The sequence below is a fragment of the Salmo salar genome, chromosome ssa08, assembly GCF_905237065.1.
Source record: "Salmo salar chromosome ssa08, Ssal_v3.1, whole genome shotgun sequence".
Classification (NCBI taxonomy): domain Eukaryota; kingdom Metazoa; phylum Chordata; class Actinopteri; order Salmoniformes; family Salmonidae; genus Salmo; species Salmo salar.
The window spans coordinates 17,409,313-17,530,306 of NC_059449.1; the positions used below are offsets into that span (position 1 = coordinate 17,409,313).

The 120,994-nt window shown below is 42.6% G+C and overlaps 3 protein-coding genes across 3 annotated transcripts in view; 1 reads left to right on the forward strand and 2 right to left on the reverse strand.

Annotated features, from left to right (window-relative positions):
* The window catches only part of LOC106610330 (Rho guanine nucleotide exchange factor (GEF) 38), an 18,330-nt gene extending 12,952 nt beyond the window's left edge, over positions 1 to 5,378 (reverse strand). Inside the window, exon 1 of the mRNA XM_045722888.1 lies at positions 5,017 to 5,378. Within this exon, the coding sequence (XP_045578844.1) occupies positions 5,017 to 5,254 (238 nt within the window). The 5' untranslated portion in view covers positions 5,255 to 5,378. The remainder of the gene's footprint in view (positions 1 to 5,016) is intronic.
* An 8,220-nt stretch (positions 5,379 to 13,598) lies between these two features.
* LOC106610355 (inorganic pyrophosphatase) lies at positions 13,599 to 21,315 on the forward strand. The gene is made up of 12 exons (XM_014209672.2): positions 13,599 to 13,878; positions 16,680 to 16,744; positions 17,429 to 17,473; positions 17,575 to 17,628; positions 18,213 to 18,332; positions 18,935 to 19,021; positions 19,515 to 19,641; positions 19,823 to 19,950; positions 20,169 to 20,254; positions 20,476 to 20,545; positions 20,686 to 20,725; positions 20,885 to 21,315. The coding sequence occupies exons 1-12, from the start codon at positions 13,704 to 13,706 to the stop codon at positions 20,911 to 20,913; spliced, it is 1,026 nt and encodes a 341-aa protein (XP_014065147.1). The 5' UTR covers positions 13,599 to 13,703; the 3' UTR covers positions 20,914 to 21,315.
* Positions 21,316 to 24,281: 2,966 nt separating this feature from the next.
* LOC106610354 (methylcytosine dioxygenase TET2) lies at positions 24,282 to 76,635 on the reverse strand. The gene is made up of 10 exons (XM_045722890.1): positions 76,012 to 76,635; positions 37,588 to 40,737; positions 37,400 to 37,490; positions 36,009 to 36,102; positions 35,198 to 35,406; positions 29,602 to 29,752; positions 29,393 to 29,482; positions 28,714 to 28,851; positions 28,142 to 28,499; positions 24,282 to 27,634 (listed from the first exon to the last, which is right to left on the reverse strand). The coding sequence occupies exons 2-10, from the start codon at positions 40,691 to 40,693 to the stop codon at positions 26,199 to 26,201; spliced, it is 5,673 nt and encodes a 1,890-aa protein (XP_045578846.1). The 5' UTR covers positions 40,694 to 40,737; positions 76,012 to 76,635; the 3' UTR covers positions 24,282 to 26,198.
* Between the last annotated feature and the right edge of the window lie 44,359 nt (positions 76,636 to 120,994).

Here is a 120,994-nt window from a genome sequence, read left to right on the forward strand (position 1 = left end):
GCACACACACACACACACACGCCATCCCACTACACAACCCAACCCCACCCCCAGCACACATCAAGACAGTCAACAAAAATCTGACGCACAAACACTCACACACCACACCACCCTCATACATGCATATGCGTACACATTACACACCCTCACAACACATCCCTCTCACCTCTTCCCCACTTCTCAGTCTCACACTCCTACCAGTGCATTCATGTCAACACACCCCTGGCATTCACTTGTATACATGCAGTACTAAAACGGAACGTTCAAAAGCTTTGACATTGGAGAGCTATTTGACCATTTTTCACAGAGAGGTGGAATGAGGATATGATGGTGTCATGTCCTTGGAAGGGCAGGAGAAAAGACAAATACCATGTCACGCCCTCTAAAGCTGCAAAAAGCTAAATGGACACCTTCACTCCTCCTGGCTATCAGGTTTCAATGGCCCCTCCTAAAAAATATAATACTTTATAATTCTCCCTAAAAGAATGGTGGGCAATTGCTATATTTTGGGGCGACAGGCAGCCTAGTGGTTAGAGTGTTGGGCCAGTAACCGAAAGTTTGCTAGATTGAATCCCCGAGCTGACAGGGTAAAACTCTGTTTTTCTGCCCCTGAACAAGGCAGTTAACCCACTGTTCCTAGGCCGTCATTGTAAATAAGAATTTGTTCTTAATTGACTTGCCTAATTAAATAAAGTTTCAATAAAAAAATGTAAAATAAAAATAGTTGTAGCAATTAAAATGACTTGACATCACGTAAAAGAGAAGCATGTTAATTAATTAAAATAAAGTGTTAACATCTAAATAAATGTGAGTGAAACGTGTGTCGCATTACAACATAACGTCTGAAATACAGTATGATGGCTATTCAAGACTCTGCTGCAAGTGAAAAGAAAGTGCAGATTCAGTGGCAGGGCTGAGTACCTTCTAGCCTAGCTCCCTGCCTGGGTAAGACCTGAGACCTTCTAGCCTAGCTCCCTGCCTGGGAAAGACTTGAGACCTTCTAGCCTAGCTCCCTACCTAGGTAAGACCTGAGACCTTCTAGCCTAGCTCCCTCCCTGGGTAAGACTTGAGACCTTCTAGCCTAGCTCCCTGCCTGGGTAAGACCTGAGACCTTCTAGCCTAGCTCCCTACCTGGGTAAGACCTGAGACCTTCTAGCCTAGCTCCCTGCCTGGGTAAGACCTGAGATCTTCTAGCCTAGCTCCCTACCTGGGTAAGACCTGAGACCTTCTAGCCTAGCTCCCTACCTGGGTAATACCTGAGACCTTCTAAACTAGCTCCCTACCTAGGTAAGACCTGAGACCTTCTAGCCTAGCTCCCTGCCTGGGTAAGACCTGAGACCTTCTAGCCTAGGTCCCTACCTGGGTAAGACCTGAGACCTTCTAGCCTAGCTCCCTGCCTGGGTAAGACCTGAGACCTTCTAGCCTAGCTCCCTGCCTGGGTAAGACTTGAGACCTTCTAGCCTAGCTCCCTACCTGGGTAAGACCTGAGACCTTCTAGCCTAGCTCCCTGCCTGGGTAAGACTTGAGACCTTCTAGCCTAGCTCCCTGCCTGGGTAAGACCTGAGACCTTCTAGCCTAGCTCCCTACCTGGGTAAGACCTGAGACCTTCTAGCCTAGCTCCCTGCTTGGGTAAGACCTGAGACCTTCTAGCCTAGCTCCCTGCCTGGGTAAGACTTGAGACCTTCTAGCCTAGCTCCCTACCTGGGTAAGACCTGAGACCTTCTAGCCTAGCTCCCTACCTGGGTAAGACCTGAGACCTTCTAGCCTAGCTCCCTGCCTGGGTAAGACCTGAGTTATTGAAATAAAACAGGTCCACAAAAGAGGACCAGCACGTTGTTAAATTAAAAGCACTTCTATCACAATATAGTCATATCATGGGTCAGTGTTTGAGAGAGCCATAATGTAATGGTCTTTGTGGTCCCATTGGCCACCATTATGCTACTGTATTATGCTGGTGTGGTTGCAGGCGCAGGAGTTCCCATGAAAGAGGACACGCCAGCCTTTTTACCAGGCTTGGCCATTGAAAGCGATCTAACGTACGGAAGGCCTTGGAACACAAGGACCCTGACGGATCACGTATCGCCACAAGGAACAATGACACGTTAGACGCCCCCGGCCACCCCCCTGCAGAATACAATAGGATTGAGAATGTCATTGAAGAAAGGACTGAGTTCAAGTACATTAGGGGAATAGAGGTGGAGCCTCATAGGAAGGACGAAAGGGCCAATGCTAACAGCTGAAGCAGTTATTAAACCACTGGCTTTGGGTTTAGCTGGGGTTTGTATAGGATATCTCACTGAGTTGTGCTTGTCTCCAGTCATCTCTCCTAATGGCCCACAGGTGAGAGCTGGGCCTGAGGACAGTAGCTAGGTTGATAGGGGCTTTTTGTCCCCCGTAGTACGGACACACTATCTGATGCAATAACAAGACACAAAAGGCCCTTGTTGAGGCCAATTCACACACACACACACACACACACACACACACACACACACACACACACACACACACACACACACACACACACACACACACACACACACACACACACACACACACGCAAGTACGCACGCACGCACACACAACACAACACACACACACACAACACACACATACACACACAAAGACATACACACACATGTCATGCATACCAATTGACCAGTTTGTCTTATGAATACTTAGATACTTAGTAGTGGATGACTGTTCACAGCTTTCAATAACTCACTATAAACTGAGGAGGTGAATTACCGTATGACACTAGCCAGGATGCAATATCATATCAGGGTGGTAACGCTTTGTGACTGACCATAACTTCTGGTTGCTATGGACCTTGAGGCCAGGCTTGATCAACCCGTTTCACAGCAGACAGAATGATAGACGAGAACTCAGTGTTCAGGAACAACTCGCACACTTCCCCATGTAGATGGTGACGCCACCATTATGTCAATATTTGCAATGTACCTGTACACTTATACTCAGGACAGCTTGTTTAGCGTGATGGAGAAACCCTTTAAAGTGGGCGGTGGCGGTGACGATCAGTTTACTGAAAACAATCAGCTGTTTGAGAACTGAGTTGTGACGCTGGTCCTTGGGAACAAGTCAAGAAAACAGAAAGTGGTGATAGGCAACGAGTGCCTGTGTTTCAGGTAAACAGTGGATGTGCTGACAGGACAAGGAGTGTCCTACAACACACTCTGTTCACTACTTTTGACCAGATCCCTATGGGCGCTGGTCAAAGGTAGTCCACTATAGAGTGAATAGGATGTCTCGGTGTTTCAGGTCAACAGTAGGTGTGCTGATAGGTTAAGTGTGTCCTATTCAGCACGTCATTATAATACAAAAGAGTTTAAATGGCTCTTTTGCTTGGTTAGATGGGAGATTGATAGTATTGTTTAATTGTGTAAACTAATGCCCCTAATTGACATTAGCAAGAGTCTGGGTGACCATTGTTCCCTTGTTGAGGAAACCTACAAAACTAGTGGCACAAGAATCTCTACATAGTTAACCTCTTATTTTCTGTAAGGCAGCCAGTGACGACTTGGCTGGTTGGCATTTATTAGGATGACTCATGTACTGGAGGCAGCTCTGCAGGGTAATCACTAGCTGGCACAGCCACAAAGTCATAAAATCGTATTTTAAACCTAGCCCTAACCACACTGCTAAAGTTATGATTAACCCTAACCTTAAAATACCTTTTTTTTTAAATGTCAAGAATTTTTTGAATATATAGTCAATTTTGCAGCCCTGCCTCCAGGACAAGATTCATCCCAATAAACGTCAACCTGCGCCTGAAGGTCTACATTCCAAGAGCGTGACAACACCTGATGTAATGCAGTTGAGGAAGGACAGGTGAGGTGAGTTTTTGCTGATGAGACACACTGACTGTCTGGGAAAATTGAGAGATGCTAAAAGGACACTGCTTACCTGCAAAATGACAAATGAAAAAGAACCCTGACCTTAACCCTGACCTTAACCCATAACCCTGACCTTAACCCTGACCTTAACCCATAACCCTGACCTTAACCCATAACCCTGACCTTAACCCGACCTTAACCCATAACCCAAAACCCTGACCTTAACCCTGACCTTAACCCATAACACAGACCTTAACCCTGACCTTAACCTAATTTGAACCAATTCTGAAATGAAATATTGGTTTGCAGGTCAGGAGTGTATCTGTATAGCCTTTTTTGGGAAAAGCTATGTCAGTCATTATGACGACCAGTAATGATACTTTAGTTCAATTTTGAACCCAGATTGTGTTAAAATAAAATCAATCTTATAATAAATGTAGAAGAATTTGACTTTAGAGAAAGTCAAGTTTGACCATGCCGTGATAGCCACCTAGACATTGTTCAGGCTGTAGTAGCACAGTAGTAACACTGGTGTTGACACGTGTCCATATATCCGGATGTTCACACTTCCCCTTTAAAGTCCCAGAGACCACACACTGGTTTAATAATAAAATGCTTCGGTCAGTGATAGAAGCCCTGTTGTATTTCACTCATAATAGGTTGACTTGTCTGGTTTAATACTGGGCCTGTAGTTACAGTATAGCCCCTCCTCCGTGCTGTAAGGCTAGTGTGGCTCGGTAGGAGCACGGTTTGCATACGTGACCTCATCCCTGCGGGAATAGCTTGGTGCTCCCTCAGTCACATAACAACACAACAGGTGCTCAGCAGAAGCATCCATAGCTACAGTGCCCTTCGTCTGTCTGGCTTTCACCCTCGAGTAACACGTGGTCCTCTGGAATCTATGACACTACGGTTGATTTGCTGAACATCTATAAATGCTTCCCTGTTGAAAGTCAACAGACATGCTGTTGACGTCTTACTGATAGTTTGTTGAGTATCCATCTACAGATGGAATATCCAAGTAAAGTGTCACCTTTTCTTTTACAAAGCACTTAGGAGCAGAACTTACTATCGTTCAAGTCAACAGGAAGGTATGAGATGTTAAAACCTGAGCTATAGCTAACCTAGTTGCCATAGTTATGACCTCAGGGGATCCAATTACCTTTAAGTTTGGCGCTGTACTCTGTTTTGTCCGACTGACTCCTCCGCACCAGGGTCCCAAGGTTGATGTCACCTTTAATGTCGGCAGTGGTGTCATCGTTGGCCACCACGATGGTGTCCGTCTTCCTCCTCTCCAAGTGCATGTAGCGCAGGAAGTTAGGCCTGATTCTCCTCTTGATCACTTTCTCTTTTTCCTTCTCTTTCTCACTGCCGTTGTTGGCCTCCTTGTTGGGATCCATGTCGACCAAGAAGCCCTCTTCTTCTCCCCCCGTGCTCTCTGTCCAGCCAGGGAAAAAGAGAGAGGGAGAGAGGGACGGAGGAAGAGAGAGCCTGAGAAGTGCAACAGGTGTACTGTAGTGCACTACTGCCAACGCCACACAGGTACTGTGGCCCCTCCCTCTCCCAGGCACCTGCCCTGTCGTACCTGTCACAGGAGAGCTCTGTGGCCCCTCCCTCTCCCAGGCTACTGCCTGGCATACCTGTCAGAGGAGAGCTCTGTGGCCCCTCCCTCTCCCAGGCACCTGCCTTGCCGTACCTGTCAGAGGAGAGCTCTGTGGCCCCTCCCTCTCCCAGGCTACTACCCTGCCATACCTGTCACAGGAGAGCTCTGTGGCCCCTCCCAGGCCCCTGCCTGCCATACCTGTCACAGGATAGCTCTGTGGTCATGCCCCCTCCACTGCTGTACTTCATGGCCCTGCACCCTCCACTGCTGTGCAATGCAACGTCCACGGGAACACCTGCATCTCTAGAGAGAGAGATAGAGGGATAAGAAGGGAGCAGTGGAGGAGAGAGGGACTATGACCACTACACTAACAAATGTACTATTTTGGTTTTACTAAAGAGAAGGGTCTCAAGGGACAACATGCAAAGCAAAACAATGCATGGAAAACTCTAGGTATTACATTGGTTACAGTATGCGTCAAGACAATGAGCCAGCATTTGTACATTTTATTTGTAATGTAAATGTTGGTTATTGTTTTTTTTTCATTTGAAGAACCTGGGGTCTATATCTCAAGGTGTTTACTATTCAGAATACACACAACAAAAATACATCAAATATATAACCAATAGATAACCTTTATTTCTGAGAGCTCAAGGAATCCCACATCCATGTTCATGAGATCATTATTTCCCACCAACTGTAAAATTAGATGCATGAATTCAACAAGTGGGTTGCTGTGGGAAAAAAGTCTGTTCAAATGTCAATTAAGTGACTCATTGCAGCAGATGCTGCACTTTAGGCAGATAAATATTGAAGGATAAAAACAGAATGCACAGAATCCACATGTTCACAAACATACAGCATGTTCTTCATAATAGAGAAATGTTGACGATAATGCTTAAAGTTTGTCCAGGAGGGCTACAAGCTATAACTAGGGCCCAGAGGTTTTCCTGGTGATTTCACTTGGTCAGGGAAAAAACCTGGTCCTAATCATACTGTATATTAACAATGATGAAAAGTTGTCAGAAAGAGTTACTTGCATACCTTTATAGGTCAAATCTCTTCTAAACTACAGCAAAGTCAATAGGGGATTAAAACGAGAGCACAAAGCACCAGGTCAAAGTGCACAGTGAGGAGGGAGGAGGGTTTTAAAGTGTGTATACCCATCTGCGTACAGCATTTGACCTGTGTTGACCATTCCTAATCGACTGGGCTAGCCAATACGTTAGCTTATGTAGTTAAGACAAGCTACAGCAAACATTGAAAGCGATCAACAGTCATGAAGCACTGACTGCACTTGAGAGAAAGAGAGAGGGGCATAATAGTGTAGTTTAAACATCATGTACTCTATACAGTATGTTCAGTAAATGAATGGGCCAATCTGAAAACACATTTCATTGAACCTACAAATGATTTGATCACAGTAACACAATAATACACACGGTTCTCACTCTGCTGATAAAACTGCCATACATTAGCTTAAAGTTTCAATGTCACATGCACAAGTACAGTGAAGTGCCATTCTTGCAAACTCAAAACCCAACAACGCAACAATGCATTATCTGTCATACTTCAGCCAGATCTGGTTCAGCAGGTATGTTGGCCATACAACAATAAGCTACTACAATGTTTTCTAGACAGGTAGTGCATTCCATGGTGAGAGGACAATGAATGGAGGCATCATTTCCCTCCCCACTGAAGCACAGGGCAATAAAGGTTCATATTGTGTTTCCAGCTCACTGTGTAGCATGTTGTAGGACACCTGTTAGTCCTCCATTAGACTGTGTTGCTCCCTGTAAAACATCTCGTCGACTCCAATGATACTCAACTCCAACTCCATTTTCTTGACAATTTAGTAACAGCGTAGAGACTGTTTGTACCTCTGAATTACATTTTCCTCTCATACGTGTGTCGTCCCCCCAAAAAAAATATATGCAGCTTTTACAAAAGTGAAACAACAAAGGCACATGCATGATATTTAATCACTTGACTTATTTTTTTTTTATCAAGGTCAACACAGTGACATACAATAAAGTTACAAAATGCACTGTAACATCGACTCAGAGTATTCAAATACACATAGTAAACATTACATATCAGGTTGAATTACCTCATCCTGATTTTTTTTATTCCAGAATAATACTTTCCTCTTGTGTGCCAAGCCTGTTCAGTTGAAGTTCATATGCCCTGGGGGAGCTTGTGGAAGTTAGGTAACCATGGGTGTGGACTGAGGTTCCGGCTTGGCATGAGGCTGCTATGCTGCTCAAAGATAGACTGGCTACAATGACTTCACACATGGGAGAAAGGGAGAAAGTGACAAACAAACTCAAGATAAAACACACAATAGATGCGGTAAAGAGGTCAATGGAACTCGACCAGAACAATGGAAATACCATGGAAACGTGTGGGGGAAAGATCCCACATCTCCTCATTTCCCCCCAGCATAATTAGCCAACATATAGGCTATTGGTTACATGTGTATTTCACACTATATTGAGGTAAAAATCAGAGTATAATACTTGTATGGATGTCAACCCCAATACATGTTCATGTCATCGTCACCAATGAACTGCATTACAGTTAAAAATGACTTTGAGTACCACCGCCAATTTCTCTATGCTAGCTATGCTACCAGCTTATACGAGCAGGAGTTACCATTTAGCAGTCACTTCTTATAAACCTGAAAAGGGACTATATCTAAATGTTCAACATGGTCTCAGAGTATTTTGTATTATTCTGTACGTAAATCCGAGATACTCCATTTAGTATAATATGTTACGTTTCCGTATGATATGTTACGAATTATAAACTGGGTGGTTCGAGCACTGAATGCTGATTCAGATCGTATACCACGAGGTATGACAAAACATTTATTTTTACTGCTCTAATTACATTGGTAACCAGTTTCTAATAGCAATAAGGCACCTCCGAGGTTCGCGACGTGCCTAAGAACAGCCCTTAGCCGTGGTATATTGGCCGTATACCACACCTCCTTGTGCCTTATTGCTTAATTGTAATTTGCACAATATGTTACAAATTTGCAAAACGTACAATATGTTACAAATTTGCAAAACATATGGGCTCCTGAGTGGCACAGTGGTCTAAGGCACTGCATGTCACTGCTAGAGGTGTCACTACAGACCCTGGTTTGATTCCAGGCTGTACAACTACCAGCTGTAATTGCGTGTCCCATAGGGCGGCACACAATTGGCCCAGTGCTATTAGGGTTTGACCGGGGTAGGCGGTCATTGTAAATAAGAATGTGTTCTTAACTGACTTGCCTAGTTAAAGGTTCAATATTATTTTTTTTAAGTATATGTTAGAAATTCTAATTTGTTGTGGCTAATGTTAGCTAGGTGGCTAGCCCTAACAATAGCTAGCTCTAGGGATTAGGAGTTAAGGTTCAGGGTTAGCTAAAAGTGTCAGGGTTATGGGAAGGGTTAACTAACATGCTAAGTCATTGCAAAGTAGCTAAAAAATAGTAAGTAGTTACAAAGTTGCTAATTAGCTAAAATGTTAAAGTTGTCCGTGATAAGATTCGAACATGCAACCTTCGGGTTGCTAGATGTTTGTGGTATACAGCCACATTGTGGGCCTGTTAAAATACATCAATCATGAGTCATTGGACAAATATCCACTTTGTTAGATCACATTTGTTGAATGTGCGCCAATCCGGCGTCCTTCTATCCCCCACGGTCTGCGTTCCAATTACCTCTTTACCGCATCTATGTCTCAAGTGACTCCCTCAAACAGGTTACTGTTAGGAGAATTCTGTTCCCAATGTTCATAAACTGAACTTCAATTAAACTACTCAGTCTGCACCCCAGAGTTTAAAAGATTCTGGTTAAATGACACAGACAGAGGCCCAGCTTACAATAGTCAACCATGTTTATTCACGAGAGCTCTGCTTAAAAATGAGGACACAGTCTTTTTATATGTACACATACACACACACACACACACAAATGAACTCACATCAGTAGAGAACTCCACCCCGCTTTAGGCAGCTGTATTTTTCCACAGTACACATACATTCTTTATCACACTTCTGCCACCTGTCTCCTAATCTTCTGCCCGCCTAGCCATTTTCGGGCAGTTGTTCCCCTCCCTAACTCAGGGAGGCTCCTTTTCCTGTTACTTTCACAAGGTTGTCTTATCAACTATGCCCTGCACATTTTGAAATAGTAACAGTGTTCTAGTCTTAAAAAGTCTACTCACACACAGTATTGGATTATAGTCTTTAACACATTATTATAGCCTTATAATAATAGTAATTGTGTTTGTAGAAATATTTACAAATGAATTACAAATTAAAAGCGGAAATGTCTTGAGTCAATAAGTATTCAACCCCTTTGTTATGGCAAGCCTAAATACGTTCAGGAGTAAAAATGTGCTTAACAAGTCACATAAGTTGCATGGACTGTGTGCAATAATAGTGTGATTTTTGAATGACTACCTCATCTCATTTTACATTTTACATTTTAGTCATTTAGCAGACGCTCTTATCCAGAGCGACTTACAGTAGTGAATACATTTCATACATTTTTTTTCCCCATCTCTGCACTGCACTATGGAAAGTATTCCTTGACTTTTTCCACATTTTGTTAGGTTACAGCTTTAATCTAAAATGGATTAAATCGTTTTTTTTCTCTTATCAATCTGCACACAATACCCCATTATGACAAAGCAAAAACAGGATTTTTGTTTGCTAATTTATTACAAATAAAAAACTGAAATATCACATTTACATAAGTATTCAGACCCAGTACGTTGTTGAAGCACCTTTGGCAGCGATTACAGCCTTGAGTCTTCTTGGGTATGACGCTACAGGCTTGGCACACCTGTATTTGGGGAGTTCCTCCCATTCTTCTCTGCAGATCCTCTCAAGCTCTGTCAGGTTGGATGGGGAGCGTTGCTGCACAGTTATTTTCAGGTTTCTACAGAGATGTTCGATCGGGTTCAAGTCCGGGCTCTGGCTGGGACACTCAAGGACTTTCAGAGACTTGTCCCGAAGCCCCTCCTGCATTGTCTTGGCTGTGTGCTTAGGGTCGTTGTCCTGTTGGACAGTGAACCTTCGCCTCAGTCTGAGGTCCTGAGCACTCTGGAGCAGGTTTTCATCAAGGATCTCTCTGTACTTTGCTCCGTTCATCTTTGCCTCTATCCTGTCTAGTCTCCCAGTACCTGCCCCTGAAAAACATACCCACAGCATGATGCTGCCACCACCATGCTTCACCGTAGGGATGGTGCCAGTTTTCCTCTAGAAATGTTGCTTGGCATTCAGGCCAAAGAATTCAATATTGGTTTCATTTGACCAGAGAATCTTGTTTCTCATGCTCTGAGAGTCTTTAGGTGCCTTTTTGCAAACTCCAAGCGGGCTATCAAGTGCCTTTTACTGAGGAGTGGTTTCCATCTGGCCACTACCATAAAGGCCTGGTTAGTAAAGTGCTGCAGAGATGGTTGTCCTTCTGGAAGCTTCATCCATCTCCACAGAGGAACTCTAGAGCTCTGTCAGGGTGACCATCGGCTTCTTGGTCACCTCCCTGACCAAGGCCCTTCTCCCCTGGTTCCTCAGTTTGACCAAGGCCCTTCTCCCCTGGTTGCTAGCTCTAGGAAGAGTCTGGGTGGTTCCAAACTTTTTCCATTTAAGAATGATGGAGGCCACTGTGTTCTTGGGGACCTTCAATGCTGCAGAAATGTTTTGGTACCCTTCCCCAGACCCTTCCCTCGACACAATCCTGTGTTGGAGCTCTACAGACAATTCCTTTGACCTCATGGCTTGGTTTTTGCTCTGACATGCACCGTCAACTGTGGAACCTTATATAGACAGGTGTGTGCCTTTCCAAATCATGTCCAATCAATTGAATTTATCACAGGTAGACTCCAATCAAGTTGTAGAAACATCTCAAGGATGATCAATTTTCGAGTCTCATAGCAAAGGGTCTGAATACTTACGTAAATAAGGTATTTCTGTTTATTTTTATAAATGATAAAAACCTGTTTTCACTTTGTCATTGTAAGGTATTGGGTGTAGATTGCTGAGGGTTTAAAAAAATATATATATTTTAGAGTAAGGCTGTAACGTAACAAAATGTGGAATAAGTCAAGCGGTCTGAATACTTTCCAAAGGCACCATACAGTTATCTGTAAGGTCCCTCAGTCGAGCAGTGAATTTCAAACACAGATTCATCCAAAAAGACAGAGGAGATTTTCCAATTCCTTGCAGAGAAAGGCACCTATTGGTGGATGTGTAAAAATAGAAAAGCAGACATTGAATATCCCTTTGAGCATAAAGACTTAAAAAAACAAAAAAAACAATTAGGAACTCAGTCTGGCTTCCAACTTACTCTTGAAATGTTAATAGTAGAATGCACTAGTAGAATCTTCTTGTTACAGTATGTCAGTTATTGAATACCTTAGAGAGATATTTATAACTTGTCATAAATGTCCAGATCAACTAGCCCATGTCAGCTAACATTTTTTAGCTACGGTAGGTTTTTTTATCCCAAAGATTTTGTTGTAATGTTTGAGTCACTGAAATATCACATGAATACACATTAGACATTGTAAAATGTATAGAATTGCAAGAAAATGTGCTTTAATACTGCAAAATGTTCTCTGTACCTCATGACAAAATGTATAGAACAGCAGGGAATAAGCTTTAAAAACTGCAAAAAAAATGTCCATATCTGTGTATGTAAGTGTGTGATTGTGTTTGTGTACATCAATAGTCTATTTATGAACATGGATACACTTTGAGATTTCAAACTTTGAGATTTTAAGGACGGGTGCAGCTTAGCCTACCACCCGCTGGTGTTTATAGCACTGATGTGTGCATCTTTTGTTTGAACAACCTGCGAGGCAATATGACAATAAAAGAAGACTGAGGGGAGGGAGAAATGCTGAAATGGCTGGTGTGGGTGTTTGTTTATTGATAAGGACTTTGGTCTCTGTGGCTTCGCCAGCTTAATTACTAGCTTCCAGAACCATTACACCATTCAGGATGTGCTAGAGATGAGAAACGCAAAAGCTAGGGCGCTACAAAGCCAGATAGGCCCGTTACTATGGTGGCCATAAGGAGGGACCCGTCGCTTGAAGGAGGTTCAGAAACTAGTGGGCAGATTAAACAGCTAAAAGATTGGCTGCTGGGGATTTGAAGGTCTGGAGTTGTCAGTGTCACAGCTGTAAGGAAAACTGGACATTAGCCTACAATATAGCCTAAGAAACTACCATTGTGGAATGAAATGGTATGAAAGTGTTATTTAAGCAATAAGGCACGAGGGGGTGTGGTATATGGCCAATATACCACAGCTAAGGGCTGTTGTTACGCCCAACGCAATGCAGAGTGCCTGGATACAGCCCTTAGCCGTGGTATATTGGCCATATTGCACAACCCCTCGAGGTGCCTTATTGCTATTGTGGCTTTCAGCAAATCAGCATTCAGGGCTCGAACCACCCACGTAATAATGTGTAATTAGTAGCCTAACTATGAAAAAACAAACGTTTCGCAACAGAATCGGCGTAATGAAGACCCCATGTCTGTAATTGTATTTTTTATTGTACTTTTATTTTTTTTCTAGCCCATATATTTTTTATTAATATCAGTCTGTGACCTTTTCCAAGATGGCGGTGAACAGGGCCAACCTGCATAACATTTTCATGCTACACAAGAACAACTTAGTGAGCTCGCCATCTACTCTGACGTCGACCTCAAGAAGCCCCTCCAAGGTCAGAGTTCAGGACCTCTCAAAGGTCATGCAGTGTGTCATAAATAGTCATATTTTTTTTTAGAAGAGATCTTTGTAATCAAAGAAAAATAATGTAATACCACCAATCATCAATTGTTTGTCAATAGCTGCACATATCACTTGAGGATGAGAAAGTGATTGCTTGAATATTTGGGCCCAATTAGTGCCCATGTCTGTAATGTTGAACAGGGGATGTCTTGGCTGCACTGTATTCACTATTACAAACAAAAATGTAATTCAACACATCAACAGACAGAGCCACGTCGACCAACACAGTCAATAACACAAGACAAGTCTACATTCTCCCATTGATGGATGTCAGCCATTTTCTTTTGGTAAGGTCTCCTGCGTCTTCCATGTTCTCCTTCCCTTGAGGAATGACCTTGGCTGAAGATAGGGGGCGGTAAACGATAAGGAAGGAACACATTCAGGAGCAACGCAGCACCGACGTGGGGAAATACTCAACGGGAAGCAGGAACTAAATGAAAAGAAGCCGCTATAATGCGTTTGCTTCTGCGCTCTTCGCTATGGTACACATCGGCATTTCTTGGTTCGCATACTGCATTTAAAAGCGAGCTTGTCACACAAGCAATTACCTCATATCTGATAAAAACGATGCATTATCAAACCGAAGAGCGAGGACGACCGAACTCCTCTGACTACAGGATATATTTTAGTAAGTTATTAGCCAACCACCATGCAAGACACGGTAGCTCATTCATTCACCGATCACCAAAACGTGGCCGTTAGGGTAAATGGTACGGTATTAGCTAAGGATACATATTTCACAGCTGGTTTGGTCATTTACAATTATGGCCGCGTGGTTTGGTTGCATTCGACACATTTCAAGTGTGAGATGTGTTTTGACTGACATGTTGTTGGCTTAAAAACGCTACATTTAAATATTATTAGCTGCAACACATTCAATTTACAGAGCTCTTAAATTTTGAAAGGACATGTTTTTGGTGGCTACAATGTTGACGTACCCTTTAACCTTTGTCACGTGTTCTGTCATTGGTGAATACTTGTTACAAGTCGCCACAAAGTAATCCGTTTTCGCTTTTTATATGGTCTGGCTGGTAGGCTGTCATATTACAAGTACAGGACTGATATATAAGTCAAATTTGAAATACTATTTTCTTTCTATGGGTATATATGGGTTGTTAAAATGTGCTCCAGTGTGACATTAACAATGGCAGGTTTAAAGACCGGTCCCCATTGAATGTTTTCATTGCAGAAGACATTGATGGGGTATTCAGTTTTAAATTTGCTTTGTGGAGCTCAGTCCATATAGGTCAGTGTCACCCGCCTGACAGTTATAACCATTGAGGGGGTAGGGCATGTTGTCTTTAGTGTGAACTCCTCCACCCCGTACTATGGGATGATAAGAAATGCACTCATTTACAGAGAGCGAGCGAGTCTGGTCACACCTATTGGTTTAAAATGTTTCGATTATTGTTATCTGGATGATGTAGAAAATTGGGTGAAGTCAGGTAAATGCCCAGATCAATGTCCTTTGCCTGAGGGATTTAACCCCAGAGATTGTGATTTAATGGCACCTACCGGTATGCCTTTTGCTTGTTAGAAAACATTGCCCTAATCCAGGTCAATGGGTTGGGGTTAACCTGGGTTTTGATGGGTGCCATATTAGTTACTTAAAGGGCAATTCTGCCATTTTCAACATCTCCATCACCGAACTAGTTTCTGCATGTGAAAACAGCGTGTTACTATGACCTGTGCTTAAAAAGATAGGCAGAAAGGTCCTAAAACAATGCTTCTCTGTGACATCACAGGGTAGGATTAAAAAGTGATTTTCCAATAGAGGATATTTTATTGCTCCTCACATCACTGCAAATATTAACTTTTGATCATGTCATCGGGTAGAACTAACTTAATTTATTTTTCTTTCTACAAAATGTAGAAATGCACAGTTTTCAGACGTTGACACTGGTATTGTGCCGGAGATAATGAAAATGTGGTTGAAAAGGGGTGGAGTTAACCTTTTTTGAAGCGTTAAAGTGGAACACTATTGCATTGCTTGTGACTCAAAATGCTACATTTTTCTGTGAAGTGGTCTTACATTTTCTGTACCAACCAGTGGAAGCTCCTCAGGGGAGGACCGTCCTCAGTGAATTTCAATAAAAAGAGTGAAACATTTAAAGTTATACATTTTTAGATTCAACTATACTAAATATATTCACGGCACCAAATAATTGACTTTTAAAACACAGTTTTGCAATAAAGGTCTACAGTAGCCTCAGCAGCACTCTGTAGAGTAGCGCCATGGTGTAGCCAGTGGACAGTTAGCTCACATCCTCCTCTGGGTACATTGGGTACATCCTCCAGTGTAACTGCTAAACTGCTTTCTGACTGTACAGTGTACTGCATGATTGAAGCTAGCAGGTTTACGCGTTAGTTCTAGTCGCTATGTTGACTGATATGACAAGGATGTAGGCTGTGTGTAGCGGCTATAGTGGTCATGATATGAAGGGTTAGCTTGGAAAGAGCTTTTTCGCCTGGTCACAGACAGCTGATGTGTTGTGCACTGAAGTCCGTAAGCGAAGGGAAAAGATGAGAGGAGGAGATAGTTGCGAGAAGGAATTATATATATGTAACAGCAATGGGGTCATGCTGTTTTTATGTGGGCGCATTGAAAGTGAACTGTTTCTGTGTGACCTGGTGTATTCATTACGCCGATTCTGTTGAAAAACATTTCTTAAATGGAAGCAAACGGAACTGGGATAAAAATACCTGAATTTGTCCAATAGAAATTCACATTTGTGACTGTTGGACTAATGATTACTCCCTAGATCAGCTAGATGCAGGCAAGAGTGTGCAAGGCGGTATTGAATGTGTCACTGTCTGTCACCTTGATTACTCAAAATGATCTATGTTGTAAACTGTTATTCATTGGCTGGGTTGTAGCAGCCTCATGATGGTTACAGGGAAAGTTTGAGTCATGTATAGCCTAAACTTATCGATGTTACATTGAGCTGGGTGAATGGAATATGAATTACAGTCATCCAATATGCTGTAATAGAAAAGGCCATGTTCATAAAAATGTTTTAAAAAACATCCTCAAAAAATGTCAGGCTCCCGAGTGGCGCAGCGGTCTAAGGCACTGCATCTCAGTGCTAGAGGCGTCACTACAGACCCTGGTTCGATTCCAGTCTGTATCACATCCGCCTGTGATTGGTTGTCCCATAGGGCGGTGCACAATTGGCCCAGCGTCGTTAGGGTTTGGCCGGGTAGGCCATCATTGTAAATAAGAATTTGTTCTTAACTGACATGCCTAGATAAATAAAAATCCTCCCTCATCTTAAACGGCACCGACCGCCACTGGCACCTAGTAACACCATAAATGTTGCATCAAGCACTTGCGGTATACCAACAGTTCCAGAAAGGTTTGAGAATGAATATATTACTAATACAGTACATCAGTCAATTTACTTTGCATGCGTTTCTGTTTTCTTCTAGAAACCTCTGACGGGAAATACATCTCTCCCTTTCATGATATTCCACTTATCGCCGATGGAGATCAGGTATGCTCTCGATGGTGCTACACATTTTGTTCAATCTGGGTCTATTCTTACTTGGTTGTTGTAGCTTTTATGAAACCGGTCTATGTGATGCAAGGAACAATGTTTCCATATTTCCTTTTTGCATGTGGAAATTATAATGGGTGTGAGTATGGAACCTTTTAGGCTGGCATTTTCAAACAGAAGCCACATTCATTGCCATTGATTTTTGGTGCGTTCAAGTGCTAAGACCACGTGTCAAACTCATTCCAAGCAGGGCTGAGTGTCAGCGGGTTTTTGCTCCACCCTTGTACTTGATTGATGAATTAAGGTCACTGATTTAGTAAGGAACTCCCCTCATCTGGTTGTCCAGGTCTTCACTGAAAGGAAAAACCAAAAACCAGCAGACACTAGGCCCTCCTTGGAATGAGTTTGATACCCCTGGCTTAGACAGAAAATCTCTGAAAAAGCATGATTTGATCTGACAAGGAAATATGTTTATTGAATATGTAAAGGTTACACATACTTCTCAGTGGGTTTGTCAATAGTAAGGTGGCCTGCAAATGTCTAGCCATTTTGTAGCACCTCACTTGCTGGGTATTTTTCCTGTTAGTCTACTATTAGTGTCTGGAACCTCGTACGTGATGTCAGATATTGTGTAGGTCTACCAAATATGTCTTTGTTAATGTCATTTGTGTCTTACTGAAGGAAAATGATGTGCCATCTAAAAAACTGAAGAAGAATGACAATGAGGTATCTCTACTACAAACAAAGCAAAACAATTGAATCTCTTTAATGAATGCTGAACGCCTTGATTATATTATCTTTGATATAGTTCATATTTTGTTTTACAGGTTCTGTACAACATGGTTGTGGAGGTACCTCGATGGTCCAATGCCAAAATGGAGGCAAGTATTGTTTTGGGAGCCTGTCAATGTTACTTTAAGTATTAATCTAATACTATGGTGTGTCCATATACAAGAGAATTTGAGACAACCACCGACATAAAGGCGGTCGACTTTTGTCCGAGGTTTGTCGTCCCTCGTTGGCCGAGCTCTATTTTGACTGATCCAAACATCGTTGAGAGCTTTCTGACGTGCTAGCACACTGGTCTTTGACTAGAAACAGCCAGACAATAGATTAATAATGCATCTGTCTTAAAAACAAAGGTCCTATAAAAATCATCTTCCCTTCATTATAAATTATGTCCTTGCACCAGGCAACTTGTTAATGATATTTAAGCACTTCAGGCAGAGAGAGAGAGAGCTGGAGCTGTGTGAACTTTGAAAGTTGATGGAAAGGTCATCTCAAGCTCTCCAGCAGTGGCAGCTGATGGAATAGTAGAGGAGAATGAAAGTGAAAACTGGGTTTGTGGGTACTATTTATTTTATGAGGATTCTAAAATGGATGCCCTTCTGATGTCACTGTCTCTCTTAAGCTGGTAAACTGCTGACCCGAGTCATCGTGTGTTAATTATGCATCTTTCTTTTAGATTGCAACCAAGGAACCACTGAACCCGATCAAGCAGGATGTGAAGAAGGGCAAACTCCGATACGTGGCCAACGTGTTTCCTCATAAAGGTTACATCTGGAACTACGGGGCGCTCCCACAGGTGAGACCTCTGTCACCTCTGAGTTGATCATCCCGCTGTTGCGTTACAGTGTTCTCTTGTTACGGAGTTGATCATCCTTCTGTCGTGTTACGTATTTCACCATCCCTCTGTTTTCTTCCGGAGTTGAACAAAATCAACAACTGGAGAGATTCTAAATGGACGTCTATCCCATTGTTAACCCTATTCGCTAGTCCTTCAGCGGAAAACACTAGAACGTCTCAGTGGAAACTCGACTGCCAGTAATGCATTTCTTCTTTCATCCTCCGGCAGTATTGATTTAGCCAAAGTGAACGACTAATACAGGCGGATACATGGAAAACACTTCACAATTCATAAAATGGGTCTTGTTGGTGAAATCCACAGCGTGTGGCCCTGAGCGTTTTCATATACGAGTGCATTAAGCAGCCTGCCCCGCGGACATCATTGATTTGCCCATTACTTATTATTATTGTCTGCTGCCCTCCCCACTGGCTGAGAAAGATGCACTGTGGTCGGCTCGACAAATTTGACAGTTCATCTCACGATGTTCAACATTACGGAATACAAACAAAGTGTTAACAGGGCTAATGTTGTTAGCGCTGTCTGTTCTCGTGTTGAAACAGACATGGGAAGACCCGAACCACACGGACAAGGACACCAAGTGCTGCGGTGACAATGACCCCATAGACGTCTGCGAAATCGGCACGCTGGTAAGACTGTCTAGACTTTGGCTAAATCATATCCAAGAATAATAACATTACTTGTATGTATGAAAGTTAATTTAGTCAGTTAATAGTTAATTTACAAACAATATGTGTCTAGACCATATTATAATTAAGCAATAAGGCCTGACGAGGTGTGGTATATGGCCAATATACCATGGCTAAGGGCGGTCCTTACGCACGACGCAGCGCAGAGTGCCTGTATACATCCCTTTGCCGTGATATATTGGCCATATACAACAAACCCCCGAGGTGTCTTATTGCTATTATAAACTGGTTATATAAATGTTTTGTCATAGCCATGGTATACAGTCTGATATACCACGGCTGTCAGCCAATCAGTATTCAGAGCTTAAACCACCCAGTTTATAATATGTATATAAAGTAGAACGTATAATGAAATGCATGTTAATAAAGAACATGTCATGTATATTGTACTTTTATCTGAGGAGTTGTCTGTCTTCTTACCTGTGTCCTGCAGGTGTGTTCCCCAGGTCAGGTGATCCAGGTGAAAGTGCTGGGGGTCCTGGCCATGATCGACGAGGGAGAGACGGACTGGAAGCTGATAGCCATCAACGCTGACGACCCAGAGGCCCCCAGCCTTAACAGTCAGTCTTAGGAACTTGTCATTGTTGTAGTAGACATTTTCAACACATTTGTCATATACTGGTCCCCTGTGGGAATCGAACCCACAACCCTGGCATTGCAAGCACCATGCTCTACAAAACTGAGCCACACAGGACCAGCATATGTTTAGAATCACAGTGTGCTCTCTTGTATTCTCCTCAGGTATCGAGGATGTCCGCAAGAGCAGATCGGGTCATTTGGAGGCCACGGTCGACTGGTTTAAAAAATACAAGGTGCCAGATGGCAAACCCGAAAATCAGTTTGCGTTCAATGGACAGTTCAAAGACAAGGTACATGGAGTTTCTCCATTAGGGCCACATACTATATATTAAAGCGTAATAGCTGGGATATATCGTACTATTTTCCTGAAAGTGTTCCAGTCCAGTGCCATGGTAGTTACTTTAATAGGAGGGACTCTGATGGTGCAGTCCCTTCCCCAGGGATAGCAAATGATTAGTTTCTTTCTATTGTCCTTTGTCTCCCTCCCTCCATTCCTCCTCCTCTTTAGGACTTTGCTGTGGAGGTCATTAAGTCCACTCACAAGCACTGGAGGGCACTGGTGCAGAAGCAGACTAATGGTGGCGAGATAGATTGGTGAGGAGCGTGTGTGTGTGTGTTATCCCAGCAGGGTCTGTTAGCCCACCAGGGTGTGTGTGTGTGTTTCAGTTTCATCCTACGTTACACATAATACACTGCTCATGTGGTCGGTCAGCTAACAGCCCCCCAGCACCCCTTATGAAATTACAATAAGCCTGCATTATGTGTTGTTGATTTTTCTGTGTTGCTAGATAATGACCTAAGTTTCTTAACAACAGTAAAAACGTCTCTGTCTGCGAGAGCCCTTTCAAATTCACTGGGGAGGACGCCTACAATGTGGTCAAATCGGTGAGAATATCAATTCAGCTCTGTGTGTGTTGTAACTACAACTAAGCTTTGTGTTTTCAAGCAATGTCGTCAGGAACAGTCTTAGTATCGTGTTTGGATCTGATAGTCTTGTGACATCATATCCTGTGCTTCCTCCTTAGGCTCCTGCTAGTGGCGAGGCACTTCCTGTATCTCCAGAAGGTATGTATCAAGTGACTGACTTGCTTGACAATGAGACCCATTTTAACCACATGATTGAATTGACAAGAAATAAGAAATACATATATTCATATTATATATGTGTATATATTACATTCCCTTTTTTACTGTCACATTGATATCCACTATTGTCTGTTACAGTGGACAAGTGGCATTTCCTTTCCAAGTGATTCTGGAGTGAAGTCCTGCGATGTAAAAAGCCGAGAACTTTTGTCCAATATTCAAATGAAGCACTTCAAGTACTGTATTTTTTCTATTGTTACTGCACATTTTTTAGTATTCAGCTGAATTGGTTATTCCCATCTAAATTTGTAAATGATTATATCATGTTTTATTGCATTATGTTTGAGACTGATGTTCTTGTACAGACAGACAGGCCTATTTTATTTAAAAGTGCCAAAATGCATTTCAGTAATGGGTTGTATGCTATTGAAATAAGAACACGTTCTTTGATATTTCATATTCATAATTTCTCAATTCGAAAACTACATTTGCACAGTTTTCTTTGTAAAGTATCCAATGGTTCGAGCCACCTTCTTTTGATAAATTAAAGCTTCCAGGTGTGAGACGCATGGTGTGCCTTTGATTGACATCAACAACATTTCCACACACAAACATGCAGACCAAAATAAATATTTTAACCACTCAAATTCAAATGACAACTAGATGGGAAACTTAAAACGTGCTTTAAATAAATATAAATTTTATTAAAAACACCCACATCTCAGCAATATCAGGAATGATATCATAAACAGCTTTCAAATAAACTGCATTCAGTACATTACAATACTTACAGCATTATAACATTCTTAATTCCATTTTTAGCATACCAACCTTAAAGGGGAACAAGGGAAGCAGTAACAAAAAAAGACGGAGGCAGAAAATAACAAAACGTTTTAAAAACTTTAGTGTCTCAAACTGCAAAATACCAACACGTGTACATTAAACTGCTAGCTTAACATAAGAGCTGTGCACTCTCGTGCGTTAGTCAAGGTCAAAGTCATTCAAGTAATGTTGAATCACACTCCAACACTCTGAAGCTTTTCAAGTATGGCTATGCTCATCACCCGCTATGTCTCAGACACTCCTTTTCACAACCACAACCTGCTACTGTCGCTGGGTCCTGTACACTGAAATTCAACATTAAAATGATCTATTCTTTTTTTTCACAAACTGCAAACCTTTACAAAAACTAAGTGACTTTAGCTAACAGGAACCTTAGAGCTGTAAACATTGCTGTTTTTTGACAGTGAGTGTTGCAATCTACAAAACCCAGGAACATTATCTAACTGAGCGTCATGTGAACCTGGAAAAGACTAAAAGATAGATTTGAAAGAAGATTGCTGATAGAAACATGGGCCGTGGGTACATTTGACAAAATTACAATAAACCTACACCTTTTAACATATTACAATAGTAGGTTGTTATTAAAAATCAACAATTGTATTTCTGTAATACAAACACGTGGTATGTACAATGTGGCATAATTTATTTTAAACACATTTACAATAATCTACTGATTTTCTTAAATAAAATGTTTTGTAATATTTTATTACATTGTTTTTTTTTCTGAAAAGAGAAAGGAAGTGCTTTGGGAAAACGATAGTATAAATGTTAGAGTGGGGGGGTTGTCACTCAGAAATCACCGTTGACTCATATCATTAAAATCAAATGGAGAGAAAGATAATCGTAATATAATTGTTTAGTGGTTATAAATACATTTCACTATTAAACTATACACAGGCACACAAATGTGCGTCATCATCTAGCATCATAACTGCCCTGGTCTTGCCTCACAGTAAAAGCGAACGCATCGCTCTTTACCTTGTCAATGCCATACTTTCCCTTTAGTCAATTCAGTGCATATTATGTGTTCAAATTTACTTCAAAAGTATACCACCAATCTACTAGCTAAAGCATAAGTACAACAAAAAAAACGCAGGTCGTCAATTCCATATTTTTGCTGATAAAGTTTAGTTTTGTGTTTTCTAAGTGTGTGTATTTATGAGGGGAAAGAAGAAACCCACACACTGCTCTTGCTAGTGTCACTGCTCTTTATTAAGCTTTATGTATCAGCCTCAAGGCCTTCATCAGATGGCTCTGACGAAAGCTCTGACAAGCCTTGAGGCTGATACGAAAACCTTAATAAAGAGCGGTGGTGATAAGAGCAGTGTGCGGGTTTCTTTTTCTCATCTCAACTGTTACCGTGCACTTGCAACAAAGATAGCTCAGATGTGCGAGTGCCTTTTTTAAGGGTGGTGTGTATACAGTACCAGTCAAAAGTTTGGACACACCTACTCATTGAAGGGTTTTTCTTTATTTTGGACTATTTTCGACATTGTAGAATAATAGTGAAGATATCAAAACTATGAAATGACACATGGAATCACGTAGTAACCAAAAAAGTGTAAAACAAATCAAAATATATTTTAGATTCTTCAAAGTAGCCACCCTTTGCCTTGATGACAGCTTTGCACACGCTTGGCATTCTCTCAACCAGCTTCACCTGGAATGCTTTTCCAACAGTCTTGAAGGAGTTCTCACATATGCTGAGCCATTGTTGGCTGCTTTTCCTTCACTCTGTAGTCCAACTCATCCCAAACCATCTCAATTGGGTTGAGGTTGGGTGATTGTGGAAGCCAGGTCATCTGATGCAGCACTCCATCACTCTCCTTCTTGGTAAAATAGCCCTTACACAGCCTGGAGGTGTGTTAGGTCATTTTCCTGTTGAAAAACAAATGATAGTCCCACTAAGCCCATCCAGATGTGATGGTGTATCACTGCAGAATGCTGTTGTAGCCATGCTGGTTAAGTGTGCCTTGAATTCTAAGAAGATCACAGACAGTGTCACCAGCAAAGCACCCCCACGTCATCACACATCCTCCTCCATGCTTCACGGTGGGAACCACACATGCCGAGATCATCCATTCACCTACTCTTCATCTCACAAAGACATGGCGGTTCGAACCCAAACTCTCAAATTTGGACTCATCAGACCAAAGGACAAATTTCCACTGGTCTAATGTCCTTTGCTCATGTTTCTTGGCCCAAGGAAGTCTCTTATTATTATTAGTGTCCATTAGTAGTGGTTTCTTTGCAGCAATTTGACCATGAAGGCCTGATTCACGCAGTCTCCTCTGAACGGTTGATGTTGAGATGTGTCTGTTACCTGAACTCTGTGAAGCATTTATTTGGGCTACAATTTCTGAGGCCGGTAACTCTAATGAACTTATCCTCTGCAGCAGAGGTAACTCTGGGTCTTCCTTTCCTGTGGCGGTCCTCATGAGAGCCAGTTTCATCATAGCGCTTGATGGTTTTTGCGACTGCACTTGAAGAAACTTTCCGGATTGACTGACCTTCAAGTAATGATGGACTGTCATTTTTCTTTGCTTATTTGAGCTGTTCTTGTCATAATATAGAAATTCCACAAATTAACTTTTAACAAGGCACACCTGTTAATTGAAATACATTGCAGGTGACTACCTCATGAAGCTGGTTGAGAGAATGCCAAGAGTGTGCAAAGCTGTCAAAGGCAAAGGGTGGCTATATAAAATATATTTAGATTTTTTTCACACTTTTTTTGGTTGCTACATGATTCCATATGTATTATTTAATAGTTTTGTTGTCTTTACTATTATTCTACAATGTAGAAAATAGTATAAATAAAGAAAGCCTTGAATGAGTAGGTGTGTCCAAACTCTTGACTGGTACAGTAAGTAATTCATTGGGATTCAAGATGGAGGCAAATTGCTGAATGAGAGGAAAACTAGATGAATGTACAGAAATGAGTTGAAATATCCCTGATTTTGCTATTATATCAAAGCTTAAAGTTCAAGTAATTCTTCCTAGTAGATCGAGCATGAAGAAAGCAGTAAGCAATGAACTCAGCCTTGGTGGTGGCCTGAAGTCTGTTATTGTAGTTAACTTTTCTTGAAAGTGACAACAAAGGAAGGAGAAGGAAATGTCTTTGTATCATGCTCCTGTAATATTGCCAAACTAGTTCTGAGGTATATGGCAAGTAGGTACTTTAACTGTACATCATTCATTAGCCTTCTCAACGCCCCTAGGTTCTCACATATGTTCGCATAGCAGGTTGAGTAGCACCATATGTAATTAAAATCAGTTCAAACCCAAAGAAATATAACTTTTCTTTACAACACTAAAATCCTAAAGCGTTAAAAAGAGTAATTAATTTACTGTACAAATCTAATCTTTTATCATACAACTAGATTACAGTTATTTAAAGATCAACCACAGCAAGCCAGCTGCCTTTGAAACCGTGATACTGACATATGAGCTAACCCTGTTTCATGTCCTACACCAAAGGAAGGTAAGGAACATGTTCACAAAACAACAGTCGCATGACAACACGTAATATAGCCACAATTCAGTTTTTTTTCTGTGAACCTGTGGTCAAGAACTCTGAAACAGTTGCTGACAAAGTAAATAACCCTTGCGAAAAGCACATTTTTTGTTGTTGAAACATTACCGTCTAAAAATGCACCTTTTTAGAATGGCTCAATTTACAATGTAAAGGACATGATAACAATTGTGAAACTGAAAGCACCAGAAAGTAAAATGTAAAAATTAGATTGGCATGATATTCTTACTGTTTTACAGGTAGGCTACAGTAATTTAAATCAAGTTTTTGTGATAAGTCTATCAATTTCATGTCTAGAAAATAATTCCTTTGTTGTAACTGTAGATGTTTTTGCACCAATCATCTGATTTGAAGGTATTATCAAAATATTTCACCTTCAATATCAAACGTGCTTTTTTTTTGCTGATGATATTTTGTCGATTTTGTACAGTATTTTCAGTTTCATCCATTTTCACACAAATCATCTGGAGAAACACGTTTATCTATGCAAACTGATTTGGTTCAAACATGAAGACATTTGAACAAAACTGTAAAGTAAAGACACGCTCCACTTTTAGCACCGTTATTGTGGTGTGTCCACAAAGTTCAGTGTTTTTTACAGTATGTCAAGATTATATATAAAAAAATGTTTAAATGCTTAATTAGAAAATTAAAGCCACCAAAAAGAAACATTGTTTCCAGTAAAATAGAGGTCCTGATGTATTGGACCTGCAGAGCACCCGAGAAATGTTAACAGTGTGTATCTTGTAAAAGTAACCAGATAATAAATACTTCCTTAGTAGAGGGGGTCAACCAACCAATCGGTAAGGTTCAAACTTTCAAGAGGTGACAAACCTGATGTACTCTATAATGTGGTACGACTTCCAATTGGTCAAGTTCCTTCTCCACCCACGCTGTGTGTTCTTCTGACACTGTTGCTTACCGTGGGGAGAGAGAGGATGCTCTGTGTTTTGAGGCTAGTGGTGCTTCAGCTTGAGGTTTTAAGATAGCACCGTCAGTATAGCACCGTGAGTTTTTATTCTCAGTGTTATTCCTCATGAGTGAACCCTACAGAACAGTATGAATATCTCTTGTCTAGATGAAGCGGCTGTACGGCCCTGTGACCTTGGTAAAAGCGTAGGGCGACGTGTTGACGTAGGTGTTTGTGGTGCACGACATGGACCTCTCCATGAGGGTCTGGATGAAGCGCTTGTACGGAGGCTCCCCTTGCTGCTCCGACAGCTCCGGGTGCTCCCTCTTCGCTCCCTTCTTAGAGCTCTTGCTGGGCGTCACTGTGGCGCCCTCGGCCCCGTTCCTCTCGGCGTCCTCATCCTTCTCCCGTTGCTTCTCGGCCATCTTGGCCTCCCACAGCGCCAGGCCGTGCTTTGCCTCGTTCATGTTCTTGTGCTGGTAAAACACGAGGGAGATGCGAGCGGGGTGGTTGCGTTTGGGTTTTTTTAGCGGCGTGGTGGCATGCATCTCCCGCTTGGCACACTCGATGAGGATGGAGCCGTGGCTGGGCGCCACAGCCACCCCGCCGATCTCCGGATCCAGGAAGTTGTGCTCGTTGTCGGACCACATGGCCGGTTTCTCCTTGGGTGTGGTGGGCATTGGCGGACCCGACCTGGGCTCCTGCTTGATCATGGGGGAACCCCCGTGGAGGTGTTCGTTGGGGAGCCCTGGGAACCCTGGTTGCGTGGGTGTCATGCACGGGCTTTGGAGACCCATCTCTGTCTTGACTTGCATACAGAAGGGGTCCTGGGGGCTGCCCGGGGGGAACATTTTGGTGCTCTGGGAGAGGTAGGGGTTGGGGTACCCACCAAACTGATTGCCTTTGCTTACTGCTGCTGCATAGTCCAGCCCTGGGTGGTGGGCTGAGGGTGGCCTGGAGAGGGCATCCAGGTATTGGGCGTCGGGGGCACCGCTGGGACCATACGAGGGGGGACCGTAGGGGCTCATGGGGTGGATGCTGGACCTCATGCTGCTACAGTTGCTGTAACCATTGATCTGTAAACCGGACTCACCATACCGCGGAGGGTAGTTGACCCCATAGCGTTGGTGCGCACCATACTGCTGCTGCATGTCAGGGTAAAGCGCTTCTGGCCTCTGTTGCCGGTACATGTCCAGGTGCTTTGGGTTCGAGGTGTAGTAAGGGTGGTAGTTGTCTAAGGGCGTACCTCCGTTACACTGATAACCCGGGTAGGGGCTACCTGGAGTCATGGGGCTGGGATAAGAGCTCGGTGGATTCGACCCATTTATGTAAGAGGTGGGTACGTGCAAAGGGGAGGGGTAAGGGCTTGCTGAGGCTGGTGGCTGGGGGTACATGCTACCTGGCTTGGAAGTGCTTTGAAAAGGGCCGGGGTGGTTGGGGAAGCGGGCGTAGGGGCTGGCTGGATGGGGGGAGCCAGGGAAGGCGTGAAGGGCATTCTGGTGCTGCTGTTGCTGGAGTTGCTGGAGGTGGGCGCCGAGGGGGTGACCTGGCGGCTGACCTGGTGGCTGGGGGGTCGTTCCCATGGCGCCTGGATTTGGACCTGGGAGAAGAGAGCGATGGAAACACATCTTAGAAACAGGCAGCATAACTTGGGCCCGCTGTTTTGGGTGATCATGACCTAGATTTTTATCTTTATTTTAAGTATTTTCCAGAAATTAGAATTACACCAAAAATGCAAGCAATTGTCTGAGGATGGTGCTGCACCATCTGACATAAAATGGGACAGTTTGATGGAAAAGCTTTAAATGAAAGGTTAAAATCCAAGTCATGTGACAAAACACAGGGCCCTAAGCATAACATATATAAAATGCTAAGAAATACTGTAGACTGACTGTGTACGATATCACCAGTCATTATACAAGATGATGCCAAGGACGCATGTTGATCGATCTATAAAGATTCAATCTATTAGAGGCTGATGGAATGCTAGAATGTGCTGGAGGAGAACAACATTATCGTCTGTGTCTTCTATTCTAAAATATCACTAGTCCTCCTACATTAGCGTCTTGTGTCTGAACCCTTCTACACGGTGTACATCTCCACCCACCTGTCCCAGGAGTGCTCTGAGCTATGCTCTCATAAGTGCTACTAGGTTTCAGCTTGGCCTGTAGGGCTTTCTCCGCCTTCGAAGGCGTGTCCGGTCCACCGGCGTTCTTGTTCGCGGCAGCCCGCTTGGCGTCCAGCTTCTTCTGCCGGCAGGACTTGGCGGGCTCGGAGAGCATGCGGATCTGGCGGCGGAAGGCATTGAGCACCTGGATGGCGCCCGTCTTGATCTTCTCCTGCTGGCCCTCTGCACTGCCAAATTCGTCCGTTGGCGAGGCCTTGTAAAGGGGCAGCACATGGAGCTGCTCGTCCTCCGGAATCTTCCCGATCTGGCGGTTGTCCTCCTTGGTTAGCGTGCACACCTGGGATAGATGGTGGGTGGGAAGAGACAAGCTTGAGTGCTCTGTTTGCTTTTTACAAATGTTTTGACTAGTGTTATTTTATTTACATCTGAATATCCACTGGGAAGAGGCATCTTCTGTTTATTACAGTATATATATTTTTTTTTACTTTTTTTTTTGCAAATTCCAAAATGTGACACTGTATTGGAATTTTGCTCTGTCATATTTGGCTTACCACAGTGCTGCCCCCCTGCATGTTGTGGAGGTCTCTGTGAGCGTGAGCACAGAAGTCCATACAGGCGGTGACACCTGAGAAAGGTCGCCCCTCCCCCTTTCCCAGACGGCAGTCTGGCGCCCTTTGCTCATGTTCCACCTGTGGATGAACAATATGGGAGTTCGTCACTGTCTGCAGACAGGTGGCGTTATTCCCCAGGCGAGTCACTGTACTAGTGTAGATAAGTGGTTCTATCTGGCGTGAAGAGAATGTAGGTTACTGGGTTAAGTACCAGTATGTCACAGAAATACCAGGGTTGTGTTCAGTTGAAAATGTTTTAAAACATAGAGAAAAATGGAGGTACAACTTGAACTTGTCCAATGAACAAACAGATTTTCATCTGTGGTTGCAAAACATTATGCTACGGCGTGCCCCACTGAACACGACCCTCAGTGCAAAGAGAAGACATGGATGCCCATAGGGTTTATGTTACGAGCATAAAAATCAGTCTCACTAAATGAAACTTATCACTGTTCAAGCTAATAAATAATTTCATTTAAAGGCTCCTGTAGGTGATGTAGCCCCCTTTAAATTAATCATGGGTAGGATTTTTTTTAAAGCTAGTGTTAATGTTGATTTAATGCTTTACATGTAAAATGTCTGGCAGTACTGTACATGGAGGCTACCCAGAAATCCTTACCTGGTTTTGATAGGCATCCGGTGCCAGGGTTTTGTATGTGGGGGCCATTAGGGTTGCCAGATTCTGAAGGTTCTGCTCCAGCCTTTCTTCCTGATAGAGAAGCAAAACACATTATTTCAGTGTAGCTTTGTTTTGATGACTGCCAATGCATAATTAGAGTAACACTAAATAAATAGGTTTATTAATACAGTATGTACTGTATGTTTCACCTCTTTCGGGTCGTCCCCAGTTAGCTTGAATTTGCGTGGGATTTTGCTCCTGGCAAACTTGCAGCCGTTGTAGTACATGCTCCAGGAACAGCCGAAGGAGAAGGAAGCACCACAGGCCTCTGGGTCCAGCCCCTGGCACGCACACGTCCTCCTAAACAACAAGGATGAGAGGAATAACTCTGTTATATAATTATACTGAACAAAAATATAAAAGTAACATGCAACAATTTAAACTATTTTACTGAGTTGTAGTTCATATAAAGAAATCAATAAATTGAAATAAACTCATTAGAGCCTAATCTATAGATTTCACATGCCTGGGCACGGGTGCAGCCATGGGTGGGCCTGGGAGGGCATAGGCCCAGCCAATCAGAATGTTTTTCCCCACAAAAGGGATTTATTACAGACAGAAATTCTCCTCAGTTTTATCAGCTGCCCGGCTGGCCTCAGATGATACTGCAGGTGAAGAAGTCGGATGTGGAGGTCCTGGGCTGGCATGATTACACACGGTCTGCGGATGTAAGGCTGGATGGACATACTGCCAAATTCTCCAAATGACGTTGGAGGCAGCTTATGGTCGAGAAATCAACGTTCAATTCTCTGGCAACAGCTCTGGTGGACAGTCCTGCAGTCAGCATGCCAATTGCACGCTCCCTCAAAACTTGAGACATCTGTGGCATTGTGTTGTATGACAAAACTGCACATTTTAGTGTGGCCTTTTATTGTCCCCAGGACAAGGTGCACCTGTGTAAAGATAATGCTGTTTATTCAGCTTCTTGATATGCCACACCTGATGGATGAATTATCTTCGCAAAGGAGAAATGCTCACTAACGGGGACGTAAAGAAATTTGTGCAATTATTTTTGAGAAATACGATTTTTTGTGCATATGGATCGTTTCTGGGATCTTTTATTTCAGCTCATGAAACCAACACTTTACATTAACATTTTTGTTCAGTATATTTTGTGGGAGCTTATATTTGTCCTATTTCACACATATGCACATATTGGAAATGTGTTTTTTTGCATATGCCAATTCTCCCTGAGACATCCTAAGAGAGTGAGGTCATGGCCATGGTCTGCCATTATCAGCCACGATCTTAGATCTTAAGCTTAAGTGCCTTAAAGACACATCAACAGGTTTTTCTCCTTGTCGTCTCTGGGATTCCAACCAGCGACGTTACGGTTATCGGCCCAACGCTCTAACCAATAGGCCATGCTATTATACAAATATATAAACGCAACATGTAAAGTGTTTATGTTTCATGTTTCAGGAGCTGAAATAAAAATCCCAGAAATGTTCCATATGCACAAAAAATGTATTTCTCTCAAATGTTGTGTACAATTTGTTTTTAAATCTCTGTTAGTGAGTATTTCCCCTTTGCCAAGATAATTCATCCACCTGACAGGTGTGGCATATCAAGAAGCTGATTAAACGGCATGATCATTACACAGGTGCACCTTGTACTGAGGACAATAAAAGGCCAATCTAAAGTGTGCAGTTTTGTCACACAACACAATGCCACAGATGTCTCAAGTTGAGGGAGCGTGCAATTGGCATGCTGACTGCAGGAATGTCAAACAGAGCTGATTCCACAGAATTGAATGTTAATTTCTCTTGAATGTTGATTTCTCTACCATAAGCCGCCTCCATTTTAGAGATTTTGGCAGTACGTCTAACCGTCCTCACAGCCGCAAAACACGTGGAACCAAGCCAGCCCAGGACCTCCACATTCGGCATCTTCACCAACGGGATCATCTGAGGGTGGGGGGGTATCTCTGTCTGGTTCTGGCTCCCCAGTGGGTGGGCCTATGCCTTCCCAGGCCCACCCATGGCTGCACCCATTGCCCAGTCATGTGAAATCCATAGATTAGGAACTAAGGAATTTATTTCAATTGACTGATGTTTTTCTATGAACTGTAACTCCGTAAAACCTTAGAAATTGTTGCATGTTGCATTTATACCCCTGGCACGCACATGTCCTCCTTAACAAGGACGAGAGGAACAACTCCTTTATATCAGGCACATGTACTCCTTAACAACAAGGACGAGGGGAACAATTCCTTTATATCAGGCACATGTACTCCTTAACAACAAGGACAAGAAGAACAACTCCTTTATATCAGGCACATGTACTCCTAAACAACAAGGACAAGAAGAACAACTCCTTTATATCAGGCACAGGTACTCCTAAACAACAAGGACGAGAGGAACAACTCCTTTATATCAGGCACATGTACTCCTAACCAACAAGGACAAGAGAAACAACTCCTTTATATCAGGCACATGTACTCCTTAACAACAAGGATAAGAGGAACAACTCATTGAATGCTATTCATAAAACTCCAGGCTAGATTTACCAAGTGCTCCCTCCTAGAAGCACATTTGTCAAAACCCTTAATCAACACCTACTATTTATTGTCATAGGCTTGGTTTAAATCCTATGTATAAATATTTACTCAAACACATTGCTGTGAATTTATACATTTCCAAATACCAGGTGGTACGGTTACCATTCCAAAAAAGGTTTATTACGTACAGTTGAATTCGGAGGTTTACATACACCTTAGCCAAATACATTTAAACTCAGTTTTTCACAATTCCTGACATTTAATCCAATAAAAAATTCCCTGTCTTAGGTCAGTTAGGATCACCACTTTATTTGAAGAATGTGAAATGTCAGAATATTAGTAGAGAGAATGATTTATTTCAGTTTTTATTTCTTTCATCACATTCCCAGTGGGTCAGAAGTTTACATACACTCAGTATTTGGTAGCATTGCCTTTAAATTATTTAACTTGGGTCAAACGTTTTGGTAGCCTTCCACCAGCTTCCCACAATAAATTGGGTACATTTTTGCCCATTCCTTCTGACAGAGCTGGTATAACTGAGTCAGGTTTGTAGGCCTCCTTGCTCTCACACGCTTTTTCAGTTCTGCCCACAAATTTTCTATAGGATTGAGGTCAGGGCTTTGTGATGGTCACTCCAATACCTTGACTTTGTTGTCCTTAAGCCATTTTGCCACAACTTTGGAAGTGTGCTTGGGGTCATTGTCCATTTGGAAGACCCATTTGCGACCAAGCTTTAACTTCCTGACTGATGTCTTGAGATGTTGCTTCAATGTATCCACATGATTTTCCATCCACATGATTTTCCTGCATCATGATGCCATCTATTTTGTGAAGCACCCCCACCAGATGATGCTGCCACTCCCGTGCTTCATGGTTGGGATGGTGTTCGTCAGCTTGCAAGCGTCCCCCTCTTTCCTCCAAACATAATGTCATTATCGCCAAACAGTTCTATTTTTGTTTCATCAGACCAGAGGACATTTCTCCAAAAAGTACAATATTTGTCCCCATGTGCAGTTGCAAACCGTAGTCTGGCTTTATTTTTATTTATTTTTTCTGAGGTCTTGGCTGATTTCTTTTGATTTTCCCATGATGTCAAGCAAAGAGGCACTGAGTTTGAAGGTAGGCCTTGAAATACATCCACAGGTACACCTCCAATTGACTCAAATGATGTCAATTAGCCTATCAGGAGCTTCTAAAGCCATGACATCGTTTCTGGAATTTTCCAAGCTGTTTAAAGGCACAGTCAACTTAGTGTATGTAAACTTCTGACCCACTGGAATTGTGATACAGTGAATTCTACGTGAAATAACCTGTCTGTAAACAATTGTTGGAAAAATTACTTGTGTCATGCACAAAGTAGATGTCCTAACCGATTTGCCAAAACTATAGTTTGTTAACAAGACATTTGTGGAGTGGTTGAAAAACTAGTTTTAAAATGTCTCCAACCTAAGTGTATGTAAACTTCCGACTTCAACTGTATACTCCCAATATCTTAAGTCAAATATAATTGTAATTGCGAATACGTAAGTATGGATAATTGAGATTTATATAGGAGCTAATCCTCGCTTCCCAGTGGGAAAGTGTAGTTTAGAGCACACAAAGAAACTCCTATAACTTTTACTTATGAGTCAGCCTAGCAGTGAAAAATTACATTGGAAACCTGCAGTTAAGCCTGTCCGTCTTATGTCCCATGCCTATGTGAATAACACGGTAAAAGGAAAATAGCATGTCGATTTTGGCTAGCAGGGTGTGTATTCATTATATACTATCGGCAGTTGTTTGATGACACGGTGAATGACATTACATCATGCTGAAATGGCACGCTACACCATTACACATGCGCTCCTGTAGAGTGCAGACATTACACTTCCTGTTTGAGCGGTTGAGACAGATGCTGCCAGTAGAATAGTTAATGCAGTCATTGTGTGCATTGACTAGAACAAGCTGTTCTACCTGACAGAGTGTAGCCACGTACACAGCACTTTGGAGAGCTAAATTGGTTAGCTATGTTATACATGGAATAGCCTGGTCCCAGATCTGTTTGTGCTGTCTTAGCAACTCCTGTGAATGGTCAGCACAAACAGATCGGAGACCAGGCTAGACACAGAGGGATAAAGCATTAGAATGTCTAACTGACTGAGTGTAGGATGATTCTGGTGGACCAGCTTTGGGCAAACATTGTCACAAACAACGCTATGACATGGTAAGTGGGATCACTTCCTCTCATCACGGGTTGGGTTTAATAGCCTTCAACTATCAATAATTCACCACCAGGTAACTCATCCCAGATAGAGTTCAGGGTATTGTAAAGTGAAGCTACCCAGGAGACAACAGAAGGGAGTGCGTGAATGAGCTGTTCTGTTCATTGGTATCAGGACCGGGACAAGCTGGCCTTTCATATTATGGTATATCAACTGACCAAATGCCCAGCTAGTGTGTGTCATGTCTGGTCGTCAGTTAAGCAGGTATTGTTATTATGTATCCCCTATCATAACTCTACTACCTTAGTTTGTTTTCAGGTATTATATTCAATTTGAAGTTGTACACGGAAGAAAAAGATAAACGCAACATGCAACAATTTCTAAGATTTTACAGAGTTACAGTTCATATAAGGAAATCAGTAAATTGAAATAAATTAATTGAAATAATAAATTAAACTATGGATTTGACATGACTGGGAATACAGATATGCATCTGTTGGTCACAGATAAGCCTACCTTAATTGTACATTTGAATTAAAAACGTATTCACCTGAGGCGGTCTTTCCTGTTTTGAGTGTACTATTTTGCAGTGTACTGTATTTGCATAGCAATGAGTAGCACAATGTGGTTGCAGTCCCCCTCAGTAATGTCTTGGATTATTGCACGTTGGCCGTGTCAAATAAATAATATGACTAAAATTAGAAAAGGGGAAGAAAATGTGTGCGCTTGGTTCAGCTGTCTAAACACATGTATGGTATGATTAGAAGCAGGGGCGCAACTTTGGTTTTAGAAGTGGGCGATACATAATTTATATATATATATTTTTTTTGCCAGATGGATAAACTCTCCAAACAGCGTACCCGACCGCTCGGAGGCGTCCGCATGGTCCTAAAAACACACCATTGCCTCGTTTAGGATCACATTCCAATGCTAAAGCTGGGGGGGGGGACAAAAATGCAATTTCAGAATGTGGGAGGACACCCGTCCCCAGTGAAAGTTGCGCCCCTGATTAGAAATTACAATTTTAGAGGCAAAGGCCCTTACTCTTCGTTGATGGCACATCGTCGCTGGGTGAGGGCTCCGTGTCTCGTCAGCGTGTCGCTGAGCTCCATGTAGAGCTGGTCTGCCATGCTGGTGGGGATGCCGTCCCAGATCAGGATGATCACCACGATGCACGCCGCCTCGCACTTGTGGCGCTCCCGCTCACGCACCAGCACCAGGAGCTTCTCGTCCACGCTGCCGCGCCGGATCACCTGGAACACACCAATGTCTTGATTTATTTATTTGATTGTAAATCTCATAGAGATTAAGTGCCTTTTTCCCAGAGGCATCTGGTCTGAGATCACAGCGAGATAGTACAGTAAAGTTTCCCTTCAAATTACAATATGGTGCGTTTTCACAATTGACAATTTTGTTCTAAATACCAATCCTCGATTCTAATTTCGGCTATCCCAGTTGGGTGGCAGGTAGCCTAGCGTTTAGAGTGTTGGGCCAGTAACCGAAAGGTCGCTGGTTCGAATATCCTAGCCGACAACGTGAACAATCTGTCGATGTGCCCTTGATGAAGGAAAGGAACATCTTAATAAGATGCTACCACCACCCATGACTTCAACTCTATTCTTAAACCAATACTGTCTGATCAGTGTTCACCAAAGTATGGAGGTACATATTACAGCAGCCCCAATTCAGAGTGAATCCTCCATATATTTAGATTTTATAACCCTAATTTGCTCCAGAGGCGCTGTACTACTATGGCTGACCCTGTAAAACAACACATTTCCCTGCACCTATCCGGTGTGTGATAATAATAAAAAAATGAATTTCTGAGATATTGTCATACTTCATTCACACTTACCCATTTAGCAATGGGGCATCCCTGTGTACTCTTTCCTTCTTTGCCTGTGTACACCACTTTTTCAATCCTGATGGCACTGCCAGTTAGCCCAGACCTTCAAAAGCAAGAATGATAGTTAGAGTAGATGCATGTGATATAGTAACAGAAGTGTACAGCAAAAAATGAGAATATGAACAGCGTTTGTTAAGTGCGGGTGTAAATATGGGGTTCAGAAGTGTACAACGTTACAGAGCGTTCTGATTGTATCGTTACAGAGCGTTCTGATTGTAACGTCTCCACATTAAATGTGATATATATGATATATGCAATGATATATATATATATATACATACATACATACATACATACATACATACATACATACATACATACATACATACATACATACATACATACATACATACACTTGATGACTGACAGGGGACTCTGTGTTGAAACCACAGTTCCTCCATCTTGGCACTCTCCCACCATTGTAAATAATATTTTGGAAGCTTTAGAAATGCATTTATTCATGTCTACATTTTGTTTTTGCCACGTTTATTCTATTACAGACACCTTAATGCATACTATTAAATTATATGATGTCACCTAAACATACAAATAAAAAAATAACATTTTCCTTAAATTATTATTTTTAGAGATCACTAATGTTACTGTCCCCACTACAACAACAAAATACATGTAATTTTGTCCTTAAAACACTGTAGAATTCCATTCATTCCGAACACGGCCTGCTCCTAATGGGGAGTACCAATATGGCATCAAAGCCTCTCAATAGCATCAGCAATCCAGGGCTTATATACATCACTGGATATATGCCATTTAGCAGACACTGTTGTCCAAAGCAGCATACATTCATGCATGCATACATTTTACCTACGGGTGGTCTCAGGAATCGAACCCATTATCCTGGCGTTGCAAGAGCCATGTTCTACCAACTGAGCTACAGAGGACCACAGTCACACAGCTACAGAGGATCACAAATGTAAAAGGAATGGAACAAATACAGACTTGATGCACGTATTCCCAGGTTAAATACTAATGGAATGTCTACGCGTCATATCCATGTCATGATTTATATGCCACCATGTTGAATTCTGGTGAGTGGTAAAATCAGGAACCTGTCACTCTAAGTATGGAGGTCATGTGACCAGAAAGTGATCCCAAAATTGCTCTGGTGTGAGAAATCTTGAGTTGAAATGTTTGTTTGAAACCATGAAAAGTTCAGTAATTGTGCACAGAAATACCTGTTCCTATGGTTTATTTGCGTGTGAGAAAGCAACGGTTTAAATGTTTGTTTGAAACATTGAAAAGTTATACATTCAGTAATTGTGCATAGAAAAACCTGTTCCTTTGTATTATGTGGGATGACGCGGGATAAAACAACCCACCTTGTCTCCATGATGTCACGGATGGCCTTGATATTCGGAGCGGAGCCCAGGTGAGTGTAATACGGCCCTTCGTCCTTCTCACTGATTGACTCTGTGTCAAAACAAAGAAAGAGACAACCCCCATACCCAAATTAGACATCAACCAGCAAATAATCTGTGTGTAAAGACAGACATGAAATGTGACTCACCCATGCAGTGGCAGGAAGGGATATCATACTGGGTCTTGATAGGAGTATCCATTAGGTTTTTAATGGGAGTATCCAAGAGTTTCATGGGGGAATTCATAAAACTCTGGAGCAGGGGTTCCTGCTTGGGGGTGAAGTCTAGGTGGGGTCTTTTCAGCCCATTGGAGCCAGGGCGCCCCATCCCCATGTCCTCCATCCCACCCGACCCACCGTCCAGGTCCGCGTGAGTCGAGAGCACCGTCACAGCGCCAGACTGCTCCACCTTGACCTTGTTGGGTGACCTGATGACGAGGGACTTCCTGTCGAAGACTGGCGAAAGCTGATACTGTCTGAGAGTCTGCTCCATGGTGGCTAGGATGCTCCGCTGGGAGCTGCTCTGGCTCTGCTCCCTGCAGCACGATGTCTGGGGCTGTGGATTGTACTCCTGCTTGACCTGGATGCCCCCCGCTACCATACCCATCTCTCGGCCCTGCTGTTGATGCTGCATCAAGGGCGGCGGTCCAGGCCCTTGGTGGTGAGGGTGTTCGAACCGCGGCCCATTCACCATCTTGATGGGCCGGACGCCGCGCTTGAAGTCTGCAGGGGTCTGTGGATGAGGGGGACCCAGAGACCCCCGCTCAGACTGCCTCTGTAGAAGATGCATCCGCAGGGCCGCGTGCCTCTGGAAGTCCCCCTGGGGTCCCCCGTGTCCCAGGGGTGGAGGCCCCCCCCTCTGGAACTGGGCACAAGACTCCTGCTGATTCTGCTCCATTTTAGGATACATCTGCTGTTGCTGTGCAGACACCTGCTGGTTTAAAGCACCGTGTGGTAAGTGAGGTAGCGGTTGTGGGGGGGTCTGGGTAAGGGGGAAGTCCATGTGGTTGGGGTGTGGTTGTCGGAGGTGGGGCGGTGGCTGCTGCTGGTGGGAGTATTGCTTGGGTCCAGGGCTTGGAGTGTACTGCCTCTGCTGTTGTTGTTGGTGCTGCTGTTGTTGTTGCTGCTTCATCTCTAGCTCCATCTCCATCTCCATGGTATTACTGCTGCTGTGTCTCCATGACGCCTGCTGGGACTGCTGTGCGTCGTTGGGCTGAGAGGGGTCTACAGGATTGTACCCAGGGTTGTTTCTCATCATAGACTGTATCTGCTGCTGGTGCCCAGGCTGGGGTTGACCACCCTGACCTCTGTAGCCTCCACCAGGGGATTTCAGCTTTTTCTCTAGCCTGATGTAGTCCTCCAGCTTGAGTTTGTTCAGCTGTTGACCGTCCATCGTGCCCTGGTTGGGGTCCTGCGACTGGGGTGCGTTGACCGACTGCTGTCCATCGTACTGAGACGGATGGGACAGCGGGCGCTGCTGCTGCTGTTGATGTTGTGGATGTTGTGGCGGCTGCAAAAAGCTAGGTGATAGTATTTCCTCTAGATCTGGGTCACCTTCGCATAAGTGCTCTGGCTGCATGGGGGCTCGAAAACAATTCTCCCCTTGCTGCTGCTGTTGAGGAGGAGGAAGATTACACTGCTGCTGGTGCATGTGTTGTGTATGTGGCTGCTGTTGAGGAGGAAGATTACACTGTTGTTGGTGCATGTGAGAAGGGCCTTTAGAGTCGGCCTGCTGCTGCCACTCTGGGGCAGGGTTGTGTTGGGCAGGAGGCGCTTGGTGAGGTGACTGGGCCGGCCGCGGTTGCTGTTGCTGGTAGGCCCCTCCGGTGGGTCCTACGTCGAAGCTTTGTCCCCCCGTCTGGAACCTCCGTGCTGAGTCGGGCTCCAGCATCTGGCCCCGGGAGTTTAGATCTATCCAGCCCATCTGGGAATTAGGGCAACCGGGATCCGCTCCTCCTCTCTGCTGCTGCTGGGTCGTGTCTTTCATCATCCCGTTTTGATGGGAGCGTTGGGGTCCAGGCTCGCTGCCACCGGGCAGGGAAGCTGGGCCCATGGGGCCCTGGGGGCCCGTAGAGTCAGCTCCACAGGGGTTCCCGGTCTGCTGTTGCTGCTGCTGCATCCCATACTGTTGCTGCCGGCGCCTCCCCTCACTCTGCCCCATGCCTGGGCTGGGGAAAGGGCCGGGGCTGAACACAATGTCCTCTTCTGTCTGCAGCGGAGTGCTCTGCTCTAGAGGGGTCAGGAAAGAGTTCTGATGGTTAAACTCCTGGTTAGGTTTCCTGTAAATGCCCTCTGTGTTGTTCTGATGTTGCGAGCCGTCAGCGGGCTGCTGTTGCTCTCCTCTGTAACTGTTAGAATACCCATTCACCATATACGGGGCAGCTGAGTTGTTATATCCATTGCTGCCTTGTCCTTTAGGGGCTGCTACCCCAGTTTGCTGCTGTTTCTCAGAGGCAGGCATCTGGGCTGAAATGGGAGGGAACCCTGAGGTAAGAGAGGTAGGTGACTGCGTCGTGGCTTGTTTGGGCAGTTCAGGGAGTTCGTTGGTGAGTGAGCTAATGTCGTCGACCAACCCCACCTCCGGTTGAAACTCCTGCGCGCCCGTCTGTGCTGCGATGGACACTTGTTCTGGGTAATACTGAGACAGAGTTTTCTCTAGAAGGTCACCAGGTGTGCCTTCAATGGAATTGGGGCTCACTGTAGCACCGTTAGCTATTTGCTTGTTCCTCGATAGTGAGAAAATATCCCCTCCATTTGAGAAAGTATTACAGTTTCTCTTATCCAGTCTTGTCCCATCGCAGTCAAACTCCCCAGGCTTTGTCAACTCTGGGAAATCGTCCATGATGTCCCCACTATCCTTTTTGTCCCACATCTCCTCTCCATCCCCTCCATTAATCTCCAAATCCGATCTGAGCTTCTTGGCCTGGTGAAGGCCCAGAAAGGACTGGTCACAGAGCGCATGCTTCAGATCCCCGCCATTGATCATGTTATAAGAGCCTTGGTTGAACAGTCCCTGCACTCTGGCAGGACTGCTACAGTTCTCCCTGTGTCTCTTCATTGGGTTGACGACCCCTGCCACGGCCTTGTTGTAAAGGTTCCAGTTTCCGTCCCTGTTGATCTGCTGATGGGCTCCTTCCGGCGACTGGGTGCCATTTTGGAGCTTGGCGGTGATCAGGTTGTCTGGTTGAGTGGCAGCGCTGAGTTGTGCTACTATCAGACTTTCTTCCGTCTCCTGGCTGGCCTTTTCTGTTTCCATCTGGCCTGCTCTGAGTCCATCCACAGGGTTGGCCTCTGTGCGTCCTGCATGGGAGATGGAGAGAGAGGTATTACTAAGCATGAAATACAGAAACAACAGACAGTGATAAGGTATGATTACACATTTAAACAATAATGTGAATGGTGCACATAGCACTGATCTTGAATTAAGGTGGAAATTGGTATTATATGATGATAGACCATTTTTATACAACCACCCTATGATTCGTCAATTGTCATCACTAGTTTCCACTTTCCCATAACATCACATTTGTTTGAAACGAAAGGGAAAAAACACACATTCTCTCCTAAATTGAATGGAATTGGATTTATTTATAAACACTGAGGACAAAACACATGTGGGCGGCGACACTTTGCATGGGGGCGGAAGATAGCCTAGTGGTTAGAGCGTTGGGCCAGTAACTAAAAGGTTGCTGGATTGAATCCCTGAGCTGACAAGGTAACCATTTTTTGTTCTTTCCCTAAATAAAGCAGTTAACCCACTGTTCCTAGGCTGTCATTGTAAATAAGAATTTGTTCTTAACTGACTTGCCTAGTTAAATAAAGTGGCGGGAAACAGTAATTGAGTCTGAAATCATCGCCAGCCTGGGTTACAGAGTTGAGTCAAAGGAGTAATATGTTTACACTTGGCTCTGAGTGGATTTCAGTTATGCGATATGAAGGAAGAGTCACAGAATTAGATTATCCTCAACTGGGTGGCAAGCAGGGAGAGAAATAAGAGTGCTGGGGGAAGGTTATCCCAGGACAACGTGCCGGGTCAACATGGAGTGACACACACAGTGTGGGAACCAGCGCGGTTGAAACATTTTTACTTCTGGAAAAAGGAGGTCAGATTTTCTGTAATACTGTCCTGTGAGTTTCCGCCTTTATGAAATCAGAGATGGTGAAATACAATCAGCTCCATTTCCTTTAAAGTGCATTAAGTCAACCGAGCTAAATGTAAAAATACCACGAGGCCAGATGCATAATATTCCCAGTCTACATCCATCATGCTGTACCTGATGGGAGAAACGCCAGTGAAGTTGAGGAATATATCTTCTGAATGTGCTGCTCTTTTTAGACACAAATTAACCCAGTGGCACTCAGATTCTCACGAATCCATTGGCAGCCAGAGCAGTATGAATGCTTCTCTGAGACAGACTCTCTCAGGCAAAACATTATTGGGTAGACAAAACATGACCAAATTATGCACATTCACCCCCCTCTCCCAACCCCCACACCCTCAACCCCCCCACCCCCGACGCAACGAGGTATTAGAAACTGTCTCTGTCTCAATATAGAGAGACAGCTCCAGCAAGGAAGGGGTCTCGATAAAGAAAGAAAAGCCAGAGGCATCTTGCAGCATTCTTTGCGTGCGCAGCATATTCACAACACGGCACACAGCTCCGAACCTGAGCAGCTGTCTTTGGGGCTCAGCTTGGCGAGTGAGGCTTCACTCCACAGCTAGAAGCAGCCGAGCATGTTTACAGAAGAGCGGAGGGAGCGAGAGAGGAGACATACCAACGGTTCCTCTACTCCTCCACCATGCCTCTTTCTTCTCAGGCAGATGCTGCTTGTATCAAACAAAGGGGTGCATGTGTCTGATCACATGGCTAGACGCTGACCTCATTCCATTAACTGCTACATGCTGGGAGTTTATGCTATAGAATGCCTTGTAATACGTGCTGGAGGATAAGATGACACTACCCTTTTCTTGAAGGAGAGGATGGGGAATAGGTTTTGTTCCATTTTTTGCTGGGGACTGGTACCTTTTTTTATACAATTGGGAAGAAAAAATGTATATTTGTTAAAAGAGGATTGAATGGGATCTCAAGCATTTACACATTTGTAACGTATTGTACGAATTGGAATTCGTAACATATCATACAAAATGGATGACGTTGTGCACAATTTTCGGGGACCCGTTTTGGCTCATGAGCGCTAATTTAAAAACTACTGGCTGAAATTATACAAAACCTCTGTATCATCACTTTAAAGGTATATTAAATATATTTGTTACAGGTATAGTAAATATGTATATACACTGAATAAAAATATAAATGCAACATGTAAAGTGTTGGTCTATATTTCATGAGCTGAAATAAAAGATCCCAGAAATGTTCCATACGCACAAAAAGCTTATTTCACTAAAATGTTCTGCACAAATTTGATTACATCCCTGTTAGGAGAATTTCTCCTTTGCCAAGATAATCCATCCACCTAACAGGTGTGGCATATCACAAAGCTGATTAAACAGCATGATTATTACACTGGTGCACCTTGTGCTGGGTACAATAAAAAGCCCCTCTAAAATGTGCAGTTTTGTCCCACAACACAATGCCACATGAACAATTGGCATGCTGACTGCAGGAATGTCCATCAGAGCTGTTGCCAGAGAATTTAATGTTGATTTCTCCTACTATAAGCCATCGCCAACATCGTTTTCGAGAATTTGGCAGTACGTCCAACCGGTCTCACAACCTCAGACCATGTGTATGGCGTCGTGTGGGCAAGCAGTTTGCTGATGTCAACGTTGTGAACAGGCATGAGCTATGGACAACATACACAATCATGTTTTATCGATAGCAATTTGAATTCACGGAAATACCATAATGAGATCCTGAAGCCCATTTGTTTAAGGTATCTGTGACCAACAGATGCATATCTGTATTACCACTCATGTGAAATCAATATATTATTTATTTAACTAGGCAAGTCAGCTAAGAACAAATTCTTATTTTCAATGACGGCCTAGGAACAGTGGGTTAACTGCCTTGTTCAGGGGCAGAACAACAGATTTTTACCTTGTCAGCTCAGGGATTCAATCTAGCAACCTTTCTGCTACTAGACCAACACTAACCACTAGGCTACCTGCCTCCGCTAGATTAAGGCCTAATGAATTTATTTCAATTGACTGGTTTCCTCATATGATCTATAACTCAGTAAAATCTTTGAAATTGTTGCGCATTGGGCTTATGTTGTAGTTCAGTATATATTTATTACATCAATGCTGAGTTCCACATTTTTCAAACTGTTGAAACATGACTGAGGCTGCATCATGTAACAACGATATTCTCCTTCTGTAATGTTGATGTTTGAGACAGGCGGGGAAAGGAGGCTGGTAAAATTACAGATGGTAGATGGGAAAAGAGCTTGCTATGCGTCGGCTGTTTAGCACTGCTCACCTTCTGCCCCATTGTAATTTACAGGTAACTGCCAAAACAAAGGAAACACTTGAGTAAATGAGCCCCATTAAAGACAGTATGTTGGCGGTTCCTTTATTTTGGCAGTTACCTGTACAAGGGGTGGTTGAGGCCAACTAACTTATAGGAAACTTGGCTTTATCCCCTCCATATTGTCATGTCAGTAAGGCCATACTCTGGATAATATAACCCTGGTTCCACAGAGGTGTGAGTCCCTGGTAGCCAAGACAGACAGTCTACTCTGTCCTATACTGTAGTTAGGAACTTTATCATATGGGATTAGAGGTATAGAGTTAATGCAAAACTCCTATAGGACACCTAGCGGGACGATTGGGCAGTCGCAGATATTGAATTACATTATGGATTTGATTGAGTGTACGCTTATCAAATCCACGACCTTTGGTTTGGCCGTTGTGACAGACAGTCAACTTAGTTCACACTCTGGGCTGTCTATTGTTCACAAGGTCAAGCGATGACATCACGGCGGAGTCACGATCGGATAACACTGGATAGGCAGGAAATAAGATGCCTGATTCTCATAATGAGTCGGCCCCTGCAGTGCTCACCCACCACATCTTGCCCCCATTGAGTCATTCTGGTCTGTTGTGATTTGACAACAATGCTGACTTGTCCTGCCCATTGCACCGCAATATCACCATCTTAGTAAACATCAACACAGCCAAGTCTTTGTCAAATTTTCAGCAGGCAAATTATGCTGATGTAGCATAATTACAGTATGTCCTTGTGTGGAGATATTTCAGAGAAGGGTTTCAGAGCTACTGTACACCAACGGGCCTATCATAGTGTAGTAACTTGACAAGGAATGCCCACACGCATTTCAATATTACTTTCCTTTACTTTCAACCCAAACCTAAAAGGTGTACAGCCAGGTACAAACGGTACAAATAGAGCAGAACTATATAGCCCACTCAACCGGTGGTAGAATCCCATTGCACAGAACTCACTCTTAGTGATGACATCATCAAAAGGGGAAGGTCACGGTCAATACCAATAATAACCATGTCATTATTTATATAGTGTCCACACTATAACACATAGCTAGGTGAGAAGCCAGTTAAAGGCTGTTGAGGGTTGTATTGCATTGTGATGCAGGGAGGCATCTCTCTGAAAGAGCAATACTGTGAACCTTCACTCCCCCCCCCACAAAATATAGATTCCAGCGATGGCATTGATTTCTGTCTGCCACATGCCATTATTAATGCATGTAACATCCGAAGCATCTGCGAAATAATTACAACGCGCCAGGGCCAGAATCCAGCCACAGTCTAATCCATCATAATTATGAGCAACTCCTCTGCAGATGTCTCGAGGAGGAGCCGGTCGTGGCTCAAAAAGGAAGGGACTTTTCTGTAAAATATCACTGAAAGAGAGAGAGTTTCGGTGGTTAGTTTGACGCGGTGGGCTTCTAATGATTGTCGACAGCGCCATTAAGCCGGGAGAGCGTTGTCATCCCGCCGTTGAGATTTATGCTGTATCGCATTAGTGGAAACCAAGACTGTTCTCAGGACAGGTCTGCTGCTTTTGACTAGCAGAAGTGACTTTTCAAAGCAAGTTAGGAGAATTAACGTGGCAGGTTAGGGCAATTAAGTTAAGGTTGGGAAAAGGGTTAGGGCAACCAAGACTGTTGTCAGGGCAGGTCTGCTGCTTTTGACTAAAACGTTGTCATCCCGCCGCTGAGATTTATGGGCCGTGGAAGACGAGAGGTGGTCGTGCATGGTGTGGTGGCACAGGGCTGAATCTCAATAGTCTAAGATGGCTTCCTTTTCTCTTTCTTTCCGCATCTCCTTTCCCTTCATCATTGAGACAGGGCATTGAAATGACAACTTCCTCAGATCTCTGTTCTCTTAGGGACCACACACACCGCACGGAATGATGATCTGCTGTTTGTCTGCAGTTTGTTCGGCGCGGTGTGTTTCAGGGACCACCCGCTGGTGGACATCTGACTGCTGACATTTTTGTCCTGTTCTACATGTAGAATCAGTTTGCAAATTACGGCTGGCATTATATTCAGAGGTGATAAGTACTCTTGGCTGGCAAACGCTACCGGTATGACCGTGACTTTTAAAGCTCTCAAAACTCATGTCAGCAAAAATGTGTGTTTGAGGGCCACTAAATCATGTCCTTTCGTGCATGGAGCTCAGTGCGGGGGCCTCTAGAACGAAACCGCCAAACCGCTATGGTCCGATAAGAAAAACATGGTCCCCAACCTTTGAAAAACATAATTGGATCCAGCTTTAGATTCCCATGAAAACTCTCTCCCTCCCTCAAAGCGCGTTCAGCTCTATATGGAGCCGAGGACTGGTGTAGAAAAAAAAGGGCGATTTAATAATAAATAGCAGTGGTCGCGTGGTATGTTTCATTTGGCACAGTGTGTATATGTGTGTCTGTGTGTGTTTGTGCACGTGCACACCAAGTCAGTGGGGTTGATGATCTGGAGGCCATTACAGTTGCTTATGATCATGCAAGAGAAGCTGTCACCTTCAAACTGCACACTTAGACACACACTCTCTCTCACTCTCACTCTCTCTCTCTCTCTCTCTCTCTCTCTCTCTCTCACACCTTCCAAGCCTGAACTTCATTTGGGCAAGAGAAGACTAAAAACAACCGTGAGAAAAAGTTGTGTGTGCATACTGTATGTCTGTGTATCAAAAATCTACTAATGCACATATTGATGTATGGAGAGCTATCTATTTATCTGTCCAAAATAAAGGGTTGACTGATAGTAGATACGGTATGCTGGCTACAGCTCAGTACAGACTAGGTTGAGGTCGAGAGGAGAAAGGGATATGAGTGTATGTAGAAAAATCTCACATGTAACCGATTCAGCTCCACATGTGCTGTATTCCATGTGTCTGGCAGGGCAGGGAGTGCATGAGGTACAGTTCAGTTTGTATGAGTTTCTGAGAGGGAAGAATTTAAATGGGGCACCTGCTGGGGCAGACTGACAGGAAAAACGTAATTCATCATACCCAAAGTTTAGATGGAAAGTTATTTCGACTTCTATGTCGAGGGTCATAAGGTTCACACTGTAGTGTGCTTCCAGCACTTCCAATCTTGTACCCTTTAGTGAGAAAAAATATGTTTTATTATCACATACACAGGATAAGTGCAGTGAAATGTTGTTTTACAGAGTCAGCCATAGTAGTACGGTGCCCCTGGAGCAAATGAGGGTTAAGTGCCTTGCTCAAGGGCACATTGACAGGTTTTTCACCTTGTCGGCTCAGGTATTCATTTAACTGGCCTAACCTGCTGCCCTCTACTCCTACAGTTTCGGTTAGTCATAATACAGAGACATTTCTTTACAGAAAAAGTTACTCGTCCACTAACTTGAGGCGATCAGATCAAGTCATTATGGTTCATGTTTGCCCCCTCCAGCTATGCAGTTGCATTGTCTGTTGGGAAACAACAATAAACTCAGAGGAAACTGGTCAAACTCAGGGCAGGCTGGCTGGGCATTAACAATGTCCCCCCCTGAGACTGTGTGTCATCCCTCCAGGACATTACCACCTCAGCACCAGACCCCCGGTGTTAGAGTGATAAATCACACTCTAACGAGCCAGCCTGCCAGGACAAAATGGGGTGCTGCTCTCCCTGTCACTCTCCCTGTCACAACAGAGGTGACAGACCAACTGGAGGAGGAGTGAGAGGTAGGGCAATGGGAATTCTCATGTTAACATCCAATCCACTCTGGTGGTGTCTCTCGTGACGTGAACATGCCCCGAGCTGAGCACTGAGTTTGAGTATAAAGTTGATGTTGTGAGTAAGATGTCTACACTAAGACTGAGTATGTCTCAGGATCAGGTCGACAATGAAAATAAATGATAACGGAGAGTGGTGGAATGTTTTATACATTATAGCTATTTGTGAAACAGTCCCTTTTGCGAGTTACAATTACTTAATTTCCAAAACCATTTCTAGTAAACTATCAATAAACAATCAATAGCTGTCAAGACTTGAGTAAGTAAGTATGCCTTGGACAAGTAAGCTTGACTAAACAGGAATATAAGCAGAATATGACATGCATCTATATCCTGAATTAAACAATATACCAGGGTTCCTCAACTGGTGGTCTGTGGGCCAAATCTGGCCCGCGGGTGATTTTATTGGGTCCCACAATTTTTCTGAGCAAATGTATTTAATTATTTTGGACATAAAAGACTGTAAAAACACCAGCAAATCGTCTCCACGTGATTTTAATTTTGGAAATCTGTTCAAAAGTATTCTCACACATAATAGAGAGACACGTGGTCGTATACAAATGTAAGCAAGGTTTGAAATTATTATGTTTTAGTCAAATATTATATCTGTTTGGGTTTCTTGCAGTCAATTAGCAGTCTACGAATTATTTGCAATTATGTTCTGGCTCCCTGACCATTCGCTGAAGATAAATCGTCCCACGGCTGTATGTAGTTGATGATCCCTGGTATTGACCATCTATTCTAGAGTGCATTTCCTTAGTTATGATACTGGTAACGCATGGTGAAGATCAGCCATTAATAAAGCTGAACTGACTAATGTAGTTCCACTCAGACTGAGGAGCTATTAAGACCCTTAAAGATGACGAGTCTTCCAGCAAGCTGCTGATGTGTGCGTATTGCTGAGCTAATCCCTTTCAGACACAGCTGGATGTACCGTGCTACGGGCGTCTTCTCTCACCCTCCGCCATCATAATCAGAAGTGACAACGTCCCTTTGTTAAATAGCTTCACATATGGGCTCCAAAATACTTCAACATACCCAGACTGAGAATGAATGAATGCCTAATAGATATTGTCTTTTCACGAACCCAAAAGGCAAGACTTTGACAAAAAATATGGTCCACTTGACAAAAAAAAGGTATGGCCCCAATATAAACTACTGTCCCATGTGACTTTGTTTTGTTTAGTTTCCCTCTCCCACTGATGTGTAAATCAGTAACTAAGTCAGAGGTAGAGCACTATCAGCGATCTGCTCCCAGCCCATGGCGCCCAGCCTCCCACTGGGCCAGGTCAGTGTGCGGCCCCGCTCCGGATCCTCGGGGACTCCGCTCCAAAGTTTAGTGTTTGCCGAGCAGAGCTGAGCTGCTTGTCACAGTTGGATACACCCACAACACAAAAAAACTCTCTCTGAGAACACAGATAACAAAGCCAGAGATCCCAGCTGAGTGCTGTACAAGCGCACATGCACACACACACTGAGAAAAATGTCCAATGTTGACTGTGCCTGGCTCCAAAACAATAGGGACAGATTGACTGCATTCTGTGTACTGCTAATTAAAAGGAATAATTCACAGTCTTCCTATTTTAACTCAGGAGTCTTCTGCATAATATGAGAAACCAGTGTCCACAACAAACGTATGTTTCTATTGGGATCCATTGTGTTACAGGGCTTCACTGAAGATGCCTGATAGAACTTCACATTACTGATGCGTTTGATCTATTTCCCTCTCCAGTTCCTAATGCCCACCAGGGAAAAGCTAGGCTTGTTATTTATTAAATGACTCCCTTGCTTTAAAGGTAGACTCAGCAATATGATGTTGATGCAGAAAGCAAACAGCGTAGTGGGTCAATTTCCGCAACATCTAAGAGCGTTAAAGCGCGAGGCTCAACTTCTCCACTGTTTTGGTCCCTGTGGCTACCACACAGTAACAGCCTGAAGCAAACCAGTGCACCGTGCACCACAGATACTGTGTGTGACTGTGTGAGAACGAGGTGTTGCGTCTCGCTCATCTCAATATCTGCGGTGCCGCTCATGGCAACATCATTCCGCTGAGTCTACCTTTAAAATGGAATTCAAATTGAGCTAGGTCCCTTTGTCCCTCCAATGGTGTGTGTGCCCTTTGTTTTAATATTGTTGCTTGCACGCTGGGTTTTCTACCGTATGCTAGCGTACCTGTAGATTTCCAGTTATTGCGCTAATGCTAGTTAGCATTGGCTCGCAAAACAACCAGAATCTTGTCAGAATTGCCAGAATCTTGCAGTATCCCTTTAAGCCTGAGGGTAAGGCGTTAGATACTGGCAACAGTCAGTTATTGCTGTTAGACAATGTAGACAGTGTGCGCACCAGTGTCACTTAAGGACACTGGCAAAGGGGCGAGCATGTAAATATCACGAACAAGACATTTTAAGCACTAAATGTAAGGATTATGTGACTTTATCCGACAGGAGAAGATTACAGATGTTGTACTATTCATGTATGAGCCATACATTGACACGTGAGTTTAATAAAAAATACTGACATAGTTTTCAAGGTCCCATTTCAATCTCTTTAAATGAATGGAGGGCTATGAATGGCTCGGGGGGGGAGGGGGGGGGGGGGCTACTGTAATAGGCCAACTAACAGTTTGTTTTGTCATGGTCACCATATGACTTTAAAGCGGCATTCAGCAGTTGAAACAATTACAAAAAGTGTCCTCCCCGCTCCTGTTTCGGTAAAAACAGACTGGAGAAATGTAACCACACTCAAATCTGTAGACAGAGCTATGTATGCAAGGACTGACCGTCCAAAATGATAGTTTTAACCATATTATACGGCTATATAGTGTTTGTTTACGTTTCTTTAGTTTACAAACATTGGAGTCAAAAAAGCTTATATTTTGGGTTCTGATGGGGTAAACAGTTGAACTAAGGTTAAGGCATTTCTAAGTTAAATTCTATAAGAATCGATGGGTATATACTGTATAATGAATTTATATATCCACAAATGTAGCAACTGCAGTTTCCCCCTTTAACAGAAGTGTCGGTTTCCCTTAGCAGCCTATTCAATGAACAGAGTGATTCATTTTGGAATGAACTGACACAAAAACTCTCCAAAATACGCTTGGCAGACATTTATCTGGACCCTAATGCTCTTTCGTTATGTCATAATCTCAACATTTCCCTCCAAGAAATAATCCATGTCTCTTCCAACTAGAGTTAAGTGCAGCAAAGTGCATTGCAGTGGACTCACACTGTGTTTTTGTTGTTTCAGAGAGAGAGGGAGCAGCAGCAGTAGGAGAGGTGCGTTAGCAGACAGGGTCTATTGGCAGCTGACTTGGCAGCCGTACGTGACATTCACAGATAATGACAGCCGCTAGAAGGACCATGTCTCAGTTGGTCTCAGGTTCAGACTTGGGCAATAGTGGGGGTCAGAGACGGACTCAACATACAGACTCAACATGTAGGGCAATTCTGGCAAATGCCAGAGGGGCTGGTCCATCTTTAGCCCAGTGGGCCTGTCTAAAGTCGGGTTTTAGCACGGAAATATCATTATTTTTTGCTAATAATGGGGGCCTTGAGGAAAGAATGGGCCGGTGTGTAATACACTGGTGGGGTAGAAGGACATGCTTGGGGTCTGTATATATAGTGTCTCAGAGTGCTGATCCAAGAACAGTTTAGCCTTTTAGATCATAATTTATATTATTATATGGACAGAGGCGACCTGATCCTAGATTAGCACTCCTTCTCTGAAAGGCATTGTGAGTACAGACCCAGAGCTGGAGATATTCAAGAAGGACTCGTAAATCAGATGCACACCCTGGCCGTCAAGCACCTTTTTCTTTCTCCCAGAATGGTCCCAAAAATAAGCCATTATCTCAAGTGTATGTTTCCCCTTCTTCGCCAATAGCTGCTTAACTATGTTCCTGTCTGGCGATACGAATGGGGAGCACGCTTCCATCGAGGCTGTACATTTTGGGAAAACGTTTGAGTCACTGCCAACCTTGTTAAACTGGATTACAAATCCAGCACTTCCAAAGTAACTTTTCTTAGTGTTTTATTGTCTTGTGTTTTTACTATTTCCACTTGATTTCCTCGTTTAAATGTGCCAAACACCTACATAGTGAAATGTTATGAAAGGCCATGTGATTAAAAACACATTGGGGTGAACAAATGTGGCGTGTTTGTCTGTCTGCCCAGTTTTTGATTTTCTGTTTTCCTTCAGTCAATGTAGTGATTTGAGGTTTAAGATACATTTGTTGTACAGTATCAGTTGAGGTGGACACTTAAAAAGACTAGAGAATTAACATTTGGACCATAGATGTTGATTTTGTAACCCAGATGTTTCAAGGGTTCAAGTCTCTGCATGCATGGTTTCTCTCTCTCTTTCTTTCTCTCTTTCTTTCTCTCTGTCTCGTTCTCTCTCTCTTTCTTTCGTTCTTCACCCTAATGCTTAATAAAAAAAATGGGGGGGGGAGTCACAAGGTAGACCACTGACCAGCCCAGGGCACTTTTGAAACAGCCTGCCAACAACTCAGTCACTGTAGGACCTTTTGTTAACTCATTAGTATAGTACTCCAGTACTACAGACCTGTCTGGTTCAAACTTCACTGGACTGTATGTTTATCAAGTACTTTAGCTAGTTTACATGTTTATTTGAACAACATGGTCTCTATGCACCATTACCACAATGGGGTCCAATTAGAAGTTGTCTCATTATTTAGATTGGGACTGACCTCTCACCTCATACTGAACCGAAGCCACACACACACACACACACACACACACACACACACACACACACACACACACACACACACACACACACACAAAATGCATGCACACACACTTTTCACAATTTACTGTACATCTGACAGTCTAACGTTGAAATGTAGTCTTTGTCTAATGCAAACGTTTCATCTTTTCACAAAGAGATGTTCTGTTACTTCACCAGTACACCACTGTGAATAACAGCCTGGCTCTACTGTATCTGTCTTCCCTCTGGTCTAGCCAGGCAGCGCTGGACTGGTTTCAAGCTGCACACTAGCTGTACGACGTGAGTGACACCAAATCATTGGCTTCCCGTCCGAGCTGTAATTGGGTCAGATGACTGGCGTGCTACAGCGGTTTAAATCCCTCACATAAATATAGACTGGAAGACTCGCTTGCTATGCGAAGCTCCCCACATGACCGCCCCCCTTTCTCGCTACATTACTCCAGAGTCCAACTAGCTCTTCCTCATGCAAACAATCAAGTGAGTAATCAAGAGTCCTCGTATGTTGATTACTTTACATTAAGTTGCTGTAATGTAAAGTAACAACTTACAATAAATTGATGTAATGTAAAGTCACACTTTACAATAAGTTGCTGTAATGCAAAGTAACACTTTACAATAAGCTCTTATAGCTAAGTAGTAACACTGCAGTTACAACAGTAACAGCATAGTTATTTGTTAGTGTTACGAATACTACAAGTATTACAGCAGCGTAATGTCAAGTGTACTGATTTTATTCGGTCCATGGGGTAGTGCCTCAATGGTAATCCGCTCTGGATCCCTGAACCTAAACACTGTAATACGGTGTTGGTAATAAGAGAACTCATGGTTCATTGTACGGTAAATCCCAACTATGCCTTTAAACAAATAAAAAATGACAAGTAAGCATTTCAAACATTGAGTTGATTTTGATTTGGATCAGCACTCTGAGACACTTTATAAAATACAGGGCCTGGTTGATTAATGGAAAAATGTGCTACTTTCTTTGCAAGTTTTATTCTGACGTCTAAGTTGCAAAATAATACCAGGCTCTAAAGTACTAGATTCTTTGTCGTGAAATATGAACTATTACTTTCAGTGCCTTGAAAGTATTCACACATCTTGACTTTTTCCACATTTTGTTGTTACATCCTGATTTTAAAATGGATTCAATTGCGATTTATTTATTTTTTGTCACTGGCCTACACACATTACCCCAAAATGTCAGTGGAATGATGCTTTTTGGCATTTCTACAAATTAACAAAAAATGAAAAGATGAGTCTTGAGTCAAGTATTCAACCCCTTTGTTATGGCAAGCCTAAATTAAGTGCCTTCAGAAAGTATTCACAAAAATGTGTTGTTACAGCCTGAATAAAAATGTAAATAAATAAGTTCAGGAGTAAAAATGTGCTTAACAAATCGCATAATAAGTTGCATGGACTCATTCCATGTTCAATAACAGTGGTTAACATGATTTTTGAATGACTACCCCATCTCTGTACCCCACACATACAATTCTCTGTAAGGTTCCTCAATTGAGTAGTGAATTTAAAGAACAGATTCAACTAGAAAGAGCAGGGAGGTTTTTCAATGCCTTGCAAAGACTCGGAATATCCCTTTGAGCATGGTGAAGTTATTAATTACACGTTGGATGATGTATCAATACACTACAAAGATAAAGGTGTCCTTTCTAACTCAGTTGCCGGAGAGTAAGGAAACTGAGAGCAAGGAAACAATGGTCATTGGTCATCGTTTCAGAGTTTAATGGTTGTGATATGAGAATTGAGGATGGACCAACAAAATTGTGGTTACTCCACAATACTAACCTAAATGACAAAGTGGAAAGAAGGAAATATTCCAAAACATGCATTCTGTTTGCAACAAGGCACTAAAGTAATATTGCAAAAAGTTTGGCAAAGAAATTTACTTTTTTTCCTTAATACAAAGTGTTATGTTTGGGGCAAACACAACACGTCACTGAGTACCACTCTTCATATTTTCAAGCATGGTGGTGGCTGCATCATGTTATGAGTGTGCTTGTCATCGGCAAGGACTAGGGAGTTTTTTAGGATAAAAAATAACGGAATAGAGCTATAAGCACAGTCAAAATCCAAGTGGAAAACCTGGTTAAGTCTGCTTTCCAACAGACACTGGGAGACAAAAGTACCTTTCAGCAGGACAATAACCTAAAACACAAATCTAAACTGGAGTTGCTTACCAAGGCTACATTGAATGTTCCTGAGTGGCCTAGTTACAGTTTTGACTTAAACTGGCTTGAAAATCTATGGCAATACTTGAAAATGGCTGACTAGCAATGATCAGCAATGAACTTGACAGAGCTTGAAGAATTTTCAAAAGAATAATGGGCAAATATTGTACAATCCAGGTGTGCAAAGCTCTTAAACTTACCCCAAAAGACTCGCAGCTGTAATCGCTGCCTAAAGTGCTTCTACAAAGTATTGACTTGGGGATATTTCTGTATTTCATCCTCAAAAAACATGTTTTCACTTTGTCATTATTGGGTATTGTGTGTAGAGGAGTGAAAAAAACCCAAAATGTTATCCAATTTGAATTCCGGCTGTAACATCAAAATGTGGAATAAGTCAAGGGGTATGAATACTTTCTGAAGGCACCGTAATCAAGTAAAAAGTGAATAGTGACCTGCTGAGCAGGAAGGTAGAGTAGCAAAAATGAATGGTATTACATAATAGCAGGTGTGTGTGTGTGTGTGTGTGTGTGTGTGTGTGTGTGTGTGTGTGTGTGTGTGTGTGTGTGTGTGTGTGTGTGTGTGTGTGTGTGTGTGTTGAAGTGGGTATGCAGAGAGTTAGTGCTAGTAGGCTTAAGGTGCACGTGGTTGGCAGGTAGGTGGGAAGCCAGGGGTTAGTTGTTCAGCAGTCTTATGGCCTAGAGGCAGACACTGTTTCTGTCTCTGAACCTGTTGGTCTGAGCCCTGATGCTCCGATACCGCCTGCCAGGATAAGTTTGACCTTTAAGATCATAATGACTAAAATAACACGGACAGGGGGACCGATCTGAGATCAGCTCTACGGAGACTCTTTATGAATATGGACCCAGTGTGCTGGAGGTGTTGGGGGACAGATGTTCATTCACACATGGCCATCTCACTGTGTGACCGATAAACCACCTCACACTTGTGATTTGTGTCACATGTGCTCGTTGCAGAATCCAATAATGCACCTCAGATGGTCACCCATGCCTCCTCTCTCTCTCAACATGTGACGCTCTCGACGCAACTCTGGCTGGCTCTTCCAACAAAAGGCTTCTGTGTCTGCAGCACTCCGCAGTTAGTCTGCCTTCTCCCCCCAAAAAAAACATTTGCATGCTGCATGGAATATTGCAATGTTCTTTCTTCTCCAAATGCCTGCAACTCATTGAATCTGAAATGAAAAAGGTTAGGCAGCGTTTCAGGGCATTCACTGGAAGATCTGCAAGTACAGTATATAAGTACATGTCTCTTTTTGTCTCTCTCTCTTTCTGTCTCTCGCTCCCTCTCTCCTACTCTCTGTCTGAAGCAGAATCATGCAGACTCACTGCTGGTATACCAGACCTACCTGTTGGAGGCTCCCACTGTGTCCTCAGTGTTTGGGATCGGTGCCTGGATGACACAGTATACTAGCAATACTCCATCCTTCTGCATGAATGAAATGAGAGCGTTATACTGAGGGGGATGTTATAGCGGAGGATGTTGACGCAAATTCCATCAGCGACGTCAAATCAGATCAAAGCAGCCAGTTTGGCTGGATAAGATGAAATCAGACCACAGATTGCTTAGATCAGTCTAGCGGTCTACAAGCACAAACTTCATGCTCAGGACACTGCTTCTTCCTGACTGTAGAATGCTGAAAAAGCTCAACTTACTTACTTGAAGTAGGCAGCATATTCCCTTCACCTCCACTACGACATGTTCATGTTCAAGGATCTGTTGCCTGGTGACTGCTCTATTGGTCGCTCCATACATTCAGTATGAAACTGCCATCGTAGAAGTCTCTAACCAATCAGATGATCAAAGCCAATGACGTGATTCATGATCCGTGTAGGCAGGCTCTGGCCCAACCCATCGGTTTCTGGGACCAATGAGAATGTTCAGAATGTGTTCGCATTCTACAAGACGTCGGGGAGGAAAGCAAATCCAGACTCTTTATGGAGAGGAAATGGTAGTGGGTGTGGCTGGCTAGTCAGGCTAAAGGATCTGACTTTAATATGCAAAAATATAAATGATGAATGTATATTCTTGGTATGCATTTTCCACAAACCCCATAGAAATCGAACCAAAAATGATGGAGTGGATAGTCCATTCAATAACAGTATATCCACTCTCTGTGGCTGCATTTCCCCTTCAATTCACAACCATTAAAAATGATTGCTGCCCGCACCTGCCTGCCCATCCAGCATCACTACTCTGGACGGTTCTGACTTAGAATATGTGGACAACTACAAATGCCTAGGTGTCTGGTTAGACTGTAAACTCTCCTTCCAGACTCACATTCAGCATCTCCAATCCAAAATTATATCTAGAATCGGCTTCCTATTTTGCAACAAAGCCTCCTTCACTCATGCTGCCAAAATATACCCTCGTAAAACTGACTATCCTACCGATCCTTGACTTCGGCGATGTCATTTACAAAATAGCTTCCAACACTCTACTCAGCAAATTGGATACAGTCTATCACAGTGCCATCCGTTTTGTCACCAAAGCCCCATATACTACCCACCACTGCGACCTGTATGCTCTCGCTGGCTGGTCCTCGCTTCATATTCGTCGCCAAACCCACTGGCTCCAGGTCATCTATAAGTCTTTGCTTGGTAAAGCCCCGCCTTATCTCAGCTCACTGGTCACCATAGCAGCACCCACCCGTAGAACGTGCTCCAGCAGGTATATTTCACTGGTCACCCCCAAAGCCAATTCCTCATATGGCCGTCTTTCCTTCCAGTTCTCTGCTGCCAATGACTGGAACAAATTGCAAAAATCACTGAAGCTGGAGACTCATATCTCCCTCACTAACTTTAAGCACCAGCTGTCAGAGCAGCTCACAGATCACTGCACCTGTACATAGCCCATCTGTAAATAGCCCATCCAACTACCTCATCCCCATCCTGTTATTTTTTTTCTTCTCCTTTGCACCCCAGTATCTCTACTTGCACATTCATCTTCTGCACTTCTATCACCCCAGTGTTTAATTGCTGAATTGTAATTACTTCGCCACTACGGCCTATTTACTGCCTTACCTCCCTAATCTTACCTCATTTACACACAGTGTATATAGACTTTTCTATTGTATAATTGACTGTACATTTGTTTATTCCATGTGTAACTCTGTGTTGTTGTTTTTGTCGCACTGCTTTGCTTTATCTTGGCCAGGTCACAGTTGTAAATGAGAGCGTGTTCTCAACTGGCCTACCTGGTTAAATAAAGGTGAAATAAAAAATACAAATTCACTTAGCACGTTTACAAGTAGGTACTCCTCCAATACATTTGGATATGAATTGAAATACATTTGAAAATATTCCTAAGGAAAAGCTGCTAAGCTAAGCTGCTGTGTCTGTGTCTTTACCCTGTGTCCCCTGTCTTTAGATCAGGTGTCCCAGCGACCAGAGGCCGTTGCTGATTCCTATCTGTTGTTGGGTAATTGTCTCTGCTCTCCCCCTCTCAACGTTTCACCTTTTCTGATGTACAGAGGGGGACATCAACATATGAATAGAGGAGAAAGGGAAAGTTCCTCACTGGAACTAATTGGTGTTTGTCTCAAGTCACTCAATAATGTTGTAAAATGATTTTATATCAAATGTTTGCAACACATATGCATTACTTAGTTTCTATTAAAACAAGGAATGTCCATGTGGGCATCTAGCTCCTTCCTTAAACCTGCAGAAATAAAATAGTCAAACTACACTATATATACAAAAGTATGTGGACACCCCTTCAAATTAGTGGATTAGGCTATTTCAGCCACACCCGTTGCTGACAGGTGGATAAAACCGAGCACACAGCCATGCAATCTCCATAGACAAACATTGGCAGTAGAATGGCCTTACTGAAGAGCTCAGTGACTTTCAACGTGGCACCGTCATAGGATGCCACCTTTCCAACAAGTCAGTTCGTCAAATTTCTGCCCTGCTAGAGCTGCCCTGGTCAGCTGTAAGTGCTGTTATTTTGAAGTGGAAACACCGCAAAGTAGTAGGCCACACAAGCTCACAGAACGGGACCGCCGAGTGCTGAAGCGCGTAGCAGATAAAAAACGTCTGTTCTAGGTTGCAACACTCACTCCCAAGTTCCAAACTGCCTCTGGAAGCAATGTCAGCACAATAACTGTTTATCGGGAGCTTCATGAAATGGGTTTCCATGACCGAGCAGCCACACACCAGCCTAACATCACCATGCGCAATGCCAGTCATCGACTGGAGTGGTGTAAAGCTCTGCACCATTGAACTCTGGACCAGTGGAAACACTTTCTCTGGAGTGATGAATCACGCTTCACCGGCTGGCAGTCCCACGGACAAATCTGGGTTTGCTGGATGCCAGGAGAACGCTACCTGCCCCGAATGCATAGTGCCAATTTTAAAGTTTGGTGGAGGAGGTCTGGGGCTGTTTTTCATGGTTTGGGCTAGGCCCTTTAGTTCCAGTGAAGGGAAATCTTAACGCCACAGTCAACAATGATATTCTAGATGATTCTGTGCTTCCAACTTCGTGGCAAAATTTTGTGCAAAGCCCCTTCCTGTTTCAGCTTGACAAAGCCCCCATGCACAAAGCAAGGTCCATACAGAAATGGTTTATCGAGATCAATGTGGAGGAACTTGACTGGCCTGCACAGAGCTCTGACCTCAATCCCATCGAACACCTTTGGGATGAATTGGAACGCTGACTGTGAGCCAGGCCTAATCGCCCAACATCAGTGACCAACCTCACTAATACCCTAGAGGCTGAAGCAAGTCCCCGCAGCAATGTTCCAACATCTAGTGGAAAGCCTTCCCAGAAGAGTGGAGGCTGTTATAGCAGCAAAGGGGGGACCAACTCCATATTAATGCCCGTGATTTTGGAATGAGATGTTCAATGAGCAGGTGTCCACATACTTTTGGTTATGTAGTGTAAATCCTGCAAAATTCTGCAAAATGTATGTATTAGTTGCCTTACAGAAAAAAATGAATGGCCTTAAAAGGTTTATTGATATAAAGCTCTCAAACTCAGGACCTTGAAGCCAGTTCCATTGCTTTTTCCCCCACTGTTCCCCTATAATCAGGGACTGATTTAAACATGTTACACCAGGTGTGTGCAATTAATGATCAGGTAGAACAGAAAAACAGCAGGTTCCGGACTTCGTAGGGTAAGAGTTGAATTAAACCAGTTTAATGAGACGGTTGATGCTCTTGCAGTACATTTGGATCAGAGTACAGATGTAGGATCTTAATTAGACCTATATTGTCACAGCAAAATAATCCTGCAACAACAGGATTTGAATGTTTAGTCCGTAATGTTTCTTGATCGTTGGTTTGGCTATTTTGTTAGGCTACATGAAAAGTGAAATACTGTTAATAAATTAAATCAAATTGTATTTGTCACATGCTTAGTGAACAACAGGTGTAGACTAACAGTGAAATTCTTACTTACGGGTTCTCGCCAACAATGCAGTTAAAGATAAAAAATAAAACATAGAAATAGTGACGCAAGGAATAAATACACAGTGAATAACAGATATCAAGTTGTGTTAATGTGTTGTGGTTTTTCAGTGAATTTATGTAAATCACAAAGCTAATCTACATTTCCTGCGGTACAAGGAAATTCTCAGCAACAAAAGATGAATCCAATTAAAGCATGTATCAGTAGTTTAAACAATAACAAAAAGTTGTCCTCGCCCGTTTCGGTAAAAAGTTGAAGGATGGGGCTGGAGAAATTTAACCACTCTCAAATTCATAGACTGAGCTATGGATGCAAGTACTGACCATCCATGATATACAAACTATAGTTTTAACCATGTTTTCAGGCTATACAGTGTTTGTTTACATTTTACTTCGCTTTGAGTTAACCAAGCTTATATTTTGGGTTCTGATCGGATACGACAGTTGAACTAAAGCTCATGAAGCATTTCTAAGTTATATTCTTCAAGAATCCATGGGTACATATTATTAAAGTCCAAAAATGGTGCAACTGCAGTTTTCCCCTTTTAACAGATGTTGATTTCCCTTAGTAGACGATTCATTGTACAGAGTGATTCATTTAGGCAGTGTATAAGTCCAAATGGATGTAGCCTCTGCTGATTGCCCCTTTTAAGATCCAACATCTGTAGCGAGCTATCCACATGGCTGACTCTATCCGTTATAAAATGGATATCATTTACATTATACACAGGGCATGGATATTACATTAACAGATCAAATTGTTTTCCAGTGGAGAAGTTCCATGTCTAAAGTTTAATCAAAAGGGCTACATTGCTGGCAAATTATCACATTTATTTGGAGAAATAACAGTAGTGTGGTATTTTATATAATGAGTATAATAGTTTCTATTATTTTCTGGAAACTGAATATCTCGAAACTGAAGCAGTTCTCTCTAGCTTTCTCCCTCGTGTCTCTGGTATAAGGGGGGTTAGTTTTGACAGTCTCCTCTATAATAGTGTGGTTTCCCTGTCTGAGGTGAAAGAGTCTAGAAACGTGATAACGAGAAGCTCAAACGTGTACATTGTAGTGTACAGTCTAGCTCGTCAGCTCTAGCTCCTGTCTCTGGTTTGGTTTGAGGTGGGTGAGATTTAACATTCTCCTCTGCAACAGAACAGCTTCCTGTTGGTGCCTGCAGTCCAGGCCTAATCACCAGATTATGACACGATAAAGGCAGGGTGTGTCACATGACTTGCCTCTGGAGCCCTAGAGCACTGAACTCCCTCTCTCTGTGTCTCTCCCTCTCTCTGTTGTCACTCAGTGATCAACTGGCTGTGCAATCCATTTCTGTTTCTGCAGACTGGGCAATCTCGTCTAGTGGATGCATTTCCCAATGCAAATAAGAATACAAACTATGCACATTTTCATGCACCTTTTAAAAATCCTCAGACATTTTAGGAGTTTGTTATACATACTGTAATATTCAGTAGAATTAAAGGGACACATCATGACATCTTCAAACTAGGCTAAACTGTAACCTAGTTTAAAGGCAGCCTGTTTGTATGTAACACCATTGCATTTACCACAGTACTTTGTATCAAATGACATCAACATACACGGTAATACCCTTCCTAAAATGTTTTCTTTGGATCTATATTAATAGATGACCTCAAACACACCTCACCCACTCCTGTTTGTAATTTCATCCCAGAAACCCCCAACCCCCTAAATGAGGAGCCCGAGCCTGGTCCTGCCTCTGCACCATACACCCCCAACCCCCTAAATGAGGGGCCCGAGCCTGGTCCTGCCTCTGCAAAGTACTCCCCCAACCTCCTAAAAGAGGTGCCCGAGCCTGGTTCTGCCTCCACACAATTCACATAGTCTAATTGTTGGCAGATGTGGCACTCTGTTTCTCTGTGGTACCGATTCACATTGAGGTATTTGTGCTCCTCTCTCTCTCTCTCTGTAGTGTACATTGGGAGTTAATGGACGGTCTCTGTTACCTCCACAACTGTGCTTTGACATCTATTCATCAGCGTTTCGTCCACATAATGTGTTTCAAATTTGACTTCAGTGTTGCGCTTAGTGAATGAATAGCGATCATTTGAATATCTGTAGAGACAGAGCAATACAACGAGACATCGGAAGTCCGACTTTGTCAGACTCGGTAAGGTCGGTTCGGTTCCAGTTCGATTATTAAAAAAGGATCACTGTTTTTCGATTTCGGTTTTGATTACTTGAGTTGAATGCTGTAACAACACAGAATAAAACAATGAATAAAAGTCCAATGATGGTAGTGACTGCCCATTACTGCTTATCACTTATCATTTATTCACATTACTTTACTTCAATAGAATATTTCTGTTGTATATATTACATTTGTTTTATTTGATGACTATTTCATTCCAAGTCATCTCATCTCGATAGAGCTACTGCCTATGCTGTCTGTGACGTTCGTCATTAAAGGTAGACCAATGCGCAGCGTGAGTTGGGTTCATCATACTTTATTTTAAATGTGAACCAGCAAAAAACAATAAACAATACAACGAACGAAAAGCTAGGCGTGCAAACACATGCAACACCAAGACAAGATCCCACAACTGACTGTGGAAAAAAAGGGCTGCCTAAGTATGATTCCCAATCAGAGACGACGAATGACAGCTGCCTCTGATTGGAAACCATACTCGGCCAATCAAAGAAAAAGACAACATCGACATACAACACACAGAATGCCCACCCCATGTCACACCCTGACCTAACCAAACAGAGAAATGTCTCTCTCAGGTCAGGGCGTGACACTGTCTGCCAAAATTACTATTTTAGTAGTTCTTCAAAGTCAATAAGGCATACTTTTATGACTGCTGAATGCCAACTATCAATCTCTTTGATCATGCATTTTCAGGTAGAGCTACGTCACAAATCAACTGCTGCTCTCTACATCCCCTCACGATAGTACACTCTTGTCTCTTCTGTGGCAGGTGTAAAATAAACACAGACCGGACAAGTAGATGCACAATGGATTATGGTCAATGTAGTTAATTACCACGTTTTATGTGCTAAACTATGTGGAATATTAGCCTGTTGGAAACTGCAACTCCTTTCTATATCGCACAGTTCAGGCTGGATCTGATTTATCTCTAGAGAAACTGTGCAATGTGTGCCATTGAGCTCACAGGGAAAAAAAGAACGAAATGGAATTCAAATAATTGAACCGATACTGGTCAATTAGTTGTTTAAAAAATGAAAAATAACAGAAATTGCAGTTACTCGCTCAGCACTATAAGTCAGACTTTGTTGATCCCGGGGGTAGGAAAAAGATCTATACTGATGCCTCAAATTCGGCTTGAAATGAAATAGAGACTTATAGCTACTTTTTCATCAAATACCAGCTAATACTGGTTGCACCCAAATTGCACCCTATTCCCTATATAGGGCACTACTTTTGACCAGAGCCCTATGGTGCGCTACATAAGGAATATGGTTCCATTCGGGACGCAAACACTGACACAGATGTCAATGATAACCTGTCTGACTGGCTTTTTCTCTGGTTGTGGGTTGGGTCCATCCTTTCCCACCCACTTCTGCCCTGATCTCACGCAACTCGCTCAGCAGGAAGTGTGACTAAGTCATTTGCAAGCCCTGCACATACAAACTGCCACAAGTCATTATACAACAACCACACTATTAGCTGTGTGGTGTGCTTACAGTTAGATCTGCTCCCCTAGCATTAGCCTTGTTCATTCTGTAGCAATATACCTTTAGAGATTATCCAAACAGTCAAGCCCCACTACGCTATCTTGCCTTGTACCGTTGTCTTCCTATCAGGGAAAAGCGGTGCGTTTCATTTGGATTGACTGTTGCTGAGTGGCTTACTTACTGACGTCAGAGGTTCTTACTGCTGATCGCAGCAACAAAACCCAAGCCTTAGATTTGATCCTGAAACACAGTTAGCGTTTTCTGTTAACACTGCAACCAATGTTAGTGGTACCATCTCTGTGCTGGTTTTCAATGGCGTCAATATGCATTGACTGCATGGCCCTGTCCTCCCATATCCAGGTCCACAGAGGTCAGTGCTGATAGGTTGGGGTTGATCATTAGCCCAACCTGGACTGGAAATGTGTAACCTTGGGGTTTACCCCTCTGAACCAACTGACCCTGGATCATGGGAGACTCAGTCAGACTGGACTGGAAATGTGTAACCTTGGGGTTTACCCCTCTGAACCAACTGACCCTGGATCATGGGAGACTCAGTCAGCCTGGACTGGAAATGTGTAACCTTGGGGTTTACCCCTCTGAACCAACTGACCCCGGATCATGGGAGACTCAGTCAGCCTGGACTGGCCCTGGCTCTGCACGGCTTAGACACTGTAGCATGTGTTATTGACCTGTGCACACCAAGCTGCTATACAGATAAAGCCCTGTGTCCTTCTTTGTGTGTGTGTGTGTGTGTGTGTGCGCCCGTGTGTATGAAACCAAACGCACAGCAACCCAAACACACGCAACTGTGTAAACCGGCAACATGCTTCACAACCCACCCAACCTCACACAGCACACTCTCCAACCCCTCTGCCTCCCTCTACACCAACCATCCACCATTCCCTTTGTCTCTGCGCCACAGTCAATATATCTGACTAAACTTGATGAACTGTTGTACGCCGCAAAGTTAATTTCTTTCAGAGTGCACGGTAGCCATGGCAACCACCTTATTAGTGCGCTAAAGCCATCTGCTCTAAACATTAACTGGAGCGCGACTGAGTGGACAAAAGCTGCACTGGCAGGGAGTACATGTGCTTTACGCATTGATCCTACTCAGAGGGGATCGATAGAAAGCCACATTTGTGGTTGTTGCTGCTATGGTAGTGTTCGGCCATTTTGATTTTCTGTTTTCTCAAAACCAGACTTCTTTTAGTTCCTTTTTTTTTGGCTTGCAGGAGCTTGGAGCTGCATGAACTGTTTTGGTGAATGTAGTTTGTTTCATGTCCAAAATACTGAGATATACTACATTTCAAAAGCTGTTTTCTCCCAATGCTGCAGAGAGACACCATATTTAGATGGTGGTATAGTATTACCTTGCTGACTGTATGCTGCCTTGCACTGTAGTACTTTTGGTGCCGCTTTTGGGAGCAAATTGCTGTTAATGATTTAAATAAAAATGGAATTGAATACCTTATATGATTGGTCTGTTACACTTGACTGAAAGCATCTTTACCCACTGACCCAAGACTCATATATCATGAAGCGAAAAATGTATGTCATTTTCAGGCCAACTTATGAGGGATCCCAATGTTTCTATTCTGCAAGCCCCCAGATCTGGCAGTATACTTAGCTCACCTCACTGGAACATTTATTTAGCAAATGCTTTGTTTCTGTTTGAACGATCCAAATCCAAACCAGGGTGCCTTTAAACAGGAAGGGGGGGAGCCTTTAAACAGGAAGGGGATGCGCCTTTAAACAGGAAGGGGGGGTGCCTTTAAACAGGAAGGGGAAGTGAACAGTAAACAGGGTGCAGGGAAACATATGAAAAGGAAATCATAACATTAGACACACATGGCAGTGGAAGAATCCAAAACCCAAAACGCCTTCTCAACAGATCTTATCACTAAATAGAATAGGGCTGATCTGTATGAAAGACACATGAGAACTGGGGGCCTATCTAAAATATGTAGTAGTTGCACACAAAACAACAACAACAAATAGGCCAGTCATTTTACATCGCTTTCTCTTGGTAACATTTAACATTAAGTTGCTCTTGTGTAGTAATAACAATGTGTTACACAGTAATACAGTAATATCATTTAAATTATAGGCATTATGTTAGGTTACATCCAAAGCATGAATGCAGTGTGTGCCCCTGGACTTAAATGAATGAAAAATATTAGTGATGTTCTCCACCGTTTGAGCTCAGCTGGCAAAATATTGATATCCTTCCACCGCATTGGTTTCCAAGCAGCCTGAGCTAAACGACTGTTGCTATGGTCCCTCTTTTCCCTCCACTCAGCTGACATGAGGCACGTGACTCCCTCTCCTTATATGGAAGCAGCAGGATCACAAATCACTCTGAGTGAGGGATGCGTTCTACGAATTAAGGTTCCCAGAGAAGGACATTGAGTCACCACTAATCAAGTGGCAGATTCATTTATTTATCCTACCGTGCCATTTCTCTTACACCCATATATAGTTTTTTATGTTGCTCCCATTCATTTAAATGACTCATAGAGCTATATGAATCATTAATCATGTTGCACTACTATCAGGCCGTTTAGTAGGTTACTGTGCATAGCTGTACATATAGACTGTTATTCCTTTCACTGTGAATGTCTTCCCTGGCCTGTAGGCCTATAGTCAAACACATCTGGAAGACTAAGCAAAGGACTGTGGTGTGGTGTAGATAAGGGTCCATTATTCAATCAGTAGAGCAGGGGAGGACACAACAATTCACTCCACCAAGGGAATCAAAAAATAAAGATGGCCACCGCTGCTAAAACCTCCTAAACCTGCTGAACCAGACTTTTTCCGCAATTCGCAATGTAAATACGTACGTCTGCATGAAAAACAAACAGCCTTGACATTGAGAGGGGGAAGGGATTGAAAGGAGAAGCACCAGCTGCCGCACCGGTCACATTCCACTGAGGAAACCTCATATCTGAGGCTGGGCTAGGCTGCTCGCTATGAGCCTTCAGAAGAAGTTAGTGATGTCATTCCATGCAAAGTATGGCCGTGGGTAAGGGTTATGCTCTTGAATGACATTCAGGACCAGCTGTCTTTGCGTGCTCCATGCTGCTCCCTCTGTAGACAACAGGGGAGCCAGTTGGAGCCCTGGTAACCTTTTTCAATGACAGCTCCCGGAGTTGGAGGGAGAAGCCATTTTAGTAGGACGTGTGAAATGCCATGGACCTCACGATACGATATGATCACAATACTTAGGTGCCGATACGATATGTATTGCGATTCTCACGATTCTATATGCATTGCGATTTGATGTTCCAAACATATTGCTCAGTATACTGTATGTCTGCTGCAGAAAGACAATAGAGAGCGTGAGCAAATGAGTTTTTAATCAGTCAGGGAAATAAAAGTGCTAAAAAAACATTTGCTAACTTTTTAAAAAGAAGATAGAGAACAAGCTATAGGATGAAAAATACCAGCGTTGTAGCACAGGTACAGCCGACTACCTCTAGCTAACTCTATGTACAGTAGCATTTTATTGATTTTTTAAAACCGATTCTTAGAGTCAAATATAATAATAATAATAATAATAATAATAATAATAATATTCAGTACATTTTAGATGAAGGCAAACAGTCTCAGAAGAAGCAGTTGTTTATATGTGGTCCCTGTGTGGATTCCTCAATCATGGGGGGAGGATTGGGTTCCTCTTCAGATCATGCGACTCACTAATGAAGGCATTAGTTATGGAGATACATTTTCAGATCTTAACCTTTAAAAAAAAAATCACAGATCCGGATGCAGATTGTGCAGCTCGGTGCTTTGACAGTCAAATGCTTTCATCCTTCTCTATTGGCCTTAAAATGAACACTTTGATTATCCAGTTACACCCCTACTTTCTGGGTTCAGATCTCTAGATATCTGATTCTCCCTTGTGTCCTTAGAGTAGACTTTTTGAGTTACTGGCATTGATTGACCTCCTTCACACTTTGGATGGGTTCTGACCCATAAGCCTTAGCTTCTCACCCTAACTCTGCTGGTTTGTGGTTGGGTTGTTCTTACGGTAACTACTAGCCAAGCATCTTGATGAGGTGTGTGTGTGTGTGTGTGTGTGTGTGTGTGTGTGTGTGTGTGTGTGTGTGTGTGTGTGTGTGTGTGTGTGTGTGTGTGTGTGTGTGTGTACTGCCACTCTCCACACACTCACACCCACGTGTTATAAACCACAGCTGTAGTCAACCATGCTGTATCAGACAGCTAGTAATCAACCATGCTGTATCAGACAGCTAGTAGTCAACCAGACTGTATCAGACAGCTAGTAGTCAACCAGACTGTATCAGACAGCTAGTAGTCAACCAGACTGTATCAGACAGCTAGTGGTCAACCAGACTGTATCAGACAGCTTGTGGTCAACCAGACTGTATCAGACAGCTAGTAGTCAACCAGACTGTACCAGACAGCTAGTGGTCAACCAGACTGTACCAGACAGCTAGTAGTCAACCAGACTGTATCAGACAGCTAGTAGTCAACCAGACTGTATCAGACAGCTAGTGGTCAACCAGACTGTATCAGACAGCTAGTGGTCAACCAGACTGTATCAGACAGCTAGTAGTCAACCAGACTGTATCAGACAGCTAGTGGTCAACCAGACTGTATCAGACAGCTAGTAGTCAACCAGACTGTATCAGACAGCTAGTAGTCAACCAGACTGTATCAGACAGCTAGTGGTCAACCAGACTGTACCAGACAGCTAGTGGTCAACCAGACTGTACCAGACAGCTAGTGGTCAACCAGACTGTATCAGACAGCTAGTAGTCAACCAGACTGTATCAGACAGCTAGTGGTCAACCAGACTGTATCAGACAGCTAGTGGTCAACCAGACTGTACCAGACAGCTAGTAGTCAACCAGACTGTATCAGACAGCTAGTGGTTAACCAGACTGTATCAGACAGCTAGTGGTCAACCAGACTGTATCAGACAGCTAGTAGTCAACCATACTGTATCAGACAGCTAGTGGTCAACCAGACTGTATCAGACAGCTAGTGGTCAACCAGACTGTATCAGACAGCTAGTGGTCAACCAGACTGTATCAGAAAGCTAGTAGTCAACCAGACTGTATCAGACAGCTAGTAGTCAACCAGACTGTATCAGACAGCTAGTAGTCAACCAGACTGTATCAGACAGCTAGTAGTCAACCAGACTGTATCAGACAGCTAGTAGTCAACCAGACTGTATCAGACAGCTAGTAGTCAACCAGACTGTATCAGACAGCTAGTAGTCAACCAGACTGTATCAGACAGCTAGTAGTCAACCAGACTGTATCAGACAGCTAGTAGTCAACCAGACTGTATCAGACAGCTAGTAGTCAACCATACTGTATCAGACAGCTAGTAGTCAACCATACTGTATCAGACAGCTAGTAGTCAACCAGACTGTATCAGACAGCTAGTAGTCAACCAGACTGTATCAGACAGCTAGTAGTCAACCAGACTGTATCAGACAGCTAGTAGTCAACCAGACTGTATCAGACAGCTAGTAGTCAACCAGACTGTATCAGACAGCTAGTAGTCAACCATACTGTATCAGACAGCTAGTAGTCAACCAGACTGTATCAGACAGCTAGTAGTCAACCAGACTGTATCAGACAGCTAGTAGTCAACCAGACTGTATCAGACAGCTAGTAGTCAACCAGACTGTATCAGACAGCTAGTGGTCAACCAGACTGTATCAGACAGCTAGTAATCAACCAGACTGTATCAGACAGCTAGTGGTCAACCAGACTGTATCAGACAGCTAGTGGTCAACCAGACTGTATCAGACAGCTAGTAGTCAACCAGACTGTATCAGACAGCTAGTAGTCAACCAGACTGTATCAGACAGCTAGTGGTCAACCAGACTGTATCAGACAGCTAGTAGTCAACCAGACTGTATCAGACAGCTAGTAGTCAACCAGACTGTATCAGACAGCTAGTAGTCAACCAGACTGTATCAGACAGCTAGTGGTCAACCAGACTGTATCAGACAGCTAGTGGTCAACCATACTGTATCAGACAGCTAGTAGTCAACCAGACTGTATCAGACAGCTAGTGGTCAACCAGACTGTATCAGACAGCTAGTGGTCAACCAGACTGTATCAGACAGCTAGTGGTCAACCAGACTGTATCAGACAGCTAGTGGTCAACCAGACTGTATCAGACAGCTAGTAGTCAACCAGACTGTATCAGACAGCTAGTAGTCAACCAGACTGTATCAGACAGCTAGTAGTCAACCAGACTGTATCAGACAGCTAGTAGTCAACCAGACTGTATCAGACAGCTAGTAGTCAACCAGACTGTATCAGACAGCTAGTGGTCAACCAGACTGTATCAGACAGCTAGTAGTCAACCAGACTGTATCAGACAGCTAGTGGTCAACCAGACTGTATCAGACAGCTAGTGGTCAACCAGACTGTATCAGACAGCTAGTGGTCAACCAGACTGTATCAGACAGCTAGTGGTCAACCAGACTGTATCAGACAGCTAGTAGTCAACCAGACTGTATCACCACCACAACACCCCTGCCGAGTTACAATGGATCAATCTTACACACACGCACACACACACACACACACACACACACACACACACACACACACACACACACACACACACACACACACACACACACACACACACACACACACACACACACACACACACACACACACACACACACACAACCACCATCTTAACATGTTTTTTGTGGGTTTCAAGTGTTTTAATTCATCAGAACTACAGTCTAAAATCTGGTCTTTGATGAAAACAAATTCCCCTGGCGCTGTTTTATATCTGTATTGGATTTAGACACTGTAGTGTAGTGTTCAGTTGTTTTATCTAACCCTGAACTCTCTGAACTTTGCTAATCCGACCTAGTCAGAACTCTACCCAGCTTGGCTATATTTGGAGTTGTAAGGCAATGCTAGGGCAACTCCACTCACTCAGTCACGTGTTGGTTTTGACTTACTCTACATTCTTGACAAAGGGAAAATTAACTTGTTTGCCATTTGCACAGCTGGTAACAGTAAATATCCTTCCAGATTTGAGAAAACCACATTTGCTAATGAATTGACACCTCTTCAAATAGTCTGCCTCATCAAAAGGCAACATAGAGGAAACCAACACGAAAGATTCTCGGAAGGGGAGATATTAAAGTGAAACAAATATAAACGCCTTCAGAGGTGTGTGTTTGATACTCCAATATTCCGCTTTTTGGGGTTTCATTTCTGCCATGACTTCAGCCACAGTAAACTTCTTTCCTTTATTCATCTGAGAAAGGCTCAACCAGTAAAAGTTACAACCAGTGAGTAATTACAAGAAAAGCACCTAGTCATTCCATGCGCTGAGCAAACTGAATGCCTGTTTCTCATAACTTTTTTTGATCTTTGGACTGAATATTGCAACACGGTATGAAAATAGATAGCATGCTTCTAGTTACTAGCTTGGAGCCAGCCGTACTAGTGTGTAGGCTTATTTAGCCGTTCACGTGCTCTGGAGTCTCTGCTGTCAGCGTGGCGGGAGCTCAGAGAGACGCTGACGCTGTCTTTAGCGTTGCCATGTTCTGCTTTCCAGACACTACCTTGGCCGGCGTCAATCTTCGTCTCTCGCTCACTCGCTTCACCTCTCCGCCTCCCCCCTTCCTTTCGCTTGTGGTGGTGTCGGGGACCGATGGCAGCGTTCAAATATCTTGAGAGCGGAGAGGAGCGGCCGAGTGGCGGGAACGGGGAAGAGATGCTGCTCGCTTTCGGAGCTGTTACGTAACGAGGTCTACTCTGGAATGCCTGGATGGTGTTTGTAAACAGTGGCGGCCATGTGCTCACACTCACGTGGAGACCGGAAAGGGAGTTCTGTCCTAGTCGTGCCCTCACCGGCAGGTCTCCTCACCCCTGAGGTAAACCCCAACCGGCTGACATCGATACACACTTCAAGGGCCAAAAGAACACTCCCTCCAGTCGGCCCGTGCCACTTAGTCTCAACGAGACAGCCTTATCACTCTGAAGCGTAGCCATAATTAAAACACAGACAGACGAATGGAAGGGCCAAGGCTTCTTTGAGAGAAAGAGAGAGAGAGTTACAACACTGTATATAGACATGTGTAATGTTTACTGTACATTTTTATTGTTTATTTCACTTTTGTTTATTATCTACTTCACTTGCTTTGGCAATCTTAACATGTGTTTCCCATGCCAATAAAGCCCTTAAATTAGAGAGAGAGAGAGAGAGAGAGAGAGAGAGAGAGAGGTGTTCTGTCGTGGGTAGAGATACAAGGTGTTGCTTAATCACAGGAAGAAGATAATTGTGTAATTCTAGCGATGAGTAACAACCAGGGCAGGGCCAAAAAGAAAAACTGTGGTTTCTATACCAACAGTCAAATGCCAAACGAGGACAGAAATGCATGGTGATCTTTTGGGAAATGAAACTCTTTCATAATATTGTTTAGAAATACACACCATAGAAGCTGAAAAGCTAGAAGTGCCTCATTTGAACACAACCTAAAAGCCTTGTAATGAGACAATCTACAGAGGTTCTAATGTAAATCATAAAGTAGACTATCTGGACAACATGCACGTTGAAAGTAAAGGCCATGCACATTGAATGACCGTCTAAAGAAATTGCATCCAATACACTCATGTAATAAGGCAGTAATAACCGATTGCAAGCTTTACCACGGTTCTTCAACTATCGAGGCTGGGAGCAGCAGAGAGCTAAATCAATATCTCCAGAGGTCAATATGAGACACAGTATGTCGCCATTTTGTCTGAGGAGGAGGGACGTGATCAACAGAGCCAGGTTGGTAGCTACACAGAGGCAATGCATTTTAAAATGTCTCTTAACCTGTTCCACTGTGTCATCGCTGCAGCAGGGTTACCGTGGCCTTTGGGGTCGAAATGTGATGCGTGGCCTGCGGTTGGAGGTCAGAGGTAAAACCCAGCCCATTGTGAATGGACAGCATTGTTGCAGAAACCATGGAGACTGAAACCACTGGACATTCTTACCCCCAAAGCTTGATATTGTCTTTTCTCCCTTAGATAACATAAAGGGGAAGAAGCAAGGGGAGTAGTCCAACCATACCCAGCTTTATCAGTGGGTGTGGATTGATGAGAACAGCCATGTCCATTCGTGTGATTGATCTTTCTGACTGGACTGCCCCCCCCCCTCACCCTCCTCTAGCCACCATGTGTTGACATTCTCCCTACTAGGATCTCTGGCGCAGATATGGTGCCTTTTTCCAATGCTGATGTAACAACACATGTGGTGTTAATGAAAACAGCACAAAGGGACAATGGAGGTTGTATGTTCAAGACAATATCTTGGCTTGCCAAGTGACTCCTGTCTTGTGCAAAGACCTCCTTCTGTGGTAAAATTACACAATCTAGTCATTGCTTTGGGCACAATATTTTACCCATAAATGAAGTAACTGACTTTTTTGTCTCGCTTTATATCTGTACTTATGATAGCACACTATTATCTCTTGATAGAAGTTGAGAAACAAACTATTGTATAGCAATCTTGCTGTCTGGTACCATCTAATATATCCATTGAAATAAAAATGTCTTCCTCGACTAACATTCTGCAGTATCAATGATGTAAGCAGTGCAATGTGGATTGATTTCAGTCTACTTACTGAGAAATGCAGTCAACTCAAGAAAGACACACTTAACTCAAAGACGAAGTCCATGCATCCTCCAATATTGGCTTGCAGCTGTTTGATCCACTACAAAATAAAGCTAGTCTTATCCTTTAGCTTAGGTTATTAAGCATACAGCTCCAATATGAATCAAGTAGAATTATTTTCACTCAAGGCCTATTTCTCTACATTATCTTATCTGGGGCAAATGAGCCTCAAATGGCACAATTCATTTCAAAACATAAAAAAACAGTATACTACCTCATCCAGTCAAAACAAACTTCACGAGAAATATGGAGTACTACGGTGCACTCCCCTAGTTACGTTAGGAGATAGGTTGACGCTGCGCAGTCATTGACCATGCTTACCAAATCAAAACAGAGCCGGAGCCACGCTGCCATTGTTGCATCGAAGGCTTTTGATGCCTTCTTCAAAATATAATGAAACTGTGAATACTTATATATTGCTCTCTGTTCTCTGATATCACGGAGGAACATTTTAGTTTGTCGATAGTTCTGTGGTAAAGATATATATATATTTTTAAATTCTATGTATACTTTATATGGTGGAGTCATTGACTAAAATGCAGATGAAGATTTGCCTTAATCAACAGTTCAAATAGCTAGATTAGTTTTAACGAGCAACTGACATTTTTTGCTTAACATAACTGCAGTTCCCTCCAATACGTTTCCCCCGTTAGGCTAGCTTTAGCCTAATACATTTACCCTGGCATTCCAAGCTATCACAGGTGATATTAGTTTGTAGCACTTGGCTGAGATTCCTTCATTGTTCTAGCATTAGCATATGTTAGCCTCTGCACTGTGCACCTCCCCTTGGCTGTGGTGTTTATTTACAACAGCTCATTAGTAGCCACTTGTTGTGCTGTGCTCCCCCTGGGCAGGCATGCCTTACTTTGCATTTCACACAAACTACTACTGCTAGCTGCTATTGTGGGATGACCCCCGATTGAAAGTGCATGCAGGGCCAGCGCAATACACAAGCCCAAATACACAAATAAGGGCAAAAGATAGCAGGCCTTTATCTGTGTAATATTCTAGTAGGTCATTATGATGCTAATCCTAAATGTGGCCTGTTAGCAACTTCAGCAAAGATAACAGGAAAACAACACGCTCCATTAGCAACTAATTTGTTCAGGGGAAGAGAGGTGTTGGGCTAATAAAACCAGTCATCCTGGTTAGTGTAGCTTGGATGTGTGTAGGAATCCCTATTATTCGTTAGTACTGTATCTGACAGCTAGCATAGCATAGCTATGTACTGATGTCTAGCTAGCTAATGATGATGTGCCATGGTTTGTTTTCTTTTCAATTAAAGTCAATTTATGTCAAATAAATACATGACAAAATACGGCAAATTGTGACAAAAACAAATGTCAACAACATCGAATCCTTTCTGTTCATCAGTAAAACATAAATGCAAATTGAGATCGAGTAAATGCTAGAAACACCTCCATTACTGCCTTTGTATTGACAATAATCTGTTTATTAAAGGTGCTGTCTGCTGGCTTCTTGCATGGCAGTGCATGTGTTTTGCCCAGACACATTATCTCAGACTCTCACAAAAGACAACATATATCATTTTATGTGTTAAATGATTAATATGTTAAACAGTAGGAAAACTGTTTGCATAATGCAAAGCTAACATGTCCTAATATGTTATATTATATTATAGTTGTTGTTGTTCAATTGCTGGATTCTTAACATTTTCATGGTGACTTCATGGTGTAAGAGAACTGAGTCAACTTCTGGGAGACATATTTGTTGGGGTCTAGTTGGGAAAAAAAATCTATTTCGGAAAAGACCTGCTTCCAGGATTCCAATTCTTGTGTCGTTCAACTAATGGTGTGGTCGTATTGAGTTTCAATTTCCTTTAAAGCTTCTGACCTCATCATCCCTCTGCTATCCACCACAATTCTCTTCTCTCTTTTCCACTCCTTGGACTGCGCTGGCCTGCCTTTGTGTCTGCTTGTCATTCACCGGTGAATGCAATGAAAGCTGATTCACAGGATGCACAAAGCCAGAAGCTAGCTACACTCTCCCCCGCTCCCAGCTCTCTTTCCCAGGCACTATAGTCTTAGTGATGGACTGGAGGCATAGCGCTGTTCTAAATTAGACCCAACATAGCAGAAAATAATCAACACAAGAACACAACCGTGAGACTACAAAGAAAAAAGGACAGAAACTGACTGCATGAATGATTTCTGGTTAAAGAGTCCTTCTCTATGATAGATTTGCAGAAGAAAATGATACATATTTTCCCTATAAAACAAAGCACTCAAATAAAACGTCAAAATAAGGACAATGGCCATTTTAGAGATGAGATATTTTTCAACTGGGAGCTAGCTGCTTCTCTGTTGCACTGAACATCAGAGGGATTTTCCTTGTTCATAATGCCTCAAGAAAAGTACTGAACAAGGTCTCCATTTTCTACACTAGACACATTCCTAAGGCTACTTGAGTGTCCACTGACCAACAGAGGCAAAAAACTGATATCTCTCTATTTCAACTAGCAAAAACGAAAAAAGAAAATTGTCAGCCATGTTGGAAGGAGAAGCTTTATCTAATATCCCCCACCTTATTAATTTAGCTAGCTCATGCTTTTGCTGAGGGAACATTAGCATGCCTTGTACTAAGCCACAGAGCCACCGAAAAGACCAACAAAAGGTCAAAAGGAGAAGGACAACGAGTGCAAAAAACAAACGGAGCTGAGTCTCACCTCTTTTTACGTCCCTCCACTTTGTAGAAATTCCAACAAACCGTCTGGATCTCCTCTTTAACAAATCCTAAAGGGCCGCCATCTTGCTTCCTTCTGTTCTTCTATGAAACAGACTATCCTCCAACATCAATATTCATGGGGCCAGTCTCTGACGTCAACATCGACTCTTATCATCAGGAGGAGAAGCCCGGTCGGTCGGTGGTGTATCCCTGTTGGCCACTCCGAGTGCCACACATATGTAACTGGCAGAGAAGCAGCCAGCCAGCACGCCGTGTGGACAAGTTGTGTGTGTGTGTTCGGTGTGTGTGTGCGTGTGTATGTGTGTGTGTGTTTGTGTTTGGTGTGTATGTGTGTGTGTCAGTGGTAGAGTCTTGCCTTGCCTTGCCTTGCTGGCAAAGCTGAAGTAATGAGAAAACCTCTCTCCTGGTGAGTCTCTCCACCACACAAAGGGCCTGGGCTTTCTTTCCCCCCTTTTTTTCCCTTCTTCTCCTTCAGCCGCACACAGTAGTGCACACTATGACTACGGCTGGCCCCAAGCACCGGACTGGATCTGCACAGTGACAGGACATGGGTTCCGCTCCGCCGTCCAATCCCTTTAAACTGACTACAAGCTCTCTGGGCTTATCTGTCTGTCTGAGAAACAGAGGATTGGAGAGTAGCAGGGAGGCACACTCCCCCCTTCCTTTAGTCAGACAGGAAGTGTGTGTGTGTGTGTGTGTGTGTGTGTGTGTGTGTGTGTGTGTGTGTGTGTGTGTGTGACTCAAGGAAACTCATGCCGAGCTCTAGGGGGATTTTTCCACCACCCCTCTCTCCGTCTTGACTTCCTGGTTCTTCTTTCGGTTTCATCAGTTTCTCTCAAGCTGTCATAGGTCTCAGGAGTTCCCCCATTGCCTCGTGGCTTCTTTACGACTCCTTGGAGACTTGCTTCTTCTACTCAGTCTCTCAAGACAGTTAGCTTCGTCTTCAGAGTACGCGAGTCGTGCCCTGCCCTCATTTCCAATGTTTCTTCTGGGTTTTGTTTTGGCACGCCTTGGCTGTCAGGCAGGCTAATTTTTGGAGCAGGCGTAAGACAACACTAACCTTTGAAAGGATCCATACAGGCAGCAGCATCCTTTTCTTTATGTGTCTGCCAAGAGCCCCACCTCCTGTTGACATTGGCCACGTGGGCTAGTAGCGAGGGAGAGGGAGACGGCGGGAGAGGGAGACGGCGGGAGAGGGAGACGGACGGAGAGGGAGATGGCGGGAGAGAGGGACAGACGGAGAGAGAGCGAGAGGGACGGAGAGACAGAGAGACAAAGAGAGAGGGGAGAGAGCGGGAGAGAAAGAGAGAGCGGGAGAGAGAAAGAAGGAGAGGGTGTGTGAGCGGGAATGTTTAAAAATACAAATTCAGCACTGTGAGGTATTTGAGAAACGAGGACGGACCTAGCATGGCTGTCAGGACGTTTAATTAGCTGCTACTGTTTAACACACCACCCAGCCGAGGGCTTTGTTTTGAGTTTCCCTGACAGTTATGTAGTAGCTGCCACTGTTTCCATGGGCTACTACGCCTACCCTCTGTCAACATAATAACTGTGGTGGATTGTTGCCATCATAATATAACCCAGAAATTAGGAAGTCGGCAAACTTGCATCTTGCATGAATGAAAAATCGCAGTACTAGGATTTCATTTAGAATTATTCACTAGGTTTGTGCTGAAATACTGTTGAAGTGTGTGCAAATGGGCTTTGTATCTCTCTTTTGCCATTAGGCCTATTTGCTTCATTGTTTTGCAAGAAGAAGAGGCAATGGCACTACATAAGATCAAGACCAGCCTACTTAGTACATGACTAAGTGTATGTCTAAGTATGCTGATGATTAAACACTGTACACGTCAGTTACCACAGTAAGTGAAATCAATGCAACACTTAAAAAGAGCTGCAGTCAGTTTCAGAATGGGTGGCAGGAAATAAGCTGGTCCTAAATATTTCAAAAACTAAAAGCATTGTATTTGGGACAAATCATTCACTAAACCCTAAACCTGTCACGGGTGTCGTAGGGTAAAGACCAAAACGCAGCGGGAATATGTACACTCATCTTCTTTATTACGGACAAAGAAGGAAAACCCAAAACAAACACGTATACAAAACACAACGACGAATAACAGGCCGGTAAGGCACAAAGCTATACACAGCACAATCTCCCACAAACTAACAGGTGAAACAGGCGACCTAAGTATGACTCTCAATCAGCAACAACGATGTACAGCTGTTCCTGATTGAGAGCCACACCAGGCCAACACAGAAATACACAACATAGAAACCCTAGAATACAAAACAAGAACATAAACCAAATACCTTGGAACACATAAATTCAACACCCCTCTACATACACACACACCCCGAACCATATAAAACAAATACCCCCTGCCACGTCCTGACCAAATTACAATAACCAATAACCCCTTATACTGGTCAGGACATGACAAAACCTCAACTAAATAATGTGTAAATTGAGCAAGTCGACAAAACACATTGATGCAACGGTAGCTAAGATGGGGAGAGGTCTGTTCATAATAAAGCGCTGCTCTGCTTTCTTGACATCTCTATCAACAAGACAAGCCATACAGGCACTAGTTTTGTCACACCTGGACTACTGTCCATTAATGTGGTCAAGTGCCACAAAGAGGGTCATAGGCACATTACAATTGGCTCAGAACAGAGCAGCATGGCCCTTAGATGTACACGGAGAGCCAGCATTGATAATATGCATGTCAATCAGTGGAGGCTCCTCAAAGGAGGAAAGGGAGGACCACCCTCAGTGAATGTATTTTTTTTTTTAAATAGTGAAACATTTTTTAAAAGTTAGAATTTTTAGATTAAACTATACTAAATACAATCACGTCACCAAATAATTGATTAAAAAACACTGGTTTGCAATGAAAGTCTACAGTAGCCTCAACAGTACTCTGCAGGGTAGCACCATGGTGTAGCCGGAGGACAGTTAGTTTCTGGGTACATTGACATCAATACAAAACCTAGGACGCTCCTGGTTCTCACCCCCTTCCATAGACTTACAGAGTAATTATGACAACTTCCAGAGGATGTCATCCAACCTATCAGAGCTCTTGTAGCATGCATTGACATGGTGTCCACCCAATCAAAAGATCAGAGAATGAATATAGTACTGAAAGCATAAGCTACAGCTAGCTACCACTGCAGTGGTGAAAAGTTAACTCCAAGAGAGAGAAACACAATAGTTGGAATAGTTTGGAACAAATTCATTTCTTTAAAAAATTAAGAAGAAGCGAGAGAGAGCTATATTTAGTTGTATTTTTTTTCACCTATTGTACACTTAATTAGTTAATGAATGCAGCTAGCTAGTTTAGCCGACTCAAACATCCGGATTAAACAGAGAGGGATGCTATGTTAGCTAGTTGGCTATGGCTATCCAACGCTGGAACTCAAGGTAAGCCTTTGGTTTTATTAATTGATTGCCACTGCGGCCTGTCGGTGTAACTGCTTGCTGCTGACTGTACACTGTACTGCATGATTGTAGTGGGTTTACTAATGCGTTAGTTCTAGTAGCCATGTTGACTATGACGTTAAAATGGTGACACCGATGTAGGCTGTGTGTGTAGGCTGTGTGTAGCAGTTAGTGGTTATGATATGAAGGTTTTGCTTGTAAAGTTTTTTTTGTTGCCAGGTCACAGAGCTGATGTGTTCTGCACTGAAGTCCATAAGCGAAGGGAAAAGGTGAGAGGAGGAGAGTGCGTAGATGCGAGAAAGAATTATACAACGATCAAAGGGATCATGCTGTTTGTATGTGGCTGCTATGAAAGTGAACTGTTTTTGCGTGTGGTCAGGGGTTTATTCATTCCGCCGATTCTGTTGACAAAGTTCCTTAAACGGAACAAAATAGAAACGTTCAATTATTCCTTTGCAACAGTTAGACTAATGATTACACCCTAAAACAGCTAGATTCAGGCAAGAGTGTGCAAGGCGGTATTGAATGTGTCAATGTCTGTCACCTTGATTACTCACATTTCTCTTGACCTGTGCACATACGTTGTAAACTTTCATTCATTGGCTAGCTTGTAGCAACCTCATGATGGGTATAGGGAAAATTAGAGTATCATGTAGTAGCCTAAACCTATCTCTGTTACATTGATCTTGGTGAATGGAATATGAATGACAGTCATCCAATATGCTGTAATAGAAATAAAGCCATTCTCATAAAAAACAACGTCCTCCCTCATCTTAAATGGCACCGACCGCCACTGAAGTCAATCTCTCCTGGCTCAGAGTGGAGGAGAGATTGACTGCATCACTGCTTGTCTTTGTGAGAGGTATTGATTGACATGTTAAGAGGATACCCTAGGATAGGGGGCGCCACAGCGCATTTTGAAAAAAAATCGTTCCCATTTTCAACGGCCTACTAATCAAACTCAGAAGCTAGGGCATGCATATACTTATTATATATGGATAGAAAATACCCTAAAGTTTCTAAAACTGTTTGAATGGTGTCTGTGAGTATAACAGAACTCAAATGGCAGTCAAAACCCCGAGACCGATTGAAACAGGAAGTGGAATTCAGAATTGTTTTTTTTAATTTTTTTTTTATTTTTTTTAGTTTGCACAAATCTTTATTTAACTTGCTGTAAATAACAGTAACATGCAAAACATAAACATAACATAACATAACAGCCAGAGGGAATCCAAAGAAATTAGAGAAAAAAAAGAAAAAAAACTATTATATCAAATCAAATACAGACATATATCGAATACATTTTTTTGACATATTGTTTTGTATACGTTTTAAAGATTCTACGTACTGTTCCAAATCAGATAAAAAAATTAAGAAAAGGGGCTTTTTCTTCATAAATTTTGATTTATGGATAAAAGATTTTCCTAATAAAATAAAGAGATTTATGACATACTCACGTTCAATTGTGGAATCAGTGTAGTAAAATAATATGTCAAACTTAGTAATATCAATGGTTGTATGCAATTTGCGGCTAAGATATAGTTTTACATCAGTCCAAAACACTTCACTATATAAACAATTACAGAATAAGTGTTCAATAGATTCAGTTTCTAGTTCACAAAAACTGCATTCACTGGTAACGTCAAATATATATTTAGAAATCAAGCTATTACACGGATAGCATCTATGGATTATCTTAAAGGAGATCTCCTTTACTTTATTGGTCACCATAAATCTGTGTGGAGTGAGCCAAGCACGGCGCCAGTTTACATCAAACGATGAAGCCCAACAAAATATCGCAGAGGGAATAGACTTCCTGTAGAAAATATCCCTTATTAAACGATTGTTGAATTTCGTATCTAGTAGACCAATGCCATTCACCTGAATATCGCTTACAATCGGAGATATTCCAAAATATGCATTATTCTGAAGTAAAGTTTTTATCCCACTAGGTATAGCTTTAATAACAGTGTCATATTCCTTGCTTGAAACCTCAAAGTTGTATATTTCCATAAATTCTCTCCGTGTAAATAGATTCCCACTGTTATTAACCAATTGGCTGACAAGAACAATGTTTTTCGAGAACCATTTATGGTTAAATAACATCTTATTTCTATGTAATATTGACCCATTGTTCCAAATAAAACATTTATGAGGTGAAAAGTTGTGTTTATACAACAAAGCCCAGCACATTAAAGCCTGCTTGTGAAAAACCGCCAGTTTCACAGGAATTTTACCCACAATATATGGACATTGTAGTAAAAAATTAAGCCCGCCGAACTTCTGAAAAACAAAGTGAGGTATAATATTCCAGAAGCTATGAGGATTTTTTATGTACCTTTTAATCCAGTTGACCTTTGATATCTGATTGAAGAGAGTGAAATCTAAGACATTTAGACCGCCATCACAAACCCTGTTGGTGATAACATCTCTTTTATCTTATGTGGCTTGTTTTTCCATATGAAGTTGTACAAAAGCCTATCTAAGGTACAGCAAGTGGATTTGGGAATGTCAATAGATGAAAAAAGATAGGATGCACGAGATAGCCCCTCAGCTTTGGATAAAAGCACCCTTCCTTGAAGACTTAAATCCCTCCCTAACCATGAGGATATTTTTTTTTGACAGATTCAGTTACAGGGTTCAAATTAAGATCATTCATAGCCTTAAGATTTTTGGTGATCTTTACACCGAGGTAGGTTACAGTATCTTTTTCAGAGATGTTACAATCTGCTGGGTTGACAGCTCCTTTCACAACAAACAACTCACATTTGGAAAGATTTAAAGTCAAGCCTGAGATTTTGGAGAACTGCTTCACGATATCCAATGCTAATCTAGCTTGAGATACATTTTTCAAAAAAAGTGAGGTGTCATCCGCCAGTTGGGATATCTTGATCTCTCTGGACTGGAATGTAATGCCTTCAAATGGACTTTTATGAACTAATGAGCATAACATTTGAGAAACTAACAAAAATAAAAAAGGTGAAATTGGACAACCTTGTCGTATTCCTTTGTAAATGTTAAATCTTGAGGATGTTCCATGACAGAGTTTGATACAGCTATTGCCACCATTATACAGAGTTCTAATAGCATCAACAAAGAAACGACCAAATTTCAAATGCTTAAGACAATCAAAGATAAAATTGTGACTTACTGTATCAAATGCTTTCTGAAAATCCAGAAATAGGATAACAGGGAAGTCATCTAATAGATCACGATACTCAACCAAGTCTAATATCAGCCTCAGATTATTAGATATATGGCGCCCTTTCATAAACCCTGATTGACATTCATCAATCAGATCATTTAAGCAAGACTTTAACCTTTTGCAAAGATTAAGGCTATAATTTTGTAGTCGTTATTTAGGAGTGTGATTGGACGCCAATTATCAATACTTAGGAGATCCTTGTGTGGTTTAGGTATAAGAGTAATAACCCCTTGCTTCAGAGAGGCAGGTAGTTCTCCCTTCTTTATAGCCTCCTTAAAGGTTTCAAGTAAAAAGGTGCTATTTCTTCAAAGAAGGTTTTGTAAAATTCAGAGGTTAATCCATCACAACCTGGAGATTTGTTCTTTTTTAACTGAGCAACCCCGTACTGGATGTCCATAATGGATAAATCTTGGCAACAAAACTGATTGAGTTCTTCACTAATCGAATTAACATTCTCTATAGAATCAAGGAGATCCTTAGAGTCACTCAAATTGTTATCTAAGGAGTAAAGATTCTCATAAAATTTAGTGGTAAATTCTGATATCAACTCTCTATCCTCAGTGGTAACCCCATTAATTTTAAGTTTCCGAAGTGTGTTGAGTTCCCCTCTCCTCTTCTCCAAATTAAAAAAGTATCTACTGTTCTTTTCTCCTTTTTCAAGCCATTGTTTTCTAGATCTTATGAAAGCTCCTCTAGCCTTTTCCTCATACAATGTATCTAGTTGATTCTGTAAATCATTCAATTTAGCTTTCTCATTAAGATCAAGATGCTCAATATCTGTGATATCGGCAATTGTCTTAGAGAGTTCAGCTACCTCACATCTCCTTCTTAAAGCAAGCCGTTTTCCATAAGTAATACAGGCTGAGCGGATTTTAAATTTCAGCAGTTCCCAATATTTCCCATATTCTGCATTAGATGTAGCTAAACTCCAGTAAACAGAAATTAGATTCTTAATCACATTTTTTAAATCATCATGCAATAACAATGAGTTATTTAGTTTCCAGTAACCACCAGAGTATTTCTTACCATCATTACTGCATATTCTTACAGTCAACCATATGACTTTATGATCCGTCAGGACTGCAGGCAGTATTTTCACCTCTACAGTGTTGGGCACAAGACTAGAGGTTATCACCCACAAATCAATTATTGATTGTAAGGAAGGATCTCTATTACTCCATGTGTATTGTATCTCTCCAGGGTTTTTTACTCTCCATATGTCAATTAAGTCCAGGCTTTGGCAGAAATTCACCAACTTGTTCACACCAATGTTAGGCCTATGAGGCAATCTATCAGTCTCATTAGAATAAACCATATTAAAATCTCCACCAACTATTATCTGACTGGATGGATATTTTCTCAGAAGATTTTTAAGAATTTCTTCAATTTCCTCTAGAAGTAAGTTATTTGGAGGACTAGAACAGTATCCATATACATTACACAACACAAATAATCTGTCCATGTGGTTGATGACCGCTACTAGCCAATGTCCATTGGAGTCCATTTGAGTAAACAAAAATTTCCCTTTGAAATTGTGTGCTAAAATTGCAACCCCAGCTGAATAATTTGTCCCGTGGGCCAAAAAAATGTCACTGCCCCACTGATTTTTCCAATAATTATAGTCCTCTTTGCATGAATGTGTTTCTTGAAAGAATACAAGATCTGCGTTGCAGTCCTTACAAAACAAAAAAAAGCTTTTCTCTTCAACATGTTACGTATCCCCCTGGCATTGATTGACATAAACTTCAAGTCCATATCTATAGAATAGAAAGAAAAATCCTATGCAATCTCAACTTTACCCTCTCTATAAAAAGTTGCTTCATATATGTATTAACAGAATTCTTAACTTGTAAAATAGTAACACCATGTTTCAAAAGTAGAACGTTCAGTTTGCAGTGGGGAAGGAACTACCTTGTAAACCTACCGACAGAACAAATCAAATCACCCCGGTCGTATTTCTTTACCGTTGGCGAAAAAAGCTCTGATTCCCCTGTAGTATCCACCGTTTCCTTGATTTCGGGCCTGTTGTACGAGAGGCCACAATTTTGCCTTTGCTGCCTTGTCTGCTGCAGTCAAGTCCTCACCGAATCTAAGTTTTCTTTCTTTCAGAAAGGCGCTTTCCTTTGCTTTCTTCCAAACTGCATCTCTCGCTGTGCGAAAAGCAAACTGGATGATGATCGATCGGCTGACGATGGCATCTTGTTTCTTCCCAATACGATGAGCGACATCCACAGCCATATCCATATATCCATCGGGGAAGTCCGGTGCCACACGGTTACAGATGTCTCTTACTAAGCGCTTCACATTCTCATCCTGGTTCTCGGGGACACCGTAAAGCCGTAGCCCCCACCTTCTCCGGTATCGCTCTGCTTCCGATAAGCGCTCTTGCATGTCTGCGATGGTCTTCTCCTGAGCAATGCATTTCTCAGACGTAGCAGTGTTTGCAAGTTTAAGCTCTTCGATACTCTTGTATGCATGATTCAGAGAGGTCTCGAGGTCAACTATTTTTGATGTGTTTTCGCGTATCATTTTCTCCAGACCGTCGGCTCTTTCGTTTACAGCATCGATTATGTTGATCTGTAGTTCGCGCAAAGATAATTCTTTATGTGTCTTTTTGGGTGCAGGACTATTGACTGCATTTTCAGAATCAACCGAATGTCCAGAATCCTCCATTTCTTCTCCTGAGGAGTCAGGTGGCGGTTTTTCTCCAACGTATGAGTGCTCAGCTAGCAACTGCCTTCTCCTCCCTTTGCTCTTTCGCACATTTTTTCCTTCCATTTCTCAAAGTTATGAATCAAATTATCGGTCAACTAAGTGTTGTTCTCTATTGTGTTTACTATAAGCCAAGTTCCGTTACATTTAAGTAAGTTTGAGAGGGATAAAAGTTAAGGTTACTCGGAGCAAGCTGAAATCTCGTCTACACTCGCCGCCATCTTCCAGCGCCTCCGGAATTCAGAATTGTGGACTCGACTTCTCATCTTTCCCTATAAATCACACCGTTAACCATGGTTCAGTGAGCACTTCCTATTGCTTCCACTAGATGTCGCCAGTCTTTTCACAGTGGTTTGAGCCTTATACAGTCAAAACTCAGTGAATGATACTCTTTGGAAATTGGTCACAGGGGATGGGCCATCACCATTATGACGCCGGCGGCCATGTCTACCCCCACCTTTGGAATGGGTTTGAAAGACAATTAAATCATCCCCCTCGAATCTTATTGGCTCTCTTGGTGTTACAGGCCCTGAAGATTAATGTTTTACAACGTTTGACATGTTTGAACGAACCTACAGGCGGGAGAATCATTTTATCCGAAACTTCAGCCCTGCGCACATCGGAGAATTTGGAGAGAGCCCAAGGACGCGCTACCAACAGCAGGCTAATGGAACGTGAAGTATGGACTTTTTCGACCGAAAATACATCTGTTGTGGACCTTGGATGCTTTCTGATGAAGACAACTAAAGGTAGGCGATTATTGACAATATTATACAAGATGAGATGTGACATGCGATTGTGCCAAGATGGCGCCGAGCTCTGTATATTAGCTCATTTTCTGAGTATCGCATCTCCTTTTATCGCAAAGTGTGATTACCCAGCAAAGTTAATTTAAAATCTGGTATGACAGGTGTTCTCAAGAGATATTCATCTATAAATGTTAGATTGACAATATAAATTTAAAAAATCGTTATCGGATAGTAATTTAGGGAATTGTAGCATTGTTTACCGGGACGCATTTGAGGGGAAATTATTTAGTCAACGTCAGACAGAGATGTAAAATGCTGTTTTTATATATAAATATGACCTTTATTGAACAAAAGAATGCATGCATTGTATAACATGATGTCCTAGGGGTGCCATCTGATGAAGTTTGTAAAAGGTTAGTGCTGCATTTAGCTGTTTTTTGATTATATGTGATGCAAGTGGTTGGTCGGAAAATGGCTATGAAGCTGCTTTTTACGATGGACTCATCTAACATAATCTAATGATTTGCTTTTCCTGTAAAACCTTTTTGAAATCGGACGACGTGGGTCGATTCAGGAGAGGTGTATCTCTAAAAAAAAATATATATATATATATATATATATATATATATATATATATATATATTTTTTTTAATTATGATTTTTTTTTAATGCTAATTGGCGATATGATTTTTCGCTGGATTTTGATCCCGCTGACGGGATCAGACGCTGGAGAGGTTAAAAAAACAGAGCTGTCTATTTAAATGACTAGCACACTGCTCAGACACCCTTTCATACCCCACAAGACATGCCACCAGGGGTCTCTTCGCAGTCCACAAATCCAGAACAGACTCTGGGTACCGCACAGTACTAGACAGAGCCGTGACTACATGGAACTCTCTTCCACATCAAGTAACTCAGTCAAACAGTAAAATCAGATTTTAAAAAACAGATAAACCTACACCTTACGGAAGAGCGCGAACTGTGAAGGGACACATCATTCGCAAACACACGCTAACACGCACTCTACACACACATACATTTGAATATTGTTATTTTGCTTTATTATTGATTTTGTATTGTAGATATGTTATGGTAGTATGTAATAATGTCTTGTGTTAAGTATTGTTTTATTGTATGTAATTGTTATTGGACCACAGGAAGAGTAGCTGGTGCCTTGGCAGCAGCTAATGGGGATTCTTAATGAATACAAGTACAAAAATGCAAAGTACAACCGAAAACCGAATTGGAAACAAATTTGGCGCCTGGATTACATTTCTCTGGAATAGTACACCATGGAAGAAAATACTAGAAATCCACACAATCGAATTCCCATATGAGTGCCTTGAAGTCATTCCAAATACCTTCCAGGGGCCACTCTTTAGCCAACCACATGTTAGAGAGCCATCGGTCCTTCCCTCTATAGCTCTAATTCTCCCTTTTTTGTCCCTGTGCTGATTTTAACAGGTGGTTATTGTCTGAAAATAATCTGCCTTTGGCTCCAATCCAGGTTTATTAAAGAGAGAGACTCCACCCCTTCTTCCATCGGCGCTGACTGCTTGCCTGCCTGCCTGCCTTGCAGTCTCTAGCTGGCATTTGTTGACTCAATAGTTTCAGGGCTCGGAGCAGGAAAGGAGATTTGTTTTTACACAGCGTGGGGGAGGGGCAGGGGCAAGGGTCGGGGGGGAAGGGGGGGGTCAGCATAGCTGCGGCTCAGATATGTTAGGGCTAGGAGTGAGACTGGGACTGGTGCTTTGCTTGCAGCCTGAGCTGCCTTGCTGAAGGAGGATTCCACATACCTCAACTGGTTCAGTGTGGAGGTGGTGCTGGAATGTGTATCTAGACAACCTACTTGTCCTCTAGTGTTGTCATGATAGGATCCAGTTGCTTCACATGATTTCAATTAAGAGTAGACCTGTCCACTCTGCACCTTTCCGCTTTTTTTCCCCAGAGAGAGCAACTGTTGATCAAATATTGATGACATTGTAATAAAATCAATTCTAAGTAGTTATTCCTTTTAATCTTACCAGGAATCCAGCATTGACGTGTGCTTTAATTTGGTAGTGAGTGAATATTGAATAGATGGCGTATATTGAGTAGTGTGATGGATTCTGCAGTGGGAGGGGGAGAAGGAGAGGGAATGTTTTGTGCCTGTCTTTGTAGCTTGTCTTTCTTTTCAGAGACTGAGGTCATCTTACTGAGACAATCCTATTATCCCGCGTCAAGCATTAAATGCCTTTGATATTGTTCTCCTTGGTCACCGACTTCCATATTTATGTAGGCTGTTGTATTTTTTTTAAGGATTTTGGGCTAAGTCCTTGATGCTTTTTCAAACCTGCCTAATAGATGGGTAGGTTGACAACGTAACTGAAATGATGCGCGCGCATCGTAGAGGCAAAAGGCTGTGTGGTGTTATCATTCTGAACGGTCAGATAGCTAGCAACAATGACAACAATGTGGGGAATTGTGGTGGCTTGTTCCAGCTAGCTGTATCTTCTTCTTCATACCATGTCTTGTTTTGTGGTGTTTTGACTTACATTTGTATATACAGTGCAATTGGAAAGTATTCAGATATTTTTTCCCACATTTTGTTACTATACAGCCTTATTCTAAAATGGATTAAATCGTTTCCCCCCCCTTTTTTTCCCTGACAAAGCAAAAACAGGTTTTCAGAAATATATTCAGACCCTTTGCTATGAGACTCAAAATTGAGCTCAGGTGCATCCTGTTTCCATTGGTCATCCTTGAGATGTTTCGACAACTTGATTGGAGGAAACCTTGCACCATCCCTACGGTGAAGCATGGTGGTGGCAGGATCAAGGGAAATATGAACGGAGCAAAGTACAGAGAGGTCCTTGATGAAAACCTGGTCCAGAGTGCTCAGGACCTCAGACTGGGGCAAAGGTTCACCTTCCAACAGGACAATGACCCTAAGCACATATACAAGACAACGCAGGAGTGGCTTTGGGACAAGTCTCTAAATGTCCTTGAGTGGCCAAGCCAGAGCCCGGACTTGAGCCAGATCAAACATCTCTGGAAAGACCTGAAAATAGCTGTGCAGCAACTCTCCCCATCCAACCTGACAGAGCTTGAGAGGATTTGCAGAGAAGAATGGGAGAAACTCCCCAAATACAGGAGTGCCAAGCATGTAGCATCATACGCAAGACTCGAGGCTGTAATCGCTGCCAAATGTGCTTCAACAAAGTACTGAGTAAAGGGTCTGAATTCTTATGTAAATGTGATATTACCATTTTTTTATTTCTAAAAACCCATTTTTGCTTTGTCATTATGGGGTGTGTAGATTGATGAGATTATAATATTTTTTTCATCCATTTTAGAATAAGGATGTAACATAACAAAATGTGGAAAAAGTCAAGGGATCTGAATACTTTCCGAATTCACTGTGTATATATGGTGTATATATGGTGTAGTATGTGGACACCCATTCAAATGAGTGAATTTGGTTATTTCAGCCACACCCGCTGCTGACAGGTGTATAAAATTGAGCACACAGCCCCACAATCCCCATAGACAGACATTGGCAGTAGAATGTCCTTACTGAAGCGCTCAGTCACTTTCAACGTGGCACTGTCGTATGATGCCACCTTTCCAACATGTCAGTTCGTCAAATTTCTGCCCTGTTGGAGCTGTCCCGGTCAACTGTAAGTGAAGTGGAAACATCCAGGAGCAACGGCTCAGCCGCAAACTGGTAGGCCACGCAAGCTCACAGAATGGGACCGCCGAGTGCTGAAGCACGTAACGAGTAAAAATCGTCTGTCTTCGGTTGCAACACTCACTACCAAATTCCAAACTGCCTCTGGAAGCAAAGGAACGGGAACTTCATGAAATGGTTCTTGCTGCCATTGGACTCTGGAGCAGTGGAAACGCATTCTCTGGAGTGATGAATCACGCTTCACTGACTGACAGTCAGACGGACTAATCTGGGTTTGGCAGTTGCCAGGAGAACGCAACCTGTCCGAATGCATTGTGCCAACTATAAAGCTTGGTGGAGGAGGTATAATCGTCTAGGGCTAAGTTCCAGTGAAGGTAAATATTAATGCTACAAAGTACAATGACATTCTAGATGATTCTGTGCATCCAACTTTGTGGCAAAAGTTTAGGGAAGGCCCTTTCCTGTTTCAGCATGACAATGCCTAAGGCACTGCATCTCAGTGTAAGAGGCGTCATTACAGTCTCTGGTTCGAATCCAGGCTGTATCACGTCCGGCCGTGATCGGGAGTCACATAGGGCGGTGCACAATTGGCCCAGCATCTTCCGGGTTTGGCCGGGGTAGGCCGTCATTGTAAATAAAAATCATTCTTAACTGACTTGCCTAGTTAAATAAAGGTTAAATAAAAAATAATATGTCCCTGTGCACAAAGCGAGGTCCATACAGAAATAGTTTGTCAAGATCGGTGTGAAGAACTTACCTGACATGCACAGAGCCCTGACCTCAACTCCATCGAACACCTTTGGGATGAATTGGAATGCCGACTGCGAGCATGGCCTAATTGCCCAACATCAGTGACCGACCTCACTAATGCTCTTATGGTTGACTGGAAGCAAATCCCAGCAGCAATGTTCCAACATCTAGTGGAAAGCCTTCCCAGAAGAGTGGAGGCTGTTATAGGAGTAAATGCCCATAAATGGCCATGATTTTGGAATGAGATGTTTGACGAGCAGGTGTCCACATACTTTTTGTCATATAGTGTATGTCCTATGCTAATATGGCAAATATTCACTAGCTAGCGAACCAACAACTGTAACTGAAGGTATCAACTCTCCATTTGGGCAGATCTGTGACCTGCTAGCACCTGTCACATCTGTCGTATGATGGAGACCAAGGCGCAGCGTGTGTATCATTCCACATTTTATTATAACTGTGAAACTATGCAAGACATACAAATAAACTACTAAAGAAAATAACAAACCGTGACGAAGAGGTGAAACATACACTACCTCAAAATAATCTCCCACAAAACCTAGTGGGAAAAACAACAACTTAAATATGATCCCCAATTAGAGACAACGATGACCAGCTGCCTCTAATTGGAGATGACCCCCCCCCCCAAAACATAGAAATACAGAAACTAGAACCCCACATAGAAATACATAAACTAGACAAAACCCCCAACATAGAAAAAAGAAACTAGAACCAACATAAACATAAATAAACTAGAGAAAACCCCCTGACCTACTCTACCATAGAAAATAAAAGCTTTCTATGGTCAGGATGTGACAGCACCTCCCCTGGTCAGAGGGGAATGTGGCAATCTCGCTGAGTTTATAAAGTGAAAAATCAGAGTTACAGCTTTATTCTGTCACCGTGGAATTTCCCCACCCACACGCACAACAGACAGGAAATAAACATGGGAAGGATTTGGTTCTGTAATACAGGAGATAAACAGTCATGAATAGGCTGTACACAATTAGCATAGCAATGCAAGAGCAATGATACCATTTGTAAGGACTGTAGAAATATAAATGCCTGTATTAAGACTGTATAGATCAAGGCTAGATAAGATAACAATTATCAGTAACTGCTACCAACAGTAAATTGTAAACGCACACAAGCACAAGTTACAATAACAATATTAACTCGCATATGCACGCACTCCATCAGACAAGTCCACTCAGAGGAGAAGTAAGGAGACAGTGGCCTGCACAGTCAGAGGGGCTGTCCTGCCCCCTAACAACATGACTAGCAACGAATCAGGGGCAGGTCACACAGGTCAGAGAAAGTTTGAGTGGCCAGTTCATGGTACTCCGTTCGACCCCCTCAAATTCTGGACCTCAAAACCAGTTTCACTGCTTTTTTGTTGTTAATTCTTCCCCTTTAATCAGGATGTGATTTAGACCTGGGACACCAAGTGGGTGTAATTAATTATCAGATAGAACAGACTCCGGCTGGCTGTCACGTCCTGACCATAGTAAGATGTGATTTTCTATGGTAGAGTAGGTTAGGGCGTGTCAGGGTGTGTGTTGGGTTTTTCTATGTTTTCTATTTCTATGTTTAAGTTCTAGTTTTTCTATTTCTATGTTGTTTTTTGGGTTGATCTCCAATTGGAGGCAGCTGGTCCTCGTTACCTCTGATTGGAGATCCTATTTAAGTAGGGGTTTTTCTTCCTGGGTTTTGTGGGTGATTATCTTTTGAGTAGTCTGTTTCTTTCTGCGTCACGGTTTGTTGTTTTGTATATTCAGTTCTTTTGTGTATTGCAAAAGTTTCACGGATTTAATCAAATGTGGAACTACAACCACGCTGCACTTTGGTCCGATCCTTTCGACAGCCGTGACACAGGCTCTGGACCTCGTAGGGTAAGATTTGATTACCCCTGCCTTAGACTCAGGTTGTGTGGAATGGGGAGTGGAAAATGTTTTTGAGAGACAAGTGTTCATTGTGCAAATGTATTTATACTGAACAAAAATATAAATGCAACATGCAACAATTTCAAAGATTTTACTGAGTTGCAGTTAGTTACATATATAAGGAAATCAGTCAAATGAAATGCATTCACTATGCCCTAATCTATGGATTTCACATGACTGGGAATATAGATCTGTATGTGTTGGCCACAGATACCTTTTAAAAAAAGGTAGGGGTGTTGATCAGAAAACCAGTCAGTATGTGGTGTGACCACCATTTGCCTCATGCAGAGTGACACATCTCCTTCGCATAGAGTTGATCAGGCTGTTGATTGTGGCCTGTGGAATGTTGTCCCACTCCTCTTCAATGGCTGTGCGAAGTTTCTGGATATTAGTGGGAACTGGAACACGCTGCCATACACGTCAATCCAGTACATCCCAAACATGCTAAATGGGTGACATGTCTGAGTGTGCAGGCCATGGAAGAACTGGGACATTTTCAGCTTCCAGGAATTGTGTACAGATTCTTGCGACATGGGGTCGTGCATTATCATGCTGAAAAAATAGGTGATGGCGTCGGATGAATGGCACGTCAATGTGCCTCAGGGTCTCGTCACAGTATCTCTTTGCATTCAAATTGCCATCGCTAACACGCAATATTGTTCGTTGTCCATAGATTATGCCTGCTCATACCATAACCCCACCACTGCCATAGGGCACTCTGTTCACAACATTGACATCAGCAAAACAACGCCATACACGTGGTCAGCGGTTGTGAGGCCGGTTAGACGTACTGACAAATTCTCTAAAACAACTTTGGAGGCTTATGGTAGAGACATGAACATTCAATTCCTTGGCAACAGCTCTGGTGGACATTCCTGCAGTCAGCATGCCAATTGCACGCTCCCTCAAAACTGGAGACATCTGTGGCAGTGTTGTGGGACAAAACTGCACATTCTAGAGTGGCCTTTTATTGTCCCCAGAACAGGGTGCACCTGTGTAATGATCATGCTGTTAAATCAGCTTCTTGATATGCCACACCTGTCAGGAGGATGGATTATCTTGGCAAAGGATAAATGCTCACTAACAGGGACGTGGACAACATTTGAGAGAAATAAGCTTTTTGTGCATGTGGAACATTTCTGAGATCTTTTATTTCAGCTCATGAAACATGGGACCATCACTTTACATGTTGCGTTTATATTTTTGTTAAGTGTATGTTTTCAAGAAACATTTGGAGAGGAAATGTATTAAACCAAAGCCTTCTGTTTTGCCCCAAAGTTGCGCACGCCTTGCATCGGTTTGCTGTAATAAAAAACACCCGTCTATATAACCTATTATCTATGTAGGTCTACTGTTTGAGGCTTGTTGTGAGTTGTCATCGCTGAGGCCAGAAAGAGCTAGCTGCATGTTGTGCTCATTCCCTGAACTACTACAGTAAACATTAGAATACCCTACTGCTACAGTAAATGCATCGTAAACATCAGATTACCCTACTGCCAATCCCCTTTACCTCCCTCTTTCCTCCTTTTTTGGAAGTGGTGAAACCTCTCACCTCATCACCTCATCCGTAAACAGTGAGGAGTGAAGTGAATGACCCCGTGCCGCCGGGGGGGCAATCAGGATATGGACACACTTGTCAATTTGAGAGAATTCACACCTCAACTTGACTGTGTGGGTATTGGGGGGAGATGGGCGAGTGGGATTTGAACTAACATTTTTCTAAAGTGGAAATGGTGGAGGGGATGGAACAGGTTGGACGGGGTGGAAGGGATGAAGGGGTCAGCACTCGGAGCTCAGTGGTCCTGCTGATTTTTATACCACCGCTTAGCAAAACAAGGTGCGCACACACATACAGGCCCTCTACAGAGGGGGCTGGATACTGGGGTTAAAGGGAGTTAGAGACCTGCTTCACTATGATGTCACGCAATCCGGTGCTGTATGACATAACACCCTGAATGGAGTCGGAGTTTTTGTGGCTTTTATGTTGTTGAATTGGGTTAGGGATTATTATTATGTTGATCATTTGATTGTTGTGAGTAAAGAAAAGCTAAGGTTTGTTAAATACTCACACTTAACAAAACCTCATTCGTTGATGTTGGTTAGTATGAAGTTATTCTCACAGTCTACCTCTTTGTGTGTGGATCATGTGAATTGAACCATGTTTGTAAATAGCTGGAATCGGCCTGTACCTCAATGACTTAAATACGTCCTCCAGTGATTTTTGAACTTTTCCTGTTGAAAAGCAATATCTCAAGTATAAATACATTAAAGGGCACACACTTAAGGGTAAGACAACTGTAAACTCCAAGGAGGCCATTACAAGGAGTTGATCTGTGAGGGACAATTCCTTGAGATAGGGGGTTAGGGTGTCTCTAGAGGTGCTACTTGGCCTCAGAGGTGCTGTCATTGCCTCCGAAGCTGACAGCTCCCAGAGGCCATCAGTGGAAGTTCACACAATCACCTGGAGTGTTTACACACACACACACACACTTCCCCAACGTCAGGCTCCCACTGAGCCAATACACAACTAACCGATTGCTGCATCCTCTCTAACAACATGTCCCTCCCTCCCTCCAGTTATCTTAAAAGACCAGGGAGAGTTGTTAGTGTGTATCTCGCGTGGCCTAATTGCTTAATTCACAGTAAGGGGTGTAAGGAGCTGGGGTGGGGGGGTTAGGTTAAGATTAAACTAGGAGGAGGAAAGGGGGAGGGACTTCAGATAGCCTAAGGAACTGCAGTTCAGGATTATCTAGCATTCTGAGCACTGTAGAGTTTTAATAGTCATTTTTTTTAAATTGAACTAGACAAGTCAGTTAAGAACAAATTGTTATTTACAATGACGGCCTACCCAGAGTTGAATCTTATTGAGCTATTTTGGAGCTATATTTCTGATCTTTCCCTAGCACTGTTGATCAAATGAACCTGGGCCACTTTTCCATTTTCAGTATGTTTTCATTCAAGAAATCGGCTAGTGGCCATTCTCGTTTTGTTGTTGTTTTTCCACCTTTTGTCCTCGTCTATCTACACCAGCTGCTGTCTGCGGTGTGTGTCATCTAATAATTGACAGAGTTCCCTATTCGGCACAGCAGGGTTGGGATGAGGCCGATCAGGAATGAGCATTGTTCCCGTGGCAACCTGCTGCTTCCAAGTAGGGTTTTAGAGCCTGTTCCCGCATTGATGCCTCCATACATCCCACTCAAACCCTTCACAACAGCCCCAAGCCAAATTATCCAGAAGCAGGCTGTTTTTCAGGGTTTAGGAGTTACCACATTCAGGCAGCGGTTGGCAAGCCCCCTATGGTCTCGTGTAGCTCAGTTGGTAGAGAATGACAGGGTTATGGGTTCGATTCCCACGGGGAATTAGTATGAAAAAAAACCATTTAAATCTATACTCTCACTACCAGAGCATCTGGTAAATGACTAAAATGTCATATGTAACTGGCTGTAGATTACTGAAGTTAGTGGTTCTCATACCTGGGTCTTGGAGGGAGGGTTGGTTGTAGGCTGGTTGCCTGGCTGTGTGGACCTCTTCTGGGATTCCTTGCAGATGGGCATGGGGGATCCATTCCTTAGCTTCTAGCCCCGATCCCATCCAAATGCACCTGCAAGCTGGGTAGAGTGAGAGGGGTTTAGTCAGTCAATACTGGGTATAAGTGGGTCCCTAGTGGGCACCTGCAGTTAGCTCATTAGTCCGGCCGCACTGTTTCTACTCCTAATATGGCTGAAATTACAGTGTGAGGGGCACTTCCTGGTCCCACTGTCCAGATGCCACACAACTGGTATGCTGATTATAATTGAATGTTATTTGTCTTTGTTTGGCCAGTCACTGTATTAGTTAATCAACGCGCATTCCACTTTTGTTGGTCAACTATAGTCTAGATTATCATGGAAGTTAGCTAGCCAATCAATTTAAGCTTGGACAGTTCTGCCCTGAAGAGAAACCTGATGCTGTCTTTCTGTTTTCAGAATACTGCAGATAATTCCCAGAATGCTCTTCGGGATAGCTTGTTACCATGGGAATTTCCAAGGGTCCCAGGAGTTAATGAGGACCATATGTTGACATGTCATGTCAAACAGCACTATGGGAACGGTATCCATGCCAATCACAGGGGACAAGATGGTCATGTGAAATGGAGGGATGGACGCCCCCTACTGGCTGAACAAGATAATGAAAGCCTTCAGTCTATCAAAGTAAAATACAGTCGTGAAACCGTTTAGATTCCCAGGCTGTGGTTTCTGCATGGTTTCCTAGTGTAATATTCATTATCAAGCAATCCACTATCCAAGATGTTCCTTCCCACTATGCATCTCAACATAGTGGACTTGTGATTCTATTAAACAGTCATATTCACCGATAATTTCAACTCAGAGCTACTGTTTCCAGATGACCATAAATAACAATGACCTGACAAACGTTTGTGTGTTCGAGGTCATTTGAGGTAATAGAGTTATGTTTTTGAGAGGTTTTCCTGGAGAAACAGTTTCATTTGAAATGGTTTATTCCAAAAATCTATATTTATAGTTATGCATCCAAGTTCACACAGGAAATGTAAAAATAGACATTTCCCCACGGCTGTCGGACAAATTTCCCATTTAGATCCCTGTAATTCAAAATCTGTACCTCAAATACAACATTATTGTTTGACGTGAATGGAAAATATTTTGTTTTGTTGTCTAATGGTATTCCCAACCCTCCTGACACCACACATGCACATGAGAGAGAGTACGGGTTCAACCAAATAGACTGAAAACAGAGCCAGATTTAATCATGGTCAGGGTGTTTCTCCAATGTTGGCTATGTACTGTATATAATATTAATAATAATTAGGGGTGCTTATATAGTCCTGTTTCACTATATGTCAAGTGGGTAACCTGTAAAGGTGTGAAATGGAAATGTCTTTTTGCATATCATACTCCCCCTGAGATACCTTCGGAGAGTGGGATCACGGCCAGGGGATCAGCCACTAATGACGATGACCCTGGAGAAATTAGGGTTAAGTGGCTTGCTCAAGAATAGAACGCCAGATCTGTTGAGTCTCTCTACAGCAGGGATCATCAACTAGATTCAGCCGTGGGCGGATTTTTTTCTTTTTTTTTCTTGAGCGGATGGTCAGGGGTCCGGAACATAATTATAAGAAATGTGTAGACTGCTAATTGACCTCTAGGCCCAAACAGATATAATATTTGACAAAAGAAAATACATTTCAAACCTTACTCACATTTCCATACGATCACATATTTTGTATTGTATTAGGATCCCCATTAGCTGTTGTGATAGCAGCAGCTACTCTTCCTGGGGTCCACACATCATGAAACATGAAATAATACAGAACATTCATTGACAAGAACAGCTCAAGGACAGAACTACATACATTTAAAACTTCACATGTACGGTACATACATAAAAAATATCTAGGTCAAATATCTCTCTTTTATGGGTGGGAATACTTTGGAACTTATTTACAAAATTAAAATCACTTAGAGCTGATTTTTCTGGTGTTTTACAGTCTTATGTTCAACAATTAAATTATAAAAAAATATCAATTTTGGAGGGCCAAATAAAATCCCCTGCGGGCCATATTCAGCCTGCGGGCCGGCAGGTGGGGAATCCTACTCTACAGTATCTGCGAGTGTACATTTCAACCGACTAGAGAGAGGGGGAAACAGTGTGTCCCTGTGCTGCAGTAGTCAGACAGCTGGCCCTGGACATCTGTCTGTGCCCCAACACTAATTCAACATCTCCTCACGGCAGCCCTGTGTAGCCTACATGGTCCCCATACCGACCAAACAACAACCTAATTCAACATTACCATCCAGCTGATCAGGGGAGGGAGGCTGTGCGAACACACACACACACACACGCCAACAACTGTCCCTACAGCAGGCAGTCCTAAACCCACCACTGTCACACGTCTGTAACACGCCCATCACTACAGTTTTTTTCAATTGCTAACATACATTAGTCAAAACTGAAGTCACATTATCAAAACTCTTCACACAGTCAGTGAAATAGAAGTGTATGTGGACTAAACTGTGAATCATTTTTCATTGCTTTCACACAAAATGCATCAATGACCACATTCTCCGAAATCCATGAACTCTTTTCTCATTCATACTCCAGTTTCCAAAACTGTTAACACATTCAAAACAGAATGATGGCAAATGTCGCGCATTTCTGCAGTAACCAGATTGAAACATATAGAAAATCTCAGCAGAATATTGAATAATTCCAAACACACCTGATTGCAGTTTCAGCTGCAAGCCTACCCTAGTGTCCTGTTTTTAGTCTCGTTACCAAACAGACAAGAGGACAGCTTCAGAATGATTTCGTTTGGAAACATGGATCAAGGAAGACAGGTTGGTGGGGAAAGAAGAGTGGCAGGGAGAGGGAGAATGCATGGAGGACAAAGGAGAGGAAGACCAAGAGAGGTGGTCTCTGATGAGATAAGGGCCACAATTATTGACCATGTTGTAAACCTTGGTCTCTCTTTGAGAGAGGCCGGTTGAAGGGTGCAACCAAATCTGCAGCGTTCAACAGTTGCATCAATAGTATGAATTTTCCGGCAAAACAACAGGTGAGATGTGCATCCTTCAATGATAATTGAACTACATATTACAGTACAATACAGTATGTTCACATTTTTACATGTACTGACATTTTGAAATATATTGATTGGTTTGTGTTTTTCAGAAGGATCCAAAAGGTTGCCTCCCACAGGAAGGAGAGGCAGAATATTATCAGATGCACAGGAAATTGCCATTGTTGCCATGGTAATTGCCATGCCATGGTAATTGGCAACAATGCAATAAAACTGTGGGAAATTCGGGAGTCCTGGCAGACAATTTCACTTTTGGGAATGTGAATACGGTCGGCACAACGACAATTCCCAGAGTCCTAGAGAAACATAAAATAAGGATGAAGCAGTTGTACATGGACCCTTTGAGAGAAACGGTGAACTTGTGAAAGAAGTCCGGTATCAATATGTCCAGGTAAGATGTCTGTTCAATAACCAAACAGGGTACATACACAGCTATGCATAATGTAAAGTACTGTAAAACTGTGGATTTACTGTATTTTAGAGAGTAATGAAGATGGAAGCCAGGCAAACTGCACATACATTCATCTTTGTGGATGAAGCTGGATTCAACCTGGCAAAAACACTCCGCAGGGGAAGAAATGTGATTGGACAGAGAGCAACCGTGGATGTCCCAGGCCAGAGAGGAGCTAACATCACAATGTGAGCATCACTGTCCAAGGATGGTTTGCTGTTACACAAACCACTCATTGGCCCCTACAATACAGAGAAGCTCAGTTCTTTTCTTGATGATCTGCATAATGGACTTGTGCCAGCAGAGGAGAGCGGGGCAAGAAACTCCCCTACCTTTGTTGTTGTGTGGGATAATGTGGCATTCCACCACTCTGCTGCAGTCCCAGACTGGTTTGCTGCACATCCCAGGATGTCAGTACTATTCCTACCTCCATACTCCCCCTTCCTAAACCCCATAGAGGAGTTTTTCTCTGCGTGGAGGTGGAAGGTTTATGACCACCATCCACATGACCAGATGTCCTTACTGGATGCCATGAATGCAGGGTCTCCTAAAGACTGCCAGGGTTGGACTAGACAGTCCAGAAGATACTTTCCAAGATGCATCGCCAGAGAAGACATAATATGTGATGTTGATGAGAATGCAGGAGAGAGGGAGAACTAGAACCCTCAAGGTACTGTACAGTATGTGATTATACTATACATGTTGATGAGAACTAGAACCCTCACAGTACTGTACAGTATGAGTGATTATACTATACATGTTGATGAGAACTACAACCCTCACAGTACTGTACAGTATGAGTGATTATACTATACATGTTGATGAGAACTAGAACCCTCACAGTACTGTACAGTATGAGTGATTATACTATACATTTTGATGAGAACTAGAACCCTCACAGTACTGTACAGTATGAGTGATTATACTATACATGTTGATGAGAACTAGAACCCTCACAGTACTGTACAGTATGAGTGATTATACTATACATGTTGATGAGAACTAGAACCCTCACAGTACTGTACAGTATGAGTGATTATACTATACATTTTGATGAGAACTAGAACCCTCACAGTACTGTACAGTATGAGTGATTATACTACACATGTTGATGAGAACTAGAACCCTCACAGTACTGTACAGTATGAGTGATTATACTATACATGTTGATGAGAACTAGAACCCTCACAGTACTGTACAGTATGAGTGATTATACTATACATGTTGATGAGAACTAGAACCCTCACAGTACTGTACAGTATGAGTGATTATACATGTTGTTGAGAACTAGAACCCTCACAGTACTGTACAGTATGAGTGATTATACTACACATGTTGTTGAGAACTAGAACCCTCACAGTACTGACAGTATGAGTGATTATACTATACATGTTGATGAGAACTAGAACCCTCACAGTACTGTACAGTATGAGTTATTATACTATACATGTTGATGAGAACTAGAACCCTCACAGTACTGTACAGTATGAGTGATTATACTATACATGTTGATGAGAACTAGAACCCTCACAGTACTGTACAGTATGAGTGATTATACTATACATGTTGATGAGAACTAGAACCCTCACAGTACTGTACCGTATGAGTGATTATACTACACATGTTGATGAGAACTAGAACCCTCACAGTACTGTACAGTATGAGTGTTATACTATACATGTTGATGAGAACTACAACCCTCACAGTACTGTACAGTATGAGTGATTATACTATACATGTTGATGAGAACTAGAACCCTCACAGTACTGACAGTATGAGTGATTATACTATACATGTTGATGAGAACTAGAACCCTCACAGTACTGTACAGTATGAGTGATTATACTATACATGTTGATGAGAACTACAACCCTCACAGTATCGTACAGTATGAGTGATTATACTATACATGTTGATGAGAACTACAACCCTCACAGTACTGTACAGTATGAGTGTTATACTATACATGTTGATGAGAACTAGAACCCTCACAGTACTGACAGTATGAGTGATTATACATGTTGTTGAGAACTAGAACCCTCACAGTACTGACAGTATGAGTGATTATACTATACATGTTGATGAGAACTAGAACCCTCACAGTACTGTACAGTATGAGTGATTATACATGTTGATGAGAACTAGAACCCTCACAGTACTGTACAGTATGAGTGATTATACATGTTGTTGAGAACTAGAACCCTCACAGTACCGTACAGTATGAGTGATTATACTATACATGTTGATGAGAACTAGAACCCTCACAGTACTGTACAGTATGAGTGATTATACTATACATGTTGATGAGAACTAGAACCCTCACAGTACTGTACAGTATGAGTGATTATACTATACATGTTGATGAGAACTAGAACCCTCACAGTACTGTACAGTATGAGTGATTATACATGTTGATGAGAACTAGAACCCTCACAGTACTGACAGTATGAGTGATTATACTATACATGTTGATGAGAACTAGAACCCTCACAGTACTGTACAGTATGAGTGATTATACTATACATGTTGATGAGAACTAGAACCCTCACAGTACCGTACAGTATGAGTGATTATACTATACATGTTGATGAGAACTAGAACCCTCACAGTACTGTACAGTATGAGTGATTATACTATACATGTTGATGAGAACTAGAACCCTCACAGTACTGTACAGTATGAGTGATTATACATGTTGATGAGAACTACAACCCTCACAGTACTGTACAGTATGAGTGTTATACTATACATGTTGATGAGAACTAGAACCCTCACAGTACTGACAGTATGAGTGATTATACATGTTGTTGAGAACTAGAACCCTCACAGTACTGACAGTATGAGTGATTATACTATACATGTTGATGAGAACTAGAACCCTCACAGTACTGTACAGTATGAGTGATTATACATGTTGATGAGAACTAGAACCCTCACAGTACTGTACAGTATGAGTGATTATACATGTTGTTGAGAACTAGAACCCTCACAGTACCGTACAGTATGAGTGATTATACTATACATGTTGATGAGAACTAGAACCCTCACAGTACTGTACAGTATGAGTGATTATACTATACATGTTGATGAGAACTAGAACCCTCACAGTACTGTACAGTATGAGTGATTATACTATACATGTTGATGAGAACTAGAACCCTCACAGTACTGTACAGTATGAGTGATTATACATGTTGATGAGAACTAGAACCCTCACAGTACTGACAGTATGAGTGATTATACTATACATGTTGATGAGAACTAGAACCCTCACAGTACTGTACAGTATGTGATTATACTATACATGTTGATGAGAACTAGAACCCTCACAGTACTGTACAGTATGAGTGATTATACTATACATGTTGATGAGAACTAGAACCCTCACAGTACTGTACAGTATGAGTGATTATACTATACATGTTGATGAGAACTAGAACCCTCACAGTACTGTACAGTATGAGTGATTATACATGTTGATGAGAACTACAACCCTCACAGTACTGTACAGTATGAGTGATTATACTATACATGTTGATTGGAACTAGAACCCTCACAGTACTGTACAGTATGAGTGATTATACTATACATGTTGATGAGAACTAGAACCCTCACAGTACTGTACAGTATGAGTGATTATACTATACATGTTGATGAGAACTAGAACCCTCACAGTACTGTACAGTATGAGTGATTATACAATACATGTTGATGAGAACTAGAACCCTCACAGTACTGTACAGTATGAGTGATTATACATGTTGATGAGAACTAGAACCCTCACAGTACTGACAGTATGAGTGATTATACTATACATGTTGATGAGAACTAGAACCCTCACAGTACTGTACAGTATGTGATTATACTATACATGTTGATGAGAACTAGAACCCTCACAGTACTGTACAGTATGAGTGATTATACAATACATGTTGATGAGAACTAGAACCCTCACAGTGCTGTACAGTATGAGTGATTATACATGTTGATGAGAACTACAACCCTCACAGTACTGTACAGTATGAGTGATTATACTATACATGTTGATGAGAACTACAACCCTCACAGTACTGTACAGTATGAGTGATTATACTATACATGTTGATGAGAACTACAACCCTCACAGTACTGTACAGTATGAGTGATTATACTATACATGTTGATGAGAACTAGAACCCTCACAGTACTGTACAGTATGAGTGATTATACTATACATGTTGATGAGAACTAGAACCCTCACAGTACTGTACAGTATGAGTGATTATACTATACATGTTGATGAGAACTAGAACCCTCACAGTACTGTACAGTATGAGTGATTATACTATACATGTTGATGAGAACTAGAACCCTCACAGTACTGTACAGTATGAGTGATTATACTATACATGTTGATGAGAACTACAACCCTCACAGTACTGTACAGTATGAGTGATTATACTATACATGTTGATGAGAACTAGAACCCTCACAGTACCGTACAGTATGAGTGATTATACTATACATGTTGATGAGAACTACAACCCTCACAGTACTGTACAGTATGAGTGATTATACATGTTGATGAGAACTAGAACCCTCACAGTACTGACAGTATGAGTGATTATACTATACATGTTGATGAGAACTAGAACCCTCACAGTACTGTACAGTATGAGTGATTATACATGTTGATGAGAACTAGAACCCTCACAGTACTGACAGTATGAGTGATTATACTATACATGTTGATGAGAACTAGAACCCTCACAGTACTGTACAGTATGAGTGTTATACTATACATGTTGATGAGAACTAGAACCCTCACAGTACTGACAGTATGAGTGATTATACTATACATGTTGATGAGAACTAGAACCCTCACAGTACTGTACAGTATGAGTTATTATACTATACATGTTGATGAGAACTAGAACCCTCACAGTACTGTACAGTATGAGTGATTATACTATACATGTTGATGAGAACTAGAACCCTCACAGTACTGTACAGTATGAGTGATTATACTAGACATGTTGATGAGAACTAGAACCCTCACAGTACTGTACAGTATGAGTGATTATACATGTTGATGAGAACTAGAACCCTCACAGTACTGTACAGTATGAGTGATTATACATGTTGATGAGAACTACAACCCTCACAGTACTGTACAGTATGAGTGATTATACTATACATGTTGATGAGAACTAGAACCCTCACAGTACTGACAGTATGAGTGATTATACTAGACATGTTGATGAGAACTAGAACCCTCACAGTACTGTACAGTATGAGTGATTATACTATACATGTTGATGAGAACTAGAACCCTCACAGTACTGTACAGTATGAGTGATTATACTATACATGTTGATGAGAACTACAACCCTCACAGTACTGACAGTATGAGTGATTATACTATACATGTTGATGAGAACTAGAACCCTCACAGTACTGTACAGTATGAGTGATTATACTATACATGTTGATGAGAACTAGAACCCTCACAGTACTGTACAGTATGAGTGATTATACTCGACATGTTGATGATGTAATTATTATTGCAGTCCTGGAATTTCAGCAACTTGTTTTTTGTTTCAACTTTTTATTTTCACAAGTAAATTATTATATGCAAAGATATAGAAAAAATAAAGGCTATTGAAGCAAATTGCTGCATTTCTGATACATTCTTGTTACATATACTTTAGTACAGTCAATAAAGTGAAAAGGTGTTATTCTCATTCTATAATGAAATACTGATTTATGTGAAAAATCATTCAAACTTCAGAGAGAGAAGTTAATCATTTATGTAATGCTCCCTGTTGTTAGTGTTTTTTAGGTCAGTGTGTTATGACTGACAAGTTATGCTTTCTGAGTGAGAATCGTTGCCATTGTTATGGTCGAACAAGCTTATTTTGAGACATGTATGAAGCATTTGGTAGTTTGAGTGAGTTTTGGAGGTGAGATCAACTGTTTGGCCAAGATGCATGTTGGTAATGCAGACTGTGTGAAGAGTTTTTAAAAAGTGGCGTCAGTATTGACAGATGCTCATTAGCAATTGAAAAAACTGTAAGTCCCTTCATAGGTAGGCTAGACCATAGAAATACAAGTCCTAGAAAATACATTCCTATACATTTAATTGTATTTCTATGGGCCTCGAAAATAGGAATTTTATTTTATTGTATTCTGTTATGAAAGATTTTACTGTTCGATACCAAGTGATGATAACTCCGATAAGTGGACCTCTGCTCTTTTGAGGAACCTTCAAATATTGAGAAACCTTTCCAATGTTCCCAGCTCAGACAGAGACACAATAGAGACCCTCTCTGTGTGAGCGATAACAATGACTGGGCTAGTGTTGCTCAACACGTTGGTCCGTCTGGAATGTTTGCCGCAACAGCCTGCAACAGAGCTGTTGGCCGGTTACAGCAGATGTCTTATAGCTTGTATAGCCTGGTGTGTGTGTGGTGTGTGTGGGTGTGTGTGTCAGGTTGTGTGTGTCAATGTCGGTGTTTGTTTGTGTGTCGGGTTGTGTGTGTCAGTGTTGGTGTGTGTGTATGTATGTGTGTCAGTGTCTGTGTGCGAGCGTTAGTGGTGAAACGGACCGTAGTTGATCCGTGATCCGTACAGATCACCCCACGGTTCGGCACGCATGTGAACCGCCGATCAATTGCAAAGTTTAACCATCATAGTGTGAAATACAGTTTTACTGCCACAATTACTTTTTAAAGTAATAATTCCCTAAATCTCGATGCAGAGTTTCAGTGAAAAGATAAAGACAAGACAGATACGTGCTGTGTTTTACTCTGAAGCCTGAAGGTTGATTTGATTATTTTTTTTAAAGCAGTTGTGTGTACGGTTCACGTGAACGGAGAATGTTGAATCCCAACGAATTCATCCTGGATGCCCGCATTGCAAAAAGCAAAGAAGAAAAAAGAGCAGTGACAGCCATGGCTAGCGGAGGAGCAGAAAAACTGGAAAAGCCTCCCGCTTCATTTAAGTCTCATGTATGGGAGCATTTTGGCTTTCCTGTCAAATATGATGACAGAAGAAGGGTGGTGGACCACACCATTACGGTGTGTAGGGTATGGTCATGGAAATACATGGAGCATGGCCACACATTTAAAGCGTCATCACCCTGGTGTGTCAGTGACGGGAGCCAACTCAGCCAAGAGACAACTTCTCACCGTGACATTTAAGCAGCCCTTTGCTGCAGAATCAGACCGGGCTGAAGCCATCACCAAATCTATTGGGATGTTTATCACTGCAGACATGAGGCCATACTCTGTTGTGGAAAACAAAGGGTTTAAAAATATGGGGAAAGTGCTTGAGCCACGCTACGAAATCCCCTGGTGCATCCACTTCAGTATGAAGATCGTGCCAGATCTTTATGAACGGGAAAATATCAAAATTGTCGACGAATTATCCAAGGCATCCTCTGTTGCCCTCACCACAGACAGGTGGCCCTCCAGGACAACAGAAAGCTACGTGACTGTGACTGCTCACTACACCACAGAGGAGTGGACCTCCAGGACAACAGAAAGCTACGTGACTGTGACTGCTCACTACACCACAGACAGGTGGCCCTCCAGGACAACAGAAAGCTACGTGACTGTGACTGCTCACTACACCACAGAGGAGTGGACCTCCAGGACAACAGAAAGCTACGTGACTGTGACTGCTCACTACACCACAGAGGAGTGGACCTCCAGGACAACAGAAAGCTACATGACTGTGACTGCTCACTACACCACAGAGGAGTGGACCTCCAGGGTAACAGAAAGCTACGTGACTGTTCACTACACCACAGGGGAGTGGCCCTCCAGGACAACAGAAAGCTACGTGACTGTGACTGCTCACTACACCACAGAGGAGTGGGAGATGTGAAGTCCGGTGCTACAGACACGCCCCCTCTATGAGAGTCACACAGGCACAAATCTGACGCAGGTACTGCTAGGAGCAGTAGCAGAGTGGAAGCTAGAGAGGCCCAATAGCAATATCCCTTTTTCCACCGAAGCACAACAGCCGCTCATGTGCTTAAGACCCAGCAGGAAATGTTACAGCTACCAACCCACAAGCTCATACACCATGTCACAACAAGATGGAACTCCACTTATGACATGTTGGAGCGCTGTCTTGAGCAGCAGGCAGCTGTATACTCTGCACTGACAGACAAGACACTGGAAAAACATAAAGACATCGTCACCATGTCTGATGATGGCGTGAAAGTGGCAGAGGAGGTCCTCCAGGTGCTCAAACCCCTCAAAACGGTTACAACCCTATTGAGCACTGAAACTGCACCATCTGTGTCCATGATCCTACCTCTGAAAACAAGGATTCTACAATCCATGGCCCCAAGTGAGGAAGACAGCACCATCACTAGAGATGTCAAAGCTGCCATTAGAGAGGACCTGAACCCCAGATACCCCCCTAATGTACAGGACTTCCTTCATAGATCTACTGCACTGGATCCAAGGTTCAAGTCCCTGTCTCATCTAGACCTTTGTGAGCAAGGACACAGGCAAGACGTTTGCCAACACCATCAAAGAGGAGGTGGCATCCTACAAGGCAGCAAGCGGCATTCCAGTGGATGGTGATCCACTGGCATGGTGGAAAAGCAATGAGTGTAAATACCCTCACATTGCCATGATGGCAAGACGCTACCTGGCTGTGCTTGGCACTTCAGTTCCTAGCGAGAGGGTGTTCTCCACGGCAGGGGACATAGTGACTGCAAAGAGGTCTACCCTCTCCCCAGACAATGTAGACATCCTCATCTTTTAGAAAAAGAATTTGAAGTTATAAGCTCAGGTCTGCTTTGCTTTCTTTTCTTTACTTTTTTTGATGATGTGGACACAGGCTATTTTTTCATTCACTATTGTTCAAAGGAAGAAGGTATCATGCCGCATATTGCACTTTAATTGAACAATTGAGTATTGAATATTTTATTTAAAGATTTTATTTAAACATTGAAAAGATCCTTGCTTTAAGTGTTCTTTAAGTAATAAATGGAAAGCAAAGTTATATTTGTCTCTCTTTTCTTTTTGCTGATCCGAAAAATGATCCAATCCGTGACTCAAAACCGTGATCCGAACCGTGAGTTTCGTGATCCTTTGCACCACTAGCGAGCGTGTGTGTGACAGCCGAGGCAGTCTTTCCAGATAGCACTGACATGAAATCATGCCGTCACCTGATACAGGCCTGGCCCAGCATGACACACACGACAAGGCATGTTGTTTTCACCAGTCAACACGTTTACTTCCTGACTCAGTGAATGCATCTGAGAGCTCAAAACACAGAACGAGATTGTGGGCAAAGAGGGAATGTTTTAGCCTAATGTCTTTATGCCGAGGGAGGCAAGGGCATGTGACATGAACGCTGTCACTGCCTGGCTTAACGAACAAATCACCTATCTAATGTTGGGCTTTTTTACAAGAGGGAGAGAGAGACTGAGAGAAAGACAGAGAAAGTTTGAGAGAGAGACAGAGAGAGAAAGAGGGAGAGCGAGAGATCGACCGGAAAGAGAGAGCGAGACCAACCGAGAGAGAGACAGATCTCCAACATAAGGATATTTTATTCAGTGAGACATGGCCTAAGTGATTTCATGTGCAAATGTGATGGGTCTGGACCTGCCACCCTCCCCCGGGATCTAGCAGCACCAGTCTCATTAGAAGCTCTAATTGGCAGAGTCCTGAGAAAGGCAAAGCACTGAATGGGGCCATTAAACCCACCATCAAAGAGGTGTGGCTCTCATCCATAATTCTTTTCTCTTTCTTTTCTTTTCTTTTCTTTTCTTTTTTGTTTTGTTTAATGCTCAACAAAATGTACCTGGGGTTCGTATTAAGAAGGGGGAAATTCTATGAAATATGGTGTAATGCTGAAATATTACATGAAATAATGTGTTGACAGTTATTATTTTAGGAATGAAATTTTAATAGCCATATGTCTGAGTTCGGTCTTTGCTGAGTCATGTGTTATTGGGTTTGCGGTAACAGACAGGTCCCAATTAAAATTTGAATTGCAATTGTTGCTAATAACAGCAGGTGCGTTGGATGGACACTAGTAACAACATGCTGTATGTAGTAACACTGGTATTACACTAGTAACAACATGCTGTATGTAGTAACACTGGTATTACACTAGTAACAACATGCTGTATGTAGTAACACTGGTATTACACTAGTAACAACATGATGTATGAAATAACACTGGTATTACACTAGTAACAACATGCTGTATGTAGTAACACTGGTATTACACTAGTAACAACATGCTGTATAAAGTAACACTGGTATTACACTAGTAACAACATGCTGTATATAGTAACACTGGTATTACACTAGTAACAGCATGCTGTATATAGTAACACTGGTATTACACTAGTAACAACATGCTGTATGTAGTAACACTGGTATTACACTAACAGCATGCTGTATATAGTAACACTGGTATTACACTAGTAACAACATGCTGTATATAGTAACACTGGTATTACACTAGTAACAACATGCTGTATAAAGTAACACTGGTATTACACTAGTAACAACATGCTGTATGTAATAACACTGGTATTACACTAGTAACAACATGCTGTATGTAATAACACTGGTATTACACTAGTAACAACATGCTGTATGTAATAACACTGGTAGTACACTAGTAACAACATGCTGTATAAAGTAACACTGGTATTACACTAGTAACAACATGCTGTATGTAATAACACTGGTATTACACTAGTAACAACATGCTGTATAAAGTAACACTGGTATTACACTAGTAACAACATGCTGTATATAGTAACACTGGTATTACACTAGTAATAACATGCTGTATGTAGTAACACTGGTATTACACTAACAGCATGCTGTATATAGTAACACTGGTATTACACTAGTAACAACATGCTGTATATAGTAACACTGGTATTACACTAGTAACAACATGCTGTATGTAGTAACACTGGTATTACACTAGTAACAACATGCTGTATAAAGTAACACTGGTATTACACTAGTAACAACATGCTGTATGTAATAACACTGGTATTACACTAGTAACAACATGCTGTATGTAATAACACTGGTAGTACACTAGTAACAACATGCTGTATGTAGTAACACTGGTATTACACTAGTAACAACATGCTGTATGTAGTAACACTGGTATTACACTAGTAACAACATGCTGTATGTAGTAACACTGGTATTACACTAGTAACAACATGCGTATGTAGTAACACTGGTATTACACTAGTAACAACATGCTGTATGTAGTAACACTGGTATTACACTAGTAACAACATGCTGCATTGTACATTAGTCAATTGCATTTCCATTGCATGGGAATAGAGCTGAGTGTTTTTTGCAATTACACAAGGAATAGGAACTGCTCCCTAATCCTGTTGTGTAGGTATTAGTAATGTGTCAAAACGCCACCAGAGGGCAATGTGTCCAATGTATTCAACCTGATGTCACATACCGAGAGGTTTTTTAAGGGTCGTCCATGAAACTCAACCACGCAGGAAAAATGTGTGCGTGTGTGTTCCTTAATAGCGTATTACATCTCCATTACAGTGTTCAAATCCAATATCCAGCCTCATATCCACCGTCATCTAATAGTCTGTTCCTGTAGTTTCATAAGCAGCCCAGAACCACTAATACACGACCACTAGGACCTTCTCTCCATGTCCAAAGGAGGGTATAATGACAGGGTGTCCTCATGTCTTATACTGTAGCTCTAGGACCTTCTCTCCATGTCCAAAGGAGAGTATAATGACAGGGTGTCCTCATGTCTAATACTGTAGCTCTAGGACCTTCTCTCCATGTCCAAAGGAGGGTATAATGACAGGGTGTCCTCATGTCTTATACTGTAGCTCTAGGACCTTCTCTCCATGTCCAAAGGAGAGTATAATGACAGGGTGTCCTCATGTCTAATACTGTAGCTCTAGGACCTTCTCTCCATGTCCAAAGGAGGGTATAATGACAGGGTGTCCTCATGTCTTATACTGTAGCTCTAGGACCTTCTCTCCATGTCCAAAGGAGAGTATAATGACAGGGTGTCCTCATGTCTTATACTGTAGCTCTAGGACCTTCTCTCCATGTCCAAAGGAGGGTATAATGACAGGGTGTCCTCATGTCTTATACTGTAGCTCTAGGACCTTCTCTCCATGTCCAAAGGAGGGTATAATGACAGGGTGTCCTCATGTCTTATACTGTAGCTCTAGGACCTTCTCTCCATGTCCAAAGGAGGGTATAATGACAGGGTGTCCTCATGTCTAATACTGTAGCTCTAGGACCTTCTCTCCATGTCCAAAAGAGGGTATAATGACAGGGTGTCCTCCTGTCTAATACTGTAGCTCTAGGGGAAGGGGAGTGTGGTTTAACTACTATCTCCATTTCATCAGAAGAAGTATAGCATTAATTTCCCCTCACATAGAGGAGAGAGCTTACCTCCTCATCTTGCTCTCTCTATCTACACTGAACAAAAATATAAACGCAACAGGTAAAGTGTTGGTTTCATGAGATTAAATACAAGATTGCAGAAATGTTCCATAAGCAACAAAAAAGCGTATTTCTCTCAAGTGATGTACACAAATATGTTTAAATCCCTGTTAGTGAGCATTACGCCCTTGCCAAGATAACTCATCCACCTGACGTGTCATATATCAAGAAGCTGACTAAACAGCATGATCATTACAAAGGTGCACCTTGTGCTGGGGACAATACAATAAAAGGCCATTCTAAAATGTGCAGTTTTGTCCCACAACACAGTGTCACAGATGTCTCAGGTTTTGAGGGGGTGTGCAATTGGCATGCTGACTGAATGAATGTCCATGAGAGCTGTTGCCAGAGAATTACATTTTAATTTCTCTACCATAAGCTGTTTTAGATAATGTGTCAGTACATCCAACCGGCCTCACAACCACAGACCACGTGTAACCACACCAGCCCAGGACGTTCACATCCGGCTTCTTCACCTGTGGGATTGTCTGAGACCTGCCACTCGGACAGCTGATGAAACTGTGGGTTTGCACAACCAAATCATTTCTGCACAAACTGTCAGAAACGTCTCAGGGAAGCTCATCTGCGTTTTTGTTGTCCTCACCAAGGTCTTGACCTGACTGCAATTCAGCGTCGTAACCGACTTCAGTGGGCAAATACTCACCTTCAATGGCCACTGGCACGCTGGAGAAGTGTGCTCTTCACAGATGAATCCCGGTTTTAGCTGTACCGGACAGATATCAGACAGCGTGTATGGTATCGTGTGGGCAAGCGGTTTGCTGATTGTCAACGTTGTGAACAGAGTGCCCAATGGTGGCGGTGGGGTTATGGTATGGACAACGGACATAATTGCATCTTATTGATGGTAATTTGAATGCACAGAGATACTGTGATGAGATCCTGAGGCCCATTGTCGTGCCATCACCTCATGTTTCTGTATGATAATGCATGGCCCCATGTCGCAAGGATCTGTACACAAAGCTGAAAATGGCCTGCATGTCACCCATTGAGCATGTTTGGGATGCTCTTGATCGACATGTACGTCAGCGTGTTCCAGTTCCCGCCAAAATATCCAGCAACTTCGCACAGCCGTTGAAGAGGAGTGGGACAACATTCCACGGGCTACAATCAACAGCCTGATCAACTCTATGTGAAGGAGATGTGTCGCGCTGCATGAGGCAAATGGTGGTCACACCGGATACTGACTGCTTTTCTGATCCACGCCCCTACCTTTTCTTAAAGGTATCTGTGACCAACAAACGCATATCTGTATTCCCAGTCATGTGAAATCCATAGATTAGGGCCTAATTTATTTATTTCAATTGACTGATTTCCTTATATGAATTGTAACTCAGAAAAATCTTTCAAATTGTTGTGTGTTGCTTTTATATTTTTGTTCAGTATATTTCTCTCTCTCTTTCCCTTCCTCCCCCTGTCTCTCCCCCCCCCCCTCTCTCCCCCTATCCTATCCCTCCTGTAGAATCATGGGAATTGTGCGCCCTGCCCGCGGCGCACCGGTAGGAGGCGTGTGGTAATGATCTACTCCTCGCTTGCCAGCATCGCCCCTCACAATTAATTCCCGCTTCGCCTCGCACCTCGCTCGACGCTCTCGAAAGAGGGGAAAGGGAGGCCCTCTCATTAGAGAACTGTGACATGCGGCAGTGAGCGTGAGCAGCAAGCAAGTCTCTCCTCTATTTTGCCCATGTTTGTTTTATGGGCTGGGCTGCCGACATGTCTGCTTCAGAGATGCTTCATCCATCCATGATTTTGAGGGGAGAAGTGTGTGTGTATGTACTATGACAGGGTGGTGTGTGTGTGTGTGTATCATCAACTCTCACCAATGCAGACGGACTGACTGACACCTCAGAGCCAGAGGTGCAGTTCCCACCCAGCTGGCCTAGTTGAGATGTTTCTACTTAGCTTGTGTTTTTGAACTTTTTGATGCGTGGAGATTATTACTTATTCACTGTTGATAGCTACCTATTTGATGTTGTTCTTTACTGCTAGCCCCGGGCCAAAACCCCCAATACACACACCCACACACACACTGGTGTTTTAACAATTAGACTAGGCTTCTACACTTTTGCTACAAACTCCATCCAACAATTAGTGCGAAAAAACAGATAAGAAATTGTTCTCGTTTAAATCATTTCAACACTGTCCTCTCTAGTTCTACATGGGATTCTCCAACAACCACAAACCATGAGGTAATGATGTCTGGCTGTGCTCTGGTGTGTAGGCCTACTTGCATTCACTTCCTAAGTAAAACATGGGACAATATCACAAAGTCTCCAACCTCAAACTCCCAGATGCATCCGAATCCAAATAAAACGGAAGCTGACAACGTGCAGAGATAAACTGCATCTCAGAGAACACTGCTGCTCAGACATGCTATGCAGGTTACAGCGGTGGCAGTAAACTGCGTCTCTCGGAGCCCGCTCATTGTAGGAGCGGTGCTTTTAGACTGTTTTCCTCTATTACATCGATTTTCTTTTCTCTCACCATTGTGCTCGGTACCAATTTATACTGAGTCTACCATTGTCGACTTTGTCTGTCCGAGACTTCAATATAGGAATCCAGTCAGATAAAATAGAAGCTAGTTATGGTTGAACGTTCTGACGGAGAGGAATCAAAAGTTGTTTTCATGTTGCTTGTGTGTGTGTTGTGTGTGTGTGTGTGTGTGTGTGTGTGTGTTTGGGCGTGCAGGTATGCACGTGTGTTCATGCTTGCAGGTGTGCACGTGTTTGTGAAAGTGTGTGTGTTCGTGTGCTACATTTTTCAACTGATCCAGAATGTTTGTGGCTCGGCTCCTGCAGCCTGTAGAGCACTCATAACGTTTTATGTGTTCATTTCCAATCTTCTCTTTGAACCTCTTCCTGATCTAGCTGGCAGGCTTTTTACGATCTGTTTTCTCCATTTTATGGAAGACGCCGTTGACCCGCCGTCTAGTGGGACAGCATGATGGAATATTGCCAGCCTGTCCATCTCTATGACATAAAATGAGGGACAGACACAGATGTACGTCAAATGTGTTGACAGTACTGTCTTTTTACCTAAGTTCAGGTTCAAAACATTGCCAGTTTTTGGGACAGAATGAGATGACCTGCTCTTTTCTCTGAACATTTATTTCCCTTTACAGATAGGCCAGTGTTCAGGTAGTGCCTTTCCTGTCTTAAACTACCTATAGCAAACCTTCAGGTTAAATCATCAGACATTACACTACACCACAGCCTCTCTATCACTCCACAGCTCTGACAGAGCACAGAAAGACGGTTCTGTACGGATGTGAAACATAACATAGTGGTGGATAGTAAGAAAATACCTTCTAAGAGCAAAAGCCCTGTGTGTAAACACTTCCTGAGAGCATAAGGTGTGTAAAATATACACGTTTGAAGCTTTGCCCTCCTGAGCCACATTCTGACTGACTGGTTGGCTTAGCATCGCGTCTCCAAAGTCTTTGTATTTGCCAAGGCTGCTTTCTCACCTGCTTCCTCAGATGAGCACGACGCCTCAGTGTTTGCTGATATTGGCACGGAGGCAAAGCGAGAGCACTTTCCCATTCTCCCGCAGTGTGTTCACTAGGAACCAAACAGAACCAAATGGAGCGAAACGGGGAGGGACCTAGATGAATTTGTCAAATAGAAACTCTCATTTCCAATGTTTCGGACTAATGATTAGGCCCCTGTTCTATTACAAAGGGGGACACTTTGGCCGTTACACGTGGCAGTCACTTGTTTAATGGTCTGTGCTGGCCGGGATCCTTGGGACGTCCCTACCCCATTGAAGTTGAAATGTTAAATGGTAAGGTAAGGGTTATGTTTAGGGTAAGGGTTTAGGGTAGTGACGTCCCAAGGAACCCGGATAGCACTGACCCTTGTTTAATGAAGTCAGACGTTGTTGTTTGAGAGAGCATCTTGGTTTGAGGTGGATGTCTATACAATGCCAAATGCCAACAGCTGGCACTTGTAAGAAAATGATTAGGTAAAATGATAGCTCAACTCCAAGAATGATGACATATTAATACACTGATGTTAGTAAAGGAGACAGGTAAACTGTTGCGTAATACTAGTTTAGTGATATTTGGATCAGATCAGATGACAGTAAGCACGCAACAGATATTGTCCAAAAATCTAATCTACACAGAGGGAACACCTACTCAGCGGGTAAAACTGGAATTACGACATCTCTTGTGAATGTTAAATCATGGTCAGGTTGTATACTGGTTGTAAAAGGACGTTTTTAGATTCATATTTCACTGATTGTATGACCAGGTAACAACTAAAATATGACTTTCAACAGTGTCTTTATGACATCATCAAGAAATAGGAAGTCTTCACCTGGTTGTAATGTGGTTTACATCTTTACAATCCCAAAACCAGCTTTGAACCCGATCATGACATCATTATGACGTCTCATGCCAAATTCTGCCCGCTGTGTAATGTGCCGTGTAGTTTCCAAACCTGGCATTGGTCTGGACTCTCTCACCCTTCTTCATACAAACACATCCAACCCGTTCTACCTCAATAAGCTTCCTGTTTGTTATCTTTGGTCCGGTTAATCACCTTCTGGCGTCTAAGGGAGCTCATCGTTGTTGCATTGTCCTATTGTTTACATCTGTGTGGCTGGTAATGTTTTGTTCTTGTTTACACACTAGCCCTCCAATAACGTACTCTCCAACCACTTGAAGTTAGATGGAGTCATCGTTTCCATGCAGACTACAGCTGTGTCTCAATACACAAGGACGTTGTCTTTTGAGGCAGTTAAAATAGCCCTTTTAAAGTCCCATTTCCAAGGTATCTTAACATGCTGCTTATGGATTGAGACACAGCCTACGTGCCAGGAGTCATAGTTGGTCAGGTCACGGTGTCACTGTCAGCAAAGCTGCATGTTAGATAATTAAGGGTGCTCTACACACTCCAATTAAGCCGGGAAATGGTAGAGCAGTGTGTGTGTGTGTGTGTGTGTGTGCACGCACTCCCCTGTATATCAGAGAGAGATAGCCAGGGTGAATACAGGTGATCTGCATCATGTTGCCACAGATGGAGGGATAATGTGCGTGAGGTGAGACAGCGCCATATATTACCTCAGAGGGGAGGGGGAAATGAGGCAGGTTTCTAAATAAACACCAGCCAAGGTTGCTGGCGTGCTGAGGAGGCGCATCACTGCCAACGCTACTGCCGTGCAGTAATCTCCTCACACTGTTTACTCCCTTCCCTGCCTGCAGTCAATCACTCTCTCTCTCTCTCACATTCTCTCTTTTTCCCTCACATTCCCTCTTTAACACTCTCTTTTTACTCTACACTTTCTCTCTCGTCCCTTTCTCTCTCTCCCCTCTTTCTTTCTTTCTTTATTTTCCCCCTTTTGATCTCTCCCCCTTTCTCTCTCGCTCTACCTCTCTCTCCTCATGCTCTAGGGGGCTCAGGGGGATGCTAGTCTCCATAACAGGCAAACTGGATGAGCTCATCAGATGCACCTCCAGGATGAATAGCACTACAACGTTGCTCCTCCTCTTCCCCCTTTCCATCTCTTGTTTTCATCATTCCAATGAGAAACAGATCCAATGATAAGACTGTGCCATTCTATTTTTATAGGATTCATTAACCAATATTAGGAATAATTTCACATGTATTGTTTAACCTGGAGTGTAATGTATGTCCATAGTTTGATGATTTTGTTGAATTGCCATTTATATACTCACTAATTTCATTCATTTAAAGGGGCTCTGACAACAGATATGAGGACTTGAAGAACAAGAAAGATGATGCTCTTTCTCTCTCACACACACACACACACACACACACACACACACACACTCCCAGCCCGCATGGCCAATCCGCCCATGTTCCACCTCCACACGCCCAGGCCGCCTGGTGTCTCACATACCATGACCTTACTCCTCCTGGATCCCATTTCCATCGACTAAACGCTGGCTACACTTAAATCTGGCATCGGCATTATTAATTACTCCTTGGAGTTCACTTAAAATCCAGAGTGTGTGTGTGGTGGGGGGGGTTCTGGGGCACACAGCCAGGAACAAAGGCCTGCCACGTGGAGCCCATTCCTCCCACAACTAGCCTAGAGACCCAGCCGCCCCAGTCGAGACCCTGCTTCCTAATGCCCTGTGTGGCTTAGCTCGACAGAGGTTAGGACCACCTAGGCAGATTTCCCCAGGGAGGTGTGGACGCTGGTAAGATTAAATGATTTTCAGTCGTTGATGGTTAGGCTACGTAGACACAGATGTGATGTGTAAATGTGCAGCGGGCTTATACTGATGGTTTACATGTAATAGAAGGGTTAACCAAGAAACACTCCCAAAGGACTAAGGGCTCTATTCAATCCGTAGCACTGAAGATCCGCTTTATAGCGCGATTGACAATTAAATGGCAACGTTCCCGCGGTCGCGGAGACTCAATTCGCTCACGGTAAACGCTGCATATGTCGGCTCAATCGGAAATGACCTTTTCATTTGACCTCTTGTCTTCCGCGATACTTCGGCAATATGGATTGAATCCAGCCCTAATTCGAGGCAGAAATAAGAGCGTACGAGTAATGTTGAGGAGTTATAGCTAACCACCACATGCTTTCACTGTGTCCAATGACAAGGACTGCTGTTGTTTCTATTCGTAATAGTTCGGGGGGGGGGGAGGGGTGGGGGTCTCTGCGAACTGTAAGCTCATAGTAGGATGCATGACTTGGCAATATTAATGTATGCATCATCTAAAGATTATTTTGAGTATAGGTCACGTGGTTTTCTGTATAGGCTAAAGGCAACACCTACACTGCCATCTATACAATGTTGTCGCTATAGTGTAATTACAGCATTAGCCTACTACACAAATATAATCAACTTTCTACATAGAACTACAGAGATAGGCCTTCTTGAATGAAATGCCAATTTGGCTTGTCCCTTACACTGGCGAGTGCCAACACTATAAATTAAAATGATGGCAAACCATTAGTACCCGATACCTTTCATAGAAGAGGCCACACTGGCATCCCACTGGCTCAGGCAGACAACTTATTCAGGAGTGCGGATCTAGGATCAGATCCACCCTGTCCATACAATCGTATTCATTATGATCTAAAAGGGAAAACTGATCTTAGATCAGCACTCCTCCTCTGAGACATTTCATTAATATGGGCCAATGTATTTGACTGTTTTTAGGTACGCTACTTGACCAAAAGTATATATATTTTTATTTGTTTTAACCTTTATTTAACTAGGCAGGTCAGTTAAGGACAAATTCATATTTACAAGGCCTACACCGGACAAACCCTGATGACGCTGGGACAATTGTGCGCCGCCCTATGGGACTCCCAATCACAGCCAGTTGTGATACAGCCTGGAATTGAACCAGGGTGTCTGTAGTGACGCCTCAAGCACTGAGATGCAGTGCCGTAGACCGCTGCGCCACTCGGGAGCCCCAATATGGACACCTGCTCATTGAACATCTCATTCCAAAATCATGGGCATATATATGGAGTTGGTAACCCCGTTTGCTATAACAGCCTCCACTCTACTGGGAAGACTTCCAACATTGCTGCAGCAACTTGCTTCCATTCAGCCACAAGATCATTAGTGAGGTCAGGCACTGATGTTGGGCAATTAGGCTTGGCTCACCGTCAGCATTCCAATTCATCCCAAAGGTGTTTGATGATATTTGAGGTCAGGGCTCTGCAGGCTAGTCAAGTTCTTCCACACCAATCTCGACAAACCATTTCTGTATGGACCTCGCTTTGTGTTTTGGGGGCACTATCATGTTGAAACAGGAAAGGGTCTTCCCCAAACTCTTGCCACAAAGTTGGAAGCATATAATCGTCTAGAATGTCATTGTATGCTTTGGCGTTAAGATTTTCCTTCACTGGAACTAAGGGGCCTAGCCCAAACCATGAAAAACAGCCCCAGACCATTATTCCTCCTCCACCAAACTTTACAGATCCAATGGCGGCAAGCTTTACAGCATTCCAGCCGACGCTTGGCATTGCGCATGGTGATCTTAGGCTTGTGTGTGGCTGCTCAGCCATGGAAACCCATTTCATGAAGCTCCCGATGAACAGTTCTTGTGCTGACGTTGCTTCCAGAGGCAGTTTGTAACTCGGTGTTGAGTGTTGCAACCAAGGACATGCGATATTTATGAGCTATACACTTCAGCACTTGGCGGTCCCGTTCTCTGAGCTTGTGTGGCCTACCACTTCGCGGCTGAGCCGTTGATGCGCTTAGAAGTTTCCACTTCACAATAATAGCACTTACAGTTGACCGGGCAGCTCTAGCAGGGCAGAAATGTGAAGAACTGGTGTGGCTGAAATAGCTGAATCCACTCATTTGAAGTGGTGTCCACAAACGTTTGTATATATAGTGTATAACTGTGAAGGCTAGTCCTTCACAATGGAATACATTTATATTTTTAGAGTATTTAAACGTATTTTACTTTTTAAACTATAGATTTATGAAGCATATGTGTATACAATTATGTACGTAATTTACCCATTCAATCATTCTCCATAATCAGTGCCACTATCTCTGCGAACTCCGGAAAACAATTTGCTCTGACTGGGGAAAATCGATTTGAACGGTCATCCAACTCGGAATTCCAACACCGGAACTCGAGCCTCTTTCTAGAGCTCCGACTTTACGACCTGAAGATCACTGACGTCATGATTTGACCTCGTATTTTCCGAGTTCCCAGTTGTTGTGAATGTGGCAGATAGCTCTAGACGTTCTGTTAGTTGCTCCGCTCATTGTCTTGGCTGATTTGGCTCATTTCCACACAGGTGCCTGTCATTTGTAATCAAGGGTGTGTGTGTGTGTTGCTGTCTGTTTGGGAGATCCATTGTTTTAGCCGCAAGCAATTTTTACTTTAAAGTTCGCCGTTTTAAAATAGTTCTACTTCTATAAGTTTATTTTCAAGCCATTTTAAGTTGACAAGTGATCTGACAGCTTTGTCACTAATTATAACTAAA

Excerpts from the sequence above, each read along its gene's own strand:
- LOC106610354 (XM_045722890.1), bottom strand. The coding sequence starts at position 40,693 with ATGGAAACAGAAAAGGCCAGCCAGGAGACGGAAGAAAGTCTGATAGTA. Across the intron at positions 35,407-36,008 it reads GATGCCCCATTGCTAAATGG|GTGATCCGGCGCGGCAGCGT; the intron begins GTAAGTGTGAAT and ends GGTGTGTTCCAG. Across the intron at positions 28,852-29,392 it reads CGGATGCCTATCAAAACCAG|GTGGAACATGAGCAAAGGGC; the intron begins GTAAGGATTTCT and ends GTTCATCCACAG.
- LOC106610355 (XM_014209672.2), top strand. The coding sequence starts at position 13,704 with ATGCGTTTGCTTCTGCGCTCTTCGCTATGGTACACATCGGCATTTCTT. Across the intron at positions 17,629-18,212 it reads GGTCCAATGCCAAAATGGAG|ATTGCAACCAAGGAACCACT; the intron begins GCAAGTATTGTT and ends TCTTTCTTTTAG. Across the intron at positions 18,333-18,934 it reads ACTACGGGGCGCTCCCACAG|ACATGGGAAGACCCGAACCA; the intron begins GTGAGACCTCTG and ends GTGTTGAAACAG.